Source organism: Cucumis melo, chromosome 3 (genome assembly GCF_025177605.1).
Source record: "Cucumis melo cultivar AY chromosome 3, USDA_Cmelo_AY_1.0, whole genome shotgun sequence".
Lineage (NCBI taxonomy): Eukaryota > Viridiplantae > Streptophyta > Magnoliopsida > Cucurbitales > Cucurbitaceae > Cucumis > Cucumis melo.
In genome coordinates, this window is record NC_066859.1 from 5,823,431 (window position 1) to 5,967,609 (window position 144,179).

Genomic DNA, 144,179 nt, shown 5'->3' on the forward strand with positions numbered 1-144,179 from the left:
CTCTCAAACTAGAATTAACCTTCTTCCGTTTTCCTTCGTTTCCTCTATGTTTTCTTCTTATTTCTTCTTTTTCTTTCTTCCCTTTTATTTTTCTTTCTCTGGCTATGTATGACTTCGTAGTTTTTTCTGTGTTTTCTAAGAGATGACTTTGTAGTTCAATGCTTGAAAAGTTCTAGTTTTTTAACCATAAATTTTTAAATTATTCTAAGAAATTAAAAATTATATTTGAGATGCTAAATACATTTTCATTTCAACTATTGAAATTAAATTTTCATGTTATTAAAAAAATAATATTAATATAATACTACAAAGTTTTGTATAAACTTAGGTGTAATATTTTTAAATATAATAAAATGAATCAAAATAATTACAAAATCTAACAAATATTTGATAATATTTTCAAAACTTATATCAATTTTTAACTGACTTATCCGATCTTTACATAAATTTGAATTTTTCAAAAAAAATTACAAGAAAAACATGGAAGGAAAACAAAGAAATTAAATCAATTTTTACATAAGGATAAAAAGATGAATCCTTAGAAGTTATCCATGATCTTATTGGAGTAACCTAGGAGACGTTTAGGATACGGAGTGGTTATTATAGTCGTAGGTTATTATAGTTAGATACAGATTATTTTAGTTTTGATTATAATATAATGAGTTTGTTGCGTGGAGTATTTTAGTTTGAAAATAAAATAGTAAACATTATAGTAAAAAAAAATGATGAATATCAAATCGTAAAAGCTACAACGAATGGTAAATACTGTAGCAAATGAAAGGCTTTGAAATAGTGTTTATAGTAGATAATTGGAAATTTTTAAATAGTATTTACCGTAGCTGGAGATGGTTATTATAGTCTTACATAACCCTTGTTTCGAACGGTCCCTTAGAATTATGACAATGAAGAGAATTGATGCTCAAGAAACCCTGTGTTAGTGCTTGAGATTTGACTGAAAAAGCCAAATTTAAGTAAGATTTAGTATAAAATTTGGAACGATTATGTGATATTTAAAAAATTACTAGAATATTGGTGTTAATGCTCAAGATTCGATCTAGAAAGTAAAAGACAATCAATAATAACATGGAAAGTGTTTATATTAAACTTCAATGATCTATTTCAATCTATATGCACCGAGAAAAACTATTGTAATAAGTTTTAAAAATTATTCTGAAAACTTTAAAAAATTATTTCTAACAATCCCAGGACATGAAACAACATAGGGAAAAAAAAAAGATAAAAAGAGGTAGGTGGATCAATAAATTTAATGGGATGGATGAATATATTACTTTTGAGTTTTTCCCACAGTAGCATCTTCTATCATTGTCTATTTTAGTTGTCTTAGTGAGAGACAATAGCATCCGAGTCTAGGCTTTTAGTGTGAAACCCGTGTCTAGAATAGAAGGGTCATTTTAAAATAAGAGTTGTTTTGAGAAAAGTATTTTGTAGAAGGCATTCTGAGTATTAGCTTGCGTTGAAGCAAGGCGAAACAAGGCAAAGCAAGGAAGGAAAGTTGTGGTCAAGAGTAACAAGGCATTCTAATGCAGCGCAAGAAGATGGCAGGCGAGAAAATACCTAATCTTGATCTGACAGCTGTTTGCGTGTAAGGTTAAGCTTAAGTATGGTTAAGATCGAAACATTAATTAAGCTTACACGTGTAGCACTTTAAGCAAAAGCTGACAAGCTTATGAGAGCTTAAAAATGACTAATCCAATTTTGGATTAGTACATATAGGAGAAAATGAGACATAAGAGGAGGAAGGTACTCTTATATTTTGTTAAGAAAAAGCTAAGCATGGTTTGGCTGCAGTACTACTAGGCGAGAAGAAGAGATTTAAAGCTAGGTGTTCTAAAGAAGGAAACTAGAGTAGTGAGTGATTTTCCAAAGTTCATTAAAGATTTTAAAGGCTTTCATCTTATGTTTTTGATGTCTTGTAATGTTATATTTCACGTTAATGTTTATAAGAAAGTTTGAGCTAAGAAAGCTTTTATATTATGTTTTCAAGTTAAAGTTTCATGATTGTATGTTATGTTTGCAAGTAAAACATTAGTCTTATTCCTATTAATGAGCTAGTTATTATGTTCACATAATGAGCAAAGGCGTCCATGTAGAAAAAGGCTGCACGGTGAAATGAAGCGGGCCAATACGTAAAAAGAGCGTATTGAGCTTAGCGACCAGCAACCTGAGCAACGATAAGTGAGTTAGGAAATTTTCCAAGGAATACTATTGATAAAAAGGTCATCACAGTAGTATATGTTTGGGAATGGTTCATGTTCTTGGTGAAAAGAATATGAAAGGTTAATGTGTGTTTTATGTTTTATTGAATTGAGGCGTTGAAGTTTGTTTAATGAAAATGATTTTACGTATTGTATACCTAAAAAGGTTTTCAAAAACTATCACTCACTAAGTATTCGACTAATATGGTTTTAAGTTTCCCTTCTCCCAAGTAACTAGGAGTTAAGGCCAAGGTGAGAAATGTAAGGTAAGCTACTACGCATTAAGCAAGTCAAGCGTGCTAAGTGAAGTCATGAGAAGCTGCACTAGGAGTTTTAAAGTCTTGTTTTAAGCTTTGTTGTAAAGGAGCACCTAAAATGTATTTGGAACATATAAAGAAAAGTTGTTTGTTTTATGCTACGTTATGAATAATTTTCTTATCGCCTAATGTTTAAGTCTAAGTCTGTATTAAGTTACTTGTGTTGGACTAAGCGATCAAGCTAAGTTCAAGAACTTAAACTAAGTGTTCTCACGTATCATTTTGAGATGTCAGGGTTGTTTAAAATGCGTCGTATGTCGCATCGCGAGGTTCAAGACGCGTTGCAGGACAGGCGTGGCATTTAGGCTTCATTTGATAACCTATTTCCTCCTTACTTTATACAATGATTTACATATTTATTAATTACAATAGTTGAATTCTTAGTCAAATTTCAAAACAAAAACAAACTTTTAAAACCTACTTCTTTTAGTTTTCAAGTTTTTGCATGATTTTTTAAATCGTTGAAGAAAAACAGATAACAAATAAAAAAAAAAGTTTAAGGTAGAAAATAGTATTCATTGACAAAATGGTTACTAAATGGTTTGTTAGTTATTTTATTTTGAAGATGTTGAGATCTTCATGAGCATTTACTTTTGTCATTTTCCTCCACATCTTATATGGCACTTGAGAAGACCTTACTCCATTAAAGTGCAAACTGGCTCAAAGGTTATCTGTGACAACTTCTTCTTCCTCTAGCCTTGATATGATTTTTTTAAATCGTTGTGGGTTCATTCTATCCCACAAAAAAAAAAAAAAAGTGGCGTACTTACCTCAACTCTCTCCAAACATGTAATAATCTTGCTAGTTGATCCATCATTAATTGTGAAGACTACTTTGTATGTCATTGTGTTTCGTAAGTCCAGTACCCATGCTATATAGTATTACAAGGGAAGAAAACATTGTGGTCTTATTCAAGGTTTTTGATTGGACAATTGCAAGAATAACTTTGTTGTGATGACTTAGTGATCGATGCTTGAAGTTTTGGTTTTCGTTGTTGTTTGGCTTGAAAACCTTCCTCCTTAGGGTTCTTGCTATTTGTTCTAATTTATTATTCCCTTTTAAGTTGTATTGAATTTGATTTTTTACTCGCTCTTTTTCCATCAATACCCATCGCGTCAAATTTTCATTTATTTGGACAACTAACTAATCATATAAAGAGTTAAGTAAACTATCACAAATATATAATATCAGAAAGAAATCTCTCTTTCTCTCTCTCTCTCTCTTTCCTTTTCTTTTCCTTTTAGCTTTGAGCATTCTCTTTAAACGAAAAGGACTTGATTTTGATTCTTGGGATGAGTAAACGAACGATAAGTGGCTTCCTAAACTTAGCCGAGGTCAAGATGGTTCGGGGTTCAGGCACTTTGAATTAGAGAATAGGGTTAACATGCGACAAGTAATTCATTCTTAGTTATAAGGCTCAACATGAGGTGCGAAGTTGCTCACCCAATGAGGGACTTGATCACTTTTTCCATAGGTTGAGGAACACGTGTCTTAAGCCAGAGATCACCCAAGCTTCAGTTTACATTTACAAATAGGATTAGCCAGCTAGTGACGCTGCTAGGGAAGAGGGCACTCTCCTTTCAACTTTTCTGTCTTATTAGGCCCACTACGGAGCTAAAAAATGTCATATATGAGGGAATAGACTTTTAGTCTAAGATCGATCATATTGTGCATCATCGTCGCACCTTAATCTGGAGATGAATGAAAATAGAGTTCAAGGTAAATGTCATAACTCAAAGAGATTTGACCTTTAGGTTTTCTCTTTCTTCCTTTAAGTTTGTTACTCCGGCCTTCCCAGGCTAATTATAATTAAAATGTTAAATATGTATCATAATTATTTAGTTTAATCAAAGCTTAAAAGTACTAATTATAAATACACCCATAAACTTCCTTGTTTATTTACATTTTAGGATTTTGTTTAATACTATATCGAAAGAGAAGATACTATTTTAAAGAAACTTTTGGGGAAAAAAAACGAGCAACAATTTCAAAATATCTAATAGTTAAAAAATGAAAGTTAAAAACATCTAAGGTTTTGAAAGGCAAAAGATAGTATGACAACCATAAAAAATATGTTGAAAAAATAGCTTTTTTAGTCCTCAAGTTTTAAAGAATATGTTCATATGTTTAGTCAATAAGTTTTAAAAATATACTATTATAGTCTAGTTAAACTCATTTCAAAAAATTCGTTGTAATCTAGTAGTCCAAAAGACTTGAGTTCAAATTCTGGCAAGAGATTGTTGAAATAAATTTAACAACTCACCTAATGCCCTGTGTTTAAATGAGTTTAAAAATTGACTCATGAAATGTCAAAAATTCAATAATAGGAACTCTTTTTTTTTTTTCGGTGGCTCGATCATAGGAACTCCAAAATTTTGAATCTTGAGTTTGTGGAGCGTTACAACCATTTAGTCTCTAAGTTTATAATAATAGCCCTACTTAGCTCTTAAATTTTCAAAATGTAATTTTGTAGTCTCACAATTTTTAAAAATGAGTTTAGATAGTTGATAAACCTTGTAAAGTATATAGATTAAATATTGTTTTATTAATTCCATCCTAGACCGACGATCATACCGAGCGATTCAACTATATGTTCGAAGAATATTTGTGTCATTTTGTAGACGCAAGGCAAAAGAATTGGACTTAGTTGTTGGATGTAGCCCAATTCTATTTCAATGCTCAGACGAGTTCGTCAATCGAAAGAAGCCCATTCGAGATTGTTTGTGGTAGGCAACCTGTATTGTCGAGTGAGTAAGAAAAGACCGAAGACCCACAAGAAGGATCCACAAGTATCTGGTAAAGTAGAAGAACCTTCCTGTGGAAGAAACCAGTTGAGAACATGTCAAAGATCTAGATACCTGAGTGCAGAAGATAGAAGAATTCGAGCTTTGCCAGTCGATAGGGACGTTAACTATTTAAGTAGAGGAGAATGTCACGACGAATATGCTTGTCCAGGGCGTTGTTTGCCTATGGCCGCATGTCCAAATACTCCCAAATCACCTTGTCTTTATGTTTTTTACTTTGTTTAATATATTGCTTTCATTTTCCTGTCATCGACCTAGGGCGTGACATTTCAGTATTTTCATATGCAAGCTTGCCAAGGCTAAAAATATTCAAAATGTACTATAGGGGAGACATAGTAGTTGAATCCTCGACCAAACCTTGTCGCACTCTTTACAAACTAAGCTTTGTTTGCAACCGATAGTCTTCAATGCTTTCATTTATAATGTTTTCAATGATTTCCTTTCTCTTTCACTCTTTATAAAACAATGTTTTAAAGAATGTGAAGGGAGGCTACATCATACCATGAGTTTGTCCACGATTTTTAGATTTTACACGGCTGACTTGTTGACTGAGTAAAACAAGTGTCGCACATTCGTGTTTGAAAGGCTACAATTGTGACATTTCGCACACCAACATGAGTTGAGTTAGTTTAATATACCAACTTATTGTTTGGCTTACCAACTTTACATGTTGGTGGAGTTGAGTCGATACATTATACCAACTCACCCTAACTCTCCCTTCTCCCCAATGTTTTCCATGGGATCACATATCAACCACCATTGACAATTGTCATTGCCACACTCTAAGAACCACAACTCAAATGACTAATTCCGGGCTTTGGCAACCACCTATGATGACAAGCTCCAGCGACCACCTGCAACAACCACCTTCGCATGACCAACTCCCGATAATCAATTTTGAGTTCCGACAACCATCTTCAATAACAAACTCTGACGAAAATCAACTTTAATGATCACCTTCTCGCTACGAATTCCAGGCTTGCGACCAACTCCAAGATCACCATCATGTAGCCAACTTCTGCCTCTGAAAACCACTTGCAACTACAAACTTTGACAAAAATCACGCTTGATAGTTAACTTCTACAACCACTTCGGGCTCCAACAATTACCTCTACTATAAACTTCAACGAAAAGCACATTTGATAATCAACTTCAATGACAAGTGACAACCACCTCTAACAATTAATACCAACATTTACCGTAGGAAACCAAGAACGGGAAAGAGCACCTCTATCGATCAACTTTAACAATAATCGCATCTAGCGGCCAACTTCAACAATCGTCTTGAACAACCAATCCCAACCATCAATTTTGTTGTTCATTTCCAACGACTAACTCGACCAGTAGTATACTTTAAAAAGAAAGAAAACGTTTAAAAAGAAAGAAAACTACTTGGCTGACAAAAGTGCATTTAAAAACAAAATTGAAATTATTAGTTTATAATGCTTAATAATCCTCTTTTATAATAATTTGATATTGAGAAGTTGTCTAAGGATGGTTGGATCATTTTTTCAGACTTATTTATCACAAGCATCTGGAAGATCGATTGCTTAACAACATCATCACAATCAATGAAGATGTATTGCTTGTGGTTAATTAGGTATGACTAACCAACTTGACTATATATTTTAAATAACAATATTATTTTGTATCCATGAAATTGTTTTTTGTTGATCGTATATATACACACTATTATATTTTTATTTAATTATATTCATATATATCAAATGAGTGTTAATGATTTGGAAAACTATTTATGTAGTTGAATGATTGAACAAAAAATAAAGCAAAAATAACAAAAAAATCCATAAAAGGATGATTGTTTTATTAAACATTTTTTAGCAATAATTAGTGAAAATAAAAATATGTTCTATAATGATTATGCAAATTTAGAGGAATTAAATGCCGAGTTGTTGAAAAAATGTGGTGGCATTTCATTGACTACTAAGATGTTGGGGGGAGATTCAATTAAAATAAAAATTACAAGAGAGGAATAATACAAAACAACAATAGGAATAAATAAATAAAATGGCAACATTCATGAAAAACTTCTAGCTTTTTTTTTAAAAAAAATCTTTTTTTTTACATTTTATTTATCTATGTTAGTGCAAAAAATGCAGCATGTTAATTGTTGTTCATTACTAAAAAAGAAAAATAAAAGAAAATAATAAAAAAATGCAATTCATATTTTAAAAAATGCAATTCATATAGGATTATTGAATAAAAATTTTTAAAAATAAAAATATGTATAAAAAATGTATTACTTGATGGATACGAACATTTGCAACAGAAAAACGAATCAAATTTTACTCAAATTGCGTCTAAACACTTAGAAATTAACATGCATTAAACACAACCCTAATTACACTAAATTAGGGTTCAAAGAAAACATACCTTTGTAGATTCCCGAAATCTCAAAAACTTCTCTCGAACTCGAATCAGACCATCACTAGAGTTGACCCGCTAATCTTCGAACTTAGAATCGGGTTGTGGGATCCGTTAATTGAAGGAATTAGAGAGATATATGGAAAATTGGAGGGAATTAGATTAAGATATGTTTAATTTTTGAAGAGAGGAAAAATAAATGTTTTTGAAAATCAAATGGCCAAAAGTCTTTTTCAATTTGAAAAGAGGACTATTTATAACCTAATTACATGCAAAATCTCAACTAAGCATTCCACTAACATTTAGTGGAATTAATCACCATTCCATTATCTCTTAATGGGCTTGGTGTCATCACCATAAGCTTCCATGTAGTCCATTAAGAATTAATGGAATTATACAAAAATTGTTGGATTTTTCCACTAACTTTAGTCAAGGGGCAAAATGGTCATTTGATCATTCTAGTCAAAGTCAAACTTTGACTTTTTTAAGTCAAAAATTAACATTTTGACTTTTTACCATTTCTTCTGTCTTGACTAATTTCAACCTCCTGAGCATGAATCCACATTCATTTTTTCCAAATTCAAATCACATTTGAATATAAAGCCAGTCAAAGTTTGATTTTTCAAGTCAAAAGTCAACATTTTGACTTTTTACAACTTTGACCATTTTCATTAATTCCGAGCTTTTGAATATGAATCTCTATTCATATTTTTAATATTTAAATCACATTTAAACATAAAACTCTTGCTCAAAGCTATAATCGACGACTATATCACTTGTAGTTGTCAGTTTCTCTCTCTTTACCTAATTCGAACAATTTGAATTATTTCAACATGTTATTCTAAGTTAATTCCATATTAGCTAGCAGAGGAACCTAATGGACCTATAGATCATGGACTCCAAAAATCCGAGATTAACTGGCTAAACCCTTTTAGACCAAGCTAATCAGCATTCGTTAACTAACGAGTCATTCCACTAAAGTCTCGTAGTTGCACTCCTCTCACTATAGATATATTTTTGTCCATCTAATATAATCATGATCAGTAAGTTAATCCTTCACAGATTGTTCGTAATCTCAACTGGGTCAAAATACCGTTTTACCCCCGAGACTACATCTTGTTCCTTAAGTATCACCGATCCACTATTGAACAATTGGTTTTAGGTCCAACCTATAAACTGAATCCCTCATGGGTCAATGAGAGGGTGGGGTCCTTTGTTCAAGACTTGGATTGATTTCTTAAGGGAATAACCTATCTATTAACCATAGAACGGGTAGGAATGAATTCTGTCTTGCACTCTATGTCCCTAGTCATCCACTCGGTCTTACCCCTGAAATGGGAGGCATATTGGGCCAACGCCATTGAGCTGCCCTCACCTATGTGGATCTAAGGATAATACCATTTGAACAGAAGTTCATAGTTAGCTCAGGATTAAGATTAAGTTACCTAGGTCATCATAATCGAAATAGTTAGTTTATATAGTCAAGGGTGTTATAACTTAAAAAGTGACTATTTCTTTGTTCTAGTCTAATGTAAACTCTTTACATAGGATGCCCACACTTCCATGTCTCTACAAGAACGATTTAGGATCACTTTGTTTGTACTAACTACAAAGCGGGTCACATTCGTAGTGTTTCTGGAATAAGGCGCCCAACCTTATTCATTCACTATAAACTGTTTGGGCTATATACTCGAACTTGATCCAAGTTTATTTTTCTACATAAAGTTCAAGTCTACACTAGATAGCCTTTGGACCTTAGTTTATTGGATTCAAGATTATAGTATTCTATTTTCACCAATAAATCTTCAATAAACACTTTATTGAATAGAATGTAATTTAAACTACAAACTACGAGTTTTAGGACATAAATTCCAACATTACTTAATATTAAAAAAAATTCACCAGATACCCTAACATATGAACTCACACAAAACTATTTTGTACCCCAAACACAAACATATGAAATCTTCAGACATATGATTTGCAAACTGTTGGGTTTTATGTCTTAAAACTCATAGATAGTAAATATAATCCATTGACCGTTATTAATAAAGTGTTTTATTATTATATTTTCAAAAAGTGTTATTGATTATATTATTAGTTTTGTCTTAATAACCTAAATCCAATAAACTAACATCCTAAGATGTTTGATGAGTCTTGAACAATATGTAGAGACATACGGGGATCAATGTTCAAGATCAACTTAAAAGGGTCTATAGTATTGGGTTAAGGTTGGGTACCTTATCTTGGTAACACTATGGATACGACACATTTTGTATTTGATACAAACAAATTGATCCAATGTGTTCATGTATGCGACATGCGAGTGAAGGTATCCTATGCAATGAGTTTGCATAAGACTGGACCACAAAATAGTAATCACTCGATGTAACTCCGTTAACTAGTTGGGTTTCTATTTCATTAGGATGACCTAGGTTATTTAGTCTTAATCCTGAATGTATTATGAACTCCTGTTTACGAGGGATTGTTCTTTGATTTATATAGGTGAGAGTGGCCAGATTGCCGACTCAATATGCTTATCCTTTTGGGACAAGACCGAGTGGGGAGCTCGGAACATAATCACACAAGATGGAATTCACTCCTTTCCGACTTTAGGGTAAGTAGATAAGTGTTCCCTTAAATGGTGTTTCCAGGACTTGAGCAAAGGGTCCTACCCTTTCTATAGCACGAAAGGGGTTTCTGTTTAGTGGTTAGACCATAAACAGGTTGTTCATTAGAGGAGCACTGGTATTTAGGGACTAGAAGTAACCCAGGGGTAAAACGGTAATTTGATCCAACTGGTGTTACGAACACTTGTGAAGGACTAACTTACTGGTATTGGTCTATATCCGTGGACACAGAAATATATCTACAGTGAGAAGAGTTCAGCTGTGAGTCTTTAGTAGAGTGTACACACAGTTCACGAATATTGATTGATGTGGTTAATGAGTTTAGCCAATTAATCCCGCATCGTTGTAGCTTTTGATCTGTAGGTCCATTAGGTCCCTTTCCTAGCTCATAAAGAGTAATGAGATTTATTTATATTGGTTGTAATTTGAAATGTCCAAATTTACTTTAGAAATTAATATAATGTATGTTGATACATTATAATATAAAGTTTATATTTTAATTAGACTTTATTATATAAATTTAATTTTGGATATGATTCAAAATTATATTATGAGAGAATAAAATATTTGAATGAGTTCAAATATTAATTTAATGTGAATTAGATTCATATTAAAACTATAGGTTAAAATATAATGTAGATGTGATATATATTAAAACCACAGGTTATAAGAGAAATTTAATATTTGAATATGATTCAAATTTTGGATTAAATTAAATATAAGATATTTAATTTAGAAATTAATTAATGGAGAATTAATTAATAGTTTAGTTTAATTTGATTTAATTAAATTAAAACTATAGGTTATGCAAGAGATATTTATTTAAATATGATTTAAATGCAAGATTAATTAAATATGATCTAATTAATTATTAAATTAATTAATTATTTAATTCATTTAATTAATTATTTTAATATATATTAATTTAATATTTATTTATTAAATTAATAGGGAACGTGGGTGGTTTTCCCACGTTCCCATTTATTCTCTCAACTTCCCACTTCATCCGTCTGAAGAAGAGGGAATTTTTGCGGAAGAAAACAAGTGAGTTCCGCGAATATTGTGAACACTCTCCAATTCTCTCTTAAGAATTTTTCTATGTAAAGAAAAATTCCCTTAATCCAATTTGGTTTCCACAAATCATCTCAATCCAGAGAATAAGAAGGTTTCCAAGTGGTGGTGTTCCTTAATTTGGAGTTTTATAGATACAGACACGTCAACGATCGTAAGTTTCCTATTCTTTATTCTTCTCTGTAATTTTTTTTAAAACATGCTTTGCCATAGAAATTAATTTTATAATTTTTTTTGCCAATGTATTGGTATTTTTAGGTTTCAATTAAAATTGGGTCTCTGTAATTCTTCCACTGTAAATGACTTTTTATCTCTTCACAAACATCCTATTTCAACTCAACGTCCCATGCAAACAATCTCATACAAGTCCATACAAGTGGGGATAGAAGTTTATTAATAATAGACATTATTATATGTGAAATTCTTTAAAATGTTATTATATATAACAATATTTTGAATTTGGTTTATATCTGCAACTATTCCTAATTATAATTTTTCTAAATTATCTAATACACATTATCACTAAAAATTAAAAACGAGTATTTGGTGAAAATTGAAACTAAAAATGTAAATCTTAAATCTAATAGTCAAATTGAAACAAAACTTAAATTTCAATAGGAAAATGTAGATTTTTGAAACTTAATCTAAAATTAAAGTCAAGACTTAAAACCGTAGAATTTGGAGTTTAAGGACTAAATTAAACTTGATTTAAATTCTAGGACCTAAAATATATATTTTCTTAAATTATTATTAAACATTCAAATTACTATAAAACATGATTATTAAACCCTACAAACTTATAATTTTAGTTTTTATTTGAAAATATTTTCCCTAGTTGGGATTTTTTTTTCCTTTTAGTATATGATTAGTCAAGTTAATCGTTAAAGTTAGTCATTGGTGGCTGTAGTTATCACTTGATGTAATCGTCGAAGTTGGCTATCATAGGTTGTCGTCATCGAAGTTGATCATCAAAGGTGGTCTATTTGCTGGAATAATTGGTCGACCATCAAAGGTGGTCTATTTGCTGGAATAATTGGTCGACCATCAAAGGTGGTCTATTTGCTGGAATAATTGGTCGCTTGATATAAACATTGGTGTTGGCCATCAAAGGTGGTTTTCTTTATAATTATCGTCAAAAGTGATTATCAGAGTTCAAAGTCAATTGCCAGAGTTGGGAGCATAAAGGTGGTTAGTAGAGTTGGTCATTAGAGCATGGTATCAGAGAGTGTCATCGATAGTCACCGACGATGGCTAATCGTTAAGAGTCATTAAAAACATTGGAGGGTGAATTTTGGGTGAGTTGATAAAAATAACAAACTCAACTTTACCAACATGCCAAACACTTAGTTGATAATTTTTACCAACACAACACGATTTATGTTGGTGAGTCAAACAACCCTTGTTTATATACATTTTAATTTTTTTTAGACTACAACACTATAATAAAGGAGATTTACCACAGTATAATAAAGGGGATTTGAATCTCTAACTTCTAAATCAAAATAATAAACAATTGAGCTACGTTATAACTTATAAAAACCATATTGATTTTTTATCAACATCTCGATACTTTCATCAATATCGCCACATTTTTATGGGTTCTAACATCTAACATTTTCATTACATTGTAGAAAAATTTAGAAGATATAATAAAATGTCACTAATGTAACTATCAAATGAATAAAGGCAAATTGCAAAAATTACCTCTAAAATATGGTGGTAGTTGCGATTAGTTTCAATAACAAAAATTGGATCCTAAGGGTCCGTTTAGTGATGTTCTCGTTTTTTGTTTTTTGTTTTCATTTTCTTAAGAAATGAATGTGTTTGGTAACGTTCCTTGTTTCTCGTTCTAAAAAAATAGAAATGTTTCTCATTTTATAAGGAATTATTGAAAAAAAAGTAGTTTCTTTTGTTCCGTTTCTCAATTATTTATGTTGGTTTCATTTTTCTCAATTTATTTCTATTTGTTTCCTTTTTCTTTTTTTCAATTATTTTTATTGGTTTTCTTTTCATTTTTCTCAATTATTTTTATTTGTTTCCTTTTACTTTTTCTCAATTATTATTATTTGTTTCCTTTTCCTTTTTCTTAATTATTTTTATTGGTTTCCTTTTCCTCTTATCTCCATCGTCTTCCCCATATAATCATCTTCTTCCTCTTTGACTCATCGTTTTCCTATGCACATCGTCTTCCTCTTCGCCTCTCATCTCTTCCGCTACAACCCGAACTCTTCCTCTTCGCTAGACTATTCCTCTTCGTCGAATCCATAGTTTTCATTTTCTCTTTGTGCGGATCTGGATTTTCGTTGTGGGTTTTTCTCTAAAGCATCATAGGTAGCAGAGTTAAAGGATAAGTTTTGTTTTGTTTCTTTCAATTCTGAAAACTGAAGATATAATAATTTAAAATTAATATTACATTCTAGATGTAACAAAATATCGATGATGTTGTTGAAATTGATGGATTAAGAAGTGAGTCGACATCATCTAAGAAAAATGGCCAGAGTGAGAGATGATATTGCCAATCAAATTTGGCAACATTTGAAGGATAGATACAATTTTATGTTTATGTTATTATTTTTATTCGTGCATCAGTACATCTTCGTATTAAATGAATAAAATTTTGATAATTTTATTTTTATGTTTGATGGATGTGAAAAATATATTTTTGTTTAATGTGTAATTGAAGTAGATGTGAAAAATAAAAAAAATAAGTCTAGAAGAAAATTAAGAAACAAGAAACAGTTATTAAACACATTTCTATTTCTTATTCTAAAAAAAGGAATAAATAGGAAACAAGAAACACAGAATAAGAACGTTATCAAACGGGTTCTAAACTTCTAAAATGATAAAAATTGAATTATTGAACTTTTATAAACAATACAATAATATAAGTATGAGAGTCCAATTTTAATATTTAGATATGTTTGGCATCTTAATTTTTAATTTTTAAAATTTAAGGGTATATTGCAATTACAAATGAATTTAAAGATTTTTTAATTTTTTGTTCCTATAATTCTTTTGAAAAATATCCACCAACATAACTAAAAGTAAGCCTTCATATTCTTCGGCAGTATAACCATGATTATTACTTTTATTAGGACAAGAAATAAAGAATTGCCAACAGACAGTTGGCTCACCATTTAACTATTTCTACATTTCAACATTTCAACAATTCCCTTTCCATTCACAGCTTCAAACTTCCAAATTCTTTGCCGTAGATTTTTCTTCTTCTACTCTGCTTTGCTCCTTCTTCAAACTCCCTCTCCCTCAACCCACCAACACTAAATCCAATGGGCACGTTTTAAAATTCTTCTGTGAGCCGTTTAACCCATTTCTCTTCGTTTACTTTGCTGGATTTCTGTGTTTTTGTTCCCCAATTTCCCGGGATCAGGAACTAAATTCCTCATGTGGCGGCGGTGATTCTGTTGAAGATGAGAGCTCATCCACCAAGCCCCATTGAACCCAGACATCGATTGTCTTCTTCTTTTAAGTGTGTATCTCTTCCCCGTTCTTCTGCTTAACCTGCTTTCATTTTTTTTTCTTTTTATGTGAATCATCATTCAATTTGATTTCACTCACATGTGTATTTTCTTGACTTTGAACTTCGATCTTCATCTTCTACATAAGCTTCACTTCCTTTAGTTTTTCTCTATTGCATTTTGGTAGCTTTTCGTCGACGGGTCCCTCAACAGTGTCGGCGAATGAAACTTACAGTTCAAGATTTGCATTGTAATTGTGGAGATTAGAGTGGTTAGAACTTTAGGAGTTTGAGTTGTCATTTAGCTAAACAAGGAAATTGAAATCGAAGTTTTAGCGTAATGTTGAATTGCGAACTAAATTTAGAAGGCAATTTATATATATGTAAAGTTAGGGATCTGACATGTGAAGCTTTCTATTAGCTGGGATTGTTTCTTAATAACGTTTTTCCTTAATTAGTTTTCAGTTTTGTTTTTTTCATGGATTTAGCTCTTGCTCTCTCCCTTTCTAGCTCCTTGTTAAGCAACTTAGATGTCTACTCAATAATTAATTTAAGTAATCTTTCAATTTCTATACTTACCTATAACCTATTGAAATTGCTATCCTGAACAATAAGTTCATCTCTTCTTCTGGGAAACTTCAACTAATTTTGAAACTACTTTTACCATAGCTTGACTTTACCTATTTCTTTGTTCTTTTACCATCTGAATGGATGTACTGAAATTTGCTAACGTTGTCTTGAATGTCTGGTGGAGCAGTGAAGAAACAAGTAAGAGAAGGTTCCAAAGAATTAGAGATTTCAAAGTTGTTGAGAGGGCCCTGCACATTCCCATTCGTGATAGGGTTTTGAATTGCAAACCTTCGCTAAAGCTTGTGCTGGTTATTATAGTTCTAGGAACAATAGTGACATGCTTCCATTCACCTGCAGTTCATATTTCTGATCATCCATTGAAAGGATCAAGGTATGCTGTTTCATTTACTTAACTTGCTTTCAACTGTTTTTGTAATATTCATCTTGTTATATTTCCCAAGTGCTGCGGTTATATATATATGCAACTTGATAGCTTTACTGACTATGAGAAATAAAAAAGAAATGGAAAGGAATATGAATGGTGAGTATGAAGAAACATAATCAGGAGGCTAGGTTAGAGAACTAACGTTGATCGGGCCGTAGGGGAATTTGTCAGTTGTAGATGCAGAAGATTATGATATTCTAAACAGATCTCTGATAGGGATATGGGTTGTTGCTATCTCTTTCATTACTATCTGGTCTTAGTGTACCTTTGCATCTTCCTCTCGAAGTAAGAGGTTGTGAAGTTTATTTCTTTAAATTCTTTTCCTGGTCAAAAGTATTATGGGCATGCTACTATAGTACTATTTATCTGCGATAATTTACGTACTTGAAACTCTAAGAATCCAATTTTTGCAATATTCGAGTGAGAAGTTAATGCTCCCTTGCAAGTTCTTGTTAGCAGATGGACAGGTAGAGATGCTCGTTATATGTCCTTTTCAGAAGTCAACTGGGATGAGGTTTCTGATGTTGTTGAGTCACTGACTGACCGAAACAAGTATCAGGGAATTGGCTTGCTGAACTTTAATGATAGTGAGGTTGACCACTGGAAACAACTTTTTTTGGAAGCAGAGCTTGTTGTTTTTCAACTAGACCATGCAGCCAACAATTTAACATGGGAAGCCCTGTACCCTGAATGGATTGACGAGGAAGAAGAATTTGAGGTTCCCTCTTGTCCTTCTTTACCAAAGCTTCAGATTCCTCTGAAACCCCGTATAGATCTTGTAGCTGTGAAGCTTCCATGTGACAAATCAGGTAGATGGTCAAGAGACGTGCCTCGGTTGCACTTGCAACTTGAAGCAGCAAGGGTTGCTGCATCTGCTAAAGGGAATCGTTTCGTGCATGTACTTTTGGTGACTAAATGCTTTCCTATCCCAAATCTCTTTCCGTGCAAAGAACTAATCACACGTGAAGGCAATGTATGGCTTTATAGGCCGAACTTGAATATCTTGAGGGACAAACTACAGCTCCCCATTGGATCATGTGAACTGTCAGTTCCTCTAAAGGCTAAAGGTATTTTGCTATTACTTTATTCATAATGTTCAAAACATTTTACTTCCTCTTTGCTAATATTGAAAATTTCTGTTAACATGACCTACAAGAGAAGCTTCTCTTAGCATATTATCTTTAATGGGTTTACCCGAGGAGCTCTACTACTTTAATAGATAGGCTTCTTGCTTTTGCTCTATTGGTTGCTTTAATGGTAATATGTCAGTTGGTCTCCTAGGAAGAAAGGTAATATGTCTGTTTTTGAAGTATATTCGATGTATCAAATCTGGTAGATGTACAAGCTGGAAATACACAACGTAAATAAAATAAAGGGTTAGGTACGTTGCTGCTGTATTGAGAGGCTAACCAACTAAAACTTTGTGAGCAGAAAATTTTTACTCAGAAAGAGCGAACAGAGAAGCATATGCAACAATTTTGCACTCCGCACATATCTATGTCTGTGGAGCTATTGCAGCTGCTCAGAGTATTCGCATGACTGGTTCCACACGGGATCTTGTAATACTTGTTGATGAAACAATTAGTGAGTACCACAGAGGCGGCTTGGAGGCAGCTGGTTGGAAGATCTTTACAATCCAAAGAATCAGGAACCCAAAAGCTGAACGAGATGCATACAACGAATGGAACTACAGCAAATTCCGTCTTTGGCAGTTGACAGATTATGACAAGATAATTTTTATAGATGCTGACATGCTCATTTTTAGAAATATTGACTTCCTCTTTGAGATGCCCGAGATAACTGCAACAGGAAACAACGCTACCTTATTCAATTCAGGAGTTATGGTGATCGAACCATCAAATTGCACATTTCAGTTGCTAATGGATCACATCAATGAGATAGAGTCTTATAATGGTGGCGACCAAGGGTACCTAAACGAAATCTTCACATGGTGGCACCGGATACCGAAGCACATGAACTTCTTGAAGCACTTCTGGGAAGGTGATGAAGAAGAGAAGAAGGAGATGAAGACTCGTCTCTTTGGAGCTGACCCTCCAATCCTTTATGTTCTCCATTATCTGGGTAATAAACCTTGGATTTGCTTTCGGGACTACGACTGCAATTGGAATGTAGACCTTCTACTGGAGTTTGCTAGCAATGTTGCTCATAAGAGATGGTGGAAGGTACATGATGCCATGCCTAAAAACCTACAGAAGTTCTGTCTGCTTCGGTCGAAGCAGAAGGCACAATTGGAGTGGGACCGAAGGCAAGCAGAGAAAGCAAACTTCACAAATGGACACTGGAAAATAAAGATTAAAGACCCTCGTTTGAAGACATGTTTTGAAGATTTTTGCTTCTGGGAGAGTATGTTATGGCATTGGGGTGAAACAAACTGGACAGATAATTCTTCTGTTCCTGCATCTCCTACTACTACCACAACTACAGTACCTCTCTCGTCCCTTTAAACTTTTTGGCTTCTTTTTTCCTTGTTTTTTTTTTCCTTTGAATTAATTTTGTCCTTTAAATTATACGAACTATAATAGTTAAAAGTGAAAGTTAATATAGAGCAAGTGCTTCTCGTTGCCGAAGTTTACCTCCCTATTTTGCCTAAATGATTTACTTGTAACTCAGTAATACAAGGGACAGTTGGTGGTCTTTTTCATTTAAGAAACAATTTCCTATTTGCAAGAGTAAATATTGAGTGAATAAAAAATATATTACAATGGTGCTTTTCTAAAATAATTTAATTTCTTAATTTTTGAAAAGTTTCGATTATGTTGTTACAATTTAAGAAATGCTTATATATTTATGGTATTTTTTAGAGTTTGTCATTTTTAAGGGAGTCCAAAACTGATTCTAATTAAAATGAAAATTGTGTTTAAAAGTGTAAAATAAAAAATTAAATTGGTTTTGAATAATTAAAGGTATGATTTGCAGTGGTTTTAGAACAAAGACAAAAACAACTCTAACTATTTCAGGTTCTTCCACTTTTAAGTAATGATTATATCTTTATGGTATATTTAAGAGTGAATTTGAAATATCTAAAATTATTTTTACAAATTTCAAAATCACTACTCCTAAGTATGTTCTTAATCATACTCATCTTAATTCTTAACAATTATCAAGATGTGGGTGTGGATGGATTCTAGGGTGTGAGGGGCAACCAATCCTTCTTCTTCTTTCTTTCTTTTTTTCCCCTTTTCTTTTCTTCAAGAAAGGTTTTTTTTTGCCCAAACATGTGAAGTGAAAAATTTGAGCAATGTATTGAAGTTGACCTAAAAATAAAAAGTAATAATTAACGCAATCACGTTAATTTAATTAATTCGATTAAGTATGTATTTCTTTTTTAAAAGAAGTTGTTTTGCAAAATTAATAAAAGTATTTATAAATATAGTTAAATATTACTGTTTATCCATCGTAGACCATGATACTCAATGCAAGTAGTAATCATTTTGTTATATTTGTTAATCCTTTAGACATTTTTGTTGTGAGTTTTTTCGTAATAAACATAGGAAAAGTTAGTAATCTATATTTAAATAAATTAAATTCTATAATGAACGTAGTTGGTATTGAGTGGAGACTCAAGACTAAAAAAATGGTTGACTTTATAGTAAGAAATCATCTTACTGTTAAATTAAATGCGGCACTTAAGGAGGCGTTTGGGGCGTTCAGCACTTAAGGAGGCGTTTGGAGCGTGGAATGAGTTATTATAATTTGTGGATTATTATAGTTTGTGTTTAGGGTGCAGATTATTATAGTTTGGGTTATTATAATTTGCGTTTGATGTGCAGATTATTATAGTTTGGATTATTATAATTTGTATTTGGGATGCATATATTATAATCGGGAGAATATCGAAAGTTTTTTTTTCATTATTCTTGCAATACACATTTTTTTTTCCATAATTATTTTATTCAATCTCGTTAATTATGTAGTTCATTTAATAAATTTAAGTATAATCTCCACACTGTAATTTCTCATTTGTTTAGGGAATTGTGTTTGTAATTATGTTACAGATACATCCCTACAAATCGTGTGACAAATTTTTCAAAACAGATTAATCCCACACAATTTAATTCCTCCACAATATGTTTTTAGTGAAATATAAATATATAAAGTTTCATAACATTTGTAATTAAAACTTAAATCAAGACAAATCAAGATTCTTGTAGTAGTATACAATGTTTTTTTTCTTTTTTAGGACATTATTGCGATTATTGTCTCCGTCCATCTAACTTTATTTATATTATATTCTTATTCTTCTCTCTTTCTTTTTTATAGGGTCATTTTCAAATATATCAAAATGAAAATAAATATTTACAAAATATAATCAAATTTTGGATTTATATGAATATGAAAATTTGCAATAGTTATACCATTTTTTTATTCTATTGGTTCTATTAACTCCTATTTCTATTTTTATACCTATATTTTGAAATTTTCTTCAACTTTCTACAAAATAGGATTAGAGACTTGCAAATCTCTTGAGTAAGCATTCAAATGTGTAAGCCAACTTCTTTCTGCTTCAGTATCAACAAAAATTGTCTCAGTTTTACCTTTAGATACAAATAGCATGTGTGGGCCATAAGTCCATCCATTGAGCGTCCAAAACAAGTTTTTTCAATCCATTAACGCCCAAAATACAAGATTCAAGTTCCAATAATTTGCAATCGTACTTGGCATCAATGATAAAACAATACATGCATCTCTAATTCCAATTCATAGAAACAAAATAGAAAGCACACAATAATCACATCAACTAAGTGGAAGCATTTTACAATCCACATTCCAAAAAAAGAAAAAAAAAAAAGAAAAGTAACAATCCGCTTCAAACTAAAGACAAAAAATCAATCTCCACCCCAATTTAAACTTTTCATCAAAGTTCCACCAACGAAAATAAGGGAAAAGAGAAAAATCAATAGCATTATCAAAAAATTGAAAACCACACCGACCAATGTGCTATCATCAACAAGTAAAAAGAAAAGTTAGAACACAAAATAGAGAAAGAATATAGCAAACATGAGAAAGAAAACCAACCAGTTGCCAATACATCAGATTCCATTCACATCCATAGGGAAGATGAATGAGAAAAAAAGACGAGAAGACGAACAACGGAAAAAAGAAGAAAGCTAGATAAAAAGAGAAAACAACGAAAAAAGAGAGGAGAAAGTTGGAGAAGAAGAGAAAACAATGGAAAAAAGAGAGGAGAAAGTTGGAGAAGAAGAGAAGTAAAGAGGGGAGAAAGCGGGAGAAGAAGAGAAAGCAACCCAAATAAAAAATAGAGGAGAAAGCTTGAGAAGAAGAGAAGATGAAAAAAAAAGAGGAGAAAGCTTGAGAAGAAGAGAAGATGAAAAAAAAAGAGGAGAAAGTTGGATAAGAAACAAAAAACGAACGGCAAAAAAAAAGAGAAGAAATTGGAGCGGTGAATAGTGGGAAATGTGGGAGTAATGAACATGAAAATGATAGAGTGATAAATAGGAGAACATTGGAATAACCCTAATTCTTGGTTTTTAAGCAGCGGGCCAAACGTCACCCATTCAAACCATTGGGCAAACATATCCTAAATCTTTGGGCTAGTTTAGCCTTTAAAATTGTATTTGTTTCTAAATAATCATTTTCATCGGCTATTTTTGGTTTTTCTTTTTTCTTTTTTTAATATTTCAACTATGTTCTTGTTGTTTTAAAAGTTTCATTTTTAACTTTGAAAACAACACTTTCCTTGGCATATTAGTCAAAATGAGGATACAAGTTGTGTGGTGATTAGTTGAAAAATAAAGGTTGAGTAGGCGTAATTAACGATAAAAATGAGGGATTTGAAGTTAATCACGTTTAAAACAGAACAGGTGAGAAATAATCAGGAGAGGGAAATAATGGGTAAAACAACAAACAACCTTTTGTGATTATGAAAAATGGAAAGGAGAGAATAATAGTGAAGAAAGCGAGATGAATAAAATTAATGGAAGAAAGTTTTGGATGAGTGAAGGTCATTTCAGATTGTTGGTTCCTGAAACCATAAAGATGGACTCAAATAAAATGAGCAAGAAAAAAAAGAAAAAAAAGAAAAAACAACCGGATTGCATCGACCGCCATAGCATACCAATACTGTGTTGTGTACCTACTGACTCGTGAGCTTCATCATCGTTTTCCCCCCCCCACCTTTACTACCCTTTTCCTTTCGTTCGCTTTTTTCCGTACCCTTTTTGTTTCTTCTTCTAACTTCCATTAACGGATTTCAAGTCCCGACAGCAGGAATGCTCTTCATTACGGCTCCTAATTCCGCACTCTCTGCAGTTTCCACTCCACCAAGCCTTCCACACAGTGTTTTCCGATGGTCTTCAATCTCCCCCACTAATCTTCCTTTCCCATTTCTCGACCACCGATTTCCTTCTACTTCGAACAATTCCCTATTACTTCATGCCAGAAAGAGAAACTCAGAATCACAGCCGGTTCTCAAACCCAACATCGTCCAGGAAGTGTCCGAGGACGAAGAACATGACGTCCTTGTCGATGAATTTGAAGAAGGTAAAACCCATTAACAAAAACCCTCTCTCTATTTAACCCTTTAATTTTATCCTTAAATATACTTAGTATAGACTGATTAACAGGAGACGTTCTTGATTCCGTAGATGAGATAATGGAAGATGATGGCGAAGATTACTTTGAAGAAGAGTATATGGAGGATAATGCTGAAGTCTATGTAAGATTTTCGCCTCTAAATATGGAAATATTCAGCTGAAAATTTTAACTCAAATCTTGAATTTGATGATTAATTTTGTTTGAAGGAAGGGGATGGTGGGGAAGGGGGTGGAATTTCCCTTGCTGGGATATGGTGGGATAAACAAGCACTGGCTATAGCTGAAGAGGTTATTCTTTCATTTCATGGTGATCTGAAGATTTATGCTTTCAAAACAGTCTCTAATTCCACCGTTCAAGTGCGGATTGAAAAGCTTTCTAACAAGTAAGTTCGCAATCTCTGTAGCGTTATGTGTTTGTTTCGTATCTTTCTTTTAGAAAATCAAGTAGAAATGCATTGTTCATTTTCTAAAGCATATTAGACTGAGGTTTGGTTTTCTTGCGAGATGACAATTTCTTATTGCTGCATTCATGAGAATAAAATGCCCCTCTTCAAGCTCCTCCTGTCTCAATCTGTCTCCTCTAAAAGGATTGTTTGAGTGGTGTTGATATTAGGAAATATTAGGATTATGAACCCTACATTTCACTTGCAAATTAAGATAGTTCACACCAGGACCATAGATTTAAGACTTGTTCGTAATGATACCCTACATGCTTAAAAACATTTGTTCTGCGCTTTATGATACTTTTTTAATCATTTTGAAAGTCATTCCAGATAGCCTTTATACTAGTTAATCCACTTCGTTTCAGTTTATATGATATTCTACTCATGATCAAGTGCGAATGGAAATGCACATATTCTACTCATGTTCAAGTCCCAACCTACTCTCCTCTAAAATGATTCTTTGCGTGATGTTATTAGGAAATATTAGAATTACTAGCTCTACATTTTACTCGCAAATTAAGGAAAATGGTTGGCACTAGAACCATAGTTTTAGTACTTGTTTGGAATGATTGCCTAAGTTCTTGAAAACACTTTTTAAACATTTGGAGAGTCATTCTATGTAGACTCTTATACTAGTTTACCCCACTTCGATTGAGTTAGATCCAATATTCTACTAATGTTATAGGTTACACAATAATGGATGGAAGGATAACACCAGCAGTTACTAGATAAGTTTTCTCACCGTTTTTCTCTCTGAAAACAGATTAGATAATTCTCCTTTTCTTGTATAGTCCCCTCATCCATTTTTTTTAAATTTTTTTTAAAAAATAAGTAACACTTAATTAGTATGTAAAACCTTACTTGAACATGATCTATTCTATAGGTTGTACAACCATGTCTTTGAAACCATCCTGAGTTGGCCTAGTGGTAAAAGAGGAGACATAGTCTCAATAACCAACTAAGAGGTAATGGGTTCAATCCATGGTGGCCACCTACCTAGGAACTAATTTCCTACGAGTGTCCTTGACACCAAAATGTTGTAGAGTCAGACGGGTTGACTCGTGAGACTAGTCGAGGTGCCCATAAGCTAGCTTGGACACTCACGGATATTAAAAAAATGGAGATGCCTTTTGCTTTCGTGTTAATCAAGAACCATTAACCTTTGGCTTCAAGTTTTTTCTTATGATATTAGTATTCTCACTGAACCCATTCACCGCACAACTCAAAGCGGACTTGGATTTTTTCAAAATCGAACTGTCACACTAATCTATAGGATTTTCTGATACTTAGGACGTTGCAAGTTGAATTCCAGTTTAAGGATATGAAAATGTGTTACACTTTAGATGTTTTCCCAAGTTTACTATCAGTGATGTGTTCTTACTTAGACTAAGGATCATTCCTGGGTTCTAATTCCCTACAATGCTCCTCAGATCGGGTTCCCCCAGTATGGAAGATATTGAGGCTTTTTCTACAACATATCGAGCACGATTGGATGAGGCAGAGCTTGCTAAATCTGTGCCAGAGAACATATCTTTAGAGGTATGCTTCATTTTCCCTGTTCTAATTCCCTTGTTCTTTTGTTCCCTCCTGTATTATCAAGCAATCTATCTTTAGCTTCTGAACGAGAAAATGTTCACTTCCATTATTCATATTAGTTTTCTAATTGACAAGAGCAAAAAAGAATTGCTTTCTTAGAATTACTCTGTTAGCTTTTGGGTCTAAATGGGTTTTAATCCTCCCTACATTATAAGGTCTCATCTCCTGGTGTTGAACGGGTTGTTCGGATTCCTGACGAGCTGGATCGGTTCAAAGAGAGGGTAATGTATGTGAAATACACAAACGATGTAGTTACAGCCAGTTCATCCTCCGAGAGTGATGGTGTTTTCAAGCTTGTGTCGTTCGACATAGAAGCAAAGTGCTGCACTTGGGGTATAGCAGACGTGAAGATAAATAGAGAGAAGGCTGGAAAAGGAAGACCTCTTAGCAAAAAGCAAAGAGAGTGGCGTTTAGAGACTCCATTCGATTCATTACGGTTGGTTAGGCTTTATTCTGATTGCTGATAATGCAACAAGTTTTGGTGGGAATTCAGCATCCCCTTAATGAATCCAAGTTGTATAGTAAATCCACTTCCTTTGATTCTAAGATTGAGAATTTGTTGTTGATCAGATTTTAGAACAAGAAAGAGTTCCCTTCGATTCAATTTTGGTAGTCTTTAGCTCACGCTTTGATCAAGAAGCTTAGCCTCAGTATATGAGTTTACCAACTTAAGTTTGTTAATCTCATAGAGTATTAATGTATGTTCTACTGACTCTGACGTATGGAATCCATTTTTTTATGCCACCATTTTTATGTGTGAGCATAACGTAACGATGGTGTTTGGAATTGATTTACAAGTGGTTTTAGAAAACAGAGCAATAAAGTATTTTGTGAGAAAATACTTTAGGGATTTTGAGAGTTTGTCAAGGCTGTGTGTTTAGATTGTAAAGCTTTATCTGGGTGTTTGAGTTAATGTTTAGGTCATGTGATGTTAATGGATTTATTATTAGTGTATTTGGTCAATACATTTGGAATTTGTACTGAATAGTAGGTCATTTATGTATTAATTATTTAATTATAAAACAATGTTTTTATGACTTTATTAAGATCAGGATGTACTGTTTCAAGACAAGCAAAACATATTTTGATAGATTTGCTCTCTCAGTTTTTTTTTTCATTAACTGTTATATTAAATCTTTGATCGTGAAAAATATTTTCTGAGTATTTATCAACGTGCTAACTAAAGTTAAATAAACATATATTCTTGCATACGCAAATACAGGGATGTCATTAATTATTTATTTAATTATTCTTTACTTGCTGTGTTAACTAAATTTATTTGTTTATTAAGATTATCATTAAACAAAATTAATATTGAATTTAACTTTCTTTATTTAAATAATACATACACCATACAATTAAAGTTAAATATTTTAAATAATAATCTTTACAAGTTGTTAGCTCGAAGGCGAACGAACCAAAATAGTTTAATTAATTAATTTTATAAATACAAGTCTTCAATTAATCCTTGGAGACGAACAAAAGTACATGTCTTTAATTAATCCTTCAGAATCCTTGGAGGAATGGCAGTCATCTGGAAATGAAGGTGCTTTTCTAAAGCTTGATCTTGACAAGGCTTATGATAAGGTAGACTAGGCTTTTCTTGATGCGATTTTGAAACTCAAGGGGTTCAGTAAAGGATGGATTTGGGGCTGTCTTTTCTTGATCAATTTCTCTATTATTGTTAATGGTAGACACAGGTTAGATCTTTGCCCAAAAAAGTTTACTTAGGTAGATCCCCTCGCCCCTCTTCTCTTTACGATTGTGGGTGACACCCTTAGTAGTCTTGTTCATTTTTGCAACGAAAAGTTCATCAGAAGCTTTGCTTTTGGCAGTATTACATTTAACCCATCTTCAGTATGCTAATGACACTCTTTCTTTTTTTTGCTCTTGGGAGAATGACAACCTTTTGGCTTGGTTGATAATCGTCAGCCTATTTCTTTTGGATTTGGGGTTATCTCTTTAATATCTCCGAAACTTCTAGTAATGGAATGAACTTTGATATTGATTGAGTCATCATGCGACGAATCTAAGGTGCAAGGTGGAAACTCTCCCATTTATGTATTTGGGCCTTTTTATAGGAGGGAAACACAAAGCTAAGAAAGCTTGTATTAAAGGAAGAAAGTAAATAAATCCTACTTGACTTTATTAATGATAATAAGCCTTTATATAGGTAATGAATACAAGTAGGAAGAAACAAATTAACTGTACATGGGGTAACTTCTTTAACTAATTTTAATACTCCCCTCAAGATGGTAAGAAAAAATCAACAACACCCATCTTGGTCATTAAAAGAACAAAGGAAGATGCAAGGAGTGCCTTGGTAAAGACATCAGCGAGTAGTAGATGAGTTCTAATAGGCATTAGCTTGACTGTAGCTCTAGTGACATGTTCACGGACAAAATGGCAATCTAGCTTGATATGCTTTGTTAGTTCATGGAAGATTGGATTTTCTGTAATGGGTAAGGCAGCTTCATTGTCACAGTAGATCAATGATGGATTTTCAACAGGGATGCTCAACTCATGAAGCAGCTGAACAATCCATAGAAGCTCGCTTGTTGTGGCTGCCAAAGCTTGGTATTCAGCTTTTGCGGAAGAACATGATACTATGGTTTAGTTTTTGGCTTTCCAACTGACAAGGGAATCACCCGAAAATATGCAGAAACCAGAGACGGACTTCCTAGAGTCTGGACAAGATCCGTGATCAACGTTTGAATATGCTTTCAGCTGAAAAGAGGATGTTGCTTTCAGGAAGATTCTTTAACCAGATGAGACTTTCAAGTAACGTAGGAGGGAGTGAGCAGCATCCAGGTAAGGCTGCCTTGGTTTAGCTACAAATTAACTTAACTTGCGGACAACATATGCTATATCTGGTCTGGAAATTGTTGAGTATAAAAGTCTTCCAATTAGCCTCCTGTAAGGTGTTGCATTAGTAAGTGGCGTTCCAACTTCTGAGGAAAGCTTTAGATTAGGATCTAAAGGTAAAGGAGCAGGTTTGCACACAATTAATCCATGATCTTCAAGAAGTTGTAGAACATAATTTTTTTGGGAAGAGATAATGCCTTTTAAGGATCAAGCCGATTCAAGTCCTAAAAAGTAACTGAGAGACCCTAAATCTTTCAACTTGAAAACATAATCAAGGTAAATTCTTAAGTCTCTAATTAGTGAAGGTGAAACACCTATTATAATTATAATTATGTCATCCATATAGACTAAAAGGGCTATGAATGAACTTCAGGTGCCTTTGATGAAAAAAGAATAGTTGGACTTAGATTGAGTGAAGGTGAGGAGTAGTAGAGCATGTGAGAACTTTTCAAACCATTGTCATGAGGCTTGCTTAAGGCCATATATGAGAGATTGTGTGTGGTATGTTCCTAAGAGGTGGCAAAGAGTTGGTTGATTCTTTGATTTTTGGGAATTCCGCGAGCTGAGTAATGAATAGGTAGGTTACTTTCTGTGGATGTAATGTTAGCTCCTTTAATGACAGGCTAAAAGAGGTGTGGTATTTGTTGGCTTGAAATCTTTGCCATTGAGAATTGTGAAAAGTTGCTTGCCTTTATTGGAGCTAATTATTGGAGCTAAGTTTTGTTTTAGGTGAGCTGCCTATAGGTAAAAGAACCACTCGTTTACTCATCCAATCAAATTCAGTGGTGTTAGCTATACCCCTATGTACATAATCAATATCATACTGCCAAGGATATCCTAAAAGGATATGGCAAGCATCAATTTCTAGAACATTGCATATAATTTGGTCTTTATAAACAGTAGCTTCTCCCCCCTTTTCGATCCAACTAACTTTATAGGGGTTTGGGAGGGGTTCAATTTTTAAATTTAGGGGAATAACAAATATTGAAAGTAATTAACACCAACACGAGGCTTATGTGGAAACCCGAGAACCAGGAGGAAAACCATGATACTTTAATTTTTATTATTTTTCTTATGAATGAATACAATAGGTACAAAGGGAAAGAATAAATAGAATACAATAGGAGTAAGAAAGGAAAAGATTTAGGAAATAAAATCTTCCATATTATTCTTTCCAAAAATACTCTAAGGGTAAAACTCTACTAATTCTAACACTCCCCTTCAAGTAGGGACGTAAATATCAACGAGTCCCAACTTGCTAACACAAAGGTCGAAATGTGGTCTGAGAAGCCCCTTGGTGAGAACATCAGCAACCTGTTAGCTCGAAGGAATGTACGGAATGCATATGTTTCCACTGTCAAGTATTTCTTTGATGAAATGCCGATCAATCTCAACATGTTTAGTTCTATCATGTTGAGCTGGGTTGTTAGCAATACTAATAGCGGCTTTATTATCATAAAAAAGCTTCAATGGTGTCTCACATTCCTGAAGACTTTCTGGAGCCAAATTTCCTCATATATTTCCAAACTCATAACTCTGTATTCAGCCTCAACGCTGTTCCTGGCCACAACACTTTGCTTCTTACTCCTCCAGATTGCCCCAAACAAAGGTACAATAACCAGAGGTAGACTTTCTGTCAATAACAAATCCTGCCCAATCCAGGCAGTATATGCCTCAATGGTCTTTCTATTTGTTTTTCTAAACATCAACCCTTACTAGGTGTATTTTTCAAGTATCTCAGAATTCTGTTAACAGCTTTCATGTGTTTCTCATAGGGAGCCTGCATAAATTGGCTGACAAAACTCACAGCAAAGGAAATATCAGAACAAGTACTTGTATAGGATAAGTAAATTAATTTACCTACAAGCTGTTGATATTGTTCTTTATCAACTAGAACTTGATCATAAGAGTTTCCTAGTTTACAATTGAATTCAATAAGAGTGTCAGGAAGACATCCCAACATACCTATCTCAGTTAGCAAATCAAGGGTGTATTTTTTCTGAGACACGGAGATACCTTCTTTAGATTTAGCCACCTCCATTCCAAGGAAATATTTTAGATTTTCCAAATCCTTAGATTTCAAATTCATCACCAATTCTCAACTTTAGTTGATTGATTTCTGTTTGATCATCTCCAATCAAAACAATGTCATCCACGTAAACTATTAAAACAACAATCTTCCTTGTCTTGAAAACCTTTGTAAATAAAGTATGGTCAGAGTGCCCCCGACTATACCCTTAAGACTTGATGAAGGTAGTGAATTTGTCAAACCATGCTTTGGGAGACTGCTTTAGACCATATAGGGATTTCTGGAGTTTACACATCTGCTAACTAAATTGGGCTTCAAATCCTGGCTGGGGCCTCATGTAGACTTCCTCCACAAGGTCTCGATTAAAAAAAGCATTCTTAACATCCAGTTGGTATAAAGGTCAATCTTTGTTCACTGCAACAGATAATAGTCTAACAATATTCAATTTAGCAACTGGAGAAAAAGTTTTTGAATAGTCAATACCATAGGTCTAAGTAAATCCCCTTGCAACTAACCTTGCCTTGTGTGTATCGAGAGTACCATTTGCTTTGTATTTAAGAAAGAACACCCATTTGCATCCTACAGTTTGGTACCCCTTAGGTAGAACATAGATCTCCCAAGTTTTATTCTTTTCAAGAGCCTTTATCTCTTCCATAACAACATTCTTCTATTCAAGACACTCTAGAGCAGTGTAGATATTTTTCAATATTATGGTAGAGTCAAGACTTGTTGTAAAAGCTCTAAACTGTGCAGAGAGATTATCATAGGAAACATAGTTACAAATGGGATATTTAGTACAGAACCTGGTACCTTTTTTCAGAGCAATGGGAATGTCAAGAGGGGGATCAAACTCATCAAGTTTCCCTATATGACCTTGTTCAGCTTCATTGTTACTGGTTTCTATTTTGACCTTAGTTTCATCACCACAGTTCTTTTCTTCCACATTTTCAAGAACAACAACATCAGACTTGTCATTCTCACTCATCATATTATTAGTACAAGGTTTTGTAGGATTTTTCATACCTCAATCTCAAGGAGGTTCGGAGTCTTGGACTGAAGCCGACAGTTGACTAGTAGAGGACCCAACTTCCTTTATGAAATTCCTCCTGTAATACGTTTTCCAAGGAACTTGGTTCGTGGGTAGGATTATGGGATGAAGATTAATGTCAGACACGGTACTAGGAGTAGGTTCGATAAATTCAAAGGTGTTGTTAGACTCTTCACTCACACTCTCCCCTTGAAGATGGCTAATGGGAAAGTAGGGTCAGTTCTCACAGAAAGTAACTACCATAGTGACAAAGTATTTCTTGGACGGCGGGTGAAAGCATTTATAACCGCGCTGGTGAAGGGGATACCCAACAAACCCACAATCCTGAGCCTGAGGGGTAAATTTGGTCTGATTAGGGCCAAAATTATGGACATAAGCGATACACCCAAACACACGAAGAGGAACCTCATAAACAAGACGAGTAGAGGGGTAAGACTTCTTAAGACAATCTAAGGGAGTCTGAAGGTGAAGGATACGAGAAGACATTTTATTGATTAAATGAGATGCTCTAAGAATAGCATCTCCCTACAGGTATGAAGGAAGGGAAGTGGAAAGCATAAGGGAACAAACTACTTCCAAAAGGTGACAGTTTTTTCGCTCGGCCACTCCATTTTGTTGAGGAGTGTAAGTGCATGAGATTTGGTGAACAATCCCCTTGGAGGTTAGAAATTCAGTAAGGTTATGGTTTTGGAATTCCTGACCATTATCACTCCGAAGAATTGCAATTTTTCTATGGAATTGTGTTTCAATAGTATGATAGAAGTTTTGAAAAATGGATGAAACCTCGAATTTATTTGTGATAAGGTAGACCTAGGTAAGACTGGTATAATCATCGATGAAAGTTACAAACCACCGCTTCTCCGATGAGGTGGTGACATTGGAAGGACCCCAAACGTCACTATGGATGAGGGTAAATGATTGTGTAGGTTTATATGGTGGTTGAAGGCTTTATTATCACAATAAAGCTTAAGCTGGTAGTTGAAGGGAAATTTAATTATATATCACAACACTCCCCTCACTTGTGGGCTTGAAATATTTGAAAGGCCCAACAAGTGTAAATCAATTTTACCTTATTGTGGGCTTGAAATACTTGAAAGGCCCAACAATTGGAAATTAAATTTAATTGGGGAGAAAACGACAATGCAAGGGTTTGAACATAGGACCTCCCTGGACCACTTGCTCTGATACCTTATTGAAAGCAATTAACACCAACACGAGGCTTACGTGGAGACTCGAGAACTGGAAGAAAAACCACGATACTTTAGTTTTTATTATTTTTCTTATGAATGATTACAATAGGTACAAAGGGAGGGAATAAATAGAATACAATAGGAGTAAGAAAGGAAAAGATTTAGGAAATAAAATCTTCCATATTATTCTTTCCAAAAATACTCTAAGGGCAAAGCCCTACTAATTCTAAGAACAAACTTTTTAGACACTATATTTTCACTACTATCACTATCAATAATAATTTGACACACTTTATCATTAATTGTGCATCTTATTCTGAAAAGAGAGTTTTTTTTTAGGTATGTGATCAGCTGTTGGAGAGAGGAGGACTCTTTGAACAACACAAGACAGTTGATCTTCCTCATCCGGGGCTGAAACTTCTTAATTATTGTTATCTGAGTCATCATCTTATTGCCCTTCCTCAATTGTCAAAGCTCTTCTTTAAGGGCACTCATTGGAGAGATGTCCTTGTTGTCCATACTTGAAACATTTACCCAAAGTAGGACAATTATAGCTTTCTTTTTACTATAACTTTCACCTGGTTTGGTTGTTAGATTTTTGGGTGGAATGTCATCTTTCTTGATGGGCCGTGAAGATGTGGATGAGCTTCCTTGTTGAAAATTTCTAAACAAGTCAATAGGATTCGTCCTTTGTTGTTGTTTATCCCAATTGCTCTTTCGTTGATAAGTCTTGGTTTACTTGATCTCGTCACTCTCTTTAATCTTGGATGCTAAAGAAATAGCATCTGAAAGAAAAGTGAGTGGATGTAAGTTGACAATGTCTTTAATTTGATCACACAAACTGTGAACAAATCTAAAAATTTGTTTGTGTTCAGTTTCAGGGAGATTGTTGCGAGCGTCTAGTCTATAGAACTATTTTGTGTAGTCCATGATATTTTGCGTGAGCCTTGGTGACATTGTTGATATTGATTGTAGAGTAATTGTTGATAGTTGATCGGCATAAATCGTTTTTCAGCTTATGGTCAACTTCGAATAGATTGTTTACCAAATTGTCGTCTATTATTTTGTAATTGATCCCACCACGCACTAGCGCCACCTTGGAGCTTGATGGCCGCCAACCGAACCTTCTTGTATTTTGGAGAATTAGCGTAGTCAAAGAAGTTTTCTTGATCTCGTCACTCTCTTCAATCTTGGATGCCAAAGAAATAGCATCTAAAAGAAAAGTGAGTGGATATAAGTTGACGATGTCTTTAATTTCATCACCAAACCGTGAACAAATCTAGAAATTTGTTTGTGTTCAGTTTCAGGGAGATGTTGCAAGCATCTAGTCTATAGAACTCTTCTGTGTAGTCCATGATATTTTGTGTGAGCCTTGGTGACATTGTTGAAATTGATTGTAGAGTAATTGTTGATAGTTGATCGACAGGAATCGTTTTTCAGCTTATGGCCAGCTTCTAATAGGTCGTTTACCAAATAGTCGCCTATTATTTTGTAGTTGATCCCACCACGCACTAGTGCCGCCATGGAACTTAATGGCCACCAACCGGACCTTCTTGTATTTTGGAGTATTAGCGTAGTAAAAGAAGTTTTCTACATTCTTGATCCAATCAAGGAATTTTTCAACGTCTATCCGGTCGTTGAATGTAGAAAGATCCACATTCATTCTTATTTCTTGATCTTCTTGATTGTGTGGTAAAAATTGAGTCTTTTTTGAGCTTGCGGATCTTGATGAACATTCCACCGGTTGTCTTCATCAAAAGAGTCAGAATAATCCATCATGTAGCCTGGTAGGTTGTTCCCATAAACTTGATTGTTGTGGATGTGTACGGCTTGGTTTCTTGGTCGTACTTCTTGATGATTCAGTTGTTCTCGATTTTCTTCGATGTGTTGAACATGAATTCAAGTGATGAGATTAGTCAAATCGACTATTGATTTTTGTATATCGGTTGCCCCTTTCAGAGTTCTTCAATGACTTGTTCCACCAACTACAAGCGTTGGTTTACGGAGGCTTCTACATCCATGATTGAGAATGGCGAAGATCCAAGTTTTTGGAAGGAAACGAGCTAGGATCAAGCTCTCTGATACCAAATGATGCAAAGCATGGAGAGTTTTTTTTTTTTTTTTTTATGAATAATTCCTCGAGATGATTTTATTAATGAATATGGGAGCCTTTTATAGGCTGAAAGTTAAAAAAGAGTTAGTTATGAGTTAGTTATTTTCTGAACTATCTTTCTTTTGAGCAAGAAACAAAAATAATATACCTAAAATCAAGAAATTTAGGAAACAATTAAAGAAACATCAAGAACCTAAGAACCTAGGATGTTCTACATCATATGTAGTCGACATACTAAGCACTTCCTCTGTATATGGGCCACATTATTTTGATATCCCAAAGGTAGATCCATGTATATTTCTTCAAATAAATCACCATGTAAGAATGCATTGTTGGCATCCAATTAAAGATGGGTGAATTCGTCGAGACAACGAGTGAGAAGAATTTTAAAAGTTACTAGTTTTGCAACTAGGGAAAAGGTTTCCACATAGTCTAAACCTTTTGTTGAGTACATCCTTTTGCTACCAAGCGTGCCATATATCTTTTAATGGATACATTAGCCCTATACTTGATTTTGTACACCCATTTGCTTCCAGTGGGCAGAGTAACTACAGACCTTATGTTTTGTTTGCTTCCATGGCTTTGAGTTCATCTTTCATAGCCTTGCGCCAATGTTCCTGAGGAGCAACTTGATGATAGAAAGTTGGTTCGACTTGATGATAGAAAGTTGGTTTAAAGATAGCAGGGATATTTAATGGAAAGTTTCAGAAGGATGACTTGAATTTATCATAGGAAACTACACTTTGTAATGGAAACTTGCATTCGTTGTAAGTGGAGTTTGTTTTAACTGGAGATTGCAATGGTAATCACGCAAGTAGGAAAGCTGTTTAGTTTGGTGACTGGATCTTCGAACAAGAAGATCATCTGTAATGGTATTCTGCTCAGTAGTATTGTCACAATTTACATTTTCTGTGAGTTTGTTTCTAGTAGTTTCGACTTCAATTTAGGCAGTATTGAGACTTGTGTCATTGTTGCTACTTTCTTGGCTTAGTACATTAGGGGTTGGGATTGGCAAGTCATTGTACTATGGAGAATCAAAGGGGATGGCCAAGTCATGGAAGGGATCAACAACATCATTTTTGGTATTGATCAGATGAAAGGAGAAAATTTCCTCATGGTACAATACATCCTATGAAACAAACATTCTGTTGTTTTCTATGTCATATAATCTATAGCCCTTCATTCTTGTTGGATACCCAAGAAACATTCAAAAGTTATTGCTCTAGGATAGAACTTGGATCACTTAGAAAACAAGATGGATGCAAAGGAAAGGCATTCAGAGACTCACAAGTTATCGTGATCAGCATGGTACAATCTATGAGAGAGGGTTGTCCAAGCCAAAATGTGAGATGAGGTTCTACTGATAAAAAATGATGCAGTTAATATGCTCTCTCCACAGAAGGCTATAGACAACCTTGATTGAAAGAGGAGAGATCTTGCAACATTCTAGAGCTGCTGATGTTTTCTTTCTACTACTGAATTTTGTTCAGGTCTTTCAACACATGTAAACTATTGTAATACTCCTTTGGAAGCAAAAAAATATGTGAAAGCTGCTCGGATGCATTGCTGATCTGAAAGCTTTTACAGAAGCTCCATATTGTGTTTCAACAAGTGTAAAAAATCTTAGGACAATAGTCAATGCATATGATTTATTTCATGAGAAATGTCCATGTGTAACGTGAGTGATCATCAACTATTGTCAAGAGGTACTTGTAACTAGCAGGAGTAGGCTCTTTATATAGAGATATTACAGTGTATGAGATCAAATATATGAGCAACCATTATCTTATTACAATGAAAAGGCACGTCCTTGCTTCGCTAAAGGGCTTATCAAGCATTTATCAGAAGAATCATCAACAAGAAATTCACATTTCAACAAATCTTTTAGGGAAAAGAGATGCTTGAAAGACAAATGGTCAAGTCTAGCGTGCCAAGTATGGATAGAACATTTAGAGATAGAGAAAACAAGTACTTTGGAAGTATCATTTTGTATATGAGGTAAGGTAGAATGTGAAGAAGACTTATCTTTAGCTTCAAGGAGGTATAAAACCATGCCACTTGTTTGCCTTGCCAATCTTATTCAAAGAAGACTTGTCGTGGATTTCACAAGAACCACCAAGGATGATTATCATGACTGGCAACTAAGTGGTCAAGGAGCTTACTGAGATCAGATTGAAATGAAAAGACGATACATTTAACACATTCTTAAGTAGTAAATCTAACTGAACTTGAATGTCTTCGATATATTCAATAGAAATTTGTGATTGATTCAATAGAAAAAGACTGACATCTTAAATGAGAAATAACTCTTGATTTAGAAAAGCATATGTGTGCCGAGGCACTAGAATGAAGGATCCATTTATCAGCTAAGGGTTCAAGAAAAGAACATGTACCTGCAATATGAGTATTGCCAGTACTAGGGTTTGTCTTTGCTTTGTGCAACTGTGTTTGTAGCATGGCTAACAGACCTTGGTATTAATCATTGGTAAGAGAGGAGAGGGGATTAAGATGCTTTGTTTTCATTGCAGCCTCAAGAGGTTTATATAGCCTATGACCCAAAGGGTAACTGTGCACTTTGTAATAACGATCAACTGTATGTCCTTGTACTTACAGTGAGTGCAAATAGGCTGATGGAACTCTTTCTGGTATTCAATCACAATCTCTCTTTATTGATAACAATACTCAATTACAAGTGATATTCCTCTCTCTTGGTTATTCTATCTCTCAAGAATTAATCAAAGACTTTCTCATAAGATTTCCCTCTCTATTTACTCGTCTTCTATGGCTATTTATCATATGCAGGCTCAACTACTTTTCTAACAGAAATCCTAACTGACTCTGCCAACTGATTATAACTATTTCTGTTATCAGACTTACAAGTAAACTTAATTGCTTTTCTTTCTTCTACTGTTTGTTTGGATGATAGGGGGTCTATCATTACACCCCTTCTCCAAATTTACCTTGTCCTCAAGGTGAAGGGCAAGGTAGCGTTGCTGAAAATCATCGTAATATTCCCATGTTGCCTCATTTCTCTATAATCCCTTCCATTTGACTAGGATGTCCCATCCAGCTACTTTGTTCTTTTGATCCCCGTAGATTTCTTCCGAGATTGCTTGCCATTATTGGTTTTCTGTTATATAGGGTAACTCAACTGCTTCCATTTGATGTTCTCCCTTCATTTTCTTCAATTGCGATACATGGAAGACTAGATGAATGGTTGATAATTCTGACAATTCCAAAATATAAGCTATTGGACCGATCTTTTCTATGATTTTGTAAGGCCTGAAAAACTTTGGAGCTAGTTTTTTGTTTCTTCTTTTGCGCAGTGAGACTTGCCTATAAGGCCTTGTTTTTAGTAAAACCATATCACCCACCATATATTCTACTTCTCTCCTCTTTTGATCTGCACTCCTTTTCATCTTTTCTTGAGCAATCTTCAAATGCTCTTTTAGTTCCCCTAGAGCTATGTCTCATTCTTTCAGTTGTTCATCTAGTGCAAAATTAGGGGTGTCTCAATCTTCATAGTAAATTAGAGGGGGTGGCAATCTTCCATATACAGCTTTAAAGGGAGTGGTCCCCAATGATCTTTGAAATGTAGTGTTGTACCAATATTCTGCCTAATGTAACCATTTGGCCTACTCCTTTGGTCTTTCAACACCTCTGTTTACTACTTTTGTTTGACCATCTAATTGAGGATGGCATGTAGTACTTCTATGCAACTTAGTGCCAACCATTTTAAAGAGTTCTTTCCAAAATTGACTTAGAAAGATTTTGTCCTTATTCAATACTATAGACTTAGGGTATCCATGGAGTCTTACTATCTCTTTGATGAATAGATCAACAACTGTCTTTGCTATATAGGGATGCTTCATCATCAGAAAATGTCCATACTTGCTAAAATGGTCTATAACCACAAAAATGATTTCAAACCCGTTGGATTTGGGTAGACCTTATATGAAGTCCATGGAGATGTCACTCCATATGCTGTTAGGTACTTCTAGTGGTAGTAAAAGGTCGGCTGGTAACAGAGCTAATGATTTATTTTTTTTTGGCATATTAGGCATTGCTCACAATACTTCTTCACATCTTGTTTCATCCCTTCCCAATATAATTCTCCAGCCAATCTCCTGTAATTTCTGAGGAATCCAAAATGTCCTTCAAATACAGAATCATGATCAGTGTGTAATATTGTGGGAAGCAATGTAGATGTCTTGTATATCACTAGTCTATCCTTGTATCTCAGCATACCCTGTTGGATGGAAAATTTGTTTCCTCTGCCTTCACCTTCTTCCTTTAGTTCAACAATTATTTTCTGCAACCATTCATCCTTTTCTACTTCCTCTTTGACTACTGCTAAGTCAATCAATGTTGGTGCTGTTAAGCTACATAAATGCATCGTAGGGGCATTCTTGATAGAGCGTCGACAGCCTTATTCTTCAGTATTGGTTTGTAGATTACTTCAAATGAGTAGCCTAGGAGTTTGACTATCCATTTTTGATATTGGGGTTGAATTACTCTTTGTTCTAACAAGAATTTCAATGATCTTTGACATATTTTTACCAAGAATATTCTGCTGAGTAAGTAAGGTCTCCATCTCTGAACAGCTAGAACAACTACCATAAGTTCTCTTTCATATACTGGTTTGGCTTTGTCACGTACTGCTAGTGTGTGGCTGAAGTAAGTTATGGGGCGTTTGGACTGCATAAGTACTACTCCAATCCCATAACCTGAAGCATCTGTTTCCACTTCGACAATAGCATTGAAGTCTGGTAATGCTAGTACTGACAGTGTCATCATAGCATTTTGTAACTTCAGGAATGCTTCCTCGGCTTCTTCATTCCATTTGAACACTCTAAGTTTCAACAATTATTTTAGTGGGGCTGCTATTGAGCCATAATGTTGCATGAATTTTCTGTAGTAACCTGTTAGGCCTAGGAATCCCCGTACCTCTCTTACATTCTTCGGTGTTGGCCACTCCTTAATTGCTTGGATTTTTTCAGAGTCAACTTCCACTCCTTTACCTAAGATAATATGTCCCAAGTAATCCACCCTTGTCTTTGCGAAACTACACTTTTTCTGATTCACATATAATTCATTCTCTCTTAATACTTGTAGAGCTAGCCCCAGGTGTTGTAGATGAAAATATGTCCCAAGTAATCCACCCTTGTCTTTGCGAAACTACACTTTTTTTGATTCACATATAATTCATTCTCTCTAAATACTTGTACTGCTAGTGTGTGGCTGAAGTAATCCTTGCTTCAGATTAATATATCATCGAAGAACACCAACATGAACTTCCTTGGTATGGTTTAAAGATAGGATTCATCAAGGATTGGAATGTAGAATGTGCATTGGTTAATCTAAATGGCATCACCATGAATTTGTAATGACCTTCATGGGTTTGAAAGGTTTTCTTTTCGATATACTTGTTGCTCATTTATATTTGATGATAGCCCGCCTTTAAATCGATTTTAGAAAACCAAGTAGCCCCATTTAATTCGTCGAACAGTTCTTCAATCACAGATATTGGAAATTTATCAGGAACGGTGACGTTGTTTAATGCTCTATAGTCGACGCAAAAACTCCAACTTCCATATTTCTTTCTTACTAATAAGATAGGGCTAGAGTAGGGGCTGTTGCTGGAGCATATGATTCCTGATTTCAGCATCTCTTCAACAAGTTTTTCCATTACATTTTTTTGTTGATGAGCATATTGATAAGGTCGAACATTGACTGGGTTGGTCCTTTATTTTAGGTGGATGTGGTGCTCTATGTTTCTCTGTGGTGGTAAATTTTAAGGCTAAGTGAAGACATTTTCATATTTCTTCAGTACTACCGCCATTGATTCTTCTATAGTTAATACTTTTTCAATTTCTCTTTCACTGTCTTCTGATGAAGTGCTTCCTCTTTCCATCGATCGAAACTCTACTAAGAATCCTTGATCAGATTCTTCCCATGATTTCATCATGTTCTTCAAGCTAACTCTTGCTTTGGTTAAGCTCGAATCCCCTTTAATGTTGATTTTCTTCCCCTAATGTAAGAAGGTCATGGTCAGGTTTCGCCAATCAACCTCTGTGTTTCCCAGTGAGTACAACCATTGCATCCCTAATACCACATCCACTCCTCCTAACTCCAATGGTAATAAATCAGCTATTACCTCCCACTCATTCTGGATTATTTCCACTGACTCACATATTCCTTTGCCTTTTATTCTGCACCAAATCCTAGGATCGCTCCATAGTGTGAAGTAGTATCCTTTGTGATCAATTGTAACTCAATTGTTAATTTTTCTGATACAAAATTATGGGTGGCTCCACAATCTATCAGTATTACAACTTCTTTTTCCTTGATTTTTTCTCTTTCTTTCATGGTACTCGGATTGGAAAGACCCACAACTGAATTTGATGCAGTAATGCAGAAACTTTAGGGAATTTTACTGAATAATACTTCTGATGTATTTTATTAATGAGAGGGGAAGCCTTTATATATGCTAAAAAATTACAAGAGTTGTTGAAGTTAGTTATTTTAGAACTAACATTTTAGGATTGAGTTAGTTTATTTTAGAACTAACTCAAGATACAAGAATTAACTAAGAGTAACTAATCTAAGATACGAGAATGATAATTCAAGATATTTAAGAATTAGCTAAAGAAATATTAAAGAACTTTAAAGAAACATCAAGAAAGGGGATGTTCTACATCAAACCCCTTCCCTAGGAACAAACTCGTCCTCGAGTGAGAATTAGAAAGCTGAAGTGAAGGAGTCTGGAGCATGGTAGGGAGACAGGTCAACAACATTGAATGATGGGCTGATTCTTAAGTTTGTTGGGAGATCTACTCGGTAAGCGTTGGGGCCGAGTCTCTCCAATATTTGAAATGGACCCATGCATTTGTTTGTGATTTTGGAATGATGACCAGCTGGGAATCTTAATTTTCGAAGGTACACCATAACTAGGTCACCCACTTGATATACCTTAAATCATTTGTTAGAGTTAGTGGCTGTTTTGTAGGAGTCATTAGCAAGCTCTATATGACTCTTGACTTCTTGGTGTAGGTTGGAAATTCGATCAACCATTGCTTCAGCTTTCTAACTGACATCAACAACAGAAGGTATATTAGCTAAATCAAAAGTGACCCGAGGGAGACTAGTATATACAATCTCGAATGGAGACTTCCCTGTTGAGTGATTTTCCATGTGGTTGCAGGTGAATTCTGCTTGGGGTAAAGCTAAGTCCCACTGTTTTGGCTTGTCTCCACTAAGACATAGAATGAGGTTGCCAAAAGTTCGGCTGGTCACCTCTGTTTGGCCGTCAGTTTGAGGGTGGTTGGGGGTACTAAATAGGAGATTGGTGTCGAATTTCTTCCATAGGGATCTCCAAAAATGACTCAAGAACTTTACATCTCTATCCGAAACTATAGTTTTATGAATTTCATGTAGTTTAACAATTTCTCGAAAAAACAAGTTAGATATATTCAAAGCATCAAAAGTTTTTTTACAAGGAATGAAATGGACCATTTTACTAAAGCGATCTACTACTACAAAAACAGAATCATGACCCCTTTGAGTTCTTGGTAAACCTAAAACAAAATCCATAGATAAATCCTCCCAAATAATAGAAGGGATAGGTAAAGGAGTGTACAAATCTGTATTTTGTGAGTTACCTTTAGCTGTTTGGCAAATAGAACACCTTTTGATGAAGTTAGTAACATCCCTATTGAGTTGTGGCTAAAAGAATTTAGGGTTGATTGCAGTCAATGTTTTGTCTTGGCCAAAATGTCCTACTAATCCACTAGAGTGTGCTTCTTTAATTATTGCCTCTCTTAAAGATGTATGAGGAATACACAAAACATCAGCTTTGAAGAGAAAGTTATTAACAATGTGGTAATCTTTGTAAGGTTTATGGTTAGAACAACTTTCTCACATTCTTTTAAAATCAATGTCAGAGGGGTACAAAGTAGGTAAGTGACCAAATGCAATGATTTGAGATTGAAGGGTGGTGAGACGTATACCTTTTCGACTGAGAGCATCAGCAACCTTACTATACGTACCCGAAATGTGTTTAATTACAAAGTCAAATCTTTGCAAGCATTGTAGCTATCTAGCATGCATTCTACTAATTGTTTTTTGTGAATTCAAGAATTTAAGAGAAAAGTGGTCAGTAAGTAAAATAAAAGTGTTAGAAAGTAGATAATGTTCCCATTGTTTTAGAGCACACACAAAGGCATACAATTCCTATTCGTAGGTACTCCAATTTTGTTTATAAGTACTTAATTTTTCACTAAAATACTCTAAGGGGTGTCCTTTTTTACTAAGGATAGCTCATATACCTAAATCCGAAGCATCTACTATGACTTCAAATGGTTTATCAAAGTTTGGTAGTTTTAAAATAGGGGGGCTTGCTAAAGCTAGTTTTAATTGGTAGAAGCTATCTTTTTCAACTTGGCCCCATTGAAACTACCTTTTTTTAAACAGTTTGTCATAGGTACTGCAATAGTACTGAAATTTTTAATGAACCTTCTATAAAAGGAGGCTAAACCTAAAAAACAATGAATATCTTTTGGAGTTTTTGGTTGTGGCCAAGAACTAATAGAGTCAATCTTTTTAGGATTAACAAAAATGTCCTTGCAACTTATGATAAATCCAAGAAAATGAATACTATAGCACAAAAATTCACATTTTTTAAGGTTAATATGTAATTCATTTTCTTGAAGAGCTGTAAAAAGTAGTTGGATGTGCTTTAGGTGATCTTCCTTAGAGGAGCTATAGATGAGTATGTCATCAAAGTATACTACAATAAATTGATCCAAAAAAGGTTGTAGGATTTGGTTCATTAATCTCATAAAGGTGCTAGGTGCATTGAAGAGGCCAAAGGGCGTAACTAACCATTCAAACAACCCTTCATTTGTTTTGAAGGTTGTTTTCCATTCATCTCCTAGTTTAATTCTAATTTGGTAGTAACCACTCTTAAGATCTACTTTGGAAAAGATGGAAGCCTTACCTAATTGATCAAGGAGGTCGGATAAACGGGGAATGAGAAACCTATATTTCACTGTAATTTTATTTATTGCTTTATTATCTACGCAGAGTCTTCAGCTGCCATCCTTTTTTGGAGCAAGAAGGGTTAGGACAACACAAGGACTTAAGCTATGTTGAATATGACCCTTCCTAAGGAGTTCTTCTATTTGTTCGTGCAAGATTTTGTACTCCCTAAGGTTCATTCGATAATGTGGCAGATTAGGCAAGGTACTACTAGGCATTAAGTCTATAGTATGCTTTATATTTCTAAGAGGTGGCAGTGAAGTAGTTGGTTCTATGATTTTTGGAAATTTAAGAAGGTTTGTTATCTCACTAGGTATGTGATTTTCTGTATGTGAAGTGCTGTTTCTCTTAATAACAAAGGCTAAAATAGGTTCTGTTTTGTGATGCAAGAACTCCTTACCCTTAATTACTGAAAAAAGTTGTTTTCCTTTATTAGGGTTAAATTTTGTTTCGGGGGAACTTCCTATAGGTAAGAGAACTACACGACGGCTCATCCAATCAAATTCAATAGTGTTAGTCCTCCCTCTATGAATATAATCTGTGTCATATTGCCAAGGTCGTCCTAAAAGTATGTGACAAGCATCCATATCAAGAACGTCACATATAATTTGGTCCTTATAGTGCTGTTCTATTGATAAAGAAATAGTGCAAACCTTATTGACATTAGCTTCTCCCCCTTTTTTATCCAACTTACTTTATAAGGATTTGGATGTGGTTCTGTTTTTAATTTTAGGACAGAAACTAGTTTTTTAGACACTAGGTTCTCACTACTACCACTACCAATAATAACTTGACACACTTTAACTTGAATGGTGCATCTTGTTTTAAAAGGGAGTTCTTTTGAGGCATTTGGTCCGTCGTGGAAGTGAAGAGAACCCTTTGGATCACATAAGATAATTGATCTCATTCATCCGGGGTTGAAATCTCATAGATGTTGCCATCCGAATCATCCTCTTCTTGTCCTTCTTTAATTGTTAAAGTCCTCCTTTAAGGGCACTCATTGGAGAGGTGTCCTTGTTGACCGCACTTGAAACACTTACCCAAAGTAGGACGGGTATAAACATTGTCAACCTTCTTTTTTGTGTTAATCTCACCTGGTTTGGTGGTTGGAAATTTTGGTAGGTTTTCATCTTTCTTGGTGGGTTGTGAAGTTGAGGAGGAACTTCCTTGGTGGAAATTTCTGAATGAGTTAGTTGGGTTAGCTCTTTGTTTGTCCCAATTATTCTTTCTTTGAGCAATTTTTGTTTTCTTGATCTCTTCATTGTCTTCAATCTTGGAAGCTATGGAGATGGCATCTAAAAGAAAAGTTAAAAGAAGTAAGTTTACAACATCCTTAATTTCTTCTTGTAAACCATGAATAAACCTAGAAATTTGTTGATGTTCGGTTTCAGGCAGATTACTTCGAGCGCCAAGTCTGTAAAATTCTTCTGTATAATCCATGATGCTTCGTAAGCCTTGATGACACTGTTGGTACTGATTGTAAAGTAGCTGTTGGTAGTTGATTGGTAGGAATCTTTTCTTCATTAAACGCAACATCTTTGGCCAACTTCTTAAAGGCTGCTTACCGAATAAACGTCCATTGTTTTTGTAATTGATCCCACCAAGCGCTTGCACCACCTTGGAGTTTGAGAGCAACCAATTGGACCTTCTTGTGTTCAGATGCATTGGCATAGTCGAAAAAATTCTCCACGTTCTTGATCCAATCAAGAAACTTCTCTACGTCCATTCGACCATTGAAGGTAGGGAGATCCACTTTCATATGTATTTCTTGGTCTTCTTGATTGTATGGTAAAAAACTAAGTCCTCTTTGTGGTTCTTGATGAATGTTCAGCAAGTTGTCTTCATCGGAAGAGTCAGAATCGTCTAACAAATGTCTAGGTAGGTTGTTTTCATACAACTGGTTATTATGGATGTAGGTAGGTTGATTTCTGGGTCGTCCTTGGTTTGCAGCTTGGTTTCTTGGTCGTTCTTACCTTTCTTGATTTGTTGTGATTGAGTTTCTTGGAGGCTAGATTGTTTCTCCTACAGGTTGGGCATGAAATCGAGTAAAAAGATTGGTTAGTTCTACTAATGTTTGTTGTAAATCCGACTAACCTTGTCAAAGTTCTACTATAGCTTGTTCTACCAACTGCAAGCGTTGGTCGAAGGAGGCTTCCGCGTCCATGGTTGTGAGTAGTAAGATCCAAGTTTTCTTGTGGGAAGGGTGAGCTAGGATCACACTCTGATACCAATTGATGCAGTAATGCAGAAACTTTAGGAAATTTTACTGAATAATACTTATGATGTATTTTATTAATGAGAGGGGAAGCCTTTATATAAGCTGGAAAATTACAAAAGTTGTTAAAGTTAGTTATTTTAGAACAAACTTTTTAGGATTGAGTTAGTTTATTTTAGAACTAACTCAAGATACAAGAATTAACTAAGAGTAACTAATCTAAGATACAAGAATGATAATTCAAGATATTCAAGAATTAGCTAAAGAAATGTTAAAAAACTTTAAGGAAACATCAAGAAAGGGGATGTTCTACATCAGAATTGATGGGCAGCTCAATTACAGTTTGATCTTCCTCTGCAATTCTGGCCATCTTCTGCTCTTTTTCTTCATAATTTGTATCTTCTATTATTTCGTACTCTTCATTATCATTCTTTACTACATACATACTCAACTCCCTCTTCTCCTTGGCTTTATACTTATGATCACGAGAGTATTTCTCATTGCAGGGAAAACAAAGGCCTTTCTCTTTCGTGGCTTGAAATTCTGCATCGCTCAATCTCTTCGATGGATCTTCCTTCTTAGTTTCTCTGGTTGGATTTGTTTTCAAAGTAATTGTCCTCATCCAAAATATAGTGTTTCTCTTATCGTTTGAAGAATTATTAAATTTCGTAATAGATGAAGGATAAATAGAGTACTTACCTCCACTGTAGCCTTTAAGATTGGCTTTGTTTCAGATTATTTCTCGATTTTCAGTTAGTTGGGCCAATAGCATCATTTCGGCTAAACCAACTGGTTTACAAAACTCAATTTCGGCTTTAATGCACGGTAGAAGCCCATTCATAAACATTTCTTCAATTACTCGATCTGGTAAGTCCGATAATGGTGCCATCAATTTATCGAATTGATTTCGATATTCTTCCACGCTTTGATACTTGCTGGATTTTAGGAACCGACCGCAAATGGATCCTTCCCTTACTGATCGGAATCATATGAGTAATCGCTCCTTTAAATTCAACCAACTCGAGAATTTCTCCCTCTCTTCCTGCGTTTTATACCAATTCAGGGTTGACCCATCGAAACTGATTGTCGCCACTGTCATCTTCTCAAAATCTGTTAGCTTGTGAATCGAAAAATATCTGTCTGCACGAAATAACCATGTATCTGGGTTCTCACCGTTAAACACAGGCATCTCGACTTTTTTAAACTTACTTTGATCATTATTTTTCTCTTCACTTTCTTTTTCGTTGCCGTTTGCTTCATCGATCAGTATGTTTGGATGTTATCAGACTTACAAGTAAACTTAATTGCTTTTCTTTCTTATAATGTATGTTTGAATGATGGAGTGTTTATCACAGACCATCCCCTTTTCTTGTTCATATTGGAGTAGCTTTAAGAACTAGAAGTACTTTGAGGAGATGAAGAAGAGACATTTTGCACAAAGTGTTTTTCACCTTTAGGTCATAAGTGGAATTCAGAGAGATAGTGGAAGGTGAAGAGCACTATAATGCCTTTTCATTAGCTTCTTGAACAACTAAGGAAAAAGTATGATTAACGGATGGCTCTGCCTCCATGAGTAATAACTGTGAATGCAATTAACGGATGGCTCTGCCTCCATGAGTAATAACTGTGAACGCATGGGAGTAAAAGACTCATTGAGGCCCATCTGAAAGACCATAGCATGTTCAATTTGAAAATATGTGTTCAAATCTTGACTCCTCCACATATGCACTTTCCACATAAACACACAGGGCGATACAAAGTAAGCTCGTTCTAGATGGTTTTGAGTTTCACAAAGTAGGTGGTAATAGAGTCTTGATTTTGCATCAAATTTGATAATTCATGGCGAAGTTGAAAAACACGAGGATGGTTCTTCCTCTGGTATCTTTCTTGGAGGTCTACCCAAATTTCACATGTCGAACCAAAGAAATTTATGATGGCCGAAATTTCTTTTGAAAGAGAGTTCAAGATCCAAACGGTTACAACGTTGTTCCATATGATCCATGAACGAAGTAACTCACTAGTGTGACAAGGAATATCTCCATTAATGAACCCAACATTTTTCTTGACCGTAAGCCCAATTTTCACCTCTTGACTCCATGAAATGTAGTTTGATTCCATGAGGAGATTGGAAACAAGAACTAAACTGGTATTATCAGAGTGATGAAGGTAATAGTGATTGGCAGACTGCTCAAGAATTGACGGGTTTGTGGAGACTGGGATTGCTGTTAAGGAATCGTTTGAGGTTTCCGATAGTATTGGAGGGTTTTGAGTTTTCTTTTCCCGCCATCAGAATGGGAAAAATTGAGAACCTTCTTTTTAGAGAGATTTTTAATGTCAACTGATACCATATTAAAGCAAGAGAGTAAATAAATCATGCTTGACTTTATTAATGATAATAAGCCTATATATAGGCAATGGACACAAGTAGAAAGAAAACAAATTAACTATACATAGGGTAACTTCTTTAACTAATTCTAATAGCTTAGAAAAATCTTGAGAGAGGTTTAAAATGAAGGTTGATAGATGAAGGAGTTTCTCTTTCAAAAGGAGGTAGGTTGACTCTCTAGCTCGATCGGTTCCCAATAGTCTTCCTCGTTTGATGTAGAACATCTTAGGTTCTTTGGATCTTGATGTTTCTTTAACTATTTCCTAGATTTCTTGATTTTAGTTTAAGTTTATTATTCTTGTTTCTTATAAAAAATAAAGTTAAGTTAAAAAAATAACTAACTTATAACTAACTCTTGTTTAGCTTTTAGTCTATAGAAGACCTCCATATTCTTTTTTTTTTTAGAAAGAAATCGATGTTGATTTTTAGAGCTACCTTAGTAGCAAGCAGAGGAAGTACTAAGAATCAAGTCAAGCCCAAATTTTGTTCATATAAAGCAGGTGCATACATAGGAAAAAACAAAGCAAAGGATGGCTTATGATAAGCCTGTTAAGATCTATAGAGAGCATGCATATTTAAAGCTATTGATCTATAGGAGTAGCTCATAAACTTCTTTTCTTTTGTAATCCAAATAGCTGCTTGGTTACAGAAAGAATCCCACAGGAAATCCGTCTTTGTGGCCTCTACCTTAAAAATTCTTCTGTTTCTTTCCAGCCAGATAGCCCAGATGAGAGCCACCATGATGTTGAATGAGATGATTCCTTTTTTTGACTCTGTGCTTTGATTGATAATTGTGGAGACGAGGGAGATGAGACTGTCAACATTCTCATTTCTTCTTAGAATATCATTTGCTTTCTTCCATAGAAAGGTTGTTGTTTGACAGGAGAGGAAGATGTGGCTGTTCGTCTCTCTATCTTTTTTTGCAAAGAACACACCAGTTTGGATTTAGGCAAATTGATTTTAGCCTTTTCTGTATGTTATCGTTGGTTAGCAGCCCATAATTGATTAACGTCCAGAGGAAAACTTTGCATTTTTTGGGAATTTATGTTTTCCAGAGGTTTGCTATGGCTTGTGGATCTTGTCGATGAACATATGATGGCGGCTGAATGCAGAGAGCAAATTTCACTGATTGCACAGTGAAATTCTGATCATTGGAAAACTTCCAAACTGGCTTATCTCTACCATTTTGATTCAAAGAACTTGGAAGGAGAGTTTTAATTTCTCTCCAATGCTCTTATTCCCTGTCATTTAGCTGTCTTCTTGGCTTGAAGTCCTAATCCATTGTGCTTTCATTCCACATCTCTTTGATGGATCCTTCTTTTGTTCTGGATAGAGCATAGAGCCTAGGGAATCTGGTCTTTAGAGTACAAAATTCATACCAGTTCTGATTCCAGAAAGATAGAGATTCACCATTTTGTATTTTCCAGCTCATGTTTTCATTAAACCATTGGCAATTGTTTGTGATGGCTTTCCATGGAGCATTTGCTGTACTGAATCTACTATGGGTAGGTAGATCACCCTCAAAGGTTTTTTCATATTTAGCATAAATGAATTTCTCCAAAGTGTTTGAGGTTCATTGTGATATCTCCAAAGCCATTTTTTAAGTAAAGCGAAGTTTGTTGATTCAACCGGGTTGATGCCTAGGCGTCCTTTTTCCTTTGTAAGAGTAGCTATCTTCCATGCTACCGGGATCATTGATTTCTTTTCTGTCTTTCTGAGGCAAGTATTATCATAGTTACCTTTCCACATAAATTCTCTCCAATGTTTTTCTATTTTTTTGCAGCACGTCTTTGGAGCTTTGAAAACAGAGATTTGGTATGTAGGAAAGCTTGTTAGGGAAGAATTGATCATAGTCAGCCTAACACCTTTAGAAATAAGGGCATACTTCCAGTTACTCAGTTTTTTGTGTATCTTATCTATAATGTTGTCCCAGAAAGAGCTTGTTCTTGGTTTTCCCCAAGAGGCATTCGAAGGTATGAAATAGGAAAGAATTGAGTGTTTATTTCCCAACTTTTGGCCACTTTGTCGGTTCTTTCCTTCCCAATATTGGCAGGAGAAACAGATGTTTTTGTGAGATTTTATGTTACGGTCTGTGGCTGATTCAAAAAGGTGAATGGCAAACTGAAGGTTTCTGATGCTTTCATCATCATTTTGGACAAAGAGGACAATATCATCTGCAAAGACTAGATGTGTGAGGTTTATATCTTTAATGATGACTCCTTTGATCTTATTCAGATTCTTCAGATGTTTCAAAAGGCAGCTGAGGTAGTCCATAGCCAAAACAAAGATAAAAGGAGATATGAGATCACCTTGTCTGATACCTCGCTTAGGCTTTATCTTACCATAGGGTTTCCCATTGATTAAAATGGAGTATTGAACCATAGTTATACAACTTTTAGTCCATTGTCTCCATTTTTTAGGGAAACCTTTCTTCTTCAGCATGAAATCTATGAATTCCAACTGATTTTGTCAAAGGCTTTTTCGATGTCTATTTTGAAAACAAACCCTCTGATTTTTTGTTTTTTCCACATGTCTATAGCTTCATTGGCTATCAGAATTGCATCAGTGATATGCATATCTTTGACAAGGGCCATTTGGTTCTCTGAAACAGTGGTTTGTAAAATTTTTCTGAGTCTTGATGAGAGCACCTTTGCTATGATCTTGTATGGGGAGGTAGTTAGGCTTATTGGTCTGTAGTTGGCTGCAAGAATGCTCCTCTCTTTCTTGGCTATAAGAGCGATGTATGTTTCATTTGTGATTTTGTTGATCTTGGCACTTTAAAAAGAAATCCTGGAAAACTTCCTTTACGTCTATCTTGAAAGTGTTTCAGAATTTTTTTAAAAAATCTATGGTGAAGCCGTTTGGTCCAGGAGCGTTGTTGCTTTCAAACGAGAAGACGGAGCTTCTAATTTCTTCCTCAGTAAAATGTGAGATGAGATCATCCGAAGAATTCTTGTCTATAGGATTCCAATCAAGATTGTCAATAAGGCAGCTGATTTTATCTTTAGAAGAGTATATGGCATTGAAGTGATCTATGAAGGCTTTTTGGATATCATCATTTGAGTTATGACTGTTGCCATTCTTATGATAGATGCCTGTGATTTGATTTCTTCTTCTTCTAGCGGTACAAACTTTGTGGAAGAAGCTTGTGTTTTCATCGCCGTCATTGATCTAGATTCTTTTTGCCCTTTGAGGCCATTGAGCTTCTTTAATGGAAGCATCTAGCAGATCATGCTTTAGGATTTTTCTTCTGTCTAGGTCTTCTTTTGTGATGGAGTTTTGAGATTCTGATGCATCAATCTCTTCAATCTCTGATCTCCGTAGAGATATGTCTCGATCTTGAACGCATTTTTTGTTGTGTTGCCAGCTTTTGGTCTTTTTGGCAAGAATCTTAAATCTCATCATGAAAGAGAAACCTGGATGGCCTTCTTGTTGATAAAAGGCCTCCATATTCATTAATAAAAATCATCTTCAGGTATTATTCATAAAAAACTCTCCATGCTTTGCATCAATTGGTATTAGAGAGCTCGACCCTAGCGCACTTCCTTCTAAAACTCTAATCTTCGCCATTCTCAACCATGGATGCGGAAGCATCCGTAAACTGATGCTTGTAGTTGGTGGAAAAAACCATTGAAGAACTCCGAAAGGGACAATCAGATATGCAACAATTGATAGTCGATTTGACTAATCTCATCGCTCGAATTCATGTGCAACCCATCGAAGAAAATCAAGAACGATTGAATGATCAAGAAAATCAAGAATGGTTGAATGATCAAGAAGTACGACAAAAAAACCAAGCTATACACGCTCACAACAATCAACTCTATGGGAACAACCTACCGGGCTACATTATGGATGATTTTGACTCTTTCGAACACGACAACATGTTAAATGCTCATCAAGATTCATAAGCTCAAAGAAGACTCGGTTTTCGACCATACAATCAAGAAGATCAAGAAATAAGAATGAGGGTGGATCTTTCTACATTCAATGCCCGAATGGACGTTGAAAAGTTCCTTGATTAGATCAAGAATGTAGAGAACTTATTTAACAACACTAACACTCCAAAATATAAGAAGGTCCGGTTGGTAGCCTTCAAGCTCCAAGACAGCGCTAATGCGTGGTGGGATCAAATACAAAATAACAGGCGACTATTTGGTAAACAACCTATTAGAAGTTGGCCAAAGATCCTAAGGCTCATGAAAAAACGATTTCTACCGATCAACTACCAACAATTACTCTCCAGTCAATATCAACAATGTCACCAAGGCTCATGCCAAATATTATGGATTACATAGAAAAGTTCTATAGACTGGGCGCTCGCAATAATCTCTCTGAAATTGAACACCAATAAATTTCTAGATTTGTCCATGGTTTGCATGATGATATTAAAAACATTGTTAACTAACATCCACTCACTTTTATTTCAGATGCTTTTTCTTTAACATCAAAGATTGAAGAGAGTGATGGGATCAAGAAAACCAAGACTTATCAATGAAAGAGCAATTAGGATAAACAACAACAAAAGACGAATCCCACTGACTCGTTTAGAAATTTTCAATAAGGGAGCTCATCCACATCTTCACAGCCCATCAAGAAGGATGACATTCCACCCAAAAATCTAACCACAAAACTAGGTGAAAGCTCTAGTAAAAAGAAAGTTGACAACATCTATACTCGTCCTACTTTGGGTAGATGTTTTAGGAGTGGTCAACAAGGACATCTCTCAAACGAGTGCCCTCAAAGAAGAGCAAGAAGATGATGAGTCAGATGACAATATCTATGAACTTTCAACCCCAGATGAGGGAGATCAATTGTCTTATGTTGCTCAAAGAGTCCTTTTCACTCCAACAATTGATGCATACCTCAAAGAAACTCTCTTTTTAGAACAAGTTGCATAATTAATGGTAAAGTGTGTCAAGTTATTAATGAAAGTGGTAGTAGTGAAAATATAATGTCTAAAAAGCTTGCCCTAAATTTAAAAACTGAACCCTATCCAAACCCCAAGAAAGTTAGTTGGATCAAAAAGGGGGGAGAAGCTATTGTTAGTGAGGTCTGAACAGTATCTTTATCCATAGGACAGAACTATCAAGATCAAATTATAAACGATGTTTTAGAAATGAATGCTTGCCATATCTTTTTAGGACGTCCTTGCACTATGACGTTGATTATGTACATAGGGGTAGAGCTAGCACCATTAAATTTTATTGGATGAGTAGACGAGAGGTTCTTTTACCTATAGGCAACTCACCTGAAACAAAACTTAACTCCAATAAAGGCAAACAACTCTTCCCAGTTCGAACTAAACAGGTGATGAGTGGAAAGAAACATTTAAAACCAAAGAAGGGCTGTTTGAATGGTTAGTTATGGCTTTTGGTCTGTCAAATATCCCTAGCACGTTTATGTGTCTAATGAACCAAATCCTCCGACCTCTTTTAAACAAATTCATTGTGGTATACTTTGGTGACATACTCATCTACAACTCCACTAAAGAAGATTATCTCAAACACCTCCATTTACTCTTTATTGTCTTACAAGAAACTGAGCTGCAAATTAACCTTAAAAAGTGTGATGTTCTATATTATAGTGTTCATTTTCTAGGCTTTATCATAAAGTTCTAATGTTGTTGCTATTGATCCTAAAAAGATTGATTCTATTAGTTCTTGGCCTCAACCAAAAACTCCAAAATATATTCAATGTTTTTTAGGCTTAGCTTCTTTTTATAGAAGGTCCATCAGGAATTTTAGCACTATTGCAGCTCCCTTGATAAACTATTTAAAGAAAGGTAATTTTCAGTAGGGAAACATTAAAGTTTCTTACGGTTGAAAAAAGTGTTGGCTAGACCCCTGTTTTAAAATGACCTAACTTTGATAATTAGTTGATGTTGTTGTAGATGCCTCAGGATTAGGTATAAGAGCTGTCCTTAGCCAAGAGGGCCACCCTTTAGAGTATTTTAGTGAAAAATTAAGTGCCTCAAGACAAAATTGGAGTACCTACAAACAAGAATTGTACGCCATTGTGCCCGCCCTCAAACAATGGGAACACTATGTCCTTGCTAATACTTTTTATTTTTCTTACTGATCATTTCTCTTTGAAATTTTTGAATTCTAAAAAAATATTAGTAGAATGCATGCTCGGTGGCTCCAATTCTTACAACACTTTGATTTTTTTGATTAAGCATGCTTCAGGTAAGTCCAATAAGGTTGTTGATGCCCTCAGTTGAAAAGGTGATGTTCTGTGTATACCTCATACATCCCTAAGAGAGGCCATAATTAAGGAAGCCCACTTGGCAGGCCATTTTGGCCGCGACAAAACTTTGACTGCAATTTCCTCTAAGTTCTTCTGGCCACAGCTTAATAGGGATGTCATTAACTTCATTAAAAGATGTTCTATTTGCCAATCTGCTAAAGGTAACTCTTAAACACATGTTTGTACACCCCTTTACCTATTCCCTCCACTATTTGGGAGGATTTAGCTATGGACTTTGTGTTAGGCTTACCAAGAACTCAGCGGGGTCATGACTTAGTTTTTGTAGTTATTGACCATTTTAGCAAAATGACTTATTTTATCCCTTGCAAAAAAAACTTTTGATGCTATGAATATTGCTAATCTGTTTTTTTCGAGAAATTGTTAGGTTACAAGGCATTCCTAAAACAACAGTATCGGATCGTGATGTCAAGTTCTTGAGCCACTTTTGGAGATCCTTATGGAAGAAATTTGACACTAATTTGCTGTTTAGTACCACAAGCCACCCTCAGACTGACGGCCAAACAGAGGTTACTAACCGTACTCTTGGCAGCCTCATTCGATGTCTTAGCAGGGATAAGCCTCGACAATGGGACCTGACATTGCCACAAGCTGAATTTACCTTCAACCACATGGAAAATCGCTCAACAAGGAAGTCCCTATTTGAGGTTGTATACACTCGTCTCCCTTGGGTTACTTTTGATTTAGCTCATCTTCCTTCTGTTGTTGATGTCAGTATGGAGGCAGAAGCCATGGCTGACTGTATTTCCAAGCCAAGAAGTGAAAGTTTATCTAGAGTTCATTAGTGATTCTTACAAAACGGTTGCCAACTCTCACAAGCACTTCAAGGAGTATCAAGTGGGTGACCTTGTTATGGTATATCTTCTAAAATCACGTTATCCTACTGGAGGAGGAGGCACAATTGGTCCGTTTCAAGTTTTGGAGAGACTCGGCCCCAATGCATACCGTTTAGATCTTCCAGCTACCATGAGGATCAATCTATCATTCAACGTTTCTGATCTTTCTCCTTACCATGCTCTGATTCTTTTTCTTTGGCCCCCTAATGTGCACTAGAGGACGAGTTTTTTGCTAAGGGAGAGGTCTGATGTAGAACATCTTTAAGTTCTTTGGTTTTTCATGTTTCTTTAGCTATTTCCTAGGTTTCTTGATTTTAGTTTAGATTTATTATTCTTGTTTCTTATTCAAAAGAAAATTAGTTTAAAAAATAACTAACTCTTGTTTAGGTTTCAGCCTATAAAAGGCTTCCATATTCATTAATAAAATTATCTTGAGGTATTATTCATAAAAAAACTCTCCATGCTTTCATCCTTATTTCTTGTCTCTTATGCAAGCTTCGATCAATATTTCCAACCGTTTGGACAAGATCATTAGTCTTTATTTGGGATGGGGGATCCTACAAGGGTCCTACAACCGTAACTCCCACCTTGTTAACTGGTATTCGGCCTCTCTCCCTACTACCTATGGTGGCCTTGGAATTGGGTCCCTTCACAAAAAGAATATCTCTCCTTATGAAATGACTTTGGAGGTTTTGTCACGAAGAGAATGTTCTATGGAGACGCATAATCGGCGCTGTCTATATGTTGATGCATATGGATGGACTTCAAATATGCCTAAGAATGGAAGAAAATCGAGACTCTGGGCTGACATTTTAAAGCATAAAGAACATTCTTTTAACTTCACTGAGTTTATTGTGGGCGATGGGAAAGAAATAAAATGTTGGGTGGATGGTTCGTGTGATTCTCAACCCTTTGCGCATAAGTTCCCCGATATCTTTGTCTTATTTCTTAAAAAAAAAGGATGTTTGATTGCAGCCTGGTGGTATGCTTCCAGCCATGAAAACTTTGAATATGGGCCTTGGAAGTAGCGTTTTTGATAGAGAGTTAGGTGATATGGTCGTGATGCAAGTCTTATTAGGTGCTTCAGGGTGGTCGTGACTGCCTTCAGTGAAGTTAGACGCCTCTGGGAAGTTTACCACTAAAGCTATACTTTTTGTCTAATATCACTAAGAGAACCCCCTCCTTCACCCATTGGTGAATCTTGTTAGCAGCTTAAAATGCCTCAAAATGTTAAATTCTTCCTCAGGTCCCTTCCTTGTAGAAGCATTAATACTCATGATAAGCTTCAAAGGAAACTTAAAAACACCTCTCTATCCCCTTCTCTTTGCTGCCTCTGCTTGAAAGGTTAGGAGTCCCTTGATCATTTATTTTTGCAATGTGATTTTGCCACTTAGGGTTAGACTCTCTTGATGTTGATGGCTTGATGCTTGATGGGTCTGATAGTTCTATGCACTTTCTTTTGTGGTGCCTCTGTAGAAAGAAAGGAACAATATAATTTTTGTAGATAAATATGCTTTTAATTATTATTTTTAACGGTTGTTCAAAAGAGAGCCTCTCGGTGATGCACAAATTAGATCAAATTCTTTGGTAATTATAGCCTTTTGATGTATTTCAAAGGCTCTTCTTCACTCTTGTTTTGGTGGTACACATCTTAGGTTGTTCTCTTTTATTCTCTGTGGAATAATATACTCGTCTGTTTCTTATAAAAGAAAAAGAAAAATTATCCTAAGATGATTTTTACAAGATAATGAGTTTGGAAAAACTGTGGATTTAGAGAAACGAAATGGTTAAATCTAGCATTGTATGTTCTTCTTGGTTTGGGATTTACAATAATTCATTTTAACACGATGGTTTAATCTAAATCTCTTTGAATAAATATTTGTAGAATAAATATTTATTTAGTTGGCTTCGTAATTAATTCGTTTAATGTTTATCAATGTGTAGAGATTCCTCCATTTAAATTTATTCTTATAATTAATCACAAATAAGCATCATTCAATTGGTATAATGCTTATACTATCAATTCAAGTTTAGAACTTCAATACCCTCACTCCACCAATTAATCTAATAATTATAACACTTCTAAAAGAATAGTTGTAATTGCTCTAAAACATTAAAATTCATAACAAGTGCAAATAATTTTTGGGTTTGCTTGGTTTTGTTGATCCCAAATAAGCATAATTCAATCTTCAATGTCTGTGTGAATTAATTATTTTGTTTACAATTTTGACTAAAATCATTTACTTATTTATTATAAAATTACCTTTGATTAACCTTTTTATTTAACTAATACGTGAAAAGATAATATATTTTGTTAAAGTGTGCTTGGCTATCAAAAATTGATATGATGTTTTTTTCCGCTAATGGTTGAAGGTTCAATCTTCGTCCTTAAAATTGTTGCACTTGTAAAAGAAAAATAATGGAAAACAATTAATGTACTTTTAAAGATCCCATGGCAAACGTAGAAACTAAGGATAAAGTACTGTGGTAGACCTTGCAAGTAAAGATAAAGTGTTATAACAAAGTAGAATAAGATGAATAGTAGCAAGTATGGTTTACAATCCTGTCAACCAAAACCAAAACATTAGATTTTGCTAAGGTAACTTCTGCTCTCCACTTTCAAAACAATGATGAAACCAAACACCCTAAAGAACTATGGAACCAAATGTTAGAATGGTCTTTCATTGCACACATTTCTAAAAGTGCTTATACTGTACTTTGTACTAAAATCACTTTCTTTTAAAGTATTCCCAAACCTCATTTTATGAAACTCAGGTTCTAATTATTTATTCTCTATACAATTCAAGCATTCATTATACAAACTTATGCGTAGATCTTCCAGCATTGTACTTTAAAAATTCATCATTTTCCAAACATATTCTACTCCTAGAATATTTTAGAACTTTCTAGCTATCAAAATCTTCTATTTTATTCTTACTTGTTTTAAAATATTTTTAAAATTAAAATTGAATTGTTTTTACATTATTTACCAATGGTAAAATATCTTTATAATTGTCGACGGTTAGGTTTTTTTACAAAATATTAGAAGAATGGTTGTCCAACGTCTAAAAAGTTCAAGGAAGTGATGAACTCCAAGCACCATAAAAAGAGCCTATGCTTTGGTTTCTTATCATCCCAATCTGAAGTTCTTTAAGTTTGGTATACTAGATCAATTTCCAAGTGGCATAAGCTTTAAGAGAATACTTTTGTATTAAGGAAGTGAAGGGAAGGGAAGGGATTTTTATGCTATTGTAATAATTTTTCTAGTCCTTGGTTTTTTCTTCGGTTTGGAGCTTTTCCACGCTAATTCTTGTGTTACGAGTTTTATTGCTTTCTTTTAATAATTTCTTTGTTTTTTCTTCCCAATACACCAACATGAGTATAGCTTAATGATGAAGACGTTTATTATACCCTTCAAATACTCACTCCCACTTTAGGTGTGTAGAGAAAATGAAAAAACTAAATAGGAAGCTTCAGAGATAATCGATTGATATTTTACACATTCTCTTGCACTTAACATTATTTCTCTATTTTAAGGTTGTATATAAACTAAAGATGATATATGTAAATGGTGATGCCTGTATCAATCCTAAACCTTATCTGTAACGACTTGAGAAAAGGGCAATGGGCCATTTTGACAGAAGGACTCTTCATTAGGTCCCTTTGTAGAAGAAAACGACCAATCACTTCTTTCATCGCGTGCTTCCTAATATACAAATAAAAAAGTTTCTGAAGAGAAGGAAAGAAAGAAAATAGTGGGACCATTTTGACCCAAATCCCACAAGAGCCCACTCCTAGTGATGAATGAAAAACGGCTTCTTTTGTCGCTACCTTTAACTTTCTAACAATATATTATTCTCTCCTTTCTTTTCTATTTTGCACTATTTCACTCATTAATCATATGCCTCTTCACTAATTACCACAACTATACCTACAATTTAATTAATCTTCTTCTTTTTCTCTTACTTTTACCTTTGGTGAGTAACCAAGTCATAGACGATTATAAAAATGTTTTTGGCCGTATACCTAAAGGCTTAAAAAAAAAAAAGTCTAAAAGATAGATTTTCTTTTACTTTCTTTCTGCTTTTTTTGACCTATTTCATCATCTTTACCAATTTGAAATTTTGCATATTAAGGCTAGGATAATTGTATTGTGAACATTTTAAAGAATTGTAAATATAGAATCTATAAAATCATAAGTTCCATCATTGATAAACTTCTACTAGCTAAGAAGCACGAATAATTTAGTTTGACTAGTATGTTCATGTCTCACACACTATTGAACATGTGTCAGACATATAACGGACATTTGTTAGTGCAACATATATGTTATTTAATATGCATAACACACTTTTTGGATAGACTAAAAAGACATATATGACAATAAAAATATTTTTTAGCGTGAAATGCATGAAGTTAAACTTTTTAAATATATTGATGCACCAAGTCATTTTCTTTGATATAAATTTTTTTTATATTTTTTAAAAAATATATATATATTTTTATGAATGTCTTTGTCTTGTGCTGTCCTAGATTTTTAAAATATGGCATCAACATGTCCACTCTTGTCATATCCTGTGTATATTTGTATATTCTGCCATCAATATAATTTATCACTTATAGAATTCAGGTTGAAATTACCACACACACACACAAAAGTATGAGAGAAAGAGAGAAAGAGAGCAGAAGCAATGTATGTAAATAAATGGGGTATTAGGTAGAAATGAGAATTTTAAGTTAAAAGGAGAAGGTGAAGGAGGGGGGTTGGTGTGTGGGTGATCGAAAGCAGTGTCTGCATGCACCTGTTATTGTCATTATATATCTTTATAAAAATCCCTTCTGTGTATTACCTTTTCAAAAGCCAACACAAATAGAAAAATATCTATGACTCTCTCTTTTTGACAATATATCATCTTCCACAATCCTTGTTGGTTTTTTTAGCACTAATGAGGCTGTTTGGACTGATGGACCGTGGGAGAACTACTCTTGGGGCAATATGGGGCTGGCTTTTCGTCGCCTTCTGGGTCGCAACCGATGGGTTCCCAGCCGAGGATCTCGTCGAGAGGCTTCCTGGCCAGCCGACGGTTGGTTTTAGACAATTTGCAGGTTATGTCGATGTGGATGTCAATGCCGGAAGAAGTTTGTTTTACTACTTTGCTGAAGCTCAGCAAGATCCCCATCTCCTTCCCCTCACTCTCTGGCTCAATGGAGGTTTGCCTTTGTTTCTTTTCTTTCTTTTTTTTTTTTTTTTCTTCTATCCACTATTTTATAGATCTGTGGGAATTTAGAATCACTTTTGGGGGAAAAAAGTGTTTTGAAGTGAAAGAGTACACTTTTTTTATATACTAATTCCATGTCTTTTTAAGAAAACTATTCTTAATGAGAATCTGTAAGATTTTTTTAATAGTTCCATAATATTTCCATTTGTTGTTGGTGTGGTGAAAGGTTGAAACTTTGATAACTTTTAGAAACTTTGAGAGAGAGACTGAATAAAAAGAATGGTGCAGTATGAACTTGGAAGAAGAGCAGAAAGCTTTGTTTTGGGTTTTTTTTCTTTTTCCGATCGAATCAAAATTTGTGAATAATATTACATAATTCAAAAGCCATGTTTTTTTAAAATATAATATTAATATATATATATATATATATATATATATGCAGGTCCAGGTTGCTCTTCAGTTGGCGGGGGGGCCTTTACAGAGTTGGGACCCTTTTATCCCAAAGGTGATGGTCGAGGGCTTCGGAGAAACTCCATGTCCTGGAATAAAGGTAACTTTTTTAACTGAACAAATATATAAAAATATTCATGGGTTAGTTGGTGAGTTTATTATAAAAATTGTTATTTTGATATGGTGAATTTACTTGATTAGCCTCTAATCTACTGTTTGTGGAGTCACCTGCTGGGGTAGGATGGTCATACTCAAACAGGACGTCAGATTACACTTGTGGAGATGACTCTACCGGTTCTGATCATATTCATAAACTTTTCAAATTAATTATAAATATATTTTGTTTTTATTATTAATGATTTAAAAATTTGTGAGATTGGATCTGTGCAAACTTTGGCAGCAAGAGATATGCTCACCTTTATGTTGAAATGGTATGACAAGTTTCCAGCTTTCAAAGATAGGTCTTTTTTCCTTACAGGGGAAAGCTACGCAGGTATATTTGATTATTGTTCTTTTTTTCTTTTTGGAGTTTACATTATAAACTTGACACATAATAATGTTTTAGATTATTATTTATGTACTTCGAAACTTTTAGTTTCCATAAAATTTCAAAGTTGATTCTTTTTTTCTCCTTTAAAGGTTGAATAGATATCCTCTTTGTACATAAACATATGAGGTTGCAGTAATCCATGTAGATGCTTAAGTATTACGCATACTATTTTTTTATAAGGAAAAATTACCTTTTTAGTCTCTAAGTTTTAATAATATGTACGTTTGGTTATTGAGTTCTAAAAATGTACCTTCTTAGCCTACAAATTTATAAGAATAAACTTATTTTGTCCATATATTTTAAAATTGTACCTTTCTAGTCTATCAACTTTTAGAAATAGGTTTAAAATTCTTGTAAATAACCTTATATTTTTATTTTAAATAATTATATGACATTTTAAATTAAAAGAATGTTTAATCCTCAATATTGATTTATTTTACTCGATATTTCAAATGTCACTCTTTTTATCCTTGGATTTTGAATTAAGTATTTATTTGGTCTCTGATTTCTTTTGTTTTTTTGTTCGAGTATATCAATTGTAGTATCAAGATTGAATTTCCGACTTCTAGGAAATAGAAATCATGTCAATACCAACAAGCTAAGCTTAGCTTAATTTTTGTTTTTTTCGTATTCTATTTGTTCAATAAACTTTATTAGAATAACAGGCATACTACAAAACCATTGAACTTACCAAAAATCATTGTCATGAATTATTAAACAAGGTAGTCAAAACATTAAACTAATAGAGTCAATGATGAAAACTCGTGGCTATAATTACTTTGAAAGTTCAAAAATTCACACTCAACTTTATAGTATGAAAACTCAATAGACAAATTTAGTTTGAGTTTTTTATTCAACCTCATTTCTTAGCAAAAAAAAGTGGAAGAAAATAAAAAAAAGAAAAGATATTTATTTAATTTCATGCAGGCCATTACATTCCTCAACTAGCTGATGCAATACTGGACTATAACATTCACTCAAAGGGCTTCAAGTTCAATATCAAGGGAGTTGCTGTAAGAAACACACACACACACACACACACAAAAAGAGAAAAAAAAAAAAAAAAAAAAAAGGAAAAGGAAAGAGAACACTCAAAAATCAAAACCCATCTCCTTGTTCCTTTCAATTCAATTTCTAATTTACTAGTAAATCAGTTTTGTAAATCAATTTTGTATTCAAGTGCTATTTCTCTTCATTGCTCCTACAGATTGGGAACCCATTACTTAATCTAGACAGAGATGCACAAGCAACCTACGAATTCTTTTGGTCTCACGGAATGATTTCTGATGAAGTTTGGCTTGCAATCACTAGAGATTGTGATTTTGATGACTATGTGTTGACCAATCCACACAATGTAACCAAATCTTGCAACGAAGCCATCGCTGATGCAAACGGCATTGTGGGCGAGTACATAAACAATTATGACGTTCTTTTGGATGTATGCTACCCCTCCATTGTTGAGCAAGAGCTGAGATTGAAGAAATTGGTTCGTATATATATAAATCTTATTGGTAATTAAGGATTTGAATCTCAGACATTTTCATTTAACCAATTGAACTATATGGTGGAATGTTTTGGTTTGGTTTGGTTTGGTTTGGTTTTGCAGGCAACTAAAATAAGCATGGGAGTTGATGTGTGCATGACTTATGAAAGGCGTTTTTATTTCAATTTACCCGAAGTTCAAAAGGCTCTTCATGCTAATCGTACTAATTTGCCATATGAATGGTCCATGTGTAGTGAGTAAGCCCACATTCTCTCTTTTTTTTTTTTTAAGCTTATGGTTCAGTCTATTTAATTATTTATTCTATGTCTTGACATTAATAAACTAGTGTCAGTGATCATATGACATTATAAAAATAAATATTGGTTGATTTGAGATGATCATTATACTTCCAAGAGGTATTGAATGGATGGAGGAATTTCACAATTGGAAAAAACAATATCGCATGTGCAACCAAATTTCTTTTGTAGAATCTCATTCTATAATGTCCTTGTTGTTCTTTGTTATTATTTTTCCTTTTTGGACAAATATTTTCTTATCCTTGAATTTGATCTTCAAATTTTAAAGTGTTATATTTTTAACCTTTTGAGTTTGGGTTCATTTGGTCTATAGATTTCAAGATTCATACTTCTATTAAATTTTACGTTACATTTCTATATTCTATTGTTTTTGTTTTTTATTTTAATTTCCTCTAATTATTTAAAAATAATTAAATTCATTGTAATGAAATTAGTTTTTACTAATTTTTTTATTGTTAAAATTAATTTTAAAAAATCATGTCATAATTGTTTTCAATTAATTAACTGTTATGTCATGCTAAAAATCATATACCATAAACGTTAATGGAAATTTAGATAAAAATGCAAATTATCAGAACTTAGACTCGATGAAATAAGCTTAAAACTAAATAGTAAGAATGTAACATTTTGAAACGATAAATATTAATTAATTAAGAGTTAAAATATAAGAATTAATTTTCTTTTTAGAACAAAGACATTCGAATCACTTATTGCAACACATTCGCATGTCTATTGATTTTTATTTTTTTTATTTTTTTACATTTTGTATGTAACAACATTATTTAATTAATAGTAGACAAACTAGCTAGAATCATAATTCGAACTTCTAACAACTTTTACTCCAAAATTTATCAACTAAATTAGTAATTTAATTAACGTTGTGTTTCATTACCAATATCCATTTTATAATATGTATAAACATCCTAAACTTTTCTTTAGTTATACCATAAACAGAATCTAAATCTCTATTCCTTGTATACATTTGAGCAGCACATTAGATTACAATTACAATGATACAAACATCAACATGCTTCCTTTACTACAGAGAATAGTCCAAAACCACATCCCACTTTGGATCTTCAGGTACACATTTATTTTCATCAAATTACTATTTCCAAACTTTGAATATTGAAAATAGTGAATGAAAGGACTGAATAATGAATGTACACAAACAAACAGCGGCGATGAGGACTCAGTGGTGCCATTGTTGGGGTCTAGGACACTGGTCCGAGAGTTGGCTCTTGACCTTAAACTCAAGGTCACAGTACCCTATGGAGCTTGGTTTCACAAGGGCCAAGTTGGTGGCTGGGCTATCGAGTACGGCAACACACTGACCTTCGCAACAGTGCGGGGGGCGTCTCATATGGTACCCTTCGCCCAACCCTCTAGAGCTCTGCATTTGTTCTCTTCATTTGTAAGAGGGAGGAGGCTCCCCAATTCTACTCGTCCTTCCATTGATGATTAAACAAAGAAACAAAGTAATATATTTGATTGTGTTTTGTTCCGTTTTGTCTTCCTCCTTTCTTATTATTATTAATAATATTTCAAAGAGTAGAATGCAATGCAAGGTTTTCACCACTCATTTATAAATTTTAGAGAAAATTAGAGGACATAGCTTTTTATACACACTTTGGGTTGTATCAGTATGATTGAGGTTTATTGTATTGAAATAAAAAGAAAATATATGCTTGTTGAGAAGAGAAACCAAGGTTGAGAAGCAAAAACAAAAGATGTTTTTAATGCACACAATCATTACACTTAGCATGGAAGTTAAGTCATTTTTTTTCACTCTGTGTGTTGTATAAAAACGTATCCCATATTTTACCAACTTCTTCATCTTCATGTGCTTTCTTTGGTAAAAGAGAGTTTTGAGATAATAATCCCAATGGCTTCTATCAATAATAGTGAATACTATTACCCTTGGTTTCCTCATCCTTTTCAGCCACCACCACACTACCCAACTGCTCCACCATCCCCTCCCCTCTTTCCACCACACAGCCCAATTTCTCCCCCGCCACGTAAGCCAAGTACGCCTCCACCACCACCGCCACCGCCACGCAAGCCAATTGTGCCTCCTCCTCCACCTCAAAAGCCGACTGCTCCCCCGCCTCCACGCAAGCCAATTGTGCCTCCGCCGCCACCTCAAAAGCCAGCTGCTCCCCCGCCTCCACGCAAGCCAATTGTGCCTCCGCCGCCACCTCAAAAGCCAACTGCTCCCCCGCCCCCACGCAAGCCAATTGGGCCTCCTCCGCCCCCTCAGAGGCCAACGGCTCCTCCCCCACCGCGTAAGCCTATTGCGCCTCCCCCACCCAAAAAGCCACTTGCTCCTCCACCACCACGCAAGCCCATTGCGCCTCCACCACCCAAAAAACCAAATGCTCCTCCTCCGCCACCAAAAAAACCAGTTGCTCCTCCACCACCCAAAAAACCAAATGCTCCTCCACCGCCACCAAAAAAACCAGTGGCTCCTCCACCACCACGTAAACCAATCACACCTCCACCACCGCACAAGCCAATCGCTCCTCCGCCACCCTACAAGCCAATATCTCCCCCATCTCCAATGCTTCCGCCGCCACCGCCTCCTCCTCCTCACCACCACCCGACGGTAATCATCGTAGTATTTGTGTCATTAGGTGGGCTTTGCCTGCTTGGATTCATGGCAGCTGCACTCTTCTGTTTCGTTAAAAAGAGAAAAGAGAAAAGCGTGGAAGAAACAGAGATCATCCACATTGACGAACACAGGAAGATCAAAGAAGCCATAGTTGAAGGACCTCATGGATCATGCCAAACTGTGGTGCTATCAGTTGAAGATGACATCCATGTTAATGAAGAAATCATAAGGTGTGAGAAGATTGGGGAAAAAAGGACGTTGCACAGTACAAATGAAGCAGGAGATCCAAGCACCATAGAAGATCAGCCACAGCCACCAATACCATCTTTCACTCATCAAAAGCATTCATAAGCACAAAAGTTTATCATTTTGAACAGACCAACAAAGAACAGTTTAATAAGACATAAACAACATACAAACGAAACAATACATATTATGATTGTTTTCCATTGATGAAAAATAAAAATAAAAATAAAAAATTGAATTCATTTTTTATTCTTCATTTTCCAGAAAATGTCTGTGGTTTGTTTTAATTCCCAAGTTGAATTGTCGTATTGAATTCTCATGAAATGGATGAAAGTTAATTGAAACAAAATGAGCCAATTAAATTTATTGAAAAATATAATTATTATGTAAAAGTATATAATGATTTTTAAGCTACTACATGTATCTGACGCCAAAATCCCATTTTTATCTTAATTTTTAAAATATTACACATTTACTTTCCTTTCTGAGTTAAAGTTCCTATCTAGTCAAGTTTTAAAAAGTCACATTTTGATCTATGAGTTTAATTATTATTAATGTTCTTATTATTTACCCAATAAACTTCAAGATTATACACTTACCCTTTAGTTTTTAGTGCTGTTTATGTATTGCTATTTGTGTTATTTTTATTTTATTAATTATAGTGAATCTAACACAAAATATAAATGTTAACAAAATGGTTGTAATTACATGATGATTAATAAATATAATCACATCAAATCAAACAATAATAGTAGAGATTGTGAGAAAACAGAGATCAGTAACTAAGTTTGGTCTAATAGACTTATCTTCAGAAAACTGTTTGCTCAATGGAAAGAAGTTTCACTATATAAATAATTTAGCAAATATAATATTTATTTGAGAGACTTTCACCTGAATGATATTCATATAAAGGTCTACTCCATAGTTTCAATTAAGGATTTTTCTAAGTTTAAGATCTTCTCACTTTCACAATTATACTTCTTTAAGCTTTGTACGTAGACTCCTTCTAAGCGTGAGATTCTCTCACTACAATATATTTAGAATTTATCTAAGAGTAAAATCTTCTCACTATAATGGTTATATGGATAATATCATCAAAGAAGTTAGAAAATATAAAAACCTAGTATGTCGAATATAATCTGAGCTCAACGAATTCAAGTTGTCTTCTTCTTAAGACAATTTTACTTTCTTTTGTGTCTGAGTTTCATGAGTAATTGTCTTCAAAGATAGAACATATTAATTTTCTCATCCATAAGAACCAACAAACTATATTTTGTGAAAATAAACTGAATTTGAATAAAGGCTACAAGGGAGAAATGTCTGCAAGAGAAAATTATTATAGAAAAAAGTTCTCAAAAGCAATTGGAAGAAAAATGTGTATTTATAGACTATTCGTGGTCATTTAAATAGTCGCATCTATTCTTCACTTTTTTTTTTTTTGAAAAAACATGTTTATTCATGAAACAATGCAACTCTATACAAATGGTAAGTTGACAATTTCAGATAAAAAGAAACAAAAATGTTAGATATTTCCTAATGAAAATTTGCATTGGGATAAGTAGTAAACATTTTAAACTTTCCCTATTGAACATCAATCGAGTTTGTTTAGCTAATTAGTGAACTCGATGCCTTGAACTATTAGTGGTTCTAGAGTAAACTAAGACCAATTGAAGTCACACAGTTTCTCATCGTGACAAAGTATGTTTTCATAATTATGTTTATTTTGGCCTTGAATGTTGTTGAGTCTCACTAAGTGTTTTAGAGAATTCGCCAAAAAAAATTCATAGAAGTGGCCCCTTCATACTCTCATAAAAGTGGCCCCTTCATAAAAAGCATCATACATACATGTACTTTCCATAAATAATTATTCAACCTCTTATAGAAATCATCAAAAGCATAATACTTACCCTAAAACCACATTTGCTCTATCTCATTATCCTTGGGATGGGTAAAAAAAATTAAACAATACACAATGCTCACTAAGTTATCCAAAGGTCCGTTTTTCCATTGAACCTAGACCTTGGGATCTCCAATCAACTAGGTTAAGTTACCTCGTTGATTAACTTTTAACATTAAAGGTTTTAATCCCATTCTCTTTCTTGATGATTTCTTTCAACTAGCTCTGTAGTCAGATCTTTTACAACAAATCGACAATATATTATCTTTGACTTTATTGAGTCAATCGTGATAATTCCATTAGAAAGTAGTTGATCGATTGTATTAAGTTTTTGTCATATATGTCAAATACTTTTTTATCATTCACTAAAGATCGATGCTTACAATTCAAACATATTTCAATATCTTTTAAAATTGTTATCCGGATTATTAATTGGAATAGTCGCTTTCCTCAAGCACCCCAACATAAATTTTTTGGAGAAGGTTTAACCTTTCCATAATTTACAAGAAATTTATTGAGAATTCTCCTATATCAAAACATATAGGAGAATTCTCATAAATATAGTAAATTTCGTATATTTCCTATGTTTTCATATAGGAGAATTCAAAAAATATCATAAATTTTTAAACCATAAACTTCATTAATTGTTATGGTCTCTCTTCTATCCTATATATATTATTTTGCACTAATGATTTCTATAATTTTTTATTTCTTTTTTTGCCAAATCCACCAACGACATAATCATTATATAGTGTATGTTATCTGGTCTATTTTGGTGTGACTCTTGCATACATATTTTGCATATGTTTTATGCCTCCAGTGCAAGCAACTTTGCTTTGTTGGTTTCTCCTTCAATATTGCAATAGCATGATTTTTCAATGTTTGCCCAAAACAAAAAAAAAAACATTTCTTATGGCCATCAATTGAAATCATGATTACCATTAAATTTCTCATAAACTTCTCCATGATTTCCACCAACAATATGTGGTACAACAATTTGAAATAGTTGATGACATTTATGTGAGACCGATTACCAAATATTTGTGAAACAAAATAAATAACTTTACCAAACAAGCAACCATGTAAAATCAAGTAACCAACCAATAAAATAATACCACAATTTACTAATAATCTAAACTAACCAACAAAAATTTCAGAACAAAGAAGAAGATTAATTAGCATTCTTTGTTATTATTAAAAACATATACAGTGAAATGAATCTTTTTCACAGCTTAATAAAGTCGTTTAGATTCTAACACTGAAAACACAAAATAAACTCAAGAACATCGCAAGTTCATCATCCTACACCCGGTACAAAATGTATATATTAATCAAAAACTAGTTTTGGATGTGAATCCTATAACTTGGCATAGCACCAGAATCAATATTGGATGAGATTCATCGTATGGCAAAACATATTAATAAAATTGTCTTAAAATTGTTATATTGATATTGTAATTTTACTGACCATAGTTTCGAAGTTTCCTAAGTAATTGTCTGCCAGAATAAAATTATTGGATGAAAAATTTGTAAGGAATTATGAAACGTTTTAGCGTTTATTACAAATTAATTTTTTGACCGTTAAACGTTACAAAATTAATTTTTTCTACCGTTAAATGTTACAAAATTAATTTTTTTGCCGTTAAACGTTACGAAATTAATTTTTTGACCGTTTGACCGTTAAAAATTATATTGACCGTTTACAAAATTAATTTGTGACCGTTGTGAATATGACCGTTGGTAATCTGCCCACACTATAAATAGATCCCTCACTCTCATTCTCAAAAACACACAACAAAACATTCTTCTCGTTTCTTACAAAGTTTTTCGAGCTGTGTTCTTTTTTGAGTGTTTTGGTTCCAATTAGTTTCTGTGCAAAACTAATTGACGAAAAAGGGTTGTTTTATCCTGGGGATGACGAGGCATAATTCTGTTTGCACGATTCAGAGCAAAGCCACGAAACGTCTTAAAGAGAGCGTGTTCCACGACTCAGCCTTTCACTAATTCAGTCTCTATTCCTTTTAACAATTCGTTCAGTTGCTACCTCATTTCTTTCGCCACTATTTGTCAAATTTGGACGATTTTTTGCATTGAAGACCGAAGTGCAACAACAATTTTAAAACGTTCTTCTATGTTGTGATAGTCGGACAATTCCAATCTAATTTGATGTCTTCCGATCTCAATCGTCCATTTTGATTTAAAGGAGCACATTTCAAAAGGTGGAAACAAAAGATGTCATTTTTCCTCACGCTGAAGAAGGTGGCCACTGCTTGTACTACTGAAAAGCCGAAGGTTTCAGAAAAAAAATCCTACAGAAGAACAACTAAAGAACCTCGCCACCTGGATAAAAACTGACTTCATCTGTAAGAACCTAATTCTTAATGGTCCTACTGATGAACTATATGATTATTAGAGTACCATGACTACTGTAAAAGAAGTGTGGGACACGCTACAAAAGAAGTACGATACTGAGAAAGCGGGGTCAAAGAAGTACGCTGTAAGCAGATACTTGAGATATCAAATGACTGATGAGAAATTCGTGGAGGCACAGTCACATGAAATCCAGAAAATAGCCCACGAGATTATCAGTGAAGGTATGTCACTCGATGATCAATTTCAAGTTGTTGTTATTATTGATAAATTACCTCCACTGTGGAAGGATTTCAAGAACACCCTAAGGCACAAAACCAAGAAGTTCTCACTGAAAAGTCTAATCATGAGGCTAAGGATAGAGGAGGAAGCAAGGAAGCATGATAAAAAAGAAGAGGTGAACGCTATCCCCAGAAAGAAGCCAACTACAATTCTGAAATCGGACCTGAAACCGAAAGGAAACAAGATGAAATGAGGATCCAACAAACAAAACAACTCACTTGTAACGCCCCAAAAATTTAGATAATTTATTGGACTTATTTTGAATCCATCTAATGAGAATTATTTGATTTAGGTGGGAATTGAAATTAATTAAATTTTTCTTGGATGAATATTTAATTAATTAGAGGTTTTGGCATGTGGTGTTGTTGAGTTTTATTAAATGGTAGGTTAAGAGGATTAAGTAAAGTTGTGGATTTTTAGTGTTGTTGAAGTTGAATTTAATTAAATAATTATGGACGTTATTTAATTAAACCGTAGGGTGGAAAGTTTGTTGGAGATTTGATAATTATATGTATACGTGGAAATATATATATAATTATTATGTTAAAGGAAAAGATAATTATATTTGTTGAAATATAATTATTTAAGGAAAAGATAGTTGTATTTTGGAGAAAGGATATTTATTAAAGGAGAAAAAGTAAAATAATCATATTTTGGGAAAATATAATTATTTGTAAAAGGATAATTAATTACTTTGGAGAAGATAAATAATAATTAATTATTGTGGAAGATAATTAATTATTTTGGAGAAAGATAAATAATAATTAATTATTGTAGAAGATAATTAATTATTTTTGGAGAAGATAAATAATAATTAATTATTGTGGAAGATAATTAATTATTTTGGAAGAAAGGTAAATAATAATTAATTATTGTGGATGATAATTAATTATTCTGCAGAAAGATAAATATTGATTCTAGAGTAAAGTTGTTATGGTTGGGTTAAGATAATTCATGTTGGAAGTTATAAGTGATTTATTGGAAAAGATTTGATTGATTAAAAGAATTGAAGACTTAAGTTAATTTGAGATTTTGGAGGGAAAAGTTGGTTTTGGTGGAATTGGATTTAATTGAGTATATATATATGGATATATATATATATATATATATATATATATATATATTTAATTAATAATTTGGAAAAAGTGAAGTTAATTATATGTTGGAATATAATTATATTTGTTTGGAAAAGAAGATAATCCATAAGGAGAGAGATGGTTGATTTGATTGGACGAAAAAGATATATATTTATTTATAAGAGAGAATAATGGTTTAAATAAATATATATTTATTGTAGATTTTGGTGAGAGAAAAATAATAATAATAATAAAGAAGTATTATTATTATTATTAATGTTTATAAATGCCTAAGATTAAGACATTTATTTAGGAAAGATAATGGGAATAAAGATATATGTATATTTTTTGGTATTATATATATATATATATTCTAAAAGGAAAAGGAAAAGGAAATAATAATAATAAATATTATTGTTATTATTTTGGTCTATAAATAGCATTGGAATGCTTAAGTTAGAAAGTAAAAGGAAAAAAAAAAAGTTCTTCATCTTCTTCTCTAAGATAACCCTCCGTTGTCGCAGCCGCCTCATTAGTTGAAGTTAAGATTGGTCTTTTTGGAAGCTTGAGGATTTAAAGTGATGAATTTTTCATCAAGGATAAGAGGATTTTCCAACCTCCATTTGAGTAACCTTGGTAAGCTAATGAAATTAAATTAATATTTTATTAATTTAATTTTGGATCTTTTTGGGGTTTCTTTAAAGGTTCAATTGGCTAAACGATTTAAATCTTGGATTTTTCCCAATCAAGGTTGAATTGGTTTCAACCCCAATTTTTAGAAAGTTAATTAATTTGGGAGGATTTTTGGATGTTAGCCAATTGCTAATTTCATTAATTAAGATACTAAGTTTTCCTTTTATGATTAGGATCAAGTTAATTGGAGAATTTTTACTGTCAACTAGGGAGTACCTTGTTTGGCTAAAATCTCCAGGTAAGAGATTCTCCTACTAGACCTTCGAACTGAATTTAAGAGACCGCATGTAATTATGATTATGCATTGATGGTAGCTAAAATGCATAACTTGATGCTACTGATAATGACTGTCATTGTATTGATGTTGATGATGATGAGTGAGATTATTATGTTGATGATTGATGATGGTGGCTGATGTTATGTTAATGACTGGTAGATTGATGTTGATGATTGTTAATGCATGATATATTAATCACATGATTAAGGACGTTAAGATTAATACTCATGCCATGTTATGATGTTATGGTACATGATATGGATAGGGTGTTCTGTTAACTTTGTCTATTAGAGTCGTACCTGCATGGGTGTCCTTCGGAATCACCACCTATTTAGGACTGTGTGGTCCGACGGGACGCCAGTCTAGCATGTATATAGATATGATTCGAGTGATCGACGAGGTCCTCGCATCCCGATCGTCTTAGTGTTACCCCCGGGTTCACTACAGACCAGCATGTCCTAGGTGCTCCCCGGGACACCGAAGACCAGATTTTCGTTCCTACGGGAGCGCATGTTGCACGTGTTCGGGAACGTGCCAGAGATAGGGTACCATTTTCAGGACTCTAATGGGAAGTTAACAGACACCTAGCGGAACTAGTAGTAGGTCCCTTACTGAGTATATGTTTATACTCACTCTTTCTATGTTTAACATTTCAGGCGAAGGTAAAGGTAGAGGAAAGCTGGCGAGCGACAAAGAAGGATCCGTGACATGCCATATGGGGACTCAGTTTTGCTTCCGCGTTTATGTTTCAGTGTTTTAATATTCCGTTTTTAATGAAAATTTATTCTTCCCTCGTTTCAAAAAGTGTCTCTTGTCATTGTTTCTTTTTAGTAATGACCTCAGCTTAGTATAAAAAGTTGGGTCGTTACACCACTGTCCAGAAGTACGGTACAGATTATTTGTTATAATTGTAATAAGTTTGGTCATTTAGCTAGAAATTGTAGAAACATGAGTCATCCTGCTGCGCAGGCGAACCTGATAGAAGATGAATTAGTAGCTATGATATCTAAAGTTAATGTGATTGGCGGGCTCTGAAGGTTGGTGGCTAAACACCGGTGCATCCTGCCATGTCTGCCACGACCTTAGTCTTTTTAGAAAATATAATGAGGTTAAGGATAAGAATATCCTTCTAAGAGATCATCACACAACCAAGGTGACCGGTACTAGAGAAGTATAACTGAAATTCACATCCGCAAGACGCTTGTGTTGAAGGAAGTTCTGCATACTCCAGAAATTCGAAAGAATTTGGTCCTCAACAAGGCTGGATTCACACAAACCATAGGATCAGACTTGTTTGCTTTAACTAAAAACAATGTATTTATGAGGAAGGGTTACGCTACTGATGGTATATTCAAATTGAATCTAGAAATTAATAAGATTGCATCTTCTGCTTATATGTTGACTTATTTTAATGTTTGGCATGCTAGACTTTGTCATGTTAATAAAAGATTAATTAGCAACATGAGTAGGTTAAATCTTATACCTAAATTATCTCTGCATGATTTTGAGAAATGTGCATGTTGTAGTCAAGCTAAGATAACTAAGACCTCACATAAGTCTGTAACTAAAGTAACAGAGCCTTTAGAATTAATTCATTCTGATTTATGTGAATTTGATGGCACTTTAACTAGAAACAGTAAAAGGTATGTACCTTTATAGATGACTATTCTCACTACACTTTTATTTATCTGCTTAAAAATAAAAGTGATGCCTATGAAATGTTCAAAGTCTTTGTAACTAAAATAGAGAACTAGTTTAACAAAAGAATTAAGAAACTTCGTAATGATAGAGGAACTAAATATGATTCAATTGCTTTCAATGAGTTTTATAACTCAAAAGGAATAATACATGAAACTACTGCATCTTATTCTCCTAAAATGAATGGAAAAGCAGAAATAAAAGATAGAACTCTAATTGAGTTAGTAGTTGCTATCTTACTTGAGTCAGGAGCAGCACCATCTTGGTGGGGTGAAATAATTAAGACTGTTAATTATCTTCTTAATAGAATTCCTAAATCAAACAGTAAAACTTCACCATACGAAGTCCTTAAACATAAAACAACAAACTTGTCTTATCTTAGAACTTGGGGCTGTCTAGCTTATGTTAGAATACCTGATCCAAAAAGAAGGAAATTAGCAAGTAGAGTCTATGAATGTGTCTTTATAGGATACGCTGAAAACAGTAAAGCCTATAGGTTTTATGATTTAGAAAACAAAGTAGTCATAGAATCAAATTTTCTCAAGGATAAATTTCCTTTTAAATCTAGAAATAGTGGGGGCCTAACTAGTCAAACTACACTACAAGAAAAACCCCCTATTATGACAGTTAGTTCCATCCCAAATTGAAAGGATTGAACAAATAACTGTCATCAAATGTCAAAAAGCGGGGTTTTGGTGGGAAAAGATGGTAATTTCCGAGTGCCCAAATACATGACAGTTATTTGCAGTCATAATATGTAAAGGCATTAAAAAATTAATTAAATATTTTTTTATTAAAATTAAAGAAATAAAGAAAAGGCAAAATCCCTCACTTTCCTTCTTCAAAATCCCTCACTTTCCTTCTTCACGCACACTCTGCTTTCCTTCTTCAAAATCTCTCCCCTCCCGAACGACGAACGACGCACGACGAAAACCCCAACCTTAACCCCATTCTTCTCATCTCCACGTCCTTTCTTCTCGGCAAAGGAGACCCACGGTGAGGAGACCAATATCGTTGCCGGTGAGTTCTTGATCTTTCTTTTTTCGTTTCCTCTCCCTCTGTTTATCTCTTCCCCTTGGTATTTAACTTTCTGCTCTGTTTCTTGTGTTCCCATTCCCACATTTTCAATTTGGTTCCACTTTGGAGATTTTGCTTTTTCATCCACACATTCTTTGTGGGGTTTGTTTATTTTTTAGATTCTTGATGTTTTGGTTTTGATGTTATTTCATATGACTTCATTTTGCATGATTTGGTTCTTCATTAATGGGGTTTCTTTGGAATATGTGCGATTTCACTTCAAAATTTCATTATGTTTACATTTCACTATGTTGATAGAAAGTTATGTTGTGGGTCTCAATGTGGTGGAACTTATATAAAATGTACATGCTATTCCATTACCATTTTGTTATGTTATTTGTCAAGTTTAACTCAGTGCTTGTAGCTTCGAAGTTTAACTCATTGCATTTCAATAGTCCAAAAGAATAGCTAAAGAATAGCTAATGAACTGATATTCACGGAAGAAAAAGATACGCGACTTACAATGTGTTTGATTCTTTAAAGGTATTGTAACTCAAAAACATATTTTAACTATTTTGTGATTCTTTAAAGGTATATTGTTGGTTTTGTGAAATATATTATTGGCTATGTGATGAAGCATTTTGGTAGCTTACAATTTATTTGATGAAATGGCTCAATGAAGCATTTGGTTGATTTTTAATTGATTTTTGTTCATTAGAATTAGGAAATGAAGGCCAAGGGAGATTTCATGTTTATGGGAGGAAGCTTCGAGAAAAAGAGAATGAAAAATTAACGGTGAGATTTTAAACTTTGATGATGTGTAGGGCCTTTAAGCATTATCTAGAGTTTAGTTGTTAGATTTTAAACAAACACTTTTAAAAATTGATGCCAAGATTCTCAAGCAGTAACAAAATTGTGCAGTGACATTTATGGTGGACAAAGAAACATACAAAGAAACATGTAACGTCTTCCATTCTTCTCACTTTTGTTTTTTAATTTCTAAAGAACAAACTTCATTCATGCCTGTCTCATTGTTCATTTTTTCGGTTCGTTATTGCAAGTCTATACTTATAAAACTGTCATTTTTAAGATTTTATGCAATGAACCTAAATGAAATTAAGTTTTCAGCATTTTGTTTACCTGGCAGCAAGTTCTTTCGTTTAATGCGATGGTGACTTTTATAGATAAGAATCATGTAAAATGTTTTCATGGGCAATGATTATGTGCAATTAATTTCGTTTCTTCAAATGAAACATGGTGAATGAGTCCATGACTACTCTTGTTTTGCGTTTAGTTGTTTTTTATGATGGCTAGATTTTTTATATGGTGACAAGTATCTATGGAATTTACGATTTTGCAATAGAAGGGATTTTTTATATGGTGACAAGTATCTAGGAAATGGTGAGAGCCCCCACCATCATCACAAATTTATACATTTCTTAACCTTAAAACTCACTCTCTGACGGTTAGATGGACATTATATATGGGCAATATGTTTGAACGATGGTCTGTTGCAACCATTTCTTTCATATTTTAGTATAACTTATGAGCAATTTTTGTCAAAGACTGAGAAAGATTATCACTACATTATTTTTAGGTCTCAAGGTGAGTAAAATACAAGCTTAAGCTATACTTTTATTTCATTTGTTTGCGACATATTGGTTTAATTCACTAAAAGATCATCAGGGACTTAGAAATTTCTTTTAAATTAACCACTTGCATCCTAAATGATTGTTGTTTTTATTCTATCATTATTGTTTATGTGTTTCCTTAGCATATATTAATCACTTCCTCCGAGTAAAAGTCTATTAACATTGTTTATGTCTCTAACTACGTTTTTTATTACTTATTAGTCTTATAAATTTCAAATTTTTGGTTTTCTTTCCCCCATTTTTTTTACTGAACTTTCAAAATATTATCAACTTTTAATCATTCAACATTCGCTCCATTTTGAACTTTATCAAAAGGAAATAATCGGGAATCTATATGTAATGAAGTGTTATATTACACGTTTAAGAGCCGAGAAATAATGTTCTGCAAAATTTAGTGACAGTTTGAAGAATTAAAATTGAAAATTTTGTTTGATATTATGTTAAATTTGTCTTTCCCTAAGTTTAAGTTTCATCTCATCAAATTTCTAAACCAAATTAGTTCTAACACCGATAACTAATTACCTATTTTTTAGTTTTCTTACAAATTTGTACCTATCTTTTTAGTAAGACGTTATTATTTGTTTTTTTATTGTCTATTTTTTTTACTATGTTTGATACTATAATTTAGATATTTGGTATCTTTTGTAATGTTTTGAATTTTTTTTGTAACCGATAGTTGAGAATTAAACTTCTAATCTTAGAGAGCTACATTTAGACGAATTTTTAGATATATATTCACCATTGCTCAAGTTCAAATTTTATGTGTTGTTTTTTTTTTTTTTTGATTATGTTAAAATTATGAGCATTAGTGTAACCTTATTACGGATGTTCTAAAAGGAATGGAATACTTAAAGCGGAAGCGTATGAACGCCGTGCAAGTGAATTTAAATTTATAAAACCAATAAATTCAAAGAAAAATAATAAACATGCTTCTCATGGAGGAAAAAGTGAAAATAAACTAACCTTTGTAGAACCAATTCTTCTTCCAAGCTTTAAGACACCACAAAATCTTCCTTGTGATTCTTTACTTGTTATTCTCTAAGAAAAGAATCACAAACAGTTGTGGGCTTCTGTAATTTTGGTGAGGGAAGAAGTTTTTGAGAGAATTTTGTTTCCTTTTGAAAATACAGAGAGATCGTAAGATTGTCCTTAAAAAAAATTCCTCTTTTTTCTTTTAAAACAAATCTTAACAATGAAGGGGCAAGTTATCAAAATAACTTCCCCTTTCTTTCCCACGTAGAATAACTCCCAAGGGAGTTATTCATTTTATTTAAAATATATATATTAATTAAATTAAATTAAATCAATATAAATTTAATTAAGATATATTATATCTCATATAATATAAAATCAATTTAAATTTAATTAAAATATCTTATATCTCATATAATATAAACTTTATATTATATCATATATAATATAACCAATGGTTTAGATCTCTCATATAATTTATAGTTCTAATATGAATCGAATTCAATTTTAACCTATAGTTCATTTATGAATCTTATTCATATTATTATTATTATTTGAATCATATTCAAATATTAACTTCTCTCATAAAAACTTTACATTATAATGTATCAAATACATTATATTAATTGTATCATATACAATTTATTCCCTTTAAACAATTTGAACAATTCAAATTAAACCAAACTTTGATTCTCATCTATCCTTATTGAGCTAACAATGGGACCTTATGGACCTACAGATTGAAGCTCCAATGAAATGAGATTAATTAATTAAACTCTTTAATTAAATTAATCTCTATTCATTAACTATTAGTCATTCCACTAAAGACTAATAGTTGCACTCTTCTTAATGTAGATATATTTTTGTGTCCATTAGATATAACCAATCAACAGTGCAATGACCCTTCACAAATTGCTCGTAAGTATAGCTACGCCAAAAATTACCGTTTTCCCCCTGTAGTTACATCTAACTCCTTAAGTACCACTGAATCCTCTAATGAACAATAATTATGGTCCTACTATAACTGAACTCCTCTCAGACCAAGAGAGGGTGTGGCGCCACATTGTTCAAGCCCAGGAATCAACCCTTAAGAGAGCAATTTCTCTATCTATAGAGAAGGAGTGAATTCCTTCTTGTGTAGTTGTGTTCCCAGCTCCCCAATAAGACGAATCCCCAAAATGGTAGGCATATTGAGTCGACTACATAGGTCACTCTCACTCATACAAATCAAAGAATCGCCTTCATAGGCAGGAGTTCACAACTCACTCATGATTCAGGTCAAGTCACCTATAGTCATCCTATTGAAATGTAGTCTCAACTAGTAACGGTGTTAATAAGAGAGACTATTCATTTCATGGTCCCGTCTTATACAAACTCTTTGTATAGAATACCTCGCTCTAATGTCTCGACATGAATGATTAGGATCAAATCATTTGTAGCACTTTAGAACAATTGTAACAACTACAAAGCAGGTCGTATTCGTAGTGTCACCAGGATAAGGTATCCAGCCTTATCCATTTACTACAGACCATTTAGGTTATCACTTAAACGTAATCCACTTGTATGTCTCCACATACATGTTTAGGTTACAGAAGATAACCTTGGATGTTAGTTTATTGGTTTTATGAGTTAATGCAACTAAATGTCAAATAAAATAAAACACTTTATTTTATTAGATAAATAAAAAGTTTGTATAATATATACAATTACAAACTACAAGACCACAAGATTTAGGGCATCAACCCCAACATGTTCAACATAGGTCAAACATTTGAGTGATTATTAGAGTCTCAACCTATGGAGTAAGAAAATTTCTATCTCTCGAATGTCTTAAAGTTCTATTATATATAGTATATTTTGTAATTCGATTGTGTACGACAACTCAAGAAGATACCTCAATAGGAGAACTCTTGTTTTGCTTCTATTTGCCCCTATCTATGTACATTGGGAAAGTGAATTGCATTATTGTCTTAGCTATTATAGGTTGGTTGGAGGGTTCGTATTACAATTGAAGTGCTTTAATTATATATGATGATTATATATGCATTACTGCCTAATTGGGTTGTAAGTCCCTTGTGATGTTTTTAAACCAGAATATTTTTTTAGTTCCTATTTTTGATTTCTCTTCCATGCCCCTCTAATGGCATCGTTCTACTATCGGCAGGATGGGAAGCTTCTTAATTCCGTTCTTGATATCCACGTTAGCTTCGTGTTATGAGGGAAAGAATTGTTTGTTCTAATTTCTTCAGATGTTTGCTTAATTTGAATATGCGAGCAAGAGATATGAATTCGATTCTGTTTGGTCCGTGTCTATGCTACAGAGTTGATGGAATTAGGGACAATCAGGAAGAGGAGTTTGTAGTTCCAGGAGTTGATAAGGTTGTAGATATCCTAAAATCAGATTATGAGAATGCCTACTTTGTTACCGATTCCTTCATTTTTCACATTTTTCTTAGCCGATTCGTTGTTTTCCTTTATCATACTTTGATTCATAAGTTCTTCCTTTAACTGCAAATTGTTGACATTCTTTCATATCTCTTATACATTCTTTTGTTGAAAGCTCGATTTTTTCTGTCCTTGTACATTCTTTCATTTCTCTTGTTGAAAGCTTGGTTTCATACCAAACCAAATATATAGATGTATGTGTGTATGAATGGGTGCTTGGGTAACTGACGACATTAAATAAACAATGAAGCTTTTTGAAAGTGTATTTTGTGATGGGCTTATACTGAAAATAGGGATATTCACTTCTGCAATTTATACTGACGATTGTCTTTTTGAAGATCCAACCATCAGATTTCGAGGAATAATCACAGAAACTTCTGATAACTTAATCGTATCGTCACAATGGTGATCCTATTTTCACCTTTTATGTTTTCAAATGCCCAAGATTACATCAACAATTAATAAGGTAATTTGATCTTGTGATTTAATCCTTCTTTTGACTTAGATTGATGAGTGAGTGAAATGACTGAGTTAATACCTTTTTTGGCCTTTTGGCTAAGATCAATAGCAAATGCATGCTGCTGGGATTGGATTGGAAACAAATTTTCTACTGTTTTTCTTTTGTTGTCTTGGGGGACAAACTTTTATTGAAATTTTTGGTAAATCTAGGATATATATGGTTGCTATGAAAGGGGACAAGTGAGTACTGAATACTTCATGGATAAAATGATCGATCTTTCCAAAAAAAGTAAATTTTAGACTTTTACTGATTTTCATGATATACATAACTGCAGAGTAACAAATCTGAGGTTGAATTTGTGCTAGCAGCCTGGAAACTAAGGTAGTTAACTACATTCTTTTGAATTAATTGTGGCTTTGGAGTGTTGGGATCCTTTCGAGAAGAGACTAGTACTTCTTTTGATTTTCATGATATACTTGATTTTTAGGTGTGCAATCTTTCAAGGGCTTCACGGAATATGTTTTTTGTTTTTATTTGTTCTTCAGGTGTACAGTCTGTGAAAGTTGAGATTGATGGTAACAAACTGGTCGTATTTTACTTCTACTAAATCTTTTCCTCGTGTTATAAGTTGTGTTTGCTTTGTGTTTGGAAATTCTTGTGAGTTTAAAACTTCATTTTAGGAATGGATTTATTATCACATGGTTTGTAAGGATTGAGTGGATTATAGAAACTAGAACACAATGGTTGTGGTTTATAGAAGTTGGCATTCCACATTGATGGGCTTGTTGCATTGTATAAACGTAAGTAAAGATTTTTCTTTTCTCCCTCGATCTAATTTTAGAGGTTTACAGAGCTCATAGAGACCAACAGAGGTGATATTGTTTGCTAAATTGTGTATATTGTTCGCTATTTTAGAAGGCGAGGGATGGATAGTTGGACGTCCCTCAGAGGTGTGCTGTTAAGTATAACAGGGCTTAGTGAGATCCAGTGGGCAGCATTTATTCTAGTATGTGATGTATTGTTGAAGTGTGTTGTGTATGTGTTGTGTTGTTGAAGTGAATGTGTTGTGTTGTTGATGCGTAGAGTCATATTCTAAAATTTCTTTTTCTTTTCTTACTAGGTTTTGCAAGAAACCATTGGAGTAGTGAAGCCATATTTGAGGCAATTCATTGATGTATAGATCTTTTTGTAGGTTTGGTAGCAAAATTTTGGTTCAAATATACTTATTTAAATAGCTTGTTCATACCAAAACGTATATATTCATTGCTTCATTGTACAAACACTTTATCAACAATTGTATAGATATTAGAAAGTGTATGTTAAAGTATATATATTAAAGAGTTCACCGTTTCTTTCCATATGGGTGTGTTATTGTATAGTACTTTGTGATTGTATTTGTAATGCCCCAAGATTTGGAATTTAATTTATTATCTTAAGTGTAGTCATTTTAATTTTGGATGTTTTGAATTAGGTGAATTATGAACATTTGATTTTATTAGACATCAAGAAAATATCTAATGGAGATATTTATTTGGGAAAAAGATTGAGGTGGTTGGTTGATTTTGATTTTTTAATGGAGATTGTTGGGTTTAAATAAAAAAGAGATTAAGTGGACTTAATTGATTAAATTAGGAAAAGAGAAAATAAGAATAATAATAAGTATATTTTTTTTCCTCTTTAAAAGGACCATTTGGACCCGTGCAAACCACCATCCCCTTCATTGAGAAAGGAAAGAAAAAAAAACCCTAGTCGCCACTCCGCCGCCGCCGTCAGCGGATCGCACCGACCTAGTCGCCGCCAACCCAGCCGATCGCGCAGCCGAGCGAAACGCCCGTCGACCCACGCTTCCAACTGCCTGTCCTCCGCAGATCAAAGCCCGACCCGCGTCTCCTTTGCCTGGAAGCCATCGGCGAGCAGCCGCGTCTCTGTCAGCACCTCGCCGCCAGTCGTCGGTCGTTGCCTCGTCGTCACGACCGTCGATCGCACGTCCAGCCGCTCCGCGTCGCTGCCCCCGACCCGTGCGTTTCGTCTCCACCATCGCTTGAACCCGAAAGCTCGACCCGCACGCCCGTGACCCTATTACCGCGTGAACCCGACCCGACCCGTGTCTCTTCTTCGCAACCCGAGCCGCGCCCGCACCCATCCTTGTCGAGTCGCACGCGCGTTGTGCCTGTACCGTAGTCGAGCCGCAGGCCCGTGTGAGCCGTGCGCGCCCCTGTCGAGTCGCGCCTTCTGCCGCAAGCCGCGCCGCGTCCCAACCCAGCCGCTTCACCTGTCCCGAGCCGACCAGCCGATTCCTCTCTCCAGTCGAGCCGGTGGAGCAGCCAAGCTCCTTTTAACCCCATTTTGACCTATATTTTTTCGATAAGCCTCGGTTGGTTTGATTTTGGTTTTAATCTACCCAGCTAAGGTTATTTTGACCCTAACTAAGTAATTGTTGGATTAAATTGACTAGTTAATTGGAAGCCGAGCTGGAAATTTGTCCAACTAAGTCCAAACCGAGTCGGCCTTAATCTTGGGTAAGTCACTTCAAGTGGATTTTTGGACCTAAATTCTTTGAGGGTTAAATTATTAAATTGTGGTTTCCTAACCATTTAGAACTTTCGCTGCTTGGGGAGAGTGATTTTACTGCTAGAACTTGTTGAGCAACCTCCAGGTAAGAGATTCTCCTACTAGACCTCCGAATTACATTACAGAGACCGCATGTATGAATATATGGTTACACATGATTGATAGCTAAGTATATAACTCGAGGTTATTGAGAGAGAGACTGATATTGAAATTGTGCTTACCGGTTGACTTTATGGTTAGCGTGATTAGTACGTCGACGTTATCGCCTCTGCCCTAATGACATAGTTTTTGTGGTTGAGAATGACATGATATAATATGTTATGGTTTGATATGTTTAGCATGATTTGACGTAATTATGACATGTTATGATAAGTTATGATGTGATTGATGAGATGTTGTGTACATGCTATGGGTAGGGTGTATGTTAGCTTCTTATTAGAGTCGTACCCACATGGGTGTCCTTCGGGATCACCACTATTATGACATAGACATGATGGAGAGACCCGACGGGGTCGCTCACACCTATGACTGCGTAGTCTGACATTGACATAGACATGACTGAGTGATCCAAGTGACCACTCACAGCCCGATCGTCTTAGGTATTCCCTTGGGAATCACCAAAGACCAGCTTGTTCCTACAGGGGAACAGATTGCATGTGTTCGAGGACGTGCCAATTCAGGGGTACCACTTTTCAGGACTCTAATAGGAAGTTAATAGGCATCTAATGGGACTAGTTGTAGGTCCCTTACTGAGTATTTTTATGCTCACTCTTTCCATTTCCATTTTTCAGGCAGAGGTAGAGGTAAGAACAAGGGCAAGTTGGCGAGTGACCAGAAGTGATCGTGGCGGGCCATAGAGATACGTTTGCTTCCGCTTATGCCAATTAGTATTGCATTTTTAATTCATTCTTTATTGATTATTTTATTTCTTTAAAACTAGATAGGGCCCGAGTTAGGACTTTATTTTATACTTATTTCCTATTCCCTTGATTATGTTTTTTTTTTGTGAAAATTTGAGGTTTTGTCTTATTCTATTTTTTTAAAACTTTACAAATTGATTTACCCTTTTTAATTAGTAATGGCTTCGACTTAGTATAAGGAGTTGGGTCGTTACAGTATTTGTCTATGTAATGGCTGGGCGGCAAGAAAAACAGAGATTCAATAAAGAATAGGGCAAGAAAAACAGGGACTGAAAATACAATTATAACATTTGAATCTTAAAAAAAAATTGTCATCGAAAACGTTTTCTTGACAGTTAATTAAAGTCATGGTAGGTGAAATGATGGTAGTTAATAAGTATCGTAAATGATAAATAATGACATTTAATATCTGTCAAACAAGATTAATACTGACACTTATTCGCTGTCATAAAATATAAACAATGACAGTTACTATCTATCATAAATATAAGTAATGACAGTTATTATCTATCATCAAATCTAAATAATGACAATTATAATCTGTCATAAAATAATAGATTCGTGACATTTATTTTTTGTTATAAAAAAACACATTTCGTGACAGTTTTGTAGAACTATCATAAAATACTTTCCATGACTGCAAAAAATTGTCATGAAATCTTTCTATGACAGCATTTAACTGTCATCGTAAGCCTTTTTTCTACTAGTGTCTAGTGGGGGATCAAGTTCTAGTAGTCTACCTTCAATTTAGGATCTAAACCCAAGACAAGGAAGTAGATCCTGAACCTAGAAGAAGCAAGAGAGCTAGAAAAGTAAAAGATTTTGGAGAAGACTTCGAAATGTACAACGTAGAAGATCCAAAAGATCTAACAGAAGCATTATCCTCAATAGATGTCAATTTATGGCAAGAAGCTATCAATGATGAAATGGACTCTCTTGAATCCAATAGAACTTGGCACTTAGTTGACTTACCCCATGGATGTAAAGTTATAGGCTACAAATGGATTTTAAGGAAGAAACTCAAACTTGATGGATCAGTAGATAAGTATAAGGCTAGATTAGTAGCAAAAGGATTTAGGCAAAGGAAAAACATAAACTTCTTTGATACTTTTTCCCCGGTCACTAGAATCACCTCTATTAGAGTGCTGATATCTATATCTGCCCTGAACAATCTCTTAATCCATCAAATGGATGTTAAAACTGTTTTCCTAAATGGTGATTTAGAAGAAGAGATTTACATGGAACAACCTGAATGTTTCATAGTTCACGGCCAAGAATTCAAAGTTTACAAACTAGATAAATCCCTCTATGGCCTACAACAAGCTCCCAAGCAACGGCACGAAAAGTTTGACAAATTATTCATGTCAAAAGGATTCAAAGTAAATGAAAGTGACAAATGTATGTACTATAAGACTAAAGGTAGGCTATGCATTATCATATGTCTATATGTAGATGACATGTTAAGCTTTGTATCAAACTTGCACGTCATAAATGATGTAAAATCTATGTTGAGTGTAAACTTTGACATGAAAGACCTAGGTGAAGCTGATATAATCTTAGGCATCAAAATTACAAGAACTAAAAATGGAATTTCTTTAGATCAATCTTATTACATAGAAAAGATTCTCAAGAAGTACAATTACTTCGATAGTAAACCAGCTTGTACACCTTATGACTCTAGTGTGAAATTATTCAAGAACACTAGTGACAGTGTTAACCAATCCGAGTACACTAGTATCATAGGTAGTTTGAGGTATGTTGCTGATTGCACTAGACTAGACATAGCTTACGCCGTAGGATTACTATGTAGGTTTACCAGCAGACCCTGTCTAGAACATTGGAATGCGATAGAGAGAATAATGAGATACCTTAAGAAAACTCAAAACCTAGGATTACATTATAACAATTTTTCCACTGTACTTGAAGGTTACAACGATGTTGATTGGAACTCCCTCTCAGATGATTCAAATGCTACAAGTGGCTATATTTTTAATATAGCAGAAGGAGTTGTGGCTTGGAAATCCAAGAAACAGACAATCTTAGCCTAGTCAATGATGGAGTCAAAGATGATAGCACTAGCTACTGCTAGTAAAGAAGCAAGTTGGCTTCAAAGCTTGCTATCAGAGATTCCTACATGGGAAAGACTGACACCAGCCATATTAATCCATTGTGATAGTACTGTAGCTATCGCAAAAGTTCAAAATCGTTACTATAATGGTAAGAGACGACAGATACGTCGTAAGCACAGTACCATTAAAGAATTGCTCACTATTGGTGCAGTGATAGTGGATTATGTACGATCTGACAATAACTTGGCTGATCCTTTGACAAAAGAACTCGCTAGAGAAAAGGTTTTTAAAACCTCAGAAAGAATGGGACTCAACCTATTAAAACTTGAATTACTGTGAGGTAAACCCAACTTGAAAGACTGGAGATCTCAAGAAACAAGTTCAATGGGCAATAACTGATCACAAGTAAGATGATGAGAATCATGCTAAATATTTAAAAGTCTCATTCTTATGTTTTAGTGATTAGCATGACATCTTGAAGCGTATGATGAGGCTGAACTTTTTTCTTAATGAAATCTATACTTAATATCAAGTAGGGTACCTAGCTATAGGAGTACTCTTGATACATTAAACTTTGTGAATGTGGAAGTGAGGGTCGCTTTCGATGGAACTCTAGGCAGATTCCTAGAGCATTCATTAAACTGGGATATATGTGCAAGGCCATAAAGCACGGGCTATTTTAGAACTTCACTCAAATAATGTTGTGTGCGCGATAGCGTTAGAAGTAAAATTCAAAACTACGAGTTACTTTACAATACTTTAAACTACTGTTACTGCGTAAAGGTTCAAGTCATCAGACACTTTTACTTAAGCACAGCATTATAGAGACAGACACTGCTCGATGAAAATGTTTTTAAAAATTTTCAAGTGAGGGACTGATAGTAAAAAATTTTCAAGTGGAGGATTATTGGATGAAAAATTGATGAAAATTTTGTAAGGAATTATGAAACGTTTTAACATTTATTATAAATTAATTTATTGACCGTTAAATGTTACAAAATTAATTTTTTTTACCATTAAACGTTACAAAATTAATTTTTTGATCGTTTGACCGTTAAGAATTAAATTGACCGTTTACAAAATTAATTTTTGACCATTGTGAATATGACCGTTGGTAATCCGCCCACACTATAAATAGATCTCTCACTCTCATTCTCAAAAACACACAACAAAACATTCTTCTCATTCTTACAAAGTTTTTCGAGCTGTGTTCTTTTTTGAGTGTTTTGGTTCCAATTAGTTTCTGAGCAAAATTAGTTGACGGAAAATGGTTGTTTTATCTTGAGGACGATGAGACATAATTCTGTTTGCACAATTCAGAGTAGAGTCGCGAAACGTCTTAAAGAGAGTGTGTTCCGCGACTCAGCCTTTCACAAATCCAGTTTCTGTTTTTGCAGTCTCTGTTCCTTTTAACAATTTGTTTAATTGTTGCCTTGTTTCTTTCACCACTATTTGTCGGACTTTGACGATTTTTCGCATTGAAGACCGAAGTGCAACAACAAAAATGGATTAACTTTTTTATGGAAGTAACATCTTGTCAACAAAGTCTAACAAACTATCCTTTTGTGGAAATAAATCAAAGTTGAACAAAGTTTAGGAAGGAAAGAAATACCTATAAGAGAATTATTATGGAAAAAATTATAAAAAAACAATTGTGATTATTTTTATGTTCATTCATGAAACAATGGTCACACATAATTTATTTCAATGATAATTTCGCTACCCTTTTCTTTAGACATAAGAAAATATATGCGACAGATATGAGAATATACGGTAAAAACATGTATGAATTGACAATTGATCTTATGCGCAAAAATAGAAAGCGGAGTATTTCAATTCCCTTCCATTACCTAATGAAGAGTTATGGTGACAGATGCCCGGAATCTCTCTCACATTGCAAATAACATCCTACAATTCACAATCACATTCACATTTACTCTACTCCATATACTTGGAGACAATAACATCTTTCCTAATACCTCAAAATGTCATAGTTAATTTATGGAAATGTCATAGTTTTTAGCGGTTTCTTATTTATCATAAACTTCTTTTCCTTAGGAAGACAGACCATTCATTCTACTAAACAAAATTTCAATTTTTTTTATTTTGTGGAGTTTAGAATTCTAATTTTAATTTTACACGAAGCGAAAACAAAGCTAACAACTGAACAACCACCTAGGAGAGAATGGGAATTTCCTTATTAAAAATCCAGCTAAACTTGACCCCATGGGGCTTCAACTTCTTAGCCCGCTCATCGGCTCGCTCCTGAAGCTTCCTAATCCTCGGCGCCAACCCACAAACGAAATCCTGAGCCCGTCGCCCCTCCCCCGTCAATCCCTCCACCTTCTCCAACCCCCACCGCTCGATCAGTACCTCCAGAATGTCCGCGTAGTCATTGGCCGTGTAGATCCCAAGGCGCTGGGCAACGGCAGAGAAGTGATCGAATAGCCTCGGGTCCTGCCCATCGTACATGAGGTGAGCCGGCATGGTGATCTTCTTCTGCATCATGTCAGCTATTGCCAGCATGGCACCCGTGGGGTCCACCTCAAGAAGCTTCTGGACGATTCTGGAATATGCGTTCTCGTGGCGCTTCTCGTCGGAGGCGATGGTGCCGCAGATACGTGCAAGGACTGGATCGCCGCGGTGTTTGGCCAAGCGAGCGGTGTTGCCATGAGATATGAACGTGGCTCGCTCTTGAAATGAGGTGTACACGAATCCTAAGTATGGGTTATTCTCCGTCCCTGGATCCTGCCCACCTCCCACGTATTCACATTTCATCTTCATTACTATATAATTTTATTCATATCTCCTTTTTCTTTTTTTAAATTAAAAAAAAAAAAAAAAAAAAAAGGTTAAGAACTAACATCCCCAGGATTGTCGTTGAAATTCTTTTTCACCTTCTCCTTAATTTCTTACTTCTTACTTGTTTCCTTCATAAATTAAATTTAATTAACCCCGCCCTTGCTAACTATCATGCTATTAAATTTTGGAAAGCATTCGTATATTCAATCTAATTCAAAGTAAATATTAATAAAAATACGCCTAAAATAATGCCTTTGTACTCTCAATTTTGTTTTCTCCAACTTTAGACTTTTTTTAAGTTCAATATTTCTTTAATTTACCCTCAATCAAATAATAGTAGGTAATTATAATATATTATAATTTTTAGATTAATTATTAAATATGACCTATTAAACTTTGACACATTTTACCATATTTACAAATTTTAAAATTATTTTATATTTTATATTTAATTGTTATATACTTGCAAGTATCCATAACAGTAATAATTTTGGTTCTCTGACTTCTTCTTTTTTTTTTTTTTTTTAATGAAAACATTAATAAAAGATAAAGAAAAATGTTATGAAAAGAAAAAAAAAACAACCTGGCTTAAATTGGACACACTTGAAAACATAGCAACTAAAATAACATTTGTGTAAAAAACAATATTGAATTATAACACCAAAATAATATTTTAAATAAAAACCATTTAACTATTCAATACTTATAAATGGTCAAAAATAGAAAATTTGATAAAACTAAATTAATAATTACATGTTATAAATACACTTCAATTAAAAGTTTGTTCTAATTTCTTTTTTTTAAAAAAAAAAAAAAAAAACTCTCATTTAGTCTAAGTAGATCATCAACTTTATTTGTATACATCTTTAACAAATTCAATCGTTTTTTTTTTAAATTGAGAGTGAATCTAGTATAAATAAAATTGAAATTTGTGTATGACAAATAAAATAAAATTTTTAAAAGTGTTTAATATAAAGCAGTTTTTTCAAAAAGAGAAAAGTCAAATTGTTTTTGTTAAATTAAATTAGAAATAAACGGTAATTAATTGGTCTCACCATGCCGGCGCCGATCAAATACTGAACAGTCCGTTCAATCATCATCATATCAACTCGACCGGATAAATAAAGGTATGTCCGGAGCAAGTCGCCGTGCCGGTTCTCCTCGGCGGTCCAATTCCGAGTCCACGTGGCCCACGGGCTCCGGCTAGCCCCAGTCTCATCCTTAACTCCATCCAGCGTATTAATCATCGTCTGATAAGTCGGCAATGCATCCTCCGTAATCATATCCCCAACCAACACCACAAAGTACTCATCCGGCAGCTCCGCCGTCCGTTCCCGCAGAGCCCTAACTTCCTCCAGAAATTCCCCGTAGGGCAGCGTCGAATCCGGCAAGAAATCCTGCGGCTGCCAGCAGTCATTCACCGGCTTCAGCAGCGGCAGCACATTCTGGCTCGCCCATCCTTCCAACGACTTGAACACATCAATCTTTTCCGGCGGCATTGAGTGCATTCTCCGATTCTTAACCAGAGCCGGAGCCGCAATGGCTGAAATTGGATGTAGGGAAGGAGGGAATCTGAGGCGGTAGAGAGGCGGGGGGGAGTTGAGGCGGAAGGGAGGGAGATTCCGGGTAAGTGGAATGTGGTTTGAGGTAAGTGTTTGCATGACGATGATGGTGTGTAGTATTATTTCGTGGAAGTAGAAATTTGGGGCAATTGGAAGAGGGAAATGGCCTAATTTATTTATAAAGGGAAGGGGGGGGGGGGGGGGAATTGGGGATTTAATTTTATTTATTGAGGGTTAAGGGTAAAATGGTAATTTAAAGGGGGTAGAATCCGGTGGGTGCTGTGGTTTTACGAAAGGCAGGGGGAGAGATTCGATGGGTAAGAGAGTGGCCAAATAGAATTAATGACAACTCATATTTTTTTATCAAACTTTCTTTTTCTAATTCTTTTTCACCATTTTTATAATTTACTCCATTTAAAAACAAATAAATTGGACTCAACACACACATACCCTTTTAACTTCAACTCTTTTTTCCAAATAATTATTCTATAGATTTCATTAATCTCTTTTCTAATTTACCAAAATCAAATCAAATGTATATCTCATTCTCACATTTCATAAACAATTTAGTCTTCAATTTAATCTCTATGATTACCAAATAAATTTAAAATGTGGGTAAGAAAGATTATTGGTAAGAAAGATTCAAGAAAAGGAATTTTATAATAATACATAGAACAGTTTTTTAGAACAAAAAAAAAATGTGAAGAAAATAGGTTTCATTAGTCTCCGTTTGCTACAACTGCAAATTGAATTCCAAATATTTCTCCTTCTTTTTGTTTGTTTATCGATGGCCAACTTGATGTTTATGTAAACAAAAAATAGTATTTATTTATTTTGTACTTTCTTTTTCCAGTCTCTTGTCTATAGTTCTAAACAATTTGTCTTCTGAAAATAATTTCTGAAACTAAAAGTGTTTTTCTGACAATCTAGGCAGTTGCTTACAAATTAGAAAAAAAAAAAAAAAAAAAAAAAACTTTTTTGAATTAAACAGGTTTAAAATTATTTTTCTAAACAAAGTTTGATTAATTCAAAATGTGATTAACCATACCATATATAACAGTATTGTACATGGTTTATCACCGTACAGTACGATCAAGCATTTTTTTTGCTTAAAATGTTAAAATAAATACTTTAAATTTATATAATAGATTAATTCAATATCATTCATGTCAAATTGTCTAAAAATAAGTTACATACCAAATTTCATTATTAAGAATAAGTTATATACTAGAATTCATCTCCTTGAATTAATGATGGCCATAAAATGGTTTTCTCTTGATTCGATAAAAGAAAGACTCATTGCTTATTGTTTTGGTATATTGGGGATCATAGCGTTAAGATTCTTTATATACTAGTTCAATTAGAATCTCCATTAAATCTTAATCAATCTAAGAATTGCTTCTCCCTATTTAATCCATACTCAATTAGGAATCATAGATCTTAATTAAATAGATTACATAATAGGCCCAATTAAATAAAATAACTAACGGATAAATTATTAATTTACATACATAGCTCATACTTTAATTATACGTATTATTTTAATATGTTTAACAATCTCCTAACTTGAGCTATGTTTGTATATCTGATATAATTAAATTACACAAATCTTAAGCGCGCATAAACAAGTTATTTTAATAATAGAGTTCTTCTTTAGTTCAATCTGGCTCATCTCCTATATCAGCATGTAATTAAGGTGGCTTTTGTCACTATCCTTGTAACTAAATCTTCCTTGACCACCAATTCCAGTACATTCAATGACATAGATCAAGTATGGATTGATAACATGGAAACTACATGCAAAGTGTTTCAGATCATGCCTATTTCCAACTGCCGCATTTGCAAAACTGCATGCACAATAATAAACAAGTTCATACAATAAAAGATAATCCATCAACTTTATTCTATATAGAAAATAAACAATAACATCTTTAATAACAAACTTTTACTAAACCATGAAATCAGAAAATTGACTAACACCAATACGAGCAACATGCTCGTGGAAAACTTTAGTGGTGAACCTTTAGTCAATGAATATGTCACCATCAAGTTTGTTCTTTACGTATTCTTTCAAAATTTGACCACTCTGTACTCTTTCTTTCACTATTAGAAGTTTTACGTCTACATGCTTTGACTTTGTATTACTTCTATTGTTATTGGAATACATTACTGTTGAGTTATTGTCACAAAATAATTTTAGTGGTCTTTGCCAACTACTATTTGCAGCCTAGTGACAAAATTTTGCAATCACATTCCATGACTAGATGCCTCATAACATGCTATAAACTTCTCATCTATGGTAGAACCGTAAGTGTTTGTTTAACACTTTTTCAAAATAAAACTCCTTAGCCAATATGTAGTTATAACTTGAAGTGGATCACAAAGTGTATTGGCATCCAACATAATCGAACGAATCAGAATACCAAATGATCTCCAAAATTTCTGATATCTGATAAGTGAGCATATAATCTTTTGTTCTTTGTAAATACTTTAGTACCCGTTTGGCTGCTCTCCAATGATCCATCTCGAGTTGCTCAAATATCTACATAATACTCAAACTATAAACATAATATATGGATGCGTGAAAATTTGAGCATACGTTAGGCTTTCAATAATCGATGCATAAGAAACCTTTTGCATCTCCTCAATCTCTAAGCCTTCCTTCCAAATCTTGAAATTCGATCCATTCAACTTAGGGATTGAACTTAGATTTCTAGACATTTGAGTAAGTCCAACTCAACAAAGAAGAAGTAATTAAACAAATAATATACTCACAATTAATGTCATAAAATAAAATATGACAAAATAATTTCACATATATGGTAGGCCCCTTTTACAAGATACCTAACACAACATTGATGTCCAACCTTTAGGTAGAGACATCGACAGTAAACGGTACTCTCAACGTAGTAACCAAAGTACTGACGGTAAATTCTGTCAAAAAATTAACCTTTTTTTAGATAGACTATTTTTCACATGAACAATCCTTATAACTGTCACCTATTCATTACCACACGTATTCTCATAATTTGGTCAAATAATTATCTTCTTTGGGCCAATAATTATTAAAATAATTATTCGCATAAATCAATGAATATGCACATTCTATATTTAAGAATTAAAGTAATCTAGATAACAGAGACTATTTTGGCAACATGTTATTTTGACCAATTTAATCTAAAATATAAGATATAATAACAATAATTTTATTATTGCCAAAAAATAATGGAGGAAGAATACCAAATAATCTTTACCAAAGTTCACCCAATAATTGGGTACATTAAAATACAATTAAGGCAACATAAACATATGAATATCCTGAAAAATTCATCATTTAAATTTAGTCTACGGGATGATTAATTAATTCTTGAATCTATTAATCTTGAATCAACAACATGATCAATTAAAACTTGAATTTACAATATGATTAGTCAAATCTTAAATCAACAACATGATCAATTAAACTTGAATTCACAACATGATTAATCAAATCTTGAATCAACAACATGCTCAATTAATCTTGAATTCACAACATATGATAATCAAATCTTGAATCTAGATCAATTAAACTTAAAACCACAATATGAATAATCAAATCTTGAATCAATATCAATTAAACATAAAACCTCAATATGTTCAATCAAATCTTGAATCAAGAAACCAATAGAAAGCAAACATATTCCAACAATTTAACATGAAATTCATGCCCTAATATCACTTGTTAGAATAAATACTTTAAATCTATACAATAGATTAACCCAAGATCATTCATATCAAATTATCAATATTAAATCACATATTAGATTCCATTATTAAAAATAAGTTACATACTATAATTCATTTCTTTTGAATTGATGATCACTGTAAAACTTATGGCTGTAAAATGCTTATTGTCTTCCTCAACCAAAACCCTGAATGCTCTTAGTGGTATCTTTCTCTTAATGGGATAGAAGAAATACTTGATGCTTATTGTTTTGGTATATTGGGGCTAAGATTCTTTATATACTAGTTCAATTAGGATCCCATTAAATCCTAATCAATCTAGGAATAGGCTTCTACCTATTTAATCTATATTCAATTAGGAATCTGAATCTTAATTAAATAAATCACATAATAAATCGAATTAAATAAAATAATTTAATATAGTAAATTATTAATTTATATACATAGCTCATACTTTAATTATATGTATTATTTAAATACGTCAGGAGGAAATGTACCTAGCCAGACTACAAAGAACAAATAAATGGTAAAAAGAAATGTTGAATTATAAACTAAAATTGCCTTTGGTTTTGTTAAAAAAAGTTAATTCCAACTTCTTTATGAGAAGAAATTAGTAGTTAAATTATTAATTATTATAAGATTTGTCCAGAGAAAAAACGATAAGGAATAACAAATATGTAAAAGAATATGGAAATAGAATGAAAGTGTAAAGAAAGGGAAAAGAAAGAAGATGAGAGAGAGCGTGAAGGCCACCCGTCTAAGGCTTCGTTCGGGATTGTAGGTTGGTTGGTTTATCAAATTGTCAATCCACTTAAAAGAATCAATTTTTAAATTATAAAATTTTCCTTTTAAATTCTGTTTTTTTATAAAAAAAAAAATTAATAAAATCAGTTTTTTCTATAAGTATTTTCTGATTTATTATATATTCTTTCATGTTAAAAATTTTAATTAATTCAATTTTCTATTATATTAGTCTCGAATAGCAAAATGAATCAAAATATTTACTATTATAATTAAATTATTCGTAAATATTGATGCGTTATTACATTATGTCATTAATAGATGTTGATAGTCATTAATCGATATTTTTCAATGTCTACCGTTGGTTTTGCTCAACAACTTCATCATTTAAAATTATTTTTCTATGACAGTAAAAATGAAATGTAATGGATTTTGTGAATTTTAAAGTTCAATTCATATAAAATTCTAAAAAATATATGCTATATTAATTTATAAATTAACTATTCAAGTGAAAATAATTAAAATAATGAAACTACTTTAGTTCACATAATTAAGTTGCATTTACATAAAGTTAAATTACATTAATTTAGTACTTAATCATCTAACACGTTAATCAATTTTTAAAATTTAAAATGAAAATTTACCAATCTCTTTAATCTTGCTAATGTTTACACTACTTTAGTTCACACCCCAAATCCAACATAAGTTAGATATACACCACTCAACATATAAGTTAAGATGTTTTACATTTTAAATTAGATTGGTTAATTTTCAAAAATATAACAAATCGGTAAAATATTTACGACCTATGTAACAAAATGAAAAATCCCAAAATACTGTTTATTTTTTAAAAAATATTTTAGGTTTGTCCTTCCTTTTAATCTCTGCGATTTTTCTTTTCTTTTCATCGTTTTTATCTCTTCTTCCTCTGCAATTATTTTAGATATTTCTATTTACTCTTTCTTTGCATCTTCTTTCTTCTACAACTTTTCTTTCTTTCTATCGTCTTTTTCTCTTTTTCTACAATTTTTTTATTTTTTTTCAATTTTTTTATTTTTTTTCATATTATTTGATTAAGATCGTATACTATTTGGTTTAAGATCGTATTACAAACATAAAAGATCTATTTTTTTCAAACTGTTATTTAGTTTTTTAAGATCTTGTGCCAAATATAAAAAATCGTGAAAAAAAAATTATGGAGATTTAACGTATACTAAATCTAAACAATCTTATACAAAAAAAATCTTTAAAAAGTTCATTTAGATTTGATTACCCAAATTTAAACGGTCATGTATCATATACGATCGTGGACCAAAAAGTTTTGAAAAAAAATTTAGGCCACTCAAATTTAAATGTCCACCATAAAATCTTGAAAGGAATATTTAGATTTTATTAACCAAATTTAAACAATTATTTATAAACAATCTATACCAAAATATAGTCAAATCTAAATAATCGTGTACAATGAATCTTGAAAAAAAAATAATTAAATTTAACCAAAAGTCTAAACAATTAAATTTAACTGATCAAATCTAAACAATCATGTAAAAAAGAATAATCAAATCTAAAATGATAGTTTATCAAATATATTACGCACGCTGGATGTCAATTAATCACGAAATATTTTTCATATTTTTCATCATGAACCTATGAACCTTTTCTTGTTTTTAAAATTGTTCTATATAGTATAAATATTTCGCCGCTTTATTATATTTTTTAAAAGACCCCTTTTAGATTTTCATTTCAGTCAAATTCAATCCTTATACTTTTCCAATAAAAGGGCATTATGTCCATATTTTTGTGTAGTTTCCAAAGATAATGCTAATGAAGACTTTTAAGATCAACTCAAGGGGCAAAGTTCTAAGATATATGGAAGATATAAGAAATAAAATTAAACCTTAGAAAATACAAAAACCAAACCGAAACAAAACTCAATACAACTTTATCCTAAAATATACAATCACGAGTTTATGGAGCCAAGATTTTAGAATAAATAGTAAATAGACAAAAAGAAGCTGTATAGAAGGTTACGAAACCAAAGCAAAATCTGCGGAAACATAAAAAAAAAAAAAAAACCTAGACAAAAGTAAAGAAACAAAAGAATGATGGAGTTGGCATTTTGCAAGAACTTTAAAGATAAAAAGCCTTGCAGGATAAGAAGCAACAGAAGAAAGATGGGTGGAACTAAAAAGGAAGAGATTGTGTTGCACATGAAGGATGAACCGGAATTCATTTATAATTGTAGGGAAAAGAAAAAAGAAGAAAACAGAGCTTACACTAGACTAGTAGTATACAATATGATTCTCATTTATTAGAGAGAAAATTATGGTTGAGCAAGTTTAGCAAGAATAACTAAATCCAAAATCTTAACATCAAGAGTGTCGTCTACCTTCACAATTCCGTCGGTACCGTCTACACCGATCAACTTGCCAGTGGCACCACGCAATGCACCACCCATTATCTTGATCTTGTCCGACTTCCTAGGAACAATCACTTCTACTTCACTAGAAGGGGCTGTTACCGTTTCACCATTTCCACTTGACCCAAGCCCTATCCTACACGAGCCATCCTGACCATACCCAAAACCAACCCAAAATTCAACATTATTTTCCATGACATACCCTAAACCAACTATTGAAAGATATTAAAGGATAACATGAACGATGAACCCTGCCCGACTTGAGAGATTTAATGAATGGGTCTCATAAACCACAAAACTTCAGAATTTTGTGTGAAATTTACTAAACAGGGGGTTTCCAAATATGTAATTCAAAATAAATAAATACTAAATAGTGGGAAAAACTTTTGCAAACACGTACCGGAAGCACCTCACGAATTACTCCCATGATGGGATCATCTCCTGACCTACGGTAATTGACTAATATGTCTGGCATGTACCATGGCCCTTCGGTATCACCACCTGCCATTTTAATTTATTTTTCAAAATCGTTAATAAAGCAAAAAATAAAAAATGGATATCTCAATGGAAAGTGAACTTCCTAGTTTGATACACAGTACCTATGAAATAAAGTTTATTCCAGATCTTTCTAAAAGAAACTCAAACCTCCCATGAGATAGTTTAAATGTGGCCTAATACAAATTTTTTAAAATAACCGGGAATCGGAGCTTTGCTCTCCTATAGCTGGGGGCATCCACGCCCACCTTAAGGCCACGGCCCTATACACAGTTTTATCAAAAGAAAAGAAAATTTTATCGATGAAATCCCACTCTGGCACTCCAACCCAATTTTTGCTTGCATTAGATTATAATGGCGGCTTTTTTATACACATGCACATGCGGAATATGGAACTGTGAACTATAATCAAACTCAAGTGTTACTCATTGATTATTTTATGAACATACTTTCTCCAGATGTTAAAGAAATATACACATTAATGGCAAATATAATTGTATAAATAATAAGCTATTGCTAACTCTATTTATAGGCAGAAGTTCCATGAATACTTTTGTGAAGAACATCTTATTTAAAATAAATCTGGGGAAAATTTTATCATGCTGAAAAGAGTAATACAAACCTATAACAGGAGACATCATATCCAGACCACCTGTGCCTGGTGTCATTGGTTGCCCGCCGGGAGTGCCAGGAAGGTAGGAGGCTGAATTTGGTGTCATGGGCTGTCCACCAGGGGTTGAAGGCAAGTATGGGCTCGGAGCATTAGCTGAACACAAAGAAGTATTTCTAAGATATGATATTTATTGTAAGGAAAAATTCAGAACTTAAAAATAAATACAAGTGCACCAACCATAGGCTGAACCACTATCACGGGGGGTACCAGCATCACTGTAACTGCCACCAGGAGTATTTGCCCAACCAGAACCAGGAGTCGGAGCTTCATATGTTCGTGAAGGAGGACTTCCTGGCTGAAGAGAGAACAGTAGAAAACAAATTAATGAATCTGTGGTGAACAAGCCAGAATAGTTAGTGGCATTTGGAAAGTCATTATAAAGATCTAACCTGGTACTGTGGACTCGCTCCCCAAGTTGCAGGATTCCCTTCCTCCCAGTTATCCCTAGTTTAGCAAAACCAGAATTCTCAGCATCAATCATCAAAGACAATAGCCAAAAGAAACTTCAAAAAGAGAACTTCAACGAATAACCTGGTGCTTGAATATGATGCAAAACAAAAAATACAGCATTTCAAATCAATAAGTTGCTTAGTTATTGATAATATGAGATAGATTTATCCTACAGCCAAAGGTGTTCTCAAATCTCCACATCAAATGATTTCCTAGAGCAGCAATATACAATAGAAAAACCATAAGAGTTGCCTCCAGGGCCGTCCAGGTACAGTACAGGACTTCACTATTGCACTACTACCACTCACACCATATGACAAGACACTGTCAGAAGCAACTGATTGTGCATATGTACCAAATATGCCAGCCTGCCTTTCTGAAAGATGACAAACCACATCTTGTTTGACTTTTCTTTATGCTAGCTTCCCTAGCCCAAAATTCAACAATGCAACTTAAGGAGCATTCAAAAAATACTGTAGTAAAATTCCTTACATCTCAATCCCACTACTTCAAAGATTAATGTACTTATTTTCCATTTTCAAATAGTCATGTTTTCATCAATAAGTTGTTGCCATCTTCATACTTCAGGTTCTGGCCTTGGGGATTTATTCAGGCCTCTGGCCTTAAAAAGAGCTTATCCCTAACAAATACTATCAAGATACAAGAAAATGCAGAATACAAAGAATTAACATAAAAGTATTTTCCAAAAGAGAAGAATTAAGGAGAAAGAACAAAGCAACAAATATACATTCAAGAATTATCTCTTAATTTCCAATGCCAGACTGGCAAAAAATAAACTAAAAACTATAAATCTACATTAGCTATCTGCATTAATATTTTCAAGCTTATCATAAAGCTATTTAAATTTGTCAATTGTCATCTTTGAATTTAAATGTTCCTCGGTTTTAACTGTAAGTCAATATCAGAAAAGTAAATTATAGAAAATATTTAAAATAACAATAAATTATGGAGCTTCTACAGCACATACATTCTACAATGTTATCCACATTATCTTAATTAATATCTCAAGTGCACTAGTTCACATGAAATTTACCTTGACGGACTCATGGGTGCATAGGGATTCCAAGCTCGATCTCGCATAGGTGTTCTCATGCCATCATGAATTGGTGTTGCTACAAAAACAGATAGTAAAATATGAATAACTCTCATAGTACTATTAGAAATTTAGAATAAAAACAAGAAGGCAACATGGGGAGAGAACTAACTTCCAATATCTCTCATTGGCGTCATGTATGGATGCAGGGGAGTTCGAGAAGGATGCATTGGAGTTTCACTTCCCATACCATATCTTGATGCATCACTGGTACATAGCAAACATTAGAATCTTGAAATAACAAACAAACAAAAGCAGATTAGTCATGTATTATATATTATATTTACCGATGGGGGGTTGAAATGGCCACATTATCCGAGATAAAATTGCGGTCAACTGCAAATAAAACAAGCATTATAGAGTTAACACCACATGTTTAACTTCCATTTGAGACTTAACATTTATCAGATATTCTTAAAAAACTGTATGAAAGTAATGCCACTAAATCACACAAACTTAAGTATCGCTCAAAATATTTTAAACATGCCTGTGACAACTTTCATTTGAGATTCAAGCTCCACTCGAACCAGTTGGCCTTTTATTTCAACGACACGCCCACGATAACCCTTATAAGGTCCTTGTCGAACTTTTACTGTTGATCCAACCAACCCATCATGATGCCCTCTCCCACCTCTATGTCTTCCCCCACCTGAATCACAAGTAAACAACTTAATAACAAATCAGAAAATAATCCTTTGTCATATCAAAACCACAAAAACATCATAAGAGGACATGGATATGAAACAGATCCACCACATACTATCATTGGGGGGACCTCCTCTGGAAAATCTCTTAGGAGACTGAGGAAAACGAGGTGGGGTCGCAATGCCGGCAAACCTAGAGTATGAATTTCCCTGTAACATGAAAGATGCAGCAGAAACTAACTATTAAGATACGACTGTCAACAAATAAAAAACATTCTAGTATAAACCAGGTATTTGATTAAAACAAGAACTTACATTTCTATTTCCATTAGTTCGGGATCCACCCACAACAACACAAGATTGTGATTTAGCACATATAAAGCCTGCATGTTCCAAGTGATGGCGATCATAAATAAACAGAATTCCTCTGTATATGTGCTCCACAGGACCTTGTTTTCCCTATAGTAGGAGCAAAACAGACAAAATGATTTTAAAAATAAGTTAATACAAGTTGACACCTAGAAGGAAACAGACAACACTAAACAGAGATCTAACCTTACAAGGACCTTCAAGAATCCTCACTACGTCCTTGGAGGATATTGTATTATTAAATCGATCTTGAACACTGATTTTCTTGTCGATCTTGCTTTTTATTTCCCTCAATTTCACAATATCAACCTCAGGCCTATCAGGAGTACCCTTAAGAACCTAGTGCAAAATCATACTCATGAGCTTCCTGACTATAAAATGACTAATGACATGCATGATTCAAAGCATACTCACCTGAAAAGCCTCCGTTTCTACACGAATAATTACACCAAAGCTCATATTACTGCAAAAATTATTGAAAATATTAAATCCAATCCTTGTTTTTAAAAATTCAGAATAAAGAACAACGTTAACAAATTACTTACTCCAATAACACTAGATCATGAAGTTCATAATCTCCAATTCTCGTCACACCCGTTGTTACCTCAGAGCTCTCAACAACATCATCAGCAAATACCCGAATCTGAAGATAATACAGATTTAGGACATTTCAGACTATCAGTAAGACAACAATAAAAAAATGGGCAAGATCTATAATTTTATAGTACTTCCACAAAAATATAAACTCACATGTTCCTTGGTTGTATCAGATAGTATAATAAGCACGTGCTGGTCCACCTTCACAACCATACCAGTTGCCCCCTCCTGAGTGCCCGATACAACCTTTACATGATTCCCAGGCTCAAAGTACTTGCAAAGTTCTCTTTCATTCACAGCGAGAGTTTTCTAAAATAAAAAAATACATATAAATAAAAAGAAAGAAAGATTACACGAGATATAAGCTTCCCCTTTGAGTAAAAGGATGAGAAGCTTCAGACAGTCAAACAAGAAAGAAGTATGTGAGTTGGATAGTTCTTACAGGAAGGCCCTTCATTTCTGGTCTGATGTGGACATTTTCTTCCTCTACTTTCTCAACCCATCCTTTCAAATTCTTGAGATCCCCCTTAACAACAATGACAGCATCACCCTTCATAAAGTGCCCTTTCTTTCGGTTTGCAAACAAGGTAGACAAACTAGCAATATCCCCATCTCCATTTTCTCCAGGCTTTCGAAACTTTTCAAGTTCATCGAAAGTCGGCTTTATATTTTGAGCACTTATTGACTTCATGGACACTGTTTTATATAAGAAACCATCCTTGAAAAACATGCCACCAATATTCTCAAAGTATTCTCCCGTAATGGGATCACGTCTACGCTCTACGCGGATGTGTAATTCTCTGAATATGAAGAAGGAAAGTTACTATAGACTTTAAACAACTATTTACATCAAATATATGGAGGCGATAATACAATCAGAGAAACAATGGGGCTACCTAGCTTCATCAATATTCATAAAACGAGGTGGAGGAACAAATGCCTTCTTCTTAGCAACTTCTCTCCCTTCCTGAAGGAGAAATAGTCAGTATCAAAAACAACATTCATTCTCACTCATAGATAGATGCCAATGATCTAAAAGAACAAAGTAATACTATACATACACATATTTACATATATATACTAAAAGTCGTGAAAACATGAAGAAAAGCTACCTACAAAATGTTTTTCCAAATCTACATATTAAGGATTGCAAGCAGATGAAAAAGAGAAAAATAAAGCTTCAAAAACTTTCCAATAACATAACAATGAAATACCAAAGACAACTAAAAAAATGTCCTTCAAAAGATTACCAATTTATTAGCAAGAGCCTGTAAGTCTATCCGTGGAATCAGTTTCACAGTAACCCTCTGCCGCACATTATCAACATCCACCACCTGAAAAAAAGAGAGCTTATTACGTCAAAGAGACAAAAAGTGAGTGAGACATCTTAACCTATTGAAAGTACCACAATTACCTTGGCAAGATCCCCCTTATATGTCCCAATCTTCATCCTAACCCATGTATCTCTAGAAAGATCAATTGCTTTGCTTTCAACAGAGAGAACGTCAGTCATCTCTTTAATTGGAACAAGTGTTATTTTCTGAGCATATATATTGCGTAGACCTTTACAAGCCTAAAACAACAGCAAAAACAAGTTTAAAGAGTTAATTAACTAGGTACAGGATTGAATTCAATCATTACTGTAAGTCTGAAAAATGATTTACTAATGACCAAAACCAATTTAAGAGTTGATCCAGTGCCTACATGATTTTATTCAGTCTTTGTTCAACATATAACATAAAAAACACATAATATACCTCTCTAACATGGGCTTCTTTGTCGGCTTCAATATATATAAAGTTCTTCAAATGGTCAAGAGCTACTGCAGATCTTATTTGCATTTCAGGGCCCCTATCAATGCATTTTTGCATTAGACAAACAGCAGCCTCCCGTTCACGGCCAATCTAACAAGAGAAAGAGAGAGTCAGCATATTAAATCAATCCTCTAAGATGGGTACTTCAAGAGGGAAAAATCTAGAGAAGAAACTACAAAAAACGAAAGTTTTAAGCAGTAAAATCATACCGCGCATTTAACCATCCACAATTTTGGATCCCTTACAGAAGGTAAAAGGGCTTGCTGCTCCACCTCTGTCGTTTCCTCGTCATATTCCATATGATTTGACCTTGCATATCTCGCCTGAATCCTTCTTTCAAGTGCTTCAACGTCCTCTTGTTCATCCTCCCGTGGTAGCAATGGGCGGCGATGCATCCTTCTATTATCATCTTCATCAGGTATATCAGCTACATTGTCAACTATGAAATCTGCATGATCAAGAAACTAATGATTAGGATAAACACATACATAAATGGAGAAACTAGTGAGACAAATAATGGATTCAAGAGGGAACAAGACATATAAGATTACCCAGAGAACCACTGACAAAATAATACACTACAACATTAAAATAACCTCCTGTTTGCCAGTCCATCGTTCACCATTGTCAACTACCAGTGGAGAGTAGGAAAGAGACGGCCCCAAGAAACAAAGATATTCAAGGCCATAAGGGCAACAACTAGCTAACAGTATTTTTCATTTCTTTGTGCTGTTTAAGAAAATAAAATTAAATTGGTTAGTGTCAGGTGAAATTGTGATAACTAATACAAAGTTGGCTCACAATCTCTTTTCTTTTCTTTGTTTTCTTTTTAAAGAAACCGTTCAATTAAGAAAAGCGAAATAATATACAAGGGCATAAAAAAGTCAAAAGCCCTTAACTACCTATTCAACGAGCTCCAATCCAAATTTTCTTTTCCGAGTAGGTAGATTTCCAGATATCCACAAGTTAATTAATATTGATTTGAGAATGCTTCAGATAGAAACATTTGACAAACACCCTCTCCCCGTTTTATTTTGTCTATATCTCTTTCAATAATATCCCCCCTCCCTCCGAAAAAAATCCAAGTTTCAACGATTCCCTACTATGAAAATATGTAGATTATAAAGTGATTACGGACCAAAAACTGGCATACACTACAAAGCAATCATTACATAATAGAAACTAAAACAACATTGTGATGAGATTCTTCGCAACTGAATTGTATCAAATTTAAAGTCCGGTGTGGTCCCAGGTGAGGAAGTTTGGGAGGGGAAAGATTTATTGTGTCTTTGTAGGCACCAATTAGCAAGCTATTTGGTAGCTACACTCTTGGTTCGGTTTTGTTGGATTGGAGAGGATAGTTCTTCAAATTGAGAGGAAGATGAAGGGCTTTTCTTGGAAGCTGATGAAGGCAGAAAATTAACATTCCAAGCCCTGGGAATGTGGGGCTCGAAATAGGCAATGAGTAAAATTGAAGCTCATTCAGTTAAGTGACAAATGATTCTCTGAAAAACCTAACGCACTGTGGCATAAGTAGGAGGCTAGAATTATGGGAAAGGTGCGGATAATAGCACTGCAAATTAGAGGCAATGTGGCGATTCAAAAGAATCTTAGAGGAACCATTTCAAAAAGTTGCTCATATACAAAATCTTGAGGTCATTAGTGTTGGTATTGATTGGAGAACTCCGTTTTGGAATGATATTGATGCAGGTATAAAAGTTTCCCATATAGTATACACTAATACCATTTCTTCACGCAATTTAAACTTTAATCAATCCATTTCTTCACATATGCTTTCCCATAGACCTTCATACAGGTCTATGGGAAAGCATATGTGAAAAGTTGCTCATATACAAAATCTTGAGGTCATTAGTGTTGGAATTGATTGGAGAACTCCGTTTTGGACTGATATTGATGCAGGTATAAAAGTTTCCCATATAGTATACACTAATACCATTTCTTCACGCAATTTAAACTTTAATCAATCCATTTCTTCACATATGCTTTCCCATAGACCTTCATACAGGTTTGCACTAAACTACATGGCCGGAGGCCCAAAATTGAACAGCTCCGATACCAAATTGATAGGTACCAAAACAAGACCACAGGAAATTACAAGACAAACCAAGTAATTTCAGGAACTTAGACCCTTCCTATCTTAAGATCATTCAAGCCCTAAACCAACTGAATCAAAGACAAATTACTCTCTTCCTCTCCCACTCTATTTTTTACCAAAGTACCCAAAACTGCTCTAACTAATTGATAACATACCCTTTGGCCTTCGTGTTCATAATACTCGAATACCATTTTTATCAGCAGTCAACTTTTGACTCTCCAATTCACTATTACTATTATTACTAGAACTGTTCTGCAATAGTTGAACACATAAAGATTCAGTCTTAAAACTTGGAAGAATACTTTGCTCGATGTTTTCTGGAGATTGAGAAGTCCAAAAGGGGGGAATGCATTTTTGTAAATTATATGACTGGATCGAATTAACACAACAAAAATAAGATGGCACCCTACCTCCTAAGCACAACTTGTTGCATTCTTTGCACGAACATAGATGAGAACAAACTAATCAGTTCGTGCCTTTATTTCATGTACATGCTTCCTTTAGAACATGTAGGGAACATATCATTATAACTTTTGGTTGCTCGTGAATGCTCGATGAATCTAAGGACCTGGACAGCATATTGCAACTAATTTGTACCGCATAGCTCTAAAGCAATGCCAAGCTTTTCGGGATTAATGCCACTAAAGCAACCATTTGAAGTAAAGTTCATATAGTGGGCAGAAAGGATGAATAGTGCAAAATGTTAAACCTCCCATTGTTTTGCCTTGTCCAGCACATTTCATGCCTCCTGTCTTCGTGAAATTAATTTACAGTACGGGTGTCTTCTTTATAACTAGCCATCCTAATTCTCCATTCATTTGATTGACTGAATGAACATATGAGAAATACCCCATTCAGGGACAAAAAAAAAAAAAAAAGAACTTAGATTACTGACCATTTTTAACCTAAAAACTGAATACATACTAAGGAAATCGCAAAGGAAAACCCTAAGTGCACTCTAATCAATCGATAAACCATTGTATATGAAAATTGAACTAATTGAACCTATAAAAGAAACACAAAGTCAATTATGCGAAACATACCGTCCTCAGCTTCATCATCCTCTTCATCGTCATCGCTATCGACCTCAGCCTCAATATCCAAAAACTGAGAACCGCTAGGTCTCTTGGCACGCCGCCTCCGACCACCGCCACCAAAAGCCTCCTCCTCCTCCTCATCCTCCTCTTCTTCGTCTTCATCCTCATCCTCCTCCGCAACGTCGTCTATGAAATCTGATCTCCGGCGCTTCCTAGTGGAACGATCTTCCTCCTCCTCTTCCTCGTCGTCGTCTAGAGGCTGTTCCATCTCGTCCTCATACTCTTCCTCATCAGCGTCAATGTCGTCGTCGTCGTCCCTGCGACGAGGCATCTGTGAATTGGAAATTGGAAAGGTGAACGAACTGTGCCCTAAGCCAAGAATAGTGGAAGAACCGAAATTGGGAAGCTGAACTATGCCCTAGGCGGAGTTACTCGAAGGAGAGAGAAAGGGGTGTGTGAAGTTGGGAAAATAGTTGGCGGGTCTATTAACGTTTTCCTTTTAACTTTCTTCCATGACGTTTCTATTTTTCCATATCTTGTAGTTTTATGTATTTACTTATCTTCAATTTATATTTTATTATCCCTTCGCTTTTACTTGTCATACTAAAATCATTTTCAATTTCATATTTTATAACAATTTTTCTATTTAACTGCTCCTAATAAACAAGTAGGTAAGAATCGATTTTAAATCAAAGTATAAACTTCTACGTCAAATGGTAATTAACATTCTCTTCTATTTTGTTTTTAAGATAGTTTTGCTTCTAATTATTGTATTAGAAATTTGACAACGATAATTAATAGTTTGGTTATTATCACGTCATAATCAAGTTTTGTTTGTTTTAGTCTAAAATTATTATAATAGTTTTTTTTAGGTTTAGTCGTCAGGTAAGTCAAACTTTCAAGTTCGTTCCTTTCTTTTATATATACAAACATTTTGACCAATGTTTGTCCTTATAACATTTTTATATCAAGAAAATCGATATGATATTAAATTCTAAATTGGTTGTATACCATATATTGAACTCATTGATTGTTCTGGTTTGACTGTAAAGCTTTAGATTGTTAGACTTTTGTGCATTAACTTCAAAAATGTATATTTTGTACCCAAAACTAGTAACGATAATGGTCCTTGTTACGTTGCTTTTCTATCCTAAATATTTTTACTCAAACCTCGAAATATAAATATCAATGGAAATACTGAATTTCTTATTTTATAGAAATACAATGAAAATATGGATATAGGTGGAAGTCGATTGAAGTTGTTATAATTAATTAATGAAAGTTTGATTGTGGTTTAATCAATTTGTAATTGATCATTTTTAATCACTATTTCTATAAAGTATAACAACATTTAGATGTATATTGTAGATATACGTCAAGAGCAAAAACAATTACAATGTAATATAAAGTTTATGATTATTTAGAAGTAAAACTACGTACGAATTTAATAGAAATTATTTTAACCAGGTTAAAAGTAAATATATACATTTTTGTCACGTTGTTTTTTAAAATTCAATTTATTTAAAATAAAAGGTTTGGATAGATAATAAAGGTAGAGAGTTGAGAAAATTTGCAAATTAGAAAAAACTAACACTTTGAAAAAACTTGATGATATTATGATTTGAAACTAAATATTTTTGTGTAACCAATACCATAGAAACTAGAAACTTGAGTTGGATTAACGTAGCTAATTAAAAAACCGAAAATTTTTAAAAATTTGAGATTTCAAAGAAAAGTTTTCACCATAATTTTACTCGACGTTAGTTCCTTTACTTGGGTCGAGAGCATGTTTGTATTAAATATGTTGGTACACATATACGAAGTCATACCATTAATTTGTTAAAATTACAATAAAATTAATAAGCAAAAACAATTTTTTTTAGTTAAGTTGGGTGATTTGAACCTCTCACCTATATGAAAAATAAATAGACAATTCAAAAGTTTGGAAACCAAAATGAAACTTCAAAAAGTTTAAAACTAAAATTAATATTTTAAAAATAATTAAACCAAAAAAAAACCATTTATTGAACCTTATTATAAGTTTGAGAATATTTTTGACAAAAGTGCAAAGTTGAGAGGCATTTTTTATAATTTAGCCTATATAATTAGTACCAATTATTATATATGGATCATGACTTTGGATCAATCTTGTCATTACCATTTCAATTAAATTATGCTAATGCTTGGCTAGTATCTCCTCAATAAACTTTTTTACTATAGAATGTTGTATTTAACCTTCATTTTTGTACTAGACTTTATTAATGAAATATTCACTTCATAATCATTTTTATTGTCTTTACTATTATCTATAGTTCCATTATTGATCATATTTGGTTTCTAACTATTGATTCATATGCTTAAAGTCTTAGTTTAATACTTAAATAAATTTATTACAAAATTTTGCCGAAAATTTCACAATATTTTTATACATATATGTGATATATAGATTTTCTCTCCAAAATATTTATCGATATCTAATATTTGCTGATATATTTGTAAATTTAAGTTAGTGATATTTTAAACCGTAACAATTCGATCATTGTATAGGATAAATGAACAAAAAAACTTTATTACCATGATGTGCTAAACAAGAAATTTTGACCAATTAAATCTCTTCACATCATCACATCAAAAATTGTGATAATTATAATTTGATTGGGTTTGGGTAATTAAGGGCCCATTTCGTAGGGCCCGTTTGGTAACGTTCTCGTTTCCTGTTTGTTGTTTCTTGTTTCCTATTTCTTCTTCTTTTTAGAACAAGAAACAAGAATGTGTTTGATAACTATTTCTGTTTTTTATTTCTTGAAGAAAAGAAACAAAAACAGAATATGTTTTGATAACTATTTCTTATTTTCTGATTTTCTTCGAGATTTATTTTTTTATTTTATTTATGTTATTTTATTCACATTTAATTCAATTAAATATTAAACAAAAATATATGTCTTCCATTAAACATAAAAAATAAAATTATCAAAAGATTATTCATTTAATACAAAGAAGTACAAGTTAACAAATAAAAATAATAATATAAATATAAAATTGTATCTATCCTTCAAATGTTGCTCAAATTTGATTGGTAATATCATCTCATACTTGGGCCATCTCTATTAGATAATGTTGACTCATTTCTTAATCCATCAATTTCAATAACCTCATCGATATTTGTAACATCTAGAATGTAATATTAATTTTAAAGTAAGTTATTATGTCCTCAATATTCAGAATTGAAAAAAACAAAACAAAAGTTAATCTTTAACTCTACTACCTATGATACTTTAGAGAAAAACCTACAACGAAAAGTCAGATCTGTGCAAAGAGGAAGATGAAAACTACGGATCTGGTGAAGAGGAAGAGTTCAACTTGTAGAGGAAGATGATGAGAGGCAAAGAGGAAGATGAAGACGATGGGAGAAAAAGAAAGAGGATGGTTATTTAGGGAAGACACTAGAGATAAGAGGAATAAAAAGAAAGTCACGTGGAGAGGAAAATGGAAAAGGAAAAGGAAACCAATAGAAAAATAATTGTGAAAAAAGAAACCGGAACAATAAAAGTAATTGAGAAAAAGGAAAAGGAAACAAATATAAATAAATTGAGAAAAAGGAAAAGGAAATCAATAGTAATTATAGAGAAACGGAACGGAAGAAACCACTTTCTTTTTTTTTTACAATAATTCCTTATAAAATGGGAAACGTTTTACTCTTTTTAGAACAAAGAACAAAGAACGTTACCAAACACCTTCATTTCTTAAAAAAATGAAAACAGAAACAGGAAATAGGGAACGAGAACGTTACCAAACGGGCCCAACATTCCCGTTCCCTGCTTCCTATTTCTTGTTCCATTTTCCTTCTTTTTTTATAACAAGAAATAAAAATGTGTTTGATAACTGTTTCTGTTTCTGTTTCTTATTTCTTGCAAAAAAAAAAAAAAGAAATAGAAAATGTGTTTGATAACTGTTTCTTGTTTTCTGACTTTCTTCGAGATTTATTTTTTATTTTATTCATGTTATTTTATTCACATGATCTAATTCAATTAAACATTAAACAAAAAATATATGTCCTCCATTAAACATAAAAAATACAATTATCAAAAGTTTATTCATTTAATACAAAGAAGTACCAGTGCAGAAATAAAAATAATAACATAAACATAAAATTGTATCTATCCTTCAAATGTTGTCCAAATTTGATTAGCAATATTATCTCTCACTCGAGCCATTTCTCTTAGATGATGTCGACTCACATCTAATTCTTATATTACTCTACAAATTGGCTGACAAATTTTGTGTATCTTTAACGATCATTAATTCATTGCTAAAGTCATTGATTAGATCATTTTGACGATCATCCAATCTAATATAATTGTGAATTGTGCAACATGCTATCAGTATATATTTTTGTATCTTGATCAAGTGGAGGCATTTACTTAAGAATAGGAAATCGAGCCTTCAGCACACCAAAACAAAGTTCAATGACATTTCGTAGTGAAGAATGTCGGTAGTTAACACTTATTCTTTACCTCGAAGGTAATGTCCCATTTCTCTAAAGTCTCGTAAATGATACCTTTAACTATGAAATGGTGCTAAAAATCCTAGGATATTTGAATATCTTGAAATGATAAGATAGTATTGATCTACATAATAAAGAAAATAAAAAATTATCATAAAGTCATCCATTTCATTTAAAGTTCTAAACACACATAATTATTTACCTCTCTTAGGCATAGGAAATTTATTCTCGAGATTCTTGATACATTCAAGATGTATGCGAGAATCATTGGTCGATCCTTCCCAGTCGGTGGCATACGTGAATAACATATCAATTGAACATATACATTATGTTCCATGTTTTATTAGTTTTTCTTCCACGAAACGGTATTTATTCATTTTGGAGAATACTTGTGGCAACGTGAGTGCCATCAATAGCACCAATACAATCCTAAAGGATAGTCATAAACACAAATATATTTTGAATCAGTATAAACTCCGTGCAAGAGATGGTAATATTTCAAAACAGTAATGCATTACCTTAAAGAAAGGGTAATATTTTGAATTTGATACGATCTCCATTGGTATAATGTCCATCTTGGGTGGACTAATAATTTCTAGTCTAAGTTTGCAAACCTTCCTCAAAACAAGATTAAAAGCTCGAGAAATAGTATGACCTGAATGTTGAAAATTTTCTGCTGCTATACGATTGCTTTCATTATGTAATATGATTAATAAGAATAGAGCAACTTTTTCTTGAACGATGAGAACCTAGATGCTTGCAAATTTGTCTTGGATTTTAAATCTTCACAAAACCTTATGAATGTAACTCTTTTCATCCTAAAACAATCTACTTCTACTATCGTTTCCATTTAACAACTCGATCACATAATCATATCCTCTCAGTACAGAGGTTTTACATGGTTGTTTAGAAGATTGTACCTTGTGCAAGCTCATGTACAATAAAGTGGAAAGGATGTAGATAGCATCATCGTCGTCGTCAGAATGAGAATCCTCAAAATGATTAAGCTTGAATCGAATCCCTTTGAATTCACTAGTATATCTATAAATTAAACACAAAAAACATACAAATTCATTTGATTTCACTAGTATATCCATAAATCAAACATAAAAAACATACAAATTCATCTCATCAGAAAAAAAAACGTAGCCATGTTGAAGAACAACATAAAACCATAAAGTCAAACATACAAAATCCATGTTTAAGCTAATATTAAAAAGTAAATGACATAATCCTAAAACATCCTTAAGTGACATCTCGAGACTATTTATGAAATCTCTCCTCCTTGAATCTGGCATTCGCAAAAATACTTTTCTTCAAGCAAGATCTCTATACAAGAGTTTCAACATTTTGGAATAAGCCTCTCCATAAACATCCTCCATTATATTTAAAATGTTCAAACATTCTATCAAGTCTTCATCGAGATTATCTTTTTTATCTAATGTTTGGCTTTCATCAACTTAACTAGATATACAACCAACAAATCTTTTCTCAAGGATGTCATTTTTTTCGCTTCGCATTCTCAGCATATACATCGATGAATGTAGAAAAGAAACTGCCAAACTCGTCTTTCTTTCTTCGAACTCATTTTTTTGCTTTTTCTTCTTTATCATTTTCTTGAACACCGAAGTTTGTATTACTTGCAACATTAGTTTCATTTTCATCTTCAGAATTTGAAATAAGTCTTGTCGATGGGTAAGCATTTACACCTGCCACAACTTTCTAAAGATCGAGGTATAAGAAGTTTTAGGTTTTAATTTATATTCAAAGAGAAAGCATCAAAGGAGTAAATAATAGAGATTGTGTCCACTATATTATAAATCAATATTCAAAGTTCAATTCTACGAATTACATTTCTCTGAAAATTTCTTGTGAACAGTTTAACATGCCCAGTGGAACGATCTCTACCTTTTATCTCTTTCTCTTTTTGTAAAGAACATCTTAAGAAATCATGACATCTAAAGACAACACTTTCAAAACTCTAATTGACATTAGCAAGAGGCCAAATACTCACAACCGCTCAAAGAAGACTCAATTGTCTAAGGATATGCGACCCTTTGAGGTCGTAAAGAACATTTGGAAATAACTGTCAAAGCCACAAAATGTGGAATCATAATCAAGGAAAAACCTATAATCGATGAACACATTTCATTCTCTGAACACTCAAGTAAGGAGACGCCTCACCCAAATATAATGTCAGTTATGGTGGCTGACGTGGACACAAGTAAAGATAGAATGGCAAAGCTCGAAAAGAAGGTTAACGTGCTCATGAAGGCAATTGAAGAAAGGGATTAAGTGGCACTTAACTCAAAAAAACAAGTCAAAAAAGTGTTTAAGTGACACTTAACTCAAAAAAAGGTTTGTGTAGCTTTTTAAATGTCAAAACAAGTTAAAAAGTGTCTAACTCAAGCACATTAACCCTCAAATCAAGCATGTTACAACCAAAGCATAGAATAAGTATGAAATATATGCATGATTGACCACTGTAGCTGTAGGATAGTCACAACATATTACAACTCAAGCATATAATAAATATGAAAGATATGCATGATTGGCTATCGTAGTTGAAGGATATTTGGAGTTGGTTGTTTAAAATGCAGTTGCACTGTAGGGCTTGAAACATTATCAGATCTAACACGATTTGTAACCTGTGCTGAAGAATAGGTATTAAACCCAATTGATGAAAAATTAATATTAAGTCACGTACTTTAAAAATGCAATGGTAAATTTGACTATGAATATGCATCCCGCAAAAACCTAACTTTGATCATTTTCCCCTTCCATAGGTGTTGCATGATGATTATGTGTACCACCAACAGCCGACTGAAGTAAGAGGAAATATACCATACTTAGAATCAAATTTGTTCATTCTAATTTCTCCTAATGAAATCATTACATAAAGGAAAAAATGCAAACTAGGGATAGATACTTACAAATACTTGCGACTGAGTTCTGTTCTTCTATGACTGCTGTTATTTTTTTATTGTCCAATAAAAAACATAATCAAATTCATATTTTGCACCAAAATAAATAATTAGGATACTAATACAACATCCTGTAGAATATATTATCGATCATGGTTTGTTGCAGTATAAACTAAACAAAATAGCAATCACTTACTGTCTACACTACAGTAAGTCATCAATGCCCCAAAAAAGGTTTATATATGCAAAAGCTTCTAGTTACATAATTGTGAATGACCAATGAGACTAGATTACAAGAGGCATATTATATTATTGATGGATCCTCAGGTAACAGAGCTTATCTAAGAACTCAGTGAACAGGCAAACATACAAAATTAGTGAATCTAAATGCACCTAAATGAAAAGCACCTCATGACAATGGTCATGGTTAAATCTGGAACTACTACCATTACCCCTTTTCCTTTTCATGGGAATGTTTATTTGCATATTACTTTTTCAGTTTATTGTTTTCACTTGTTTCCATTCAACCATTCCAAGGTATAGACGAAGATACTTAAAATTATCACTTTAAACCAACATCAAAACAAAAGGAGAAAAAAATTGCAAGATTCATTTGCTGATTTTAAACTCGAATTTAAGCAATAATTTGCACAAGAAAATATACTTATCGACAATATCTCGATGTTTATGAATTTCATAATCTATTACCCATAGTTTGTCTCCAAGGAAATATATTCTTGTCCTCCGAAGTATTAATTTTTCCATCAATTATCCAATTACCTTTATGAAGTATCTGGTTTTCCTTCACAACCTGCAGAAACCAAGTTCAAAACATTCTATAGAATTGGGACAAGGGGATACTAATTCAACATCCTATAAAATCTCATGACATTCTTCTACATGAAGGAGACACTATCTATCTATATAAGAACTTTCATGTCATGTTAAACAAAATCAAATGATCATCGTCATCCAGTGGGGCAAAAAAAAAACACAAAAGATAAAGAAGAATAAGAAGTTCCACTCATGCATTAGCTCACCTCATCAACCAACCCTTCATATGTCAACTGAGAACACATAGGAGTGACCATTTCCACCTGCAAAGCAAGAATATCCAGTTCTAAACAACAGGGGCAGTTGAATAGAATGGGCAAATAAATATATGAAAGAGCTCTTTGCTTTAGCATCAAGCTGCAATCTATCATCCTTTGAAACTAAGGAGCCCTTAAATAGAAGACTTAAATATAATTATTCATGTTTTGAAATAAATATAACTTTCATATCTCCATCAATAGATTACCAAAAATAATAGAAAAATTATAGCATATACAAATCAAACCACGTTACATAATGACATTCATAGTAGAATATGATGGAGTTTAATGAAATTTTACCTTCCTATCTATAAGAATGAGTGTATTTATCTCTAGCACAACCATCTGAAATAAAATGAATAAATCAATCCTTGCATAAATTCTTTAAAGGAAATTGAAAAGAAAGAGAGAGCGGAGTGCCTTCAAGTTCAACATTGACATCATTTGAGTTAACAAGTTCCTCTGTTTGCAAATGATTTAGAATGTCAGCAACACGTACTGATGCTCTCCCTTTAATCCTCACATTTGGTATTGCCCCAAAGGAAAACTGACATACACAGCCAAATAATTATCCCATGATTACACATTTATTCAGGAATATGAATGAGTGAACATAGTATTTTGCAGTACCAGATGCGTACTTATTATACTAAGCGATTAGGTAGAGGGCTCTACAATGGCTCCAAAAGCTGATAGCTCTACAATGGCTTCTTGTCTACACCCTCCATTTAAATTCTCTATATGGGCATAGATTATGTAGAATGGGTGGATTATATCCATTTTAATATATATTTTTGTCCACTCCCTATTCTACTTTTCGGTGTCAATAGAGATTCTATTAAGATAAACAAACATAATCACTAATGTATTATGAGAAAGGATAAAAAGAATGAATGAATTACCTGAGCAGAGCCATTAGTTGCAAGATAAAAAAAGTAGTCATTCCCAAAAACAGAGACAAAGTGCAACAGAGAGATGAACATCTTTATTACTTAACCTAGATTCGACATGTCGAAGTTGTTCAAATAAAGTCAATTTGTGTTGTCATATTTGGGAGAGGAACCAACGTGTCGAAAACCCCTATTCAAACAAGTCAACAACCAATTGTCGCTAAAGAATCTTATCTAAAGTGTCCCAAAATGCCAAAAAATTCACTCCTTCTTGGCTAGACAGTAGCTAAATCCTTCAAAGAACTCAAGTTTAATACATAAACATGATGGGTATTGATAAATTTAAGTCTAAATTTAATGGGTGCTCCAAAATTAACAAGATTCCCAACTAAAACAATGAAACCTTACCTCAAAGCTCAATAATAACACTTTTAGCGACAACCTATTGAAAAATACAGAGGAGATTCGACATGTAAATCCATAAGAATGAGACTGAAATGAAATGGTGTTTAAACCATTAGTCTACTTCCTATAAATGAGCTAACTGTTATGTGCATATAAGAAGTAAAGGCAGCCATGTAGAAATTGACTACATGGTGGAGTGAAGTTGGCCAATGTAAAAAATGATTGCATTGGTTTAGCGGTTTGAGTAACAAGAACGAATCTGGATATTCTTGGATGTTTATGATGAAAAGGTCATCTTAATAGTCTAAATGTCGGATGATGAATCCTTGCGTAGAGAATGGTTCGGGATTCTTGGCAAAAGGAATGACTTGACTGATGTGTGATACGTGAAATGTATATTGAAGCAATATGTGAAATGATATGTTTATATAAGAGATGAATTTATGTGATTTGATATGTTTGCCGAAATGATGTTTACAAAAGGTATTTCACAAAAAGGTTTATTAAAATCTTACTAAGTCTGTTGACTTACGTTTTAAAGATTAAGAATCAAGCGTTAAGGTCAAATAAGGAAAATTGAAGGGCTTGCTAGACAAGAAGAGCTATTGGGCATTTAAACCTTAAGTTTAAGTATTGATTATTTAATTTTGGCTAAGTGTTTTAAAGTGTTTGTACTTGCGTGACTTAAGTTAATAAAAATATTTGTTTGTTTTATTCCTATTTGTTATGTTGTTTTATGGCCTAAATGATTACTGTAGTTAAGAAAGAAATGAGTATGCGATTAAGCAAAGCTTAAGGATCTAAAGATGAATGTTTTAGCATTTAACACGTCAAGATACTTAAAGTCGTATCGCGTTTCGCATGGCGAGTTAGGATGCATGCGAGGCAGGGTGGGACAACATTAGGATCAATCAGTCTTGGGTTTAAAGACATAATCTACACATAAAATATTATTTAAAAAGTAAAAAAGTAGATATAACAAAAAATGCTACATAATGCATTATATAAAATAAGTTTATCGAACAATTTGGCACAACAAAAAATTTCTTAATTATATGGTGTTTGTCTCTGTAGCAAAGAACACTTCCATCAATTGTGACATCGTTGACTATAAAATCCACATTGTCTTAAGCACATGGTTCCCTCCGATCCATCTGATTATGATATTGAACTCATGATTTGTTTTTATGTTATTTTTCTTTAAAAGTTAGATAAAGCCTGAACTAGAATTTTATCCTTCAACTTTTATTTATGATTTATAAAAAAGTATTTGAAATTTCATTGAAAATTTAGTCTTCTCTTTCATTTTAAATAATAAAGTCTTCATTTATTTTATTAGTAATGACCTCAACTTAGTATAAAGAGTTGGGTCATTACACAGTCACCGGCAGAATAATGAAAATTTAACAAAATTATGTTTAATTATTTAACAACAATATCAAACAAAATTATGTTTGACAAGATTAACAAATTTTAACAAAATTATGTTCAATTAATTAAACACAAATCTAAGCTCATAAATTTAACAAAATCTAACAACAATTAATATAATAACGATAATAAAAAAAATCAAACAAAGACTTCTCTTCACTAGTAGGGGAGATTTAAAAGAGAAGAAGAAGATTTAGGCAGAAGAAGCTTTCGGTCGGGAAGAAGAAGATTAGAAGGGGGAGATTTAAAAGGAAAAAGAACGGGTCTTGTCAAGACTAAACCTTCTACACTTCACCGATACAATGCTTCATGAGCAGCAGAAGTTCTGTAATGGTTAAAGACCTTCAATAGCAGTAGCAGTGATATTCTCTTCAAGGGTGTTCTCCCTTAGTCTGTTTTTGAAAACCAGACATCTATGATTTCTTATTATTAAAAATACAATATTAAAATAATGTTTTTAAAACTACCCCAAATCTCTATATTATTTCTCCATTTGTTATTTTTAAGCAAAAGATCCATATATAATATAATATAATGTAATGTAATAATAATAACAATAATATTATTATATTATATTATTATTATATTAAATAGGCCCTTTCGAGAAGCGTGTCATTCCACTATTAATCATCTTTCTCTTGCAAAAAAACCATAAATGTTGCCAAGATCCCTTACCGTTTAGCCATCCATTGTTCACCAGTCACTTTGCTGCTCGTCTCCTTCACTTTGTCGCTCGTCTCCTTAAAAACCAAAATTTTCACTGCTTGCTTTTTTTTGTTATTAATATTAATTAATTGCATTCCATCTTTGAAGTCATGTTGATGCTGTTTTGGGAATTTGGTTTTGAATTTTTTTCATCACTTAAAGCATTTACCTACTAATTATATAATCATTATCTCCATCATTTGGGACATATATACACTTCGATTTTTATCTTTTTCATCTCTTTCATTTCACCGCTACCACACCAGTGCTGTTTTAAGATTTAGTTTTGATTTTTTTTCTTTTTAAAAGAACAAAATAAATCTTTAACTGCCATTTGCTTTATTTTTAATTTTTATGCATTTAACTTTAATGAAAGATAATTAATTAGAACAATTTTCCTAGAAAATCGAATATTTTTAATTAACGAAAAGTATTTAACCTACTAATTAATTATTTTGTTCGTTGAAGAAACACCAATCCAATGACTATTTCAAGTTTAATGCTCCAGCTTTTTCTTAGTTATGTAATCATTTAGGACATACACACTTTAATTTTCTATCATATATTTTTTTATATAATGATTTAGAGTGAACAAAAAAAGATATGAAGAAGTTGAAATAATGGGTTAGCGAGGGCAAAAGAAATCATAATGGTATTCTTGTTTACTTTTTTTTACATATATATATATATATAATATTATTTATATATACGTTATATATATGTTATATATGCAGTTTTATTTATTAATATCTTTCTAATTTGTATTATATTTCGATTGAAACGTAGCCTCATTCACTTCACGTCACAAATAACTACCTCATCTATCCAACTATATATGGTCAAGAAATATAACCATTTGGATAAGAAAACTTTTGTGCTACTTAGTAAAAATAAACCTAAACTAAATTAGAAAAGGGCCCAACAAATAAGAATGCTAACCTATTCAAAGTATGTAATAAATTGGATGAATGATCTTTTGTCTCTTTCTAATTTCTCTTTTTTGTTACAAACTAATTTCATCCCACTATTGTCGTACGCTAGTGCGGTTTTGGGATTTTAAAGAAAAACCTTGAATTTTTCACTACCCTTTGCTCTATTTTGAATTTTCATAAATTGAGACATATTAATCAGAACATTTTTTTAGAAAATTTGAATATTGTTAATTAACATAAAGCATTTTACCTACTAATTAGTCAATATATATATTATAGTTTTATTCGTTTGGTTCTATGTCCATGCTATTTTAGTACTTTAATTAACAATAAGTTCCTGACAAAACAAACACAATTGAGTTCCTAGTACACGAGGTTCTTTTTTTTTTTTTAATTATGTAACTCTTTCCTCTATATAATTTAGTTATGAAGTTTGAAAATTTTCTTGATTTAGTTTTAATTTTAGAAAAAACAATAGTCTCTTGATTGATTTTAATTTAGCATTGCTTTTAAAAGTACAACATTATCTGTACAATTTTTTTTTTCTTAAAAACAAAAGTTTAAAAAGATTATTTTTTTAATTATGTAACTCATTATCTATATAATTTAACTATGAATTTTGAAAATTTTCTTGATTTTAAAAAAGACAACGATGTCTTTTAAAAAAAATTGTGAGACTTACTTAATTTTAATTTAGAATTGCTTTAAAAAATACTAGATTATCTTCTTTTACAATTATTTTCTTACAAACAAAAATTTTAAGAAATTGTTTTCGTTTTCTCAATTTATGTAACTCAATTTAGTTATGAAGTAAAACAAGTTTTTTTTTTTTTTAATTTAGTTTTGATTTTAGAAAAGACAATGATATCTTTTTTTTAAAAAGAAAAAGAAAAAAAACTTGTCAAATTTACTTGATTTTAATTTAATTAAAAAAAGTAGATTATCTTTTTTAATAATCTACAAACAAAAGTTTTAACATATTGCTTTGTTACAAATTTACCAACGTTTTAGAAAATAGTATTAAGTTAATTTACCTTTCATTTTAAAATCCAAAATAACAAAAATCATAGTAAGAAATTTGCTTTCTTCTTTAATCTTTTTTATGACATATCAGTTTTATGATATTAAATATTTAATTTTATATGAAATTTAAATTTTATAATTTAATTTTTCTTTTTTAAAATAGGTTAAAGCCAATCATTTTTAAAATTCAATTATGTACAAATCTTTAAACAACACATCAACCATTTATTTAGGTTAAGAAAAAAAAAATAGTAATACCCATCCCATTTGTTTCTATAAAAAAATCAAAATTGTTGTTATTTACAAACAGAGAATTTTTGTTTATAAAAAAACATGTGTAACTCTCATGTTTTATTACAACAAGTGAACAATATAAATTAACTTAAAAAGGAAAAAATAATATTACAAATTAAATTTCACAATATTCTCAAAAGTTAAACCAAATAATTTGACAAATATAACACAATCATAATATACAAAACATGAATGTACTAATAAAGAAATTTAAAACACAAAAGTCCAAATAAAAATGTAGGAAAGAAAAGAGCACATTACGTAATGGTGTGACTATGCAAGGCAAGGCTAAGACAAACTTACAAAAAAAAAAGCAAAATAGAACGGTCAATGAGATGAGATAAGTGGAACTAATATAATTGAGCTTACTTCTTGATAGTTGGAAAACAAAGAAAAATCCACATTAACAAAGTAAAATATACATACCCAAACAAAATATCAAAGAACAATGGAAAAAGAAGGAAAATAATAGTATAAGAAAAAAAAAAAGATAATAATATATATAAAACAAAGTCTATATAAAATGAATGTAAAATAGTTACCACTCAAAGATATGAGAGAATGTTATGACCTCAACCTCAAAAGAAAGTAAATTTTAGAAACAAACCAATGAGGTTGTGTGTTTAGAAATGAAGGAGAAGTGCTCTATTTAAAACAAATGGGTGTGTGAACTAATAAATTTTTCATTTCAAATCACTCAACCACCATTGATAAATGAAAAAAATAATAATTACTATGTATTAAATACAAATAAAATAAAATTAAGATTTCCAAAAATTAAATGTCTCAACTACCAAAAGTAAACATTAAATTTTTTTCATACAAATACAACTACCCCATATATAAATAAAAATAAGATTTCTAAATTTAAATCTCTCTCAACTATTATCTCTATCAAATCAGTTTTATCCACTATCAAATCAGTTTTGTCAAATTTAAATTTCTCAACTACCAAATAAACAAATCAAGGTACCAAAATATTTTAAAACTCAAACACTAAGACTACACAAACTTGATTTACAAACTTTGATTTAGAAAAGTAGTCAAAATATCAAAACTTGATATTTTAAAGCAAACAAATAACCAAAGTGTTCCATAATTGCAAATGAATAAAAAATTGAAGTTTGATGTTTTAAAATAAATGGTTAATGAGCATCTAAGCTTCACATAGCTAAAAATTCAGATCAATATAATGTTAATGCAATGCACACATGAAGAACCTAAGATCATTATTATTAGATTCGTAAGTGAAAAATGGGTTACTGAGGAACATTGTTTTTGTGCCTTAACTAAAACTATGATGTATTTTCAAGACACAAAAAAGAAACATCACAAAATTGAGCTATCAGTCATGAAAAAACAATTCCAAAAGAGAAACTAAGTGCAGATATAACTTACACTTGTATTGATCACCTCCAAGCTCCAACTTCTCTTCTTGACATAGATACCATCAAGGAACTTCCATAAATCCTTGTTCTTGACATGATATTTCTGCAAAATAAGGCAAAGAAGAATAAGTCACTGCATGATTTGAGTGTGCAACAAACTTTGTATGTGAGTGTGAAGAAGACAAACCTCGTTAATAAGGGCACAAGACGGTGACACAAGTTCAATATCATTTCCATCCAAAACTTTTTCAGATCATGTAATAGAAAAAAAATGAATTAAACACAATAGTATCTCCAATTCTAATTTTTTTTTTCTCTATTCAGTAATAATAATAATATATTCATTTAGAAAAGTAATAAAAAATAAAAAAAACAAAATTTGTATTTATAGAACAAGAAAAAGAGAAAAAAGGCAGATAAAAAAAGGAACTTCCAACAAAGAAATGCATGAAAACACATGAAAAAAACATTACAACAAAGATAAAGATGGATGCAGAACAGGAAAAAACGCATAGAAAAGAACCTTAGCAGAACATATAAGATTGAACAAACAAACCAAATGGAACAAAGCAATGCATAACAAAAAATAATTAGAACAAATAAAGGATTAAAAATTTACAAAAAAAAAAAGCATAGATCTACCAATAAAACCTTACAACAAAAATAAAGATGCATGCAGGAAAAAACACACACAAAAAAAGAACTTGTGTTGTAACCATATCTAAACGATCGCGTATAAATTATAGTTATGTAACGCCCCAGTAGATTAGAGTTCCATTGTTCATCTCAAGAGTATTTTTTTCATTTTATTCAAAAGTGGTTATAGAATGAGATTATTTTGACTTACACTTAATTAAGGTTAAAAATTTTCCTTGGTTGATTATTTTAATTGTTGAGGTTTAAGGGTGAAATAAATTAATTAATTGTGAAGCAACAAATAAATTAATGCCTTGGAAAGGGTCAAAGGTGGCTTTAATGAAGAGAGAGAGAGGAGAGTTGCTATTGGATTAAAGTAGAAAAGAAAATAGTAATAAAAGAAGAAAAGAAAGTAATTTTTGGGTTTTACCTTATTTTATTTTTTTATTGGTTCTTTTAAAGAGGGGGCATTGGGAGGCCTGGAACTCATCACCTTCCCAAGAAAAACCCTAGCCCCCAAAATTGTGCTCTCACCATAGCCGCCCCACCACCCTCCCAGCCGCGCCGGAGAATTCAAATCGAGTCAAGCCACCGCACGCCTAGGAATAGCTACGCACGTCGCGCCGTGTCTGCAGCCGAAACTCGTCGCGCCGCTTCGATCTGAGGCGGAGCAGCCGAGCCGCGTCGCGTCGCTCCGATCAAGCGCTGAGGAGCCGCAGCCGATCCGTCAGCCAGTCGTGTCCGCGTCGCCGTCGTTCACACGCCCAGCCACGTCGCGCCGCTTAGATCCGACGTAGCGCAGTCGGAACGTCCGTCAGCCAGCCGTCGCGCCGACTGAAATCCAGCAGCCAACGCCTCGCGCGCAAAGGTCCGACCCGGCCGAAAACCCGCTCCGCGACCTGAACCGACGCGTGCCTCCGACCTGAAGCCCAGTCCGCGCCGCATGCACCCGTGAGCCGAGCAGCGCCCGCGTGCGAGCCGTACGTGCGTAGCCTCTGCGCCGAGCCGCGTCTGTCTGCACCACGAGCCGCGCCTGTCTGCGCCGCTAGCCAAGCCGATCTTCAACCTCCAAGCCGAGCCGATCCCTGTTCTCTTCCCAGCCGAGCCGCCAAGCCTAATTTGGCTCCTTCCACCTAATTTTTGGTAAATTAATTAATTATTTTGGCATTACCCAATAAGACTCAATGTTTTTGGACACTAAATAATTTAATTTGGAACTAAATTAAATTATTTTCCTTAAGGGACGTCTTGGACCAAGTAACTGCTGCAGCGTGGGATTTCTTCAGTAGGGGCTCGAGCATTGCAACCTCTTTCTAGGGTAAGTCATTTCAATTGAGTTTGAACCGTTAGTCGTTGGTGACTTAATTACGAATTTTGGCGTATTAAACAGTTAAGACCTCGTTGCTTGGAAAGCACACTTGCCTCGCGGTTAGAACTCGCCAAGTAAATCTCCAGGTAAGAGATTCTACTACTAGCTCCATGTTTAGAATTATGAGATCACGTACACCTTCAGTTGTGCATGTTGAGGACTAGACTATATGATACATGAAATTGATGTTAGCATGATGCGATTGATGATATGGTTATATTTTGGCATGATGTTGTGATGACGGGAACTGTGATGGCTGTACGACGGATGTTGAGATGGAGAGTGAAATGATGATTAATCTGTTATGATTATATGATGATGCCATGTGTATGTATGCTGTGATTAGGGTACCTGTTAGCTTAACCTATTAGAGTCGTACCTGCATGGGTGTCCTTCGGGATCACCACCTATTTAGGACTGTGTGGTCCGACGGGACACCAGTCTAACATGGATATAGATATGACTCGAGTGACTTGACGGGGTCCTCCCATCCCGATTGTCCTAGGTGTCCCCCGGGACACCGAAGACTAGAGTTACGTTCCTACGGGAGCGCATGTTGCACGTGTTCGAGAACGTTCCAGAGATTGGGTACCAGTTACAGGACTCTTATAGGAAGTTAACAGGCACCTAGTGGGACTAGTAGTGGGTCCCTTACTGAGTATTTTATACTCACTCTCTTCATGTCATGTTTTCAGGTAGAGGACGAGGCAAGGGCAAAGGCAAGCTGGCGAGCGACCCGAAGTGACCGTGGCGAGCCATAGGGACTTCTGCTTCCGCTTATTCTTGTTTTTGACTTTAGTACCTGAGTTTGAGTATTCTTCACTATTTACCATTTTTTTTAAAGTAGATAGGGCCCGAGTAGGACTTTAGAACGAAATATCATTTTTGCACGTTACTTTGTTTGGATGTTCATAAATAAATTCTCGAACCTCATGCGTTTTTACTAAATTTTATGACTTAAACCACTTGCTCTACACTTAGTAATGACTTCGACTCAGTATAAGGAGTTGGGTCGTTACAAGTTATATCTAAACGATTGCGTATATATTGAACTATATCTAAACGATCGCGTATATATTGAATCATATCTAAACGATCGCCTTGTAGCCATATCTAAACGATCGCGTATAAATTATAGCCATATTTAAACAATCGCATATATATTGAACCATATCTAAACGATCGCATATATATTGAATCATATCTAAACGATTGCGTATAAATCGCAAATATATTACGCGCTCGTTATTGACGGGTCATTTTTGATATTTTACATAGTGGGTTTTTGGACTTTTTTCGTTTCCGGAATTGTTCAATAAAATGTAAATATTTTGCAGTTTTTTTATATTTTTGAAAAGACCCCTGTTATATATATAATTTTCCAAGTTTTTATATACCAATTAGCTAAATAATAATAATAATATTTGTAGATTTTGTGGTTGTTTGAAGAAAAGAACTAACAAGGTATATTTTCTTTCAATTAAATTCATTTGAAATAATATATATATATATATATATATATATATATGATACTATGATGTTATTCACTTTTTGTTGTATAGTACTCTTGTCTAGGATTGGCAACAACAAAAAATCACTTGAAAAAAAGGAAAGAGAAGTGTCCTCCAATTTGTAAGTTTTTTTGTATTAACTTACTATAGCAATTGTATTAGCATTTTATTCTAACAAGTTATGAAATTTATTTATATTTGTTAAATTCATATTTTTAAAAATTATTTATATAAATTTTGACTATATTTTTATATAATATTTGTAGATTTTTGGGGTGTTTGAAGAAAATAACTAACCATGTTTTCTTCCAACTAAATTCATTTGAAACATATATACGTGAAAAATAATATATGATATTTCGATGTTATTCACCTTTTTTTCTTGTATTAGCATTTTATTAAAAAATGAAATTATTTATTGATTTTTTTAAACAAATGTAATTTTTAAATAAATATTTTTATAATAATAACAATAACTAAGTAAAAATCCCACATATGAAAACACATTTTGCTTTTTATATTCGTAAAATATATTTTTGTTAAATTTAAATACCACATCTTCTTTATAATAATATTTTATGTTAAATTTAGTTTACCAACTTTAAAGATTGGTTTTTAAAAAATTATTTTAAATCATGATCGTTTCTTATTTCGTTCAAAATATTATATGAATATTTGAATATGGTATATATACGACAAGTAAAATAACAATAATTAAACTAATTAGATGTTTGGTTGATCTTTAAATCTTAGTTGGATTTTTGAATATTGGTTTTTAAAGAATTATTTTAAATCATTGTCGTTCTCTTATTTCGTTTGAAATATTATATGATTATTTGAATATGGATATTTATATTCATATATATATATATATGATAAGTAAAATAACACTAATTAAACTAACCAGATGTTTGGTTGATTTTTGAATCCAAGTTCGAACAATTTCTTGATCATGGTAGTAAATTTAGTTCATGAGTTTTAACTTTTATATCCAGTAAAAAATACAACCGAACACCTATAGAATTGTTCACACATTCCTAAATAATTTAATTTTTATTTTCTTGATTTAGGTGATTGTTTATTTTTTATTAGTTCAATCTATTTTTATTTTATTTTTGTGATTTATGTGATTATATATGTTTTATTGGTTTAATCTAATTTAAATTTTATTTTTGTGATATCTGTGATTGTATATTTTTTTATTGTTTCAATTTAATATAAATTTTGTTTTTGTGATTTATGTGATTTTATATTTTTTTATTGACTCAAATTTTATTCTAGTGTTTTTTTTATAGTAATTAATTATGTTTATTGTTTTTTTCCTTTATATATATAGAAAATGGTAGACAAATATGTGTCATTTATATTATTTACAAATAGCCATATGATTGATGGGTGTCAAAGGGGTTGATTATCCATGTGGAAATTTTAGTATAAATGTGAACGGTGTAATTGTTTTCGAACAATTCCTCCAAATGATGAGATTAACACTTGGTGTAAATACAAGTTTAAACCAGATAAAGATAATACATAGACACCCTCTAACCCCTCTAGCCACTTGGCGTAGATATGAGTTCACAAAGAGGTACATGTTGGGTGAACAGACGACACGCCTCCTTCTGGTCACATAAAGTGGCTAGAGGGGCAGACTTGACACTTGCAGGCACGGTGTCTTATGGGATCACCACATATTGTGTTCTTGGGATCACTAGACTGGTTAGGTTTGAAACCAATGTCTAAAATAGTAGGGTTCTGTTGAGGAAAGAGTTTTGATTTAAAAATATTTTGGAATTAAGTACTTTGGAGTACACGTTTAAGGTAGGCGATACGAGGAGAATAAGTATGCATGCACGACCAGTAATGCGAGAAGGGCTAGATGTTTAGTAATGTAATGCAAGGAGATGCTATACAAAGAAACATCTAGCATTTCAAGGAAATGTCTAATCCTTGATTTGACAGCCAATTACGTGCTAAGTTTAAGCTTAAGCATGGACTGATGAGCTATAAGTCGACATGTGTAAAGTTGTAAGTAGGAGCTAGTGAATTAAGAGAAGCTCAAGGATGACTAATCTGGTTTAAGATTAGTATAAATAGAAATGAAAGAAATTTAAGAAGGTGATGATTTCCTGAGAATTTCTCTGAGTGTTGAGTTGCTAAGGAAAGCACTAGGTCAGAAGGAGCTGAAGTTAGGCATTTTGAAAAGGAAGAAAACTTAGCATTTAGTGATTTTATAAAATAGTAATGTATTTCAAAAGCTTTTCTTTCTAAGTCTTGTGTTGTACGTGTACACTACTGTATGATATTATGGTTGAATTGATTGTCTGTGTTGTCCAAGGAAAAGAAAGTTCCAAATTTGGTGTTTCTTGTTTATTGGTTGTGATGCTTGTATGTGAGTAAATCATTAGCATTATCCTTGTTAATGAGCTAACTCTTATGTGGTGTGCACATAAGGAGTAAAGGTGTTTGAGTCAACAACCTAAAGCAACGGGAAATGAACCAAGGTAATTCCCATAGGATGCTAGTAAAAGGAATCCTAGGTCCAAGCGTTGGATTCTAGTGAAGTGAACCTCGGGCCTATGTAGCTTAATGCTAGTGAAATGAATTCCAAATCTCTATTTCAACATCATTAGATGCATCCTCGTCATCAAAATCTGCATCTTCTTTAGTACAGGAAGATGAAGAATTAGTAGAACCAGAATATGATCTAGACGTTCCATTTCTCAATTCACAACCTATGTGAGCTCTGAATCCAAGAACCTGTTTCATAAAGAAAATAAGACCATATAGAGTCTTTAGAAAGAAGAATAATATTCAATAATTATTTAAAAGAAATTAAAAAAAATTAAAAAATTAAAAGAAATTGTACATTCACATCTTTAGAGTAATTGTTGAGTAAACTCTGTATATATTCTAGTTTACTCTGTAAATATTGTTCTGTCATCTAGAAATTTAAGGAGAAAATTGAAGACAACAAGCACCAATCAAGATAAAGTCCAAAAGAAATAATGAAATAGTGGATAATCTTGATCTGGATCGGGCTACCGTAGTAGCCCTAAATCTATAGCATATTGATCTACACTTATGACTGAGGGTGCAAAGTTTGAAGAAGAAGATGGGCGATTACCCTTTAAGGTGGTAGAGCTTACTCTTCCTCTGCTGCTTCCTCTTTCCAAACTCATTTTTCTTTAAGAGAGTTTTTAGAAAAGAGAGAGAGTTTTGGAGTTAGAAACTCCCCTGAGAGGTAGTTGACTAAGGGGTTTTGCTCTCCTTTTATAGGCAAAACTTCAAAATCAAACTAAGATAGTATGGGTTGCCATCTAGCAAAAATTTGTTTTGAAACAAGATTTTTTACATTTTTTTTAATACAAATTTGGAAGCTCTCAAATCTGTTGTGCTCACAATTTTTTTTATTGATTAGTTCTTCAAATTTTTGGACACAGGGAACTATTGCAAGTAGTTCTTTTTTCACCGTTGATTAATTTTTTTGTGTATCGTTCTAAATTCCTGAGTGGAATCAGGTTATTAACTCGGTCTTATCTAGACACTATTTGAGGATTCCTCCATATCCTAAATAAGAGGCATTCATTTCAATGATAAGGTTTGTTTTTGGGTCTATGAGATTTAGACAAGGGATTGATTTGACTACAACCTTAATTTTTGAACAGTTTGGGTATGTGTGTCAGATCATGGTTTTGGATTTTTCTTTAACCTTTGGTAGAGTGGTTTGAAAATGGGCCTAAAGTTCTAGATGAAATTAGTCACAAACTTATACAGCCCAAAAACCTTTGAAGTTGGGTTTTATCATGAATTTAATTAGGAAAATTTGGCACAAACTTAATTGATATTTCAATGGGTTTGATTTTTTCTATGTAGATTTCAAAACCCAAAAATCTAACTTTTGTTTCAAATAATTTGATTTTTTGTAGAAAAACTACCAAATCATTCCTTTTAAATATTAATATGTTTGAAATGCTTTTCTAAATTTGGAGAAAAGACTAAAACATCATCGATATAAACAATTGTAAAATCTTGAAAATCATTGAAGATGTCATTCATGATTTTTTGAAATTCCAATGGGGGCATTCTTTAACCCAAATGACATTACATTCCATTCGTATTGTTCGAACGGAACATTAAAAGCACTTTTATATTTATCTCTTTCAAAAATTTGAATTTGCCAAAATCCAGATTTCATATCAAAAAAATATTTTTGCATTTGCAATTCTATTGAGTAAATCCTTTTTATTGGGAATTGGATATCTAATCCATTCCAAAACTTTGTTTAAAGGTTTGTAATTAATCACTAACCTTGGAACTCCATGTTCCTTTTCGACGGTGTTATTGGCATAGAAGGCAGTGCATGACCATGAACTTTTTTAGGGCCTTATTGTATTTCTTTCCAGCAATGCGTTAGCAAGTTTGATTTCATTTGAATCATTCTAGCCTTTGTTTGGATATTTGATCGTTTGAATTCTTTAGAATATGAAAGATCAACTGTGTGTTTTTTCTTTCCTAGAATGCATTTGATAAACTTGAACAAATCTCTTTTTCCACTACTAGAAAAAGGGACTTTCTTGACAGTTGTGGTTTTAATTTCTTGATGTCTTTTGAAAAACAATCAAGAAAATGTGATTTCAAAAATAAACCGTCAAGAATTTTTATGAAAAGGTGGAGGTAGGCCAATTTTTACATTTCTTGACTTTTTTTAAACGTCAAGTAATATGTTTTTTTTTTGACATTTTTAAAACGTCTGGGAATATGTACTAAATTCTTGATGTTTTTAAAACGTCAAGAATATTTATAAATTAGATATTCTTGATGTTTTTTAAACGTCAAGTGATATGTACTTTTTCTTGCTGTTTTAAAATCGTCAAGTAATATCAAATAAATTCTTGAAGATTTAAAACGTCAAGAATTTTTATAAAAAGATAAATGGTAGTCATTTTTTTGAATTTCTTGAAGTTTTTTAAACGTCAAAGAAGATACATTTTGTTAACATTTTAAAAACATCAAGATTTATTAAATAATTAAAAAAATAAAATATTTTATTTATCGTTAATTCAAAAAGTATGTCTTCCCTCTCGCAAAAAGTAACTCATCGTCTCTTCCATCTCCGTCTTCCATGACCGTCTGAGTTCTATCTCTTTCGTAGTCCGTTTCCCATTCGTGTCGAAAAACCAACACCCAAGCTTTTGATCTTGATTCACAACCTCGACGTCTCCATCATTCTCCTAGCCAATCGATTCAAGCACTGACGTTTCCCTCATTCGCGTGATTGCCCACTGATTCGACGTTGGTAAACATTTTCAATGTTGGTAACTCCATTTGCCCCTCCACTCACTACAACAAAAATTTTAATTGAGTGCCAAAAACAAAAATTTTAAACGAGGGTCACTCATGAAATGGTTTCTCATCCCCTTCATTTGTTCCTAAAATTAGGTTATTTCCTCTCCTGTCTACTTCTTCTTTTTTCTCTGTTTTTCAGTTATGCTCATTTTTATCTTTGAGCAACTGAATGGGGATGCTCCACTTTGCACTGTATTCATCGTCACGCTCCCGATTTCGACCTATGAAGAATAAGAAGAAGATTTTTCTCGTTTTCATATGACGGAGGATAATGACGTTAGGGTTTCCTCTGATGAACCCATCGTAGTTCCCAATTGAAGAGCTGATTGTTAATAACATATGTATACATTAACAATCCCATCAAAATACTCTGCTTGGGATCAAAAATCCATGGCGATGAAGATGTTTCAAAATGACCAAGACGCTCAACTTGAACAAGCTGAAGAAGAAAATGCGTACATGGATAGGATACACTCGAAACCAAAACAAGAGAGAAACCTAAAAATGAGCAAGAAAAGGAGAATATAGTCTCAAAATGTAACATTAATCGATCTTAAAATTCTCTACTGTCCTATTTGCTGCAAGTCATTGGTCATTCCCTTTTTCCAAGTTCAATTTCTTCACCCCACTCTGTCCAAATCTTCTTTCTGATTGTTGTATTTCGACTACTATTTTATGGGAAAATTGAAAATTTTTTTTGCCCTAATTTAGTTAGTGTTGTATTTTTGTGTGTCAATGGAAGATTATTCTACTTTTCTTGCTCTGTTGAAGCTTAAATTGTCAGACATGAATTATATGCGTTTTGCTTTGTAAATGAAAAACTAAACCCCAAACTTCATTTGTCTCATAGATTTACTATTGTTAGGGTTTGTTTTGGGATGTTTCTGTAATTACCTCGCATCATTCTTAACATGGCAACATACTGCTGTACTCTATAGCAAATAAAGTTGTGACTGTATTGCAATTTGGTTGTTTTTGAACTTACTTGTGCGGTGTTGGTGATTGTATAGAAATTTGGAAATGAGAATTGAAATCCAAGAATTCATTTCTCATCGAGGAATATTTATGTGGTCTTAATTGTGTTATGTCTTTAATATCAGGAGATTCTCAAATTTGTCCTTTGGATCATGTTATTTTTTATTCTATTTGTTATGTTATTTGGCTAACATATTTTGTTTATTTTATTTTTATCGGTATTGTTCAAACTATGAGTTTCTCCTATTTATTATTGTTCAATTAATTCAAGGACCTTTTAGAATGGAATGTTGTGCATCTACTTTGACTGACTGGCTCAAATAATAGATAGGGGTGTGGTTTACTACAACATTTGTGCATGTGTCTCATGTTCTAGGATGGCGTGTGTAATGAAGAGATGGTGAATCAGGTGTTGTCTTTGCAGTAACAAAATAATGACGTTCAGTTACGCTTTCCAGCTCCCTGCCATTTCATTTTAGGTGAAATAAAATGTGGAACTCTTTTCCTTTAATATTCGATGGGAATTTAACCAACTTGTCTCTTTAAGCAAAGGTCTTAGGAATTAAGTACTAGTGGGAAGAGATTTGATCCAGATTGACATTAGTTGAAGAAGGGAAAACTACTTCATAGCTAGACTTAATTCTATATCAAGTTAAAACAATCAAAGGCTCCATCTTATATTTGGTTTGGGTTTTGCCATATTTTATATCGTAGAATTCTAAGTTGGAGATATATGGATATCCATGAAGGACCGTATAAAACGATTAAATTTAAAATGTATCAAGACCACAGATCTTTGTGACGGTAGATTCTGGCATGTTTGGGATATCCTTGCTTTGCTCAGTCCTTTATTGGGTCATTGATCTACAAATCTTGGTTTAGGATAAAAGCTTGGAAAATATATTGTTTTTTTTTTTTTACAAATGGAAATACTTTCTTCCATTTTAAAGGTTGCATGTTGTTGGTTGAACTTTAAGGCACTTAAATTCATCAAGTAATCTCGTTAATTTGGTTGTGTTATATTACTTTGTCCTCTGTAGGTTGCTATAAGGCCATTCACGTTTGTTTTCTTTGTAAATGATGCAAAGCTTTTCCCTGAGACATATGGTTACTTGATGGGGTATTAAAGGTCAATTGTCAGGTCAAGCAAAGCATAAACTCGTAATGGAAGTTGCCAGTGGATTGAGTCTTTATCAAATTCCATTTGGGTTTCACAAGATGAAGTTTCTAAGGAGTTTGAGGATTGTAATTTCAAGCTTGTTGTGGCCATGGTACTGCTGTTTGAACTTTATGAGTAAACCATGTTTATAAGAAATTATTCCTCTTGCCAGGCCTATGTTGTTTTCATGACTATCCTTTGTTTAACCATAGTTGCACTTTGTAATTTGGCTTTTTACATCTTTGACATTGATTTATTGCAAAGATGAGGAACTGATTATGATAGGTGCCAAACTGTAACGCCCCGAACTTTCGAGGTAAAATTTATTTTTTCGTTTTATATAAATTCTCGGGGATGTTAAATCTTGAATTAATTTCTGAAATTCTAAATTTATATTTGTAAATTTTATAATAGTAATATAACAAGTAATTATATTATTATTACTATTGGTATTTATTATTACCCTTATATATAATTTAATATTAATATTTTCTATTATTATTATTATTCTTATTAGTATGATTATTACTAATTAAATCTTTTCGGGTTAAAATATGTATAGGTATATAATAATACTTTATATATTTTAATTATTAATTATGATAAGTAGAAATTAATATATATATATATATATAATAATAATAATAATAATATCTTATTTATTATTATTATTATTAAAAGTTATATATATATATATATATATATATATATATATATATATATAATACATTTTTTTTTTAAAGAAACCCTACGCGCGCCGTTCCCCCCCTTTTTCGTTCCGTTTTCTTCTTCTCCACCGCGCCGCCAGCCCCCTTTCGTTTTCTCCTTCCCCTGCGTTCTCTTCTTCGTCTCCGCCACCATCACCCATCCTCTCCGTCTCCGTCCTCTGCCCTATCTCCATCTCCGTCGGTGTGCGTAGCCTCGCCGGACGTTCGACGCAGCCACCATCCGCAAGCCGCACCGCCAGCCGTCAGTCCGAGCGAAAGCTTGCAAGCAGCCACATCCCGTCTTTTCGTCGTCGTCCGTCGGATCCCAGCTGACGCCGCCACCGTGAGGTTCGCCGGTTGCTGCAGCCCCCATCGTACCGCCGTCGTTCGCCGGAAGAGAGAACCCTCAAAACCGTGCTGCCCGTTTTCGCCCAAGCCGACCCGAGACCCGCTTCCAGTCCGAGCCGAGTGAGCCGCGCGAACCGAGCCGAGCGAGCCGCGTGAGCCGAGCCGAGCGAACCGAGTGAGCCGAGTGAGCCGAGTGAGCTGAGCCGCGAGCCGAGTGAGCCGAGCCGCGAGCCGAGTGAGCCGAGCCGCGAGCCGAGTGAGCCGAGCCGCGAGCCGAACTAAGCCGAGCCGAGCCGAGTTGAGCCGAGCTGCGAGCCGAGGACTAAGCCGAGCCGCGCCGAGCCGAGCCGAGCACCAAGCCGAGCCGAGCTGAGCCGAGCCGAGAACCAAGCCGAGTTAAGCCGAGCCAAGCCGAGCCGAGCCGAGCCACCTAAGCCTTCCTTCCTCCACTTCGGTTCACGGTGAGTCTTCGGTAAGGATTGTTTTGATGAATTCCCTAATGTTACCACGTCCGATTCGAGTTTGAATGTTGGAATAAGATATGGCCCTACTTTTCTTCCTTGAAGGTGGTACAGAGTTGACGCTTGAGTTCCCGAGTCTCGCGGTAGGCTTGTTTTGGAGATAGTTCCCCTTTCCTTGGGTAAGTCAACGGATGACCTTTTAAAACAACTGCTACTAAAGTCATCAACTAAAACTTTCGTGTTTCGTTAGGTGGATCTGTTGAGCGTGGATTCGTTCGAGGGGCATAACCGAGTATCAGGTAAGGGTTTTCCTACTACTGGACCCCGAGTCCAGGCTGAAAACGTAGTAATCCACAGGGGATTTCACGTTAGTGACTGTACTGAATAACTGTATGCGTGTTGACTGTTAAGTACTGATATTATATTTTGTCTGATGTAAATATACTGTGACTGCTAATTGTGGATTGAGATTTTATGTTGATGGACCTTAAAGTTACGGTTCAGTATGTAGTAAAACACTGGTCTGGATGTGGTTCATGGAGTTTGGACGGGGGAGGACAGTGAGTCCGGTTTTTGGTTGGTTAGTCGATTGGATCTAGGGTTTTCCCTAATGGTGTGCGAATTGGTAATGCATATAGCAACTGAGGGTGTAGATGTTTAAACCTATACTATCTGACTGACAAAGCCTATGGCGGAACTGTAATATGAATGCCATTGGGATGCGACTGATGTAGACAGTTTAGTATGGACTGAGGGGTAACGGTTAGCTTCATCTATGGGGTAGTGTGCCTTACGGATTTGTGCATCCTTCGGGAGCACTAGACTGATATGTGCATCCTTCGGGAGCACTAGACTGATATGTGCGTTCTACGGGACCACTAGACTGTTATGTAGGGTACCCCCGAATAGGAAGTTAACTGTTGTCCCCTAACGGGCCCAGTAGTGGGTCCCTTACTGGATATGTTTATACTCACCCTTTTTCTTCTTTAACTTTTCAGGTAGGGGCACAGCGAGGGGCAGACCGACGAGAGGCAGGAAGGATGCGTGAAGGCCATATGGACGCGTCTGGTTTTCTTATCGCTTCCGCTATGTATTTTGTCAGAATATTTTGACTTGTGATTCTGAACTGGTGACTTGATATTTTTATTTTGTGACTTTTTGATTTATTTAAAATAGGGCCCGAAACTATCTTTTGTAAGGTTTCTAATGTTTTAATGAATCGTAACTGGCCCGTTTTAAATTTTATGTTGAATGGTCGAGTTTTGGTATCTGGTAGTGACCTCAGCTTAGTCCGGAAAGTTGGGTCGTTACACAAACCCTAACTCCTTTGAACATTAATTCACTACGAAGAACACCTATTTTCACTTTTAAGTGTCAAACCCTAACTCCTTTGAAGGTATGAATCTTACTCATTCTATATAAACATGTCTTCATCTTCGTCATTTTTACTTTGTAATCTTCAATTTTTCTGATGTATTTTGAATTTGATTTGTATTCAATCATCTATGTTATTGATTTGAAGCAAAGATCAATGTTATCCATTAATGTGTTTTTGATTTTTAGTTCTATTTTGAGTAGTTTAGTCAAGTCGAGTTTGATATTAGGTTGTAGGCGATTCATAGGTATTGTAGTTTTTATTTTTGTCAAATCAATATTTTTGTACCCAGTCGTCCTGGAATGAGAACTTTGTTTGGTTTAAAGTTTACAGGAACTAAGAAGATATGATGGTGCCAATCGGAACGGATTGCTCAAAATCCATTAGTCGTCCTTTAACGGCTATGGCAAAAGACAGTCCCAATTGGGATGGGTTGCTTAAATGGAGTCTTGCTTAAATTAGCTCAGCTGGTCACTGCCCTTATGATGACTCGGCCTGTTTAAGGTAGGTTCCTTCACAACAAGCTTTAGGAGATGACTTAAACTATAGGAAACATGCTTTTCGTTGGTTCTTCTTTTCCTACTGTGTTCCGCCATTCCCTCCCTAGCCACACATTTCTCTTAATTCTGCAACTTCAGATATTTACGTTGAAATTAAGCTTTAAGTATTAAGGAAAATATATTGGGCAATAATATAAAATAATAATGAAATAAAATCATATAATTATATATTATTATTATTATTTTAAAAACCTAAATCTTCCTCTTTTTCTTCGTATAGCCCCCCTCATCTCCAATCTTCTCTTTCTTCTTCGTTCCAGCATCACCGCTTGTCATCTTCAATCTTCTTCTTCTCCTTCGTCGACCAGCAGCCGTCGTTGCCCCCATCTCAATCTTTCTTCTCCTTCGTTTTCGCCAGGCACCATCACCTCCCCGCTGCATATGTCCTTTATGCGCGTCCAGATCTACCATTGTTCATCGTCTCTCCTCGAATCACAGTCGTCCACCGTGCCATCCTTTTTCTCCGTCACACGCTGCTTTCGTCTACGAGCAGCCAAGTCCCAAGCCGCATGCACCGTCCAAGCTAATTTCTTAGTTGCCCAAGCCGCACACGCTGTCTGTCTCTCCACTTGAGCCGAACCCGAACCATCAACTTCAGTTCTGAGCCGCTTAAGCCGTTTCCTTTTTAAGCTGAGTCGCTGTGAGTTTTTTTTTGTAAGGGTGATTAAGTGAGTTTCATTGCGTTTTCCATAGCCGATTGAAGCGTAAATGTTGGATTAATTAGGTTCATTATCATTGCATTCTTGAAGGTACCGAAGTCAAATTCTCGGATTCACGCCAAGTTTGGTTTAGAGTGAGATTCTCCATCTACTTGGGTAAGTTTGTAAATGTCGCTTCAGAGTGTTTTAGATGAAGGGAATTGTTTGTGAAAGTAATTGATCTTTTTGATTATGTTTAGTTTGGATCTTTTGGATTTTGTGCAAATAAGGATTTTTTTTTGCTATCTCGAGGTAAGGGTTCCTACTAATGGACTTAAATTTGAGATTTAAATACAGTAAATGATACGAGAGTATGTTTGAGAGGCTGATTAAATTGATGGTTATGTGCTCATATAGAAGGTAGTAATGATATACTCTTGACTGGTTTTAGACGACATGGCTGTTAAGTGTAGTTTGTTTACATTGATAGGTCGTGTTGTTGACTAAATATAGATGATGAGGATTTGACCGTTATATGTAACTTAGATATATTGTTGGGTTGTGCTATTGATGGAGTAATGATATCTGAATGTTCTCTGTAGTTTATGCATACTGTTGAGTTGTGATGTTGATGGACTAAGGGTTCAAGACCGGCATGTGTAGGTTGTATATTTACTGGTGGACTGTGTCGCAGACTGAATATAGACGTTATGTATAGTATAGATCACTTGTAGTTTATGCTATTATTGGGCTAAGACGATGTGATTTCTAGGTGTAATTACATATCGATGATTTGATTTATTGACTGGATTCAGGTAGTATGACTGTATTGTGTGGATTGGGTATATGTGCAGTGACAGAGGATACTATTGACTAAACCTAGACTATCTGACAGATTATGCTTAGAGACTAGACTGTTAATTTTAGCTCTATTGTGATGTGACAGTTGTAGACTGTTTAGAATGAACTGAGGATAACAATTAGCTTTATCTATGGGGTAGTGTACCTTGCAGGCACGGTATCCTATAGGATCACCATATGTTGTGTATCCTTCGAGATCACTAGACTGATCGATGTGTGCGTCCTAAGGGACCACTAGACTGTTATGTTGCAGGGTATTTCTTAGTAGGAAGTTAATTGTTATTACCCTAATGGGACCAGTAGTAGGTCTCTTATTGGGTATATTTATACTCACCCTTTTATGTTTAACTTTTATAGGTAAATGTAATATATGAAGCAAACCGGCGAGGGGCAAAAAGAATGCGTGTAAAGACCATATGGGAATGTCCAGTTTTAATGCTTCCACTCAATGTCTTTGTTGTTTCCGTTTTGAGGATTTTAATTTGAGTTTTGGTTAGAACATTCGTTCGTTTGTTTTATTTGAAGATTTCATAGACTATGTTTTGGAACTTTTGAAATTGATTTGAAATAGGGCCCAAAGACAATTTTATTACATTTTGAAGTTTTAAATGAATTTTGAACAGGTTCTTTATTGAGATTTTATGTTTGGATGTCGTGTCCTAACAGTAAGTAATGACCTCAGCTTAGACTAAAAAGTTAAGTCATTACATATTTTCTTTTTTGTTATGGGCAGAATCTAGCCGAGCTGATAATATACTTCAATATGGCAAGTGGACCTGGACTTGATTCTCTGGTTAATCGCAAGTAATTTTATTTATAATCTCTCGGACTGTTTATTTTATACAAATATCAATCTGTGTAGTTCATTTAGTGTGAAAACGGAGTAATTGATCCGACGAGGATATTACTGAACTCTTGAGGTGTGGATGTTGAATAGATTTTCCTCTTTTGAGCTAGTTATGAATTATTTTAGGCTATTCAAAAGAACCTCTCTGTAACCTGTTATACTTTGTTGAGGATATATATAGATTTTTACTCTTATTTCTGATTGATTTTAAGATAAATTCCTATGTTATTGTCTAATATACTGTTCTTACTCTTCTCACTTGCTCGCACTAGAACTATCCTTTTAACTTTTTTTTTAGAAACAATATCATTTATCACAAACGATGGCTGCAATATAGTGGTATGGTTATGAGCTATCATCTAGCTAACTGTTATTTTGTAAATTACTAGCAATTAGGATTACTTCGTTATTCTAATTTGTTCTATTTATAATGTCCTCTACAAGCCGGGAGCATTGAGTGTGGATACTATGTCATGAGGTTTATGAGAGAAATTGTAATTAGGGAAAGCATTGTCATCTCGAATTCTGTATGTTATATATCAAACTATTTCTTTCGTGGGTATAATAATTTTCATGAACACTAGTTCATTTATTTTGCATGTTTACAGATTGATACATGAAAATCATACTCACAGACTGAGTTAGACGAGGTGCGGGTTGAGTTAGCTAATTTTTTGGGTTTGTACATATGATTGTGACTTATTTGTAATTCTGAAGCAGTAAATTTTTTTGTTGTGGTTGTCATTTTGAAACTTTATGTATATAGATAATATAGGTGAACCTTTTGAATTGTTCATATGAAGATTGATATACTTTTGAGATTAGATTTATTGTAGATAGATATACTTTTGGGCTAAGTTAGTTAATTAGAGGATGTTGAGTTGAATTCTTGCCAATCTGATGAAGTTATTTATATTGGTCTTGTAAATGATATGCAATCTTCATATATGTAAAGTTTTGAAAATGATATGGTGAAAGGTTTTATTTATATATGTTCAAGTTTTGAAACTATATTTGATGAATATTGTTGTTTATATGTCTTTATGGAACAATTGTTGGACCACTATACAGGACAATGAAAGCATAATACAGGAACAAAAAATATAATTCTATTACAATTTAAAAAAAGTCGAAAAACGCTTGACGATTTTAAAATGTCATAAATAAGTGCATTCTTAACTGTTTTTCAATGTCATAAACAATCACTTTCTTGACGGTTATTAAATGTCATAAACATTCATATTTTTACGATTTTTGTCATGGATACTCGTATTCTTGATGGTTTAAACTGTCATGAACACTTATACTCTTGATGGTTTTCAACTGTGATGAAAATTTGTATACTTGACGTTTATAAAACGTCAACGTTCACTATTCATGACGTTTTTATCAACCCTCAAGAACTTCGACTTTCTTGGCATTGGCTTCAACGACGGTTTTAAAACTATCAAGAATAATAATTCTTGACAGTTTAAAAACATCAAGAGAGTGTTTTTGTAGTAATGTTCAATTTTAAATTGAATTTGTTTTATTCTATTTTGAATTGAAGAATCCATTAAATTTTCTTCAATTATTTTGTAATCAATTTCTTGTTTTGGAAAATGAATTTATTTTTGCTTTCTTTTTATTTGTTCACTTTTTAAACACATTGATTTCTAAAACCTTGTGAGGTAAAATTGGAGAGATGAATTCAAAAATTAGTTTATCTCCAAATTTATTTGTTACTATTCCCTTTTTTGTAATTTATTTTGAAACGATGATCATTTCTACAAACATGTACTTTTGAAAGTTTGAACTTGATATTTAATATTTTACCTTTTGCTCCTATAATGACCTCCGTAGTTTTTTAAAAATATTTTATGGAAATTAAACCTTATTGAATACAATTTTGATCTGCACCTGAACCTATCAGTGCTTTCAGAGTAATCTTGAAATCTTCTATTTTTTAAACAATACTATTTGTGAAAACTTATTCTTGATATTAGATTGACTTGAAGATTTAGTTCATTTAAAAAATCTTTTCCTAAGTGTAAATCGTCTAAAGTGTTGTGTTGCTTTATTTGAGATATTTCTTTTTTAATTTCTAAAATTTCATATTTATGTTGAGAAATTTCCTTTTTTAGGCAATTGATTTCAAAATTTAAATCTTCAATAGAAACTAGTGTTTCTACTTTTGGAGTTTGTAAAATTTTTGAAAGATTTTTTTCAGGAATTGTTTTCTTTTTTTAAGATTGTTTTGAAGAAGACTCTTTTCTATTAGAGAATCTCTAAGTGTTTCTAAAATATTTCTTTTTAATTCTTCATTTGAAATATGGTTAATAGTTTGAAATAATAAATTTTGCTCGGAGGTTAAAAGATTTATTTCGTTTAAAACACATTTACATAGGTCTTTGATACAACCACATGCTCTTGGTCCCTCATCTGAGGAAGATTGACTCCAAATTTTCGAATTAGTTTCATCTGCAATTGAAAGTCAGAAATATAGGATGAATTTGAAAAATATTCTTCTTCATTTATCTCATGGACTCCTCTTTGCAGACACCTATTGGCATAATGTCCTTTTTTGCATTTGTAACAAAAAAACCTTTTTGTTTGATTTTCCTCTTCGTTGAACTTCTTTTTGCTATTTTTTCAGTAGATTCTTTGTAATTTGAATATTTATTATACCTCTTAGGGATATAAGGCTTATAATTTCGGGTTTTTCTATAATATGTGGATCTCATATTATAGTTTTTGGGATGAAATCTCTTTTAGGAAGATCTTGGTTCTTTGATCTTTTCAAATCCATATTAAGAGCAAAAGGTCTTCATTTCTCTTTTATGAAGGTTTGAATGTTTTTGTACTTTGGTTTGAATGTTTTTGTACTTTGGTTTGAATTTTTATTTCATTACAGATATCTAAATCACATTCTATAATTCTAGAAGTAAGTTAAGCATAAGTAAGGCTTTCCCAAGGTATTTGTTTAGGATATGTTTTGTTGAGAGAGTTATAGACTCGTTCTGCCATGAAGCTTGGAAGTCCATCAATGAACATTTCTTTCCAATGCTTGGCATTGCAATCCTTAAAAATATAAATCCTAAATAATAACATATCTTTATACCATCTAAAGTTTCCCATAGAGGAACATTTTAGACTTGATTATTTTCCTTTAGTTGTCATCTGTGTCACTTCCTAGGCCAAAATGTTTGTTGATTGTGTAGAGAAGAACTTCTACAACGTCCTCTCGCTCTTCTTCTATCTCTTGAGTTCTTGAAGTTCCATCTTCAGTTTTAATTGTCCTTGTAACTCTTGTCCTTTGATTTTTAATTGCTTCCTTTTGTTCATTGGTTAGGGCATGATCCCACCACAACTTGAGGCTTCTAATAAATCCATTGGTTAGAAGCATAGTGATCACTTGTAGAAATACAAGTTACTACGATCTCTTATGTAAAATAATGAAGCATTATTGCATAAGAATAGAAGAAAACAAAGGAAAAAGTAAGCGACTTGATTAACTTGAGTATTGCATCTTACAAAAGAATCTTATCCCTGTCTTATCGCGCTTCTAGTGTTTTATCGCATGGATTAAGCAAAAAGTAGAGCTCGACGTTAAGAATGCAATATGAGAAGACGAGTACAATCACCATGATGATACGCAATCGAGCTAGGTGATCTAATGTCATAGCAAACAATTTAAGTGGTGGGCATAATAATTGAAAAATGACGAGATGACATCTGTGTAGTGTTGATACATCTTTACAAGCAAATATTAGTGAAGCATGGGTTGTCTTGTCACATCAGTCCTCGCAAATAGATAGAGGTCTCTACTTCAAAGTTAGGTGTGCAATTTTTCCTAGAGGGAAAGTTAATATCGTCCATCCTTTCTTCCCTTTTAAAGTATTTCCAGGTAAGAACATGGAATAAGAAGAGCGAGAGAGAGTCATTCATCCTCCATTTTCCTCTCAAGAATAGGCAAAGATCAGAGACTAGGAGTATAAGATATCACACTCTAAGGCTCGATACATTTCTTTGTATCGCACTTTCTGGTTATATTGTATTGCTGCATAAAATGTACTTTATGGTCGAGATACCTAAAATGCTATTTACAGTAGTGATACATTTCTACTTCCATTCCCCCATTTTTCTTTTGATATACATGACTATAATATTTGGTTAGCCTTGAAGCCATGGTATATGTTTTTAATATTAGAGAATCAAGGTGTATGTTGTATAAGTATTGCTTAATTAAACATAGATACTATAACATTGTATATTGAAAGAAGAAGTAATGATATTGATTGCTTTCACCTGACAAGTGAAAATACGTATTAACTAAACAAGCAGCAAGGAGAGGGTAGTAATACAATCTCATTGTTGAGTCCATCCTTTGCATTTGTTACAGAGATGTCAACGTTTGTGGCAAAAGCCCCGAGAGGTGGCTAGTCTTATTTAAGGAGGAATCACTAATAATGCAGACAAGCTAATTAGATGTAAATCATAGCTTTGTTGGGTTTTATGTCCTAAAACTCGTAGATAATAAATATAATCCATTGACCGTTATTAATAAAGTATTTTATTATTATAATTTCAATAAGTGTTATTGATTATATTATTAGTTTTGTCTTAATAACCTAAACCCAATAAACTAACATCCTAAGCTGTTTGTTGAGTCTTGAACAGTATGTAAAGACATGTGGGGATCAATGTTTAATATTAACTTAAAGGGTCTACAGTATAGGGTTAAGGCTGGGTACCTTATCCTGGTAACACTATGGATACGACTCACTTTGTATTTGATACAAACACATTGATTCAATGCGTTCATGTATGCGACATGCGAGTGAGGGTATCCTATGCAATGAGTTTGCATAAAACCGTACCATGAAATAGTAATCACTAGATGTAACTCCGTTAACTAGTTGAGTTTCTATTTCATTAGGATGACCTAGCTAACTTAGTCTTAATCCTAAGTGTATTATGAACTCTTATTTGCGAGGGATTGTCCTTTGATTTGTATGGGTGAGAGTGACCAGATTGCCGACTCAATATGCTTATCATTTTGGGGACACGATCGAGTGGGGAGCTGGGAACACAGTCACACAAGACAGAATTCACTCCTTCCCGCCTTTAGGGTAAGTAGATAAGTGTTCCCTTCAATAGTGTCTCCGGGACTTGAACAAAGGACCTTACCCTCTCTATGGCACGAGAGGGGTTTCTGTTTAGTGGTTGGACCATAAACAGGTTGTTCATTAAAGAAGCACTGGTATTTAAGGACTAGAAGTAACCTAGGGGTAAAACGGTAATTTGACCCAACTGGTGTTAAAAACACTTGTGAAAGACTAACTTACTGATAATTGGTCTATATCCATGGACAAAAAAATATATTTACAGTGAGAAGAGTTCAACTGTGAGTCTTTAGTGGAGTGTACACACAGTTAACGAATATTGATTAATATGATTAATGAGTTTAG

The 144,179-nt window shown here is 33.5% G+C and overlaps 7 protein-coding genes and 1 long non-coding RNA gene across 11 annotated transcripts in view; 5 read left to right on the forward strand and 3 right to left on the reverse strand.

The window, feature by feature from the left end:
- Positions 1-113, reverse strand: part of LOC103485650 (vacuolar protein sorting-associated protein 45 homolog) — a 5,937-nt gene extending 5,824 nt beyond the window's left edge. The window contains exon 1 of one of the 2 annotated variants that reach the window (XM_008443332.3): positions 1-113. This exon is cut by the window's left edge and continues 305 nt beyond it. The gene's annotated coding sequence lies outside the window, so the exon portion shown is untranslated. The other variant, XM_008443334.3, reaches the window with a different exon arrangement.
- Positions 114-14,538: 14,425 nt separating this feature from the next.
- Positions 14,539-18,501, forward strand: LOC103485651 (putative UDP-glucuronate:xylan alpha-glucuronosyltransferase 3). The gene is made up of 4 exons (XM_008443335.3): positions 14,539-14,910; positions 15,656-15,859; positions 16,373-16,980; positions 17,345-18,501. The coding sequence occupies exons 1-4, from the start codon at positions 14,852-14,854 to the stop codon at positions 18,376-18,378; spliced, it is 1,905 nt and encodes a 634-aa protein (XP_008441557.2). The 5' UTR covers positions 14,539-14,851; the 3' UTR covers positions 18,379-18,501.
- Positions 18,502-22,164: 3,663 nt separating this feature from the next.
- LOC103485652 (uncharacterized) lies at positions 22,165-22,649 on the forward strand. The gene is made up of 2 exons (XM_008443336.3): positions 22,165-22,435; positions 22,519-22,649. The coding sequence occupies exons 1-2, from the start codon at positions 22,165-22,167 to the stop codon at positions 22,647-22,649; spliced, it is 402 nt and encodes a 133-aa protein (XP_008441558.2).
- LOC103485737 (serine carboxypeptidase-like 42) lies at positions 22,540-64,038 on the forward strand. 2 transcript variants are annotated; one of them, XM_051081848.1, is made up of 11 exons: positions 22,540-22,610; positions 22,696-22,871; positions 59,457-59,726; positions 60,177-60,284; positions 60,386-60,478; positions 60,585-60,677; positions 61,662-61,747; positions 61,942-62,220; positions 62,341-62,474; positions 63,522-63,617; positions 63,714-64,038. In XM_051081848.1, the coding sequence occupies exons 2-11, from the start codon at positions 22,811-22,813 to the stop codon at positions 63,997-63,999; spliced, it is 1,506 nt and encodes a 501-aa protein (XP_050937805.1). In that variant the 5' UTR covers positions 22,540-22,610; positions 22,696-22,810; the 3' UTR covers positions 64,000-64,038. The 2 variants fall into 2 exon arrangements, with proteins under 2 accessions (XP_050937805.1, XP_050937806.1); XM_051081849.1 differs by having other exon boundaries at positions 63,525-63,617.
- Positions 64,039-64,066: 28 nt separating this feature from the next.
- Positions 64,067-65,638, forward strand: LOC103503244 (protein TRACHEARY ELEMENT DIFFERENTIATION-RELATED 7A-like). Its single transcript, XM_008467382.3, has one exon. The coding sequence runs from the start codon at positions 64,420-64,422 to the stop codon at positions 65,494-65,496; it is 1,077 nt and encodes a 358-aa protein (XP_008465604.2). The 5' UTR covers positions 64,067-64,419; the 3' UTR covers positions 65,497-65,638.
- A 22,150-nt stretch (positions 65,639-87,788) lies between these two features.
- Positions 87,789-90,333, reverse strand: LOC103485738 (stearoyl-[acyl-carrier-protein] 9-desaturase 6, chloroplastic). The gene is made up of 2 exons (XM_008443434.3): positions 89,648-90,333; positions 87,789-88,538 (listed from the first exon to the last, which is right to left on the reverse strand). The coding sequence occupies exons 1-2, from the start codon at positions 90,251-90,253 to the stop codon at positions 87,966-87,968; spliced, it is 1,179 nt and encodes a 392-aa protein (XP_008441656.3). The 5' UTR covers positions 90,254-90,333; the 3' UTR covers positions 87,789-87,965.
- Positions 90,334-96,829: 6,496 nt separating this feature from the next.
- Positions 96,830-106,835, reverse strand: LOC103485653 (putative transcription elongation factor SPT5 homolog 1). Of its 2 annotated transcripts, XM_008443339.3 has the most exons (22): positions 106,353-106,833; positions 103,403-103,641; positions 103,137-103,283; positions 102,794-102,952; positions 102,630-102,713; positions 102,276-102,346; positions 101,822-102,179; positions 101,533-101,688; positions 101,328-101,425; positions 101,197-101,245; positions 100,969-101,121; positions 100,729-100,872; positions 100,530-100,623; positions 100,257-100,418; positions 100,057-100,105; positions 99,882-99,976; positions 99,710-99,788; positions 98,595-98,649; positions 98,383-98,500; positions 98,155-98,298; positions 97,438-97,538; positions 96,830-97,187 (listed from the first exon to the last, which is right to left on the reverse strand). In XM_008443339.3, exons 1-22 carry the CDS (start codon positions 106,675-106,677, stop codon positions 96,942-96,944), a joined length of 3,126 nt encoding a protein of 1,041 aa, XP_008441561.1. In that variant the 5' UTR covers positions 106,678-106,833; the 3' UTR covers positions 96,830-96,941. The 2 variants fall into 2 exon arrangements, 1 of the variants encoding a protein (XP_008441561.1); XR_007819256.1 differs by lacking the exon at positions 96,830-97,187 and having other exon boundaries at positions 98,383-98,496; positions 106,353-106,835.
- Positions 106,836-123,812: 16,977 nt separating this feature from the next.
- LOC127148363 (uncharacterized) lies at positions 123,813-124,780 on the forward strand. Its single transcript, XR_007819257.1, has 3 exons — positions 123,813-123,890; positions 123,963-124,027; positions 124,637-124,780. It is a non-coding gene; the product is annotated as an uncharacterized LOC127148363 (long non-coding RNA).
- The last annotated feature ends 19,399 nt before the right edge of the window (positions 124,781-144,179 follow it).

Bases quoted from the DNA above. Each gene is read 5' to 3' on its own strand.
- LOC103485653 (XM_008443339.3), bottom strand. From the start codon at position 106,677: ATGCCTCGTCGCAGGGACGACGACGACGACATTGACGCTGATGAGGAA. The intron at 102,180-102,275 runs GTAGCCCCATTG...CTTCATATTCAG, and splicing joins ATGAATATTGATGAAGCTAG to AGAATTACACATCCGCGTAG. The intron at 101,689-101,821 runs GTAAGAACTATC...TTTTTATTTTAG, and splicing joins CAGAAATGAAGGGCCTTCCT to AAAACTCTCGCTGTGAATGA.
- LOC103485651 (XM_008443335.3), top strand. From the start codon at position 14,852: ATGAGAGCTCATCCACCAAGCCCCATTGAACCCAGACATCGATTGTCT. The intron at 14,911-15,655 runs GTGTGTATCTCT...CTGGTGGAGCAG, and splicing joins CGATTGTCTTCTTCTTTTAA to TGAAGAAACAAGTAAGAGAA. The intron at 15,860-16,372 runs GTATGCTGTTTC...TCTTGTTAGCAG, and splicing joins CATCCATTGAAAGGATCAAG to ATGGACAGGTAGAGATGCTC.
- LOC103485738 (XM_008443434.3), bottom strand. From the start codon at position 90,253: ATGCAAACACTTACCTCAAACCACATTCCACTTACCCGGAATCTCCCT. The intron at 88,539-89,647 runs GTGAGACCAATT...GGAGGTGGGCAG, and splicing joins ATTTGATCGGCGCCGGCATG to GATCCAGGGACGGAGAATAA.
- LOC103485737 (XM_051081848.1), top strand. From the start codon at position 22,811: ATGCTTTCAAAACAGTCTCTAATTCCACCGTTCAAGTGCGGATTGAAA. The intron at 22,872-59,456 runs GTAAGTTCGCAA...TGGTTTTTTTAG, and splicing joins ATTGAAAAGCTTTCTAACAA to CACTAATGAGGCTGTTTGGA. The intron at 61,748-61,941 runs GTAAGAAACACA...TTGCTCCTACAG, and splicing joins TCAATATCAAGGGAGTTGCT to ATTGGGAACCCATTACTTAA.
- LOC103485652 (XM_008443336.3), top strand. From the start codon at position 22,165: ATGCTCTTCATTACGGCTCCTAATTCCGCACTCTCTGCAGTTTCCACT. The intron at 22,436-22,518 runs GTAAAACCCATT...ACTGATTAACAG, and splicing joins TGTCGATGAATTTGAAGAAG to GAGACGTTCTTGATTCCGTA.
- LOC103503244 (XM_008467382.3), top strand. From the start codon at position 64,420: ATGGCTTCTATCAATAATAGTGAATACTATTACCCTTGGTTTCCTCAT.